This window comes from Triturus cristatus, chromosome 8, assembly GCF_964204655.1.
Source record: "Triturus cristatus chromosome 8, aTriCri1.1, whole genome shotgun sequence".
Taxonomy (NCBI): Eukaryota; Metazoa; Chordata; class Amphibia; order Caudata; family Salamandridae; genus Triturus; species Triturus cristatus.
In genome coordinates, this window is record NC_140591.1 from 1,392,780,221 (window position 1) to 1,392,924,399 (window position 144,179).

Consider the following 144,179-nt stretch of genomic DNA (forward strand, 5'->3'; position numbering starts at 1 on the left):
AACCCAAAGTCTCTCAATATGCTGGCCAGGGGTGCCACGTAGATGTTAAAAAGAGTCGGGCTTAGACAAGAGCCCTGTGGCACCCCCTTGGTGATATAAGTTTCAGTCGACCGAAATGAGCCCATGCTAACGGCTTGGGTACGGTCAGATAGAAAACTCTTTAGCCAGGTTAGCGCTGTGCTCTCAATCCCAATTGCGGTCAGGCGTTCGATTAGGATTTTATGAGATATCGTATCGAACGCCGCCGATAGATCCAGCAGTACCAAGATCGCCGAATACCCTTGATCCTGATACATGTGAAGGTCATCTGTCACAGATAGCAAGGCAGATTCAGTACTATGTTTAGGTCTAAAGCCAAACTGAGAGCTATCTAGCTTACCAGACTGTTCAATGTAATGTGATACCTGTTTGTTAACATGTTTCTCTATAACTTACCCCAAAAAAGGGAGTAACGAGATGGGCCTCAAATTGGATAAGTCGGTCCAGGGGATGGAGGAGTTTTTCCTGATGGGCCTTACTAGTGCTTTTTTCCATTCCCCGGGGACTTGCCCCTCCGTCAGAGAAAGATTAATGAGACTTTGAATCTGTGGGCTCAGACTTTTTCCTACTGCCGGGATAATTCTGGCTGGGATAATGTCTGAGGGGCTCCCGCTTTTAATCTGACCGAGATAACATTCGGTATCAATCAAGGAGATAGGGGAAAAGGATTGCAGGTGCGTAGTTCCTGACTCTTCCTTCTTTCCCAAAAATAATGAGGTATCTCCAATGGAAGATAGATTGGATTTGGAAATATCATCATGAATCTTGTTTATTTTGTTTGTGAAAAACTGAGCAACTTCATCGCAGAGTTGTTGTGAAGATCATTCAGAAGTTTCACAGGCTGCTGGTTTCACAAATGAGTTTAAGGTTTGATATAAGATCCTGGGAGTATTTCCTGCAGCTAAAAGAAGAGTCTGTATGTGGGATTTTCGGGCATTGCGAATTTCTTTATGATATTTAGTTAAGACTGCCCAAAAATGAGTCTTATCAATGTCATCATGAGTCGTTCTCCACACCTTTTCTAATTTCCTCGCCTGCTGTTTAAGAGATCTCAGGTGCTCCGTAAACCATACCTCCTGTTTACGAGCTAAACGAGGTTTGTAGGTTTTCATAGGGGCAATCCTGTTAACCACCCTAAGTATAGCCTGATTATAGTGGCCTAACGCCTTATCAACATTCTCTCCAGAGCAAATGGGGGATGCAGCAAAATGCTCCTGAAATATTTCCGGGGTAATTTTGTGCCATGGCCTACACCTGGTAGGAAGGGCTTGCACCTGAGGGGGGGCTTACCTGAATGGAAGGTGAAAAATTCCAGGACAAAGTGATCAGTCCAATTAACCTGAGTAGAAGAGGCACATAGCAGGGTGTTAGGTTTATTTGAAAAACATAAGATCCAAAGTATGTCCTGCTAAATGGGTAGGGCCAGTATTCATTAGGGTTAATCCAAACAAGGAGATATCAGTTATTAAGGATTGTGCCTCAGCATTATCTTTCAGGTCGCTGTGGACATTGAAATCACCTAGAAGTATAAAATCGTGCTCAGTATCAATGTGTCTGGCAAGTATCTCCAGCAGCAAGATGTTAAAGCAGGTGCAAGGACCGGGAGGGCGATAGACCAATGCCCCTTTATAGCTGATTTTCGAGGAAATACCAATTTTAAATACAAGGATTTCTATGTCAGGGGTGCTCATTTCCTCTAAGATGGTAACTGATAGATTATTCTTATATACAATGGCAATACCTCCCCCTGTCTTGACAGTCCGGTCAAGCCTGGCTATTTTATAGCCCTCTGGGATCCCCAATGTAATGGCTGGGACAGAGTGCGGTTTCAACCATGTTTCTGTCAGATAGCAGAGTTCAGGTTGGGTCGAGGCAATCATGTCCCATACTTCATTGTGGTGTTTAGACAGAGATCTGATATTGCAAAGAAGATTTCTGCTCTTATAGGAGTCCTGTGGGGATGTAGTTATTGATGGAATTTCATGCAGTAGGTTTAGCAAGTGGTCGGAAAGAGCTTGATATTGACATTTCCGACAAGAGAAAGGACCCTCAGGTGGACAACCTTCCCCTCCGGTACAGCCCTGGAGCACAGGCTTATGAATACGTAACAGATCTACTGAAGAGTATCTTACCCGGGGTTTAGTAAGGGTAGCATAGAGGGCAACACTCAAGGCCATATCCTCAAGCCCCTAGCCTCGTCCAGTCGCGGACGGGCGCAGACGGGCTTCTCTTTGGCTTGTCTTAGGCACACCTCTGCGCGCAACCGCTGCGCGCCTAGAGTGATGAGCACCCTTTGTAGTCCTGAGACTCACAAGCTAGAGCGCTAACCGCCCGTAATGCGGAAGTGACTGGGTCTGCCTGTCCGCCCTCCGCTCAACAGCGATAGTCACCGAGTCGGACCAAGGCGTGCAGGCTGTCAGCTGAACCCAGACTTCCCTAACAACCAATGCGGGTGAGTGGGGAACTAATAAGCAATACTACAATGTACTGTAGACTAATTTTTAAGAAAGGATTTGTGCTATTAAAATTAGATTAAATCTTTCTACAGTGAAAAACATGTAGCGCTAACTTTCTGCTAAGTACACATACGCTTCCTGCAATGCTTCCTCGTATCAGACAGCTTGGGGAGACGCTGCCACCGTCCACACCTAACCGCCAGAGCCGGTCGTTCCTCGCTCCCTTTGTAGTCCTGAGACTCACAAGCTAGAGCGCTAACCGCCCGTAATGCGGAAGTGACTGGGTCTGCCTGTCCACCCTCCGCTCAACGGCGATAGTCACCGAGTCGGACCAAGGCGTGCAGGCTGTCAGCTGAACCCAGACTTCCCTAACAACCAATGCGGGTGAGTGGGGAACTAATAAGCAATACTACAATGTACTGTAGACTAATTTTTAAGAAAGGATTTGTGCTATTAAAATTAGATTAAATCTTTCTACAGTGAAAAACATGTAGCGCTAACTTTCTGCTAAGTACACATACGCTTCCTGCAATGCTTCCTCGTATCAGACAGCTTGGGGAGACGCTGCCACCGTCCACACCTAACCGCCAGAGCCGGTCGTTCCTCGCTCCCTTTGTAGTCCTGAGACTCACAAGCTAGAGCGCTAACCGCCCGTAATGCGGAAGTGACTGGGTCTGCCTGTCCGCCCTCCGCTCAACGGCGATAGTCACCGAGTCGGACCAAGGCGTGCAGGCTGTCAGCTGAAGCCAGACTTCCCTAACAACCAATGCGGGTGAGTGGGGAACTAATAAGCAATACTACAATGTACTGTAGACTAATTTTTAAGAAAGAATTTGTGCTATTAAAATTAGATTAAATCTTTCTACAGTGAAAAACATGTAGCGCTAACTTTCTGCTAAGTACACATACGCTTCCTGCAATGCTTCCTCGTATCAGACAGCTAGGGGAGACGCTGCCACCGTCCACACCTAACCGCATTGTCTGGGCATTATCCTCCGATCGAGAGAAAGTACGGGAAGTGTGAGAATCCGCTGCCCTTGCCCCTGATAAAATTTCTATGTTTAAGTATTTCCCTGCACTGACTTTTCACTACTTGAAGTGCTGCGCTTTGAAAATCATACACGCACACTAGCAGGTAAAATTAATCTTATAGTCCCTGCTCTGTCAAGCACAGCATGATGGTGAGCCCTGGACATTATTCAGATGAGCCCTGCTGAAAAGCTCAGTTGGGGCTCAGATCGGAGCTACAGCAGCGGCGCCTTGGCTGCCAGACAGGCTGCCAGACACGTTCCACTCCTGCTCATTAGCACTCACAGCCAATGAGCCTACATTTTCATGAGTACCGGTACTCTCCTCGGCAGTAGAGAAGTGCCGGTGAGTACCGGCCCATTTAAAGCACTGGGCTCACGAATGAAGACCTGGTGCACACATCTGCCTCTGAAATTTCACCTTAGGCATTCGTTGACATTGGCTCCGCCCTCTTTGGAATCAGTTAGGGGTGCGCTCCTGTAGACAAGCCATTTTCACCTCCCTTCAACTCAACAGACGAGATTATAAAATACCTCCAACATGCATGCGACCCTCCGATTCAGAAAGGAGATTACCGATTTCAAGACTGGTCTCCTGCCTCCCAATTCCTGCATGCAAAAACCAGATTCCTCTGTGGGCTTCAGCTGACAAGGTCTGGTCTTGTATGACTGGGAGTATGCACTGCCAGTAGCCTGCTTCTGCAGGCCAGTGCACCACATTTTTGTCACGCTCTCTGTTTCCCATAGCGCTTTCTCCGTGCTCCTGACAGGTAAGAGAAAAACATATATTTACATTTGGTCCCATAAATGACAATAGACCAGATTCAGGCCTCAATGAAAATCAATGGAATATTTACATTCTCCCGATTATTTAAAAAAAAAAAAAAAATCCCCCACTGTATTCTTCTAAAATGTTGGCATGTATGCTCCAAGGAGTTGAGAGGGCCCTGAAGAAGGCAGCAAAAGCCACCTAACTACCACTCGGATATAAATCAAATCCCTTCTCTTGCAATACAATTCTATGTCAGGACAGGAGGCTCCGATTATGCTTTCTCATTTCTTTACTAGAAATGCTCAGCAGCCAATAAGAACACAGTATATGTAACGAAAAAACTACAATACCCATAAACACTAGGGTATGACGTATATAACCATAGAGTCCACAGTATAAAAGGTAATATGGCAAGTACAACATCCTCTTTCTTTGCTGCTCCGCAGCCAGTTAAGTGCTTATTTTCATTTTTCTAATGCATTCGCTGTGAATTTGTCTGCATGCTTGATACTGTAGCATATTGCTTCCAGGGTTTCATTGCGTTGTACCGTTCAACCTGTTTGTTTATATTGCCATGGTTACGAATTTTTAGCACGCATTGCTTTCTTCGTTTCGCTCGCCGCGCTTGTAATTTATTGTGCGGGGAGCGTGTGGTTCACCTCCCGTTTGTCGGGCGCTTTGCGCTCGCGTCTTTGTTGTGGAGAGGGAGACAGGGGCTTGGAGGCTCGCGCTAGCGCTGCGAGTGCTCCGTCTTTCAAATACCGGGCGGTCGTTACCGCGCATGCGCGGCGGCCATATTTGTTTACCGAATCAGGTGTTTCTCGCCTGTCAGAGCGGTCGCTTCGCGCCGAGAGCCCACAGCCTGAGTATTTGCCCCTATTACGCCCATTTGATATTGAAAACGTTTGGGCTGTATAAATACGCATAGGCATTGCCTAGAGTGCTAGTTTTTTTGCTGACAGCAAGCCCTCCCTCCACATTTGAATTTATTTAATTAAGTGTTCAGATTTAATCTACACTTTGGCTTGCTGTGGGGTTTTTTCACTTCCCCTGCGTTGTGCCTTTGGCCACTATTGATTTGATTTTTTCCTGTGGGCATTGACTATTGATACACTCTGTGTCAGGATGGAAGAATATTATGAGGAAGATTGCTATTATTATGAGGAGGATCCTTCTGGCTCTTTGGAGCATGATTTGGTGGAAGCGCTAGATCAAGGGGTGCAACACTCCATGAATAAGGCGCTTGTGCGCGCTATTAATCCTTTGAAGCGACATTTGTCTTTTACGCACAGCAACAGGGTTGGTTACCGCCGGCACGTGCGTCAAAGTCCCCTGTCAACCCTCATAGGTCTGATTTTCAGCGGTTGGCTAAAACACTGTCTTCGGACATGGCCTCTACTAAAGGGTCGGCTGGGACCTCTTTTTCATCCCTCCATGATCCTGATGCTGACGATGCGCATTCCTCCTCTTCTGAGTTTGAGCCACCTCCTCGGAAAAGGGCTCGCAAGGAGCATTTTGTGGACGCTTCTTCCAATCCTCCCATTCTCACATTTGAACCTTCGAAAATTATGCATCCCCACTCCTCTTCTTGGTTACCTTCACCAGCGGTGGCGGATTATGTGCAATCTCACATTCGCCAACCTTTTGCTCAGGATGTCCGAGCCCGCTTGAGATCTGAGTGTCCCCGTCCTGATCTGGCGGACCATTTAGCCGACACTCCGGAGGTCAACCCTACCATGGTCACCTACCTTAAGAAGTACGCAAGAGACCCCAAAAAAGGTTTGGACAGATCTTGGCGTTCCTGCCAGGATAAATTATTGGATTTATTGGGCCCACTCACAAAAATGTTGGATTTGGGTGTTCTAGCTAAGGAGTCATCAGCTCTTGTAAACCCGGATGAACTCATTGAATGGGCTCAGAGGGCCATCTGTCAATTGGGCAATGCCAATTGTGCGCTTTCATGCGAACGACGCCGCTCCATCCTTCTCCGCCTGGATCAAGGCTCTTATTTGGTCAACCATTCCTCAAAGAACTTTCAGTGGCCTTGACAAGGCCCAAGCCTCGCTGCGGCGGGCGTTTCGGCCGGTTTTTGCGAAGGCCGGGCGTCTTAGGGGACGTTCGTTCGGCCGAGGATCCCAGCAAAATTCTCAACGAGGATTTCAGTCCCACAGTGGAGGTGGACAGGATTCTGGCTTTACCACCCGTTCAAACTTCTATCCCTCCCGTAAGGGAAGGGGACAGTTCCGGAAGGGTCGTTTCGGAGGACAACAAGGAGGTCATCACGACTCCAATACTTCAGGTGAGGCTGATTCCTTTTTCCGATGTGGTTTTGGGGGGGGAAGGCTCCAGTTTTTTCTCCACAATTGGCAGTTAATCTCCAGCGATGCTTGGGTTCTCGAAACTGTTCAGGGCTACAAAATAGAATTTTATCAGCCCACGCCTCAATCTCTCCTTCCCACCCCGTTGATCTTTTCTCTTCAAGATCGGGAGATCATTTCATCGGAAATCGACTCCCTTCTTGAGAAAGGAGCTATTCTTCAGACTACCCGCCATCCAAGAGGGTTTGTGAGTTCGGTGTTTCTGGTTCCGAAACGAGGGGGTGGATCCCGACTGGTCCTCAATCTAAAAGAGTTCAACGGCGGAGTGGTTTACCGACATTTCAAGATGGAAGGGATCCATCTTTTGCAAGATCTTCTCCGAGCGGGAGATTGGATGGTTCGTCTAGATTTCAAGGACGCCTATTTGTCAATCCCAATCTTCAAGCCACATCGGCGGTTTCTCCAGTTTCAGTGGCAAGGGAACTGGTTCGAATACCAAGTCCTTCCGTTCGGCCTCTCGTCGGCACCCTGGTGCTTCACGAAACTTCTGAAGCCAGTGGTGGAACACTTACGCGCTCGGGGTCTCCGCATGATTGTCTATTTGGACGACATTCTGATCATGGCAGATTGTCCTCACAAATTGATCTTGCATCTCGATTGGACGATCTATCTTCTCCAATCCCTAGGGTTTCTTGTGAACCCGCAGAAATCTGTCCTCATTCCTTCTCAAGTGATGGAGTTTCTAGGTTTCCAGGTCAATTCTCTGACCTGTCAACTTCTGTTACCCACTCAGAAGATTCGTTACATCAAACGGGAGTTGGTATCGATTATCTCCAAACGGATTGTGTCATTGAGATCTATAGCTCGTGTAGTCGGTCTTTTGGCGTCTTCAATTCAGGCGATTTTCCCAGGGCCTCTGCATTACAGGGCATTACAACGGTTGAAGATCCGTCATCTCCAGCAGGGTCTTCGCTATTCAGATCAGATTCCTCTTTCAGAAGAGGCGAGGTGCGAGATGCAGTGGTGGCTGGACCACATGGAGGCCTGGAATGGGCGAGCCCTGTTCGGTTCTTCCCCGGAGATGGTGATCGAGTCCGATGCCAGCCGGTGGGGCTGGGGAGCCCGGTGCGGTCCCATTTCAACGGGGGGTCGTTGGTCTCCTCAGGAGTTGTCTCTTCACATCAATTGTCTGGAACTCCTGGCGGGGTCCTTTGCGATTCGTTGCTTCACGCTTCTTCGAGCCAATTGTTGCATTCTTCTCCGCATGGACAATGTGTCCGCGGTTCGTTATGTCAACAAGTTGGGCGGCACGAGGTCCAAGCTCTTAGCGGAGATCGCCAAAGATTTTTGGCATTTTTGTCTACAGAAGAAGATCACTGTTATTGCAGAGTATCTTCCAGGCCGCAACAATCTGGTTGCGGATTGGCATTCGCGTCACCTTCGGGATTTCAGCGATTGGAGGCTTCATCCTCGCATCTTTCGCTCCCTCCGTCGGTTTTGGGGGCAGAGTCACATCGACCTGTTTGCCTCTCGCCTCAACACGCAGCTTCCCCGATTCTTCAGCTGGAGACCGGATCCGGAGGCCCTGGCCACGGACGCATTTCTCCAGACCTGGCCTGCCCTTCTGTGCTATGCCTTTCCTCCGTTCATGATGATTCCGAGAGTCCTGGCTCGCACAAAGCATTATCAGTCAGAGCTGATTCTGATTGCTCCTCTGTGGAGGGCTCAGGCTTGGTTCCCAGTTCTTCTGGAAATGTGTTGTGCGGTGCCGATCCTTCTTCCCCAGAAGTGGAATCTTTTGCTGGACCCTCTCGGGAATCCGCATCCCCTGATCCAGTCAGGCTCTCTCCGTCTTCTGGCTTGGCGACTTTCGGGGACCGTTGGTCAGTCCCAGGCCTTTCACGCGACGCTTGCAAATTTATCAGTGACTCTTGGGCACCCAACACTCACAAACGCTACTCAGGCTCTTGGAAACGATGGTGTGATTGGTGTGTTCAACGGGAGGCTGATCCCGCTACAGCGGATGTCTCTCTAATTATTAATTTTTTAGCATCTCTTGCCTCTTCAGGCTTAGCTTATCGGACGGTTAACAACTTCCGTTCTGCCATTTCGGCAGGCCATAGTCCTCTTGAGGGTAAACCTGTTGGTGAACATCCTTTGATTACTAAATTGCTCAAGGGTATTCGCCTGGCGACTCCCCCTTGTCCTAAATACACGTCTTTATGGGATGTCTCCATTGTCTTGAAGTTTTTGGACGCCTGGCCTTCCAACTCCCGCAAACAGTTGTCAGCCAAACTAACCATGTTGTTATGCCTTGTCTCTTGCAGACGGGTGTCTGATGTTCGGGCATTAGACTTGGCTGGTCGTTGTTTTACCCCTGAGGGTGTCATTTTTCGTCTCTCTCGTCATACCAAAACGAATACTTCATTCATTTCCTATCCTTCTTTTCCTCTCCATCCCAACCTTTGTGTGGTCCAATGCGTCAAGGATTATGAGGTATGTACTGCTTCTTTATGTTCTGATTTGCAGGGTCAACTGTTGATTGCTTTGCAGAAGCCCTTTCGCCCTGTTACCCCGGCTACTTTAGCTCATTGGGTTCGCTGGCTTATGTCTGAGGCCGGCATTGATGTGTCCATTTTTGGTGCTCATTCGGCACGGGGAGCTATGGCTTCTAAAGCTTTTTCAATGGGTGTTACTTTGTCTGACATTATGAAGGCCGCAGACTGGTCTTCTGATTCTATGTTTAAATCTTTTTATTATAAACCTATTGATCATGTTGCCTCAGTAGTGGTGGATAAGCTTTGAACAAGCATAATCGGAGCCTCCTGTCCTGACATAGAATTAAAAATGTGCAAACATACGTGACAAGAATTTTCAATTCTATTAAGGACAAGGAGGCGAGGATTATCCCACCCATTATGTTTCTTCTGATGTATTTATTTCCATTTATACTGATGTTTGCATATGTACTATATATCTTCTGATGATTTATTGCTCTCTGATATTTTTTCCCCCCCTTGTTATATTTTTATTATATATTGGATGTATTTTACGGCAGTCTGTCTCTTTTCAGGTTCTGACCCGAAGTGACGATGTTACTGCTTCTTCTGGTTTCTTCTGCATCCAATGGCTTTCGGCTACCAGGGTCCTGTCGCCTTCCAGTGCTGTGTGTTTTTCCTTATGGACTCCTGCGGCTACTGATGGTGGTTCCTCCTGTTGGTCATTGTGACTCTTGATCTGTTCCTTATATTTGAACTGCTCTCCTCACCAAAGAAAGAGGATGTTGTACTTGCCATATTACCTTTTATACTGTGGACTCTATGGTTATATACGTCATACCCTAGTGTTTATGGGTACTGTAGTTTTTTCGTTACATATACTGTGTTCTTATTGGCTGCTGAGCATTTCTAGTAAAGAAATGAGAAAGCATAATCCTCGCCTCCTTGTCCTTAATAGAATTGAAAATTCTTGTCACGTATGTTTGCAAATTTTTAATTCTGTAGACACTGAACATTTTAGCTGTACTCCAATGTATTTAAACTACTTCTTACTTGTGTACCCCAGTGTTTTTAAACTACCTCCTTTTAACAATCTGCTTCCAGCTCATGTAAAAATACATTTTATTGTTCCTTCTGCAAGCTCGCTCTAAATTTGTTTACTGTTTTAGTCTTTTTAAATGACAGCTCTATTTTGCACTAGGACTTTTGCACACTGTAAAGACTGTAATTAATATAACAATAAAGAGTTGGCTTAACACTCTACACTTTGCAGAAACAAAACTGCGCAAAATCTACTTTGTGAGATTGATGGCTCAGATACCAGGACGGGCACCAGCCATCTCCAGCGTTTTATCACATGATGCAAAGTGCTTGTGTTGTTGAGTTATGTTACGTATAATAAAGCGAAACTGGGTTCTTTTGCCTACCATCGCAAATAATGTTGACCGTATTCTTGCTGCAGTGTTCTCTGGTTGTTTAACCTTAAAACCACTAGATAAGGTATTTTCTTAAAAGCCCCACTCCCAACTGTCCTTGAAGGTGATAGCAGCGAAAGGGAGTTGGGCAACCAACCCACGAAAATAAGTAGCCTCGGAATGAACATGGCCGATGATTGGCAGAGCATACAGGATGACAGTCACCAAAGCAAAAGAAGGACGCTGCAAGGAACTGCTACGGGGGCGTTTCCTTTTACGATAAACGTTCCTTTTAAAGAAACTGGCCGTCTTAATATCAAAAAAAAGTGCATGAATTTAATCAATCAGAAGTAAAATAGATCATTAAATTAAAGTAAATACAACTAAAATAGGTTTGAAATTAGGAAAGCAGTGCAAAAATCACTTAATATAAAGAAGAACCTATGTTTGTGCGCCAATGTACTTGTATTTGCTTCCGTATTACACATCCAAGTTACAATGCTCGGTAGTACTAGTTTTTCGTTTGGGCTTCCTTTGGTAGGATTCGTGCTTGTTGTGGGGTTCTTTTCAGAGGAAATTGTGCTTGTTTTTTTTATTTGGAACCTAGCAGCACTGTCTTGGACGTTGTTCCTGCGCCCTAGGATAGCTGTCTTTTTCGGTACATATTCGCGTTATACTGGTTTTGGTGACCCAGGTAAGAAGTAAGTGGGATCCTCAGGAGGGTTGGAGGCAAAAAGAAACCAGGACAGTTTTCACTGACCTTCCTTTAGGCGGGAATGCGAGTGCGGATTCAGGGAGAGGTGGTGCGTTACCATGACAACTGGACGCTCCACACGCGCAGCAGGCAGTGCAGTCTCGGACTAGCAGAGGCACAGGGCACTGGAGAAGGACGGTAGATACACCAGCAGAGTTCCAGAGACACGTCGGGTAAGCACCCATGGGCACAGCACTCTTAAACCTGAACGTCGTCGGACCCCCGACACTCACGAGGAAACATGAGTGCATGATGCACTGTTTAAATGCGAATGGGGCGCATGAGATGTACATTATTGGAGGGACGTTAGAGCACGGTACGCAGTTTTGTATAGAACTGACCAACGTCGAACACTCAAGTTTCAATATCTTAAACTTAAAAAGCACGGAGCACTTCCAATATTCGGAGGGCTAAATAACATACACAATGTGCAACGATATCACTTCCTCATAGAAAGAGATGTCATCCTTACTTTAGTGCCAGTGTGTCTATTTTCCTTCGAACATGTTAGCAGCACTTGAATATCCAGCTTTCTGCTACCTTTTGGATTAGGGTGTTGTAAATGGTCTGATACTGTTAAAACTGGAAGCATAATTATTACCCGACGAAGTAGATAACAGCCTCATCGTTATTACCACAATTTAACATCATACCTAACATTCCAGAATAAAGAAGTGGTTTAAATAACCACTTTCCACTGTATTTGCCTCAACCGTATTACGAGGTAGACATACGATACCCCGATCTTTAACCCACAAAGTTAGGAACTAACACAAGAGCTAACAGCAAAAACAATGGGAGAGGTAAAGCATAACAAAACGCCAACAACATTAAAAATAAATGTATCTCTATCCACAAATGTAATCCTCTAAATTATTTGGATGTTCAGCAGTACTTTTGGGGGCACCTTTGATCTGAACCCCCTCTTCAAATCATCACCAGTAGCTTTCACACAACCCTCTTCTTCCTAAATCAGAACATTTTCCTTCTGATACATTACCTACATGGCTGCTGAATGCTCCTCTAAACTACCCTGCGGGACTGGCAAACCCAAAGGTGCCAAACTGTGCCTCCTCTTCCCTGACATGCACTGTCATCCTCACCACCATCAGATAACACATCTGATGGGGCCACATTCAACTATTCTTATACCGCATTACTTATTCCAGCATCCAACAAAAAATAGCGAGCTTCCAGTAACGGCTGCTGAGGGTGCCTTGTATTAGACTAACTGCAGAATGATGTCCACATCTTCCAAAACTGATCCTCTCAGAATTCTTTGCTGGAGCGGGAATCAATTTAAACAAAATGGTTTAGCATCTCTATCTTACTCGGAACCGGGTTGATCCCCCTCAGGGTGGTGGGCCTTCTTCTCTTCGACAAACCTTTGCCGCCATTTATGAGAAGATTTGGAGCTAGGGATCACAAAAATCATAATCACAATTCTATTTCTCAGTTCAGTCAATAATGAAAGTTTGAGTTCGTTTTTAAGGCTTTTATTTTAATTAAGAGTTTAGTAGAATCTTTTCAGTTAGTTTAATATCTCAGTAAAAATACAGATTTGATAAAAGGGTATGGTTAGATCAAAATCATAACAGCAATGTGTCAAGCGAGTTCCATAAAGGAAAGAATCGCTATTTTAATAATGGGGTGGAAATGGTGCTTGTTGGAACCCATAAAGATTTCACGTTCAAGAGGATAGAGTGAGATAGAGCATTACGCTCAAACTTCAATCAATATTAGCATAACTTCCTATAAAGAGAGGTTCACGAAACTCAGTTGAGTCTCAAGCAAATAAGGCAAAAATTACAATGAAGTAGCAAATCACAATGAGCAGTAAATTAAAAAAGGATGGCAAATCAGCATTAAGCCTTCATCATCCGGCTTCAATGGCATAAAAGGGAAAGCGCCTTAAAAGGTATTGGGGGGGGGGGGGGGGGGTAAAAGCCTGTTAACCTACTATAGGAACATTTGTGTAATTACCAATGTATAATGCTATAAAACACAGAGAACGCAAGTAATTCAAATGTATCCTAACGCTCCATGTTTTTGTACATTACAAATGACAATAAAAACATATATAAAAAAAAAAAAACTACTATAGGAACATGCGCTAATATAAACAGTCGAAAAGAAATGTTGCAATTCATGTTTCATCTTCTCCTCTTGTCCAGTGGGCTTCCAGAATCCTTCCGAGCACAGACTATCCTATTCCTTCTCCAGTAAAGGTGCAATAGGCTACAAAACGTTCTTGTGAAGTGGGAAACAAAATTAAGATTGTGTCTACATATGAGGTCTTTCGATTTGTAGACCTCCTTTCCCATGAGCACGACTACATTTCTAACCTACTAAAGCAATTTGTATGTTAGTTTAACAATGAACTATATAAAATAGAAACATCAGCAGCAACGGATATTATTCAGCATCACATCATATAAAATGAGGAAAATATGTTTAAAAAGATCAACATTTCTTTTCATGCATTACCTTCTTGTGAGCTTTAGCAAATATTTCAAAACATTATTATTAATCAGAAACATTTTGCAAAGTCAAGTGAGGTTTTCATTAAAGGCACTGTCAGGTTAAGGTCAACTTTGTAAACATTTTATGCACTTCTTAGCACATTGGTTAAGCTACTGGTAAAGCAAAGCTGCTGTAGGCATTTTGAGGCCTTCTACTAATAAGTATAACTACGTACTGCATTTAGAACATTTCAAATGTGTTGGTTTTACATAAATTGCACATTAATATTGCACAAATGACTTTGACTATTCATTTGGTTGCATTTTAATAAAAGTCTCTCATCTTCATCACGTGGACCTCCATATAAGGCTCATAATACATGCTTTCTGCCTTCGGCACCTTACCAGGCTCACTGATACAAACCCAATGATGCACCCTGACAATGTGGAAACTGTTCCATGTTTCTTATCTTAATGCTTCTTATATTTGCCATGTGCGATATTTGACTTTCTCCTCGCATGCTCCAAAGACCGATTTACCACAGCGGAACCAACCAGCCACCCTGGGTTACACTTTGAACTAATCTTCCTAGACCTCAAGACCTCGAATGGGGTCATACCCGTGGCCTCAACAGTCGTGGTTTTAAAAGACTAAATTGTCTTCAGCATTTGCTCCTCCCAATCCCCACAATTCCTCACTGACAATTGACTGCCCCCCATCAACACTCTGTTAAAGCTTTCCACCATTCAGTTTCCATTGAGTTTATACAAAAAGGTGGTCCTGTTCAGTATACTTGTGCTCTCTCATGTACTTTCTGGACTTCTCAGAAGTAAAATTAACCCTGATGTCACTTAGCAAAAATACCAGAACCCATTCTGCCTGTTGGCCCTTTCGACTACTTTCACATACAACCAACTAGAAAACACATCCATCAGCACAAACATGTATTTAACCTGAAAACAACAGGACCCATAATGCTTTCAGCCACAGTTTCCCTAGGGGCTGACAGGCACTCATTCAAATAAGGGTTGTCTCAGGCTTTGTAGACTTTTCTGCACCCAAACTACTGGTACAACGCTCTCCACATCAACGTATACACCTGGTCACCAATATGCGTTTTCACAGCATTTTAGCCATAGCAATGCCATCAAGCCACATGAAAATAATGTTCCCTCTCAGCGACTTGGAAAGAACCTCCCTGTTGTCCCTCACTAGTGCCCAATCATTCCATGACAATTCATCTTGAACCTCCAGCAAAGATCTTGCATCCGACTCCTTTCTATGGCAATCTTCCATGTAAACGATGTTTTGACGCATTGCAATGTTTCATCCTTGTTGTATTCTTGCTGCCATTCTTCCTTACTGAATGCATTCACAACCCAGCACACACAAGACAATGCACTCTTCCTTACAGGTACCACCCTCGACCTTAAGGTTTGAGGGCATGCACAACAAGAAGTTCACAATCATATTCCTATTCTCTAGTAAAAATTCCACTTTGTATGTATGATCCTGCAAACAAATGGATAATCATGCTAACTGAGCTGAGGTGCTACCCAATCATACCCCAGTGCAAACACTTTTAGTCACGGCTTTATGGTAAGGACAAACTCCTTTCCCCAAATGGATGTTCTAACATGTTCCATTCCTCCTCCCCACACACACACACGAGCCTCCTGCTCAATTATTGCATTTCCACCAGCACGTCCACCACCACCAGCACGTCCACCACCACCACCACGTCCACCACCACCACCACGTCCACCACCACCACGTCCGCAACCACCACCACGTCCACCACCACCACCACGTCCAACACCGTGTCCACTGCCACCACGTCCACCGCCAGCACGTCCACTACCACCACGTCCACCAACATGTCCACCACCACCACCACCACCCGTGATGGGTAAAGTGTCACTGGAGGGCAGGGGTAATAGGAGTGTCAACCCCGGCTGTACATGGGACATTTAAGGATGCATTGGGTGTGAGAAGACGGGAATAGGGGCTAGAAGTATTACACCAGACCCAATATACATTTTGAAGAGGCCCAATGTCACAGGGGCTCCTGTAAAAGCACTCGCAGCATCTCTACCTCACAGTGGCATACCTGCACGAGCCACATACTCAAAACAAGCATTAGCATAGCCAATAGGTCTCGCCATTGGGACCTTATAAGTGCTTAGCCATGCAACACTTGATGTTGTTGCACCAAGGATATTGTGCTGGATAACTAAACACTTATAAGGTCCCAAAGATGAGACCTATTGGCTATGCCAGAGCTTGTTTGCTCTTCTTTTTTGCCTTCTTTTGCAAAGGCGAGGTGCAGCCAATGCCAGACTGATGGCTTTATTAGGTCTGTTAGCCAAGACCTTTTGATTTTACTAAAAGTATGTATAACATAGTGGCAAATGGGGTTTTTCAGCCAGACGTAATCCATTAGTCTCATTTGTGGAATATTTTTCCAATCCCAGGAGTTTGGAAGCCAGTCTGATTATGTTCTGACTCTGTATGTTCCATCCTCCATGTGATGCATACTCCGGGTATAACGTTCTACCTTCTGGTCCCATTATTGGCCAGAGTTATTCATTTCCGGCAGGGCCTCGATGATCTTTGTTATCCGTTCTTCTTTTGCTGGGCAGAATGCACCATGCTTAGAAGGGTCAGCCACTATTAAAATGCTTGTCATTTACTCTTTTCCCTTCTGACTTTAAGGGGTATCCAATGTAATGGATTGTTGTTCCCTTCCCTGAACTTAGCACAATAATGCAGACAGGCCAAGGATGGAAAACATGTTATTTGCCTTCACTAGTGCTTACATTTCACTGATCTTAGGCAAGCTGGGAGGAAATGGGGTATATGGTATGGTTGTGTGACCTCTTTGTGCAATACACTACCAACCCCTTAAGAACCAGTCGGGCTTCGTTGGATTAACCTTAGCCCAATCCTGTGTAGCTATGGCTCTGAACATTCTGCTTACACAAAGGAACAAGTGTAAAGCATTTCAACAGCACCAAAACAATTGTACAAGAAGGAAACAAGACACTCAAGAAATCCAACACTAATTGATTAAATAGATCAGATTTTAATGAATTTTTGACACCAAAACAATGAAGTTACACCAGAGGGTTCCGCAGCTATAAATTTTACAAATTAGAGTAAATAGCAACTTTTTGCTTGACTGCGATTAAACATTGGCAACTTCAACTAATTGACACATAGAACCTTGGCCAAGTTGTAGTGCTTTTACTTGGCGTTACTCAAGGCGACCAACTCCAGAAGAGAGCCAGTCAGGGGAAACAGCATGGTCCACGGAAACAGTTACCTTTATAATGAGAGCTGTCTCTAGTCCAGTTTCAGTGTCAGTGCAACCCTGCCATTGACATCTATTGGAGTGGTCCTTAATGCAAGGAATACAGGATGCTGGAGATGCTCAAGGATGACGAAGATGCTGTGAATTCGAAAGGGGTCTTTCTGTGGCTTCTCCTCGGCCCATGGGATTGGTGAGGCGATCATGGCCACAGGGGTTGACCGCCCTCTCGAGCTGGGCAGACGTCCTTTTGTCACTAGGCTGCCAGTCGACTGGTACAACGGTTTCCTTCTTTTGGCAGTGACTTGTCTTCAGGGTGACCTAGCTGCACTCCCAATGACTCTCCAAGATCCAGCATACTAGGGTGCAACTTTGGAGTATTAGGTCTTGGTCCCTTAGGCTGCACAGGGGCGAGGAGCAAAGATCTGGAGAACTCTGCTATCAACTCGGCAGCTAGGCTACCTCAGCTTTTGTGGCCATGTGCTGCGAACAGGAGGTCAGCCAACTGACCCTTGAAATCTCTTGCTTCTGGCTGGCCTCAGGAGTCGACTTCTCCATGAGCAGGACAAGGTAAGCACAGCCCTTTTCTTTGCTAGCCCAAGGTGCAACAGGTGCAGTCCAACTTTGGTGCACTCTCGCTCCGCCTGGTTCTTGGCACAGTAGGACAGTCCTCCCCAGTCCTCTTCTCCAGTCCATTGCGATCTGAGTTCAAGGGGTGCCCCTTATATGACCAGAAAGTGCCCTAGGGGAGGTTGCACCGGTCACTAGCCAATGGGGGCTACCAGGGTCCCTCCCACCTGCGGACAACTTCATGTGAAGTGTGGTGTCTAGCTATCTCAGAATGCTCTATTCTGCCCAACTCTCAAGATGACAGGAAACCTTTCTCGGTCGCAAGAGCTTTCAACCCCACCCTAGGGTCGGGTCTAAGACTGGGCTACACGCACACAGGAAAACCGGTTTGGTAATCCTTTTTCCCCTCTGTCTGGCCCCGCTGCCAGCCTGTCTACCTACACAATAGGGCAGCACCTCCCACGTCTCCTTGTTACTCGCCCTTCAAAGGCGGCTTCCTTTTTGAAACTCGCCTTTTGTGCCAACAGCCTGTGTGGCTTCCTGCCAAAAGGAGGTAGCACCTTCTACAGTGGCAGGCCTCTATATTTACTTTCATGTGGACATCAAGTTGGTCTTAATGTAATGAGTTGTTTGATACCTTGAAGTACCAACTTTGGTAGTCCCATTCAGCTGAGATATCAGTGTGTAACTCTGTACTTGCCACTGGGGCTACCAATCTCTCCCCCACAATAAAAACTATCATTATGCATTTTTACAACTAGTAGTACTATGCTAATATGCTGTACTCTGCCTTAGGACTCAATAAGCCTGCTGTAAGGGTGACTTGTATTAGAAAGGCTTTGCCAATCGCTCAAAATCAAGTTAGCAGTGTTAAAATACTCTTCCAGGCTGCAGAGTCAGACGGGGAGCCATGTTTTACCCGGAGGGGACACTTTAACTTATTGGCCCTGTGTGCCCCTGGTACCATATACTAGGGACTTACAAGTAAATTTGGCAATGCCAATTGGATATAAGCGAAACCACCATAAACTATTTGTAAGGGTCAGAGCACATGCTCCGAATCCTGGTTGGCAGGGCTGAGGATGTTTTCAGAACCATTACACCAGTGCCCAGTAGTCTAAATGGGAGCAAAAAGTGTGTGTGGTGTGGAGGTGAGACCTGCAAAAAGCCGGTATCCAAACACACAAGGGAAACCTATCAATGAAGATATTATTATTTTTGGAATCCTGTAGATCCACTTGTTGCAATCCGAATGTTCTATAGTCTCCATTATGTCAGCCTAAATTAATTCCTCTAGTAGACTTCACCTCTACGTGGAAATGTTTCTTCTCATTTCACCTCCCAATAGTTTCTTCCTTGTTCACTGTCAGAACCTGATTGTTGCTACTAGAATCCACCAGTATATGCAGGTCAATTTGATTTAACCAGCCAATTACTGATGGATTTATTCATTTATTTATTTTTATCTTTGAAGGCTTTGCTTGCAGTTGTCCTGTTTTTGGACCTGAAACTCTGTACCTACACATTCCCTATATCATTCAGGGATTTCGTTTGACTTACACAATTGTGGCCATAACTGTTTAAAAAAAAAAAATCATACATGTACTTCCAATAATTTTCTTCCACAATCTTATAGGGAACCTAAGTAACCTCACCCCTGTTACGCTCATGGTGCACAATATTTTTACCACACCCTTTGCCTACAATGTTTAAAAATACTTTCTCCGTGACATTTTAGACATAAGGATTGTTCATGCAGTCTTCCTCACTGCTTAATTTCTCCTATTATATGCACATTTTACCCCTTTGTTCCCTTTCTTTTTATGGCATAATCACTTGAAGTGACCAATCTTCCCATTTCCTCTACACTTCTGTTTTAGAGCATGGCAACCCTTACTCTTGGCTAGATGATTAAGGCTGTCCCATCTATGGTAGCTGACACTGCTACTATTCTTACTTATCGCTGAAGCGTCTACTCACCAGCACGGGTCCTCTTCGCTGTCACCAGTGCCTCCCGCTGGCCCCGGGCCCTGGCTCGCTCCGGCGGACGGGCAGCCGCCCCGAGGGCACAGGTTTCAACACAGAACTCTCTGTCACTCGGCAAAGAGTCAGCATCTCGCTGGAGCCCGCCCACTGGTGGAAAAAGTTGCCAGATCTGAACCCAAGAAACAAGCGCAACTCCCTGTGAAAAGGAGCCCAAATTAAGTGCAAGGGCTACCAAACAAGCCCAATATAATCAGCTGCTGGTCCCCTACTGGGAGGTTGTGCTGCCGCTGAAGCCCCTGGGCCATCCCGCTGCCCGTGAAATACATTGAGGGCGAGGATCGGGGAGGGACTCCAATTCCCAGCGTGCTGAGCCACTGACATCATCAGGAGGCGCATAAGTGCCGGCAAGGGCTCCCGCAGCGCAGCCAAGGGCAGGCCCGTCTGCGACAGGACGAGGCTGGGCTGGGCCAAGGCCCCTGGCCATCTATCACGGAGAGAGGAGCGCCTGGAAAAGAAACCCCTAGCTCAGTAACAAGTTTGAGGACTGCTAGACATAAAAGGTAAGGAGATGGGGAAACCTAAGACCGTTATGACCACGAAGGCCACTAACCTCATCAATTACGAACTTTTTAACGACGGCGATGGGGGCAATAACAAGTGAAATAGAGTCTGTGGAGGAGAGGTTGGGGAAAACGCAACGAGCTCTGCAAAATGGCATCCCAACGAGAACTGTGGGTGAGCACGATAAAACGTTAGAAGAAAGATTATCATCTATTAACTTGGAAGCTAGTGGAGATGAGGTTAATACTGGCATCACTCAGGAGGGGGGGATTTGTGGATACTCTCTGCCCACCGCCATCTAAAAAATCTAAGGCGTGTGGGAAAGCCAAGAAAGTTATAGAACCCATAGTGACACGAAAGAAAAACATGGCCCCAACACGTAAGCCAGTAATACGAGCAACGGGTGCTGCTAAGGACCCCACCAACACTGAGTATATGGGGGATAATGCATTATTCAAATGTTATACAAGCTCGATGGAGGCTATCTTAAAATCAATTTTAGACCTCCTGGTAGGGGTATTAAACAGCATTGATGTCTCGTTAAAAATATTAATTGGCTCTAGTATTTCGAAGGTTACCACAGGCTCAGAGACTCTAACAAACCCCATCTCGAATACAAATTTGGACATTCCTGAGGTAATTCCACTCTCTCAGATACCGGTCTTTGGCGTCGGAGTAGGTATTAACACTTAGACTACAATGCACTCATCTAAACAACTTGATAAAGTACGGCTGGGACCATCTACAGCAAATGTGGAACAAAGTGACATTAATCCCACTTGTAGAAATCATAACACTTTCTCAGCCGGTGCGAATAATAGTCTGAGACTACTTCACCTACCCCCGGAAGTTACCCCCTACGTCATTGTTCTTAAAAAAAGTCCCACCTCTGTCTCATAGTAGGACAGAAGATTGGAAACAGTTGAAAAATAAAACGGTGCATTGGTTGGCGAAGACTTTGGACTTGTCAGGCTGTGACGTTCTAAATGATAAAATCAATAATGTAGAACGTGTGTCATGGGTGGGGTCTCAGGCAAAAACTGAAATGGGAGATTGCATCGTTGTAAATTTTAGGGATACAAATTTTCTGCACTGGCTCACGGACAGACTCCCTTGGAGTAATAACATAGGGGGAACCATCGAAGCTGTACCACTTGGCTATTTTTATAGGCCGTTGCCAAATGTGGGTATTGGCCAGGCCCAATCCCATCCTAAAATATTCTCCCCATTCAGGATTCCAACTTTCAACCCCTTTTCTCCCCTAGATCAGGTGGACTGACTGAATGGTCAGTCGTTGAGGGACTCTGGTGATCCATATTTAAATCCAGCCTTTTTGCATGTTTTAGCTGAGACAGAAAGAGACAGCTATCCTGCCCCCTCAGGCATTTGCTCGACTTTTTCTAATATTTTTTTTAACTGCTCCGGGTCATCCTAATAAGGAATGCTTATTAAACCCGACATATTATTCAAGGCCCAATTCTCCTAATCCATTTAATGATGTCACATTAGATCTTCTGCCACTATGCCCTGCTGCTGAGCTAATTGGTGTTGTGAACCCTACAGTAATAACAAATATGATGACAGTAGAAAGTGGTATAACTGACACCGGTTGTGCAGAGAATAAAGACACATAAAGACACATTTACTCATGGTAGTCTCTTCTGGCATGTAGCAGGTCTGTTAAACAAATTAGGCATTAACGACTGGGTAGAGTTTGTCAGCAAATTCAGCATAATTTGTTTACAGGAAACTTGGATGCGTGAACCAGCTTATATACATGGTTGTTACTCTGTACACACATCAGCTAGACCATCTGTAGGTGGTCATGATAAAGGTGGCTTAATAACCATGATCTCCACAACATTAAATGGCAGAGTTAGGAAACTGCAGCTGGACTCCCCACATTTCCAGATTATAAATATTTCTCTTAAGAGTAACCTGACCCTCGTGGTTATTAATTTTTATCACAATAATTTTAATAGTGCAAATATTACTATTGCCCAAGAACTTGAAACTGCACTTATGAAACACATTGAGGAGATTAAATGGACTATGTAATACTCTGGGGGGTGATTTTAATTGTAAATTGTGCTCACTGTCTAAACGCGAGGCATGCCACCATTTAACAAGGGATGCGGTGGGTGGCTATCACTTTGAGCACAATCTTTGTGAGAACATTTTTAATTCTTTATTGTCAAAATTCTCACTTTTCTTAACTTTAGATTTCATTGAGCTTTTAAATTCTGATGTGGTAACATATGTTGGAAGAGGTCAAGGGACGCTAATTGATTTTATTATTTTGTCTTATTATTTTAACTCTGAAACCGTGGTTTTTAATATTCCTAAAATACATTTTAGCGACCATTACCCACTAACATTACAATTAGCAATCCTACCAGTTCCTCCAAATACACCCGTTAAGGTAGACACCTTATCTTATACTAAAAATAAGGGGTTAACTCGGAAGTGGTCCTCTGTCAACCCTGAGATTGTTCTGGAGGAGATTATAAGGAGCAATTTTGCGCAAGTACTGGACTGTTTGGATGAAAATGTAAGTGTTACATCCATGATCAAATCGTATAATGCAATAATTGAGACAACAAGGTGCTCTTAACTAAAAACCAGTTGAACAGCTCACAGAAAAATAAAAGGTGGTTTGACAGGGAATGCTCCCAATTACATAATAAATTAATTAATATCCTAAAAACTAAACCACGAGATAGGGTGGGAGTGAGACCGTCGCGCATAGATTATAAACGCGCACTGGAGAAACGCAAGAAGGAAATTAGGCAAGAGGCATGGGGCGAATTATGTTCGGCATCACAGAGTAAAGACTCCAAACTTTTTGGGGAAACCGTTAACTAAGAATACTTTGGTGACACAAAAAATTTCCATATTGATGCAACAATCATGCCCGAATCGTGGGTAAAATATTTTGCCGGTCTCTATAGTAATAGCACTGAGAAACAAAGTGCCGCGCGCTTCCAATATGTGGCATGTCCCATGGAACCCCCACATTTAGATGAGGTAAATAGGGCGCTCTCCCAGACTGTAAAGAACAAGGCCCCTGGGCCGGACGGCATACCCGCTGACCTATTTTTAGCAAATACCCCCTTGTGGCACCCGCTATTAACAAATATATTAAGATGTTATGCAGCTCAGGGACCTCCGGAGTCATGGAGATCAGTTACAATTGTTCCCATATTTAAAAAGGGTGATAGATCAGATCCCAAATTCTATCGACCTATTTCTTTAATCGATAGCACTTGCAAGATTATGGGGCGAGTAATACTGCAGAGACTGGAGACTTGGGTCACAGAAAAAGGGAAGTTCTCCGCTGTCCAGTATGGCTTCAGGAAGGGCCTGGGCACTGTAGAACAGTGCCTTAACCTGCACCTGGTCATTGGCAAATACATCATGGCTAAGTCAGGGTCCTTATACCTGGGGTTTATGGACCTGACATCTGCCTTTGATTGGGTGCAGAGGGGGAAATTGTGGGCGAAAATGCTCCTTATGGGCATTGATCCCTCCATCGTCCATTTTTTAGCTGCAATGCATCAGGGTGTCACAGGTAGAGTACGCTACGGAGCAACTGGAGAGTTTACCCGACCCATAAAGATGGATTGTGGAGTCCGACAAGGATGCATACCTGCTCCTTTCCTTTTCTGTTTATATGTAAATGACTTGGAAAGCCACATCAGAATTGGAAACGTAGATGCACCAACAATAGGCCATAGGACTTTACCAGCCCTGTTATATGCGGACGATTGCGTCCTAATGTCGAGAACCGGGGTGGGTTTAGAAAGGCTTTTAATTAGTTTTAATGAATTCATGAGCGATCTTGGGTTAAAAACAAATGTTGCCAAGTCACACGTCTTAGTAGCAGGTAAAGTTCCTTCTAAGATGAAAACTTTCTACATAAAAAGAATGAAATACTATGTCAGGTGCCAACTTTCTCTTATCTGGGCATTCTTTTTAACGAAAAAAACTCTTGGTCCCACCTAGTTAATGCCAGGATTGGGGGCTTTAATAAAAACATGGAGGCCATTTTTAGATTCACAAAAAAATTAGGTTCTCGCCCCATAAAAGTAATTATTGATATTTATAAAGCACGAACATGCACCGTGACATTATACGGCGCTGGAGTCTGGGGTTGCTCAAATACATTGGGCCTCCAAAGAGCCAAGAACTTGATGTTAAAACGTGTGCTGACATTACCTAAAAGCACCCCTGCCATTATGTGTCATAATGAATTAGGTGTTACGCCATTATCCTTTCGTATGCAATTAGCACCATTGATGCTTTGGCGTAGCATCTGGGTAAAAGAGGAACCAGTCCTGAATCGTGACATAATTTTAGATTGTTTAAAATTGGATTATGTAAAAAAAAATCCATGGCTCTCTTACTTGCAAGAACAATTGTAGAAGTTGAGATTGCAGGATTGTTTTAACAATCCTGGAAATATATCTGCAATTCCTATGGCCAAGCTTAAAAGTGATTTTCTTTTACTTCTGAAGCATGAAAGAGATAGCCAAGAGATGGTAAAAAAAAAAGGTTCGTTGAGCATTCACTGCTAATCAGCTCCCCACGAATTGAATCCTATCTTTCTTTTTATTTGAATCAAGCAACGATGTTTTATCTGATCAGGTTCAGGATGGGTATTGCTCATTTACTGGTATCGTACCCACGTGATGCATATTGTGATGCCAAATTAGAACGGTGTCCATGTAATTCAATTTCTGCACAAAGCACTTTGCAGTTTGTTTTTTTGTAAATTGTATCTTAACCCCAGACGCACTTTTTTAAAACCATTATTAAGATTTTTAAATATTAGAAAGTGTCAACCTGCATTATGTCTTCTACTTCTTTTAAATAATGAATTCACCTGTCTTATGGTCTATAAGTATATCTCCGCTGCAGTTCGACTTCGTAATGTTGTCGGAAAATGAATTCCTGGGTATTATTCAAATTGGTTAAAATCTTAATATTATTGTTAAAATAATGTTTTATTTGTTCTTTTATGGCTGTCATTAAGCCGAATAAAGATTTCTGACTGAATGACTATTCTTACTTATACCACTGTGGAGATTTCTGGACTGATTACTGGGATTTATATTCGCCACCTACCTACTTTCACAAGCATCCATGTCCTTTTGTACAACCCTAACGCAGTATGTGGGCATTTCGGCCAAACTAACTATGGCAATAATGTCCTTTAAATCCAAACCACCATTGATCCAGAGGCTTTCTTGAATGGCAGGATTCAGTGTGTGACTAACTAGCTGATCATGTATAAACTCATCCTCAAGGGCACCAAACTTGCAGTCTAGTGCAAGCTTCCTCAGGGCAGTTCTATACTCATCAACAATTTCCTTCCTCAATTGTTTCCTGTAAATACATTTGCATGTTGTAATTCCTATGCACACTTTTGGATTAATATGAGTTACAAGATCATACAACACGCTAATGAACTCATTACCATCCCCACCACATCTTACTAAGGAATTCACACATAAACCATCAAGCCTTCTGGCCCCAAGGAGTGAAGTAAATTAGTTTTCTGCCTTTAAAAAACATAGTTTGGCCTCATCCACCGCATCAATATGGGTTATAAAATACTGCTTCCATTCAATCCACATGAGTGAATGTTTGCCCAACAAATACAAAAAAAATCCCTTGTAGGATTAATTAGAACTTTTAGTGCAAGGACAAGTCATTCATCACTTGCAAGCCTTAGATTAGCAGAAGCAAAAAACATCCACTGAAGATACCTAAATTAGCAATCCTGCTGGTAAGTAGTAATGATAATCCCCTTTGCAGTGCAAGGTAGTATATGTACCCAGTGCTAGGTTTCATACAGTGTTGGTGCATCAAGGAAATAAGAAAATGTTGACAAAACACCAAAGAACATATACCCAATGTACTTTAAAGTTCTTCCATAAAAATACAAAGTAAATATCCTTAATGCCTGTTCAGTGGTACTTCCTGCACACTGGTCATGCACCAGGAAGAATCTGGAAGATAAGAATTCTTTGTAGTCAGTAATATTCCTGCATGCAGGTCACATGCTATGAAGAACCTGAAAGGCCAGTACAGAATCCCACACCGTACAACAGTAGCCTAGAATAACAAATATGGTCGCCACATAAGATCACTTAGTGTGACTTGACATACTTCTCATAGTTCCCAGGGAGGATGACTCCGCATTATTGTATCGTCATGAACCTTGTTCTGACATTAGCAATGACGTCAGTGGGAGACTGTGCCGCAAGCAGCAACTGCCTTGTCTCAAGCACACAGACTGTTTAACAGGTGCGCTCAAGCGGCTTCTGGCCAATAAAAGGCTTGTAAAAAAAGTTAAGAAATTGGGTTATTACTTTTGGGGGGGTAAGTACCCACCTCAAGTATTGATCACAATTCTTGTCAGGGTGAACCACTAAATTAACCGGAACTCAACCCCCGGTAACTATGGCACACAGCAGACAGGCTTAACTTAGCGGCCATGTGTAAAGTAATTATACAGTACAAAAACAGTAATAAAGTTGAAAAGCAAAGCAGTAAAAATCCCCACACAACTTAGACAAATAGATTAAAATCCAAAAAACAAAATGGCACTAAAAATGACGAAAATCCAATAAGGGCAGCCAGTGTTCTGAATTTTTAAAGTTTTAAGGAGAAACGGCACCAAGAAGCACAAACTGCTAATGACAGTCAGTGGTCGTGGTAGAACAGGACCTATGTGCAATTTGATGCTGACACTAAGTTTGTCCTGGTCAACGATTTTACCTTCTAATTTTAGCCTTTTACGTCCCAATCCACCTCAGGAGTACATTTCCAAAGCCACCCAGAACCTCGGGAGGGGCTCTAAGTGACTAACAGGCTAGCAAGAGTGTCCAGTCCAGGTTCAGACCACTGGTTAGCTGGGCAGTTACAGGAAAAGGCCTCATGTAGCTTCTTGTGTCCCTGGAGGTCAGCCTTATCACCTTTGCAGTCCACTTCTTTGTCCTGGGCTCAAGAGGGAATACAAGTCTAGTCTTCACCCATAATCCTGTAGTACTCCGATATCTAACAATGTCCCATTCCTTGCCGTTCTGGTAATTACATCAAAGCCGATTGTTCCAAAAGTGAATAACAATCAAAGTCACTAGACCCTGCTGGTTTCCATGGTGGTACGCCTCCACAGCTGGACTGGCTGTAATATTTGCAAAAAAAGAAGTGCCCTCAAAGAATACACACTCTCAAAAGGAGGGAAGTCCGAAACGCGTTAGGCCTCTCAAAGAAGAAATAAGAATTCTCTGTATGTTGCTGGCCTGCATTCCAGAATAAATCATTGGAATCTGTTTGGGAGTGCGCCTTCGTCTGAGGGCAACCTTTCTTGTGCATTTAAACGGCCGGTCCAGCTGTGAAGGCAGCACCGCTGTTACGTGTCCAGGGATGGTTAACGCGACACTTTTCATTTTAAACATTTGGCATAGACGTACCCGTCGACGCTACTTCATGGACCACAATTCTTTGGGGTAACACGCTGGTAGGACTAGCAGAGTGCGGCCAATCAGATTTTTGTTTACATTCAGGCTCCCTTGAGCCGGTGGGGCTGACGAGCCCATGGCTACGCACCTGCGCGTCTTGAGTGGTACTTTACCTGAGAATATTTTTTGGCAGCCTACGCAGCAACCCTACACACACACCTACTCCCTGCTGACGAGAGGCAACTACCTCGAAACACGTGTCCAGGGATGGTTAACGCGACACTTTTCATTTTAAACTTTTGGCATAGACGTAACCGCCGACGCTACTTCATGGACCACAATTCTTTGGGGTAACACGCTGGTAGGACTAGCAGAGTGCGGCCAATCAGATTTTTGTTTACCGCTGCATGAAGGAGCAGGTCTGTGTGACTTTATATTTTGTCACATTTGGAACAACAGGTTCAGGAGATTTCCAGCAAACCTGGTAATGTTAGTTTGAATTTGCCCACTGGAGGGTGATGAACTGTGTTTGAATTTCATTTTTGGCTTCAGCAAACCCAGTTGGGATAAAATGAAATGTGCAGGACTACTTATACCAACATGCACTTGCTGTGATGCTCACTTTAAGAGGCCCACTTCAGGGTAGGACTTGGTGAACAGGTGCCTGCAATCAATCTGCTGAACTGTCTTGCATTTGGCATGTGAGCAAGGACTGGGGAAGTCGGAAAGGCGTTAGCCCTCTGAAAGAAGAAATAAGAATTCTCTGTATGTTGCTGGCTTTGCTGCATTCCAGAATAAATAATTTTAATCTGTTTGGGAGTGCACCTTCATCTGAGGGATCTCTCACTCTCTCACTCTCTCACTCTCTCTCTCTCTCGGTCCAGAGTATGCCTGTTGCACAAGCGGAAGAACTTGGTAAGCATTACAAGTTGAAGGGTGTGACGTGATATGGAGGAATTTGTCACATGATGGAAATCTTAAAGTTGATTCTTCTAGTGAATATTTAGCACCTGCGTTCACTATTATGAAGCGTGTGGGAGATCAGATTAAATATTGTCCTTGGGAAGGTTTTGGATGAAATGGATATCTCTAGGTATCTTTTGTTGGTCTTGATTTGGTTAAATACTGGCAACTTTGCACAGGTGCGCTGCGGGGCACAGGGTGAACTCACAGATGCTATCCCTGTTTATAGATGTGTTAGACAGGGATGGGTTCTGGTTCCATCTCTATTTTTGCTCTTCATTAATGGTCTGGTGGCGTATTTGGCTGATTGCGAGAATGATGCTCCTAGTCTTGCTGGTGTTAGAATCCCAGCCATACTATTCGCAGATGACACCCGTCTGATTTCTAGATCTCCGATGGGGCTTCAAAAGCACTTGGCACAGTTTGGGTCCTTATGCAGGCAGAGGGGCTTGGAGGTCAACATCAGCAAGACAAAGCACATGGTCTTCAATCCTTGTCCAACTTCTTGGACCAACCCTGAACTTCATGGAGTATGGCTGGAGCGAGTTCCTCAATCTGTGATTACCTAGGGGTCACACTTACTAAATGTTTCGATTGGTCTCCACATATTGTAAAATGTAGGTTGAAGCTCGAACAGTACTGTGGTGGAATCATCAGGTTCCTTAGGGGTTCCCAATTCCACCCTTTTTCTCCGGCCCTGCAAATTTATAACCTGCATTATAACTGTGGTGCGCTGCTTCGTATGGTCCGGAGCTTTGGGGCCACAAGGATTGTAGCTCATTGGACAAAGTTGAAAACTGCTTTATTCATTCACCGACCAGCGTTCCTGTCAGCATCACGCTCATTCCCTTGCTTATAGGCGTGGGACTGAAATTCCAATATGGGACTCTTCCTCTATGTTCCTTTACTTCCAATTGTCAGCGAGCAAATAGGGATCTGGAAGGAACCTGCCCTCTTTGTGCCGAACCCAATGAGACCATCAAACATGCCTTGCTCTTTTGCCCAGCTTACCTAGGATATCGAAAAAAATGTATACTTTCATCATGTCAGTTTTTGGGCATATGAGACTACAGAATAGTAATAAGGATATTGAAAGGCGATAAAAGGCAATCTATAGTGTTTGCGCTCTGATTTTTTTGCTCTGTATGTGGAGACTAAGGTCCAATTTTTTGCAGACCAGTGAACCTGCTTTTATTATCGCCTGATTTGCACATATTTGTATGTAAATTAGTTGCTAAATTGTATTTCTGTGATTGTTTTATTAGTTTATTTATGTATTATAACAATTGATTTTATTAAATCATTTGTATTTATGTACTTTTATGGCTTTGTGCTGAATATAGAAACTTATGTTATGGTTACATATTGCACAACCTAACCACTATAAAAAAGAGGACTGTGAATGTAGTATTATTATTCATTGATCTGAGGCTGTATTGTTTTTTTAATTACGCTGTGGTTTTTGGTGTTATTTATTGGTACAAATAACCACAGTTAATTCAAGTCTTTTAATTCTCTCTTTGACTGTTAGACTCTTCATAATAATTCAACAACTACAAAGTCAGCATTAGCTGTTCACTTTTCAATCTACCTGTATTTTCTGTTTCCCGTTTAGACCCTTTGGTGCAATAATGGTTTTGTTGCACGTGAAATGCAGGGACGAAAGCCAGTTTCTGTTTGAGACAACAGTGGAGGTGTCCCTGGAAGAGCTGACTAAAGAAATTGTTTGCATCTATAATGGAAGGTTGAAAGTGGAGAGAATCTGTTTCGGTAAGGCGGTAAGGCGTTACTGTATCAAAATGTGGTAAGGCAAGAAAAAAGTACACCTAATCTGACTAAGAATAGCATATTCAATTATGTAAAATTAGGAACTGCAAACTAGGGTATTAGGAATTCATTTATGTAGGGGGCAACTGTTTAGTATCTTGTACAATACTAAAAGTCGCTTCCTTTTTTAATGCCATTGCCCATGTTAAGTCATTTGCCCGACAATTGACTCAGAAGATGTAGAAAGCGTTTAAAACGTGGTTATCAGCATGGGTTACAGTGCATAACAAGCAATATAAGGAAACAATATGTGCCAAGAAGGCTGACTGGTCCTTAAGCCAAATGGAAAAATGTTTCATCAAGTTGGTGAGAAATGTGGATGATTCTGGCATTTTTGACTTTTGATCTGTGGCAAGATAGAGCTCAAATCTTGAGCTGTGCAGAAAAGTTGCCTCTGCCCTCCTTGCATGTACACGCCCTGTGCTAAGACTCCTTGCAGAGTTTAGCATCAAAATGTTTTCTCTTCCTATCCAATCAGTTATGGAAGTATTCATGGACCATTGTATGCTGGACGTAATACCTTGTCATGGTCAACTACGTTTGGACAGAACGCTTTACCGGTGCCCTGCTTCTTCTTCATTACAAGACCTATAAAGAAAATGTAGATCAATTGGTTTGACGTCCATATATAAAACACTGCTAATTTGTGGCAATTCTGTAGATAGGTGGTGAGGGAAATGGATTCTTCACTTTAAAAATCTATTCTACAGTGTGGCATAAGCTATAAGAAGGCAAAAACATGCTTAGCAACACCTTGCCAGAAGAGCGACAGTCCGTATGGCTAGATCCAGGTCTTGGGACGTAACAGGTGTGCCCAGGTAGTAATAAGGTATCAGGAACTTTTCATGATCATGACACTGTAGACCACACACGGGTATACCAGTTTTAGATTGAGGGTGAACATGGACAAGTTATGGCCCACACTTCTCTCAAGTTACCTGGAGAGAATGCGAACTAGACGCATAGCAAAACATAGACTGTCAGGCATTTCGATTTATTGTTGTGAGTTGCTGGCTCCTTTTTGCTCCAAGTGTGCACACACAAGAAATCCATACTGTCATAATTAAGTCTTTATTTAAAGCCAATTTGAATGGAAAACAAATGTTATAGTATTCGTGCAGGACACTTGTAGTGAACATGAACGCACAGACTGTAAAAATTGTGAAAGCAGGCAACTTAGTACATTTTGAGGATTTCTAGGTCTCTAAGATTCGCTAATAAACATATTAGCATAAATGTCTGCCGTTCAATGAGGGTTCAGATGTTGTCATTGCATATCTGAACCTCATGTATTTCCCAGTCCTCACCCTCATTTCGAGACAAGGCTCATACAAACTTACTCTGTGGCCACATTGTTGTCAGACAGGGCAGCCTGGGTGCGGTTACACGAAGCACTGCCCTCCCTCTGAGGTCTGAAGTACCGTGATCTCTGGTCGAGATTTTGGTATTTATTTGATATCTTTCATACTATTTATTTTGGGGGAAATCGGTGTTTTGTTCATGATGTAAATAAAGTGGGACGTAAAGTTCATTTACATATTCACTTTAAAGCTAGAACACCTTTCTCCTAAGCATCAAACATTCAAGTGACTGTGAACCTGAAGTATATTATGAGACTAAGGTTAGCACACATTGTTGCATGATAATAAACATATGAGGGAGTCAGTGAATGCAAACGAACAATGACAATTGTATCTAAGGCCGCAATGTGCAGGAGAGCAAACGCAAATATAGAGGGCATATAAGCAAAACATAGGACACTGGTTTGCCTTAGGAGTGCCAACGGCATGCCCACTGTACATGTCAGCTGCTCCCTTGGGCAGCAACTGCCATTCTGTGGCCTGTCGCCCCGACTGCACTAGTGGAAGGAGAAACTAGCCACTAAATGAATGAACGCAACAGACTTGGAGGTGCAGACACCCCCCTTTCAGTGTTAAGTTCAGGGAAATAAAAGCAAGGAAGTGCACAGGCTGAAAACGCGATGGCACAGTTCAAAAGTAGGGAGTTCTTTCTCTCAGCTGGTTGTAGAATTGTTGTGCCCAGCCAGCCTCCGCAGTTACGCGGTTGTTCGCCTCTGACTGAGAGGAGAAACGAACAGTGCCCACCTTTAGGCAGGAAAGGCGAAAAGTATGCCTTTCTCCTGTGTTTGTTTATCCATCACACTGCATTCTATTACACGAAAACTGCACCTCCGTGGTTATCATGCACAACATGGAAACACTTCCCACATAGGATCAATATAAAGACAACACTCATCCAACCGCACACCCTACATAGTGTTATGTGCTTTCCATGTAAGCAAACGCTTCAGCGCCGTACATAAGAGAGTGCTGTATAAATGTTGCAATACAGTACAACACATCTAAGAAATAATGAAAATAACAGCCAAAATCAGTACAATGAAGGGTCAGGCAGCACCTCCGTTACAAGGAAAGAAAACAAATGAACAAAACGGATACTCCCTGAAGTCCAGGCAACTCTTCATTCAGTGGTATGGGTAAGTGCAAGGAAATACAAACTACAAGGAAGTTTCCACAAATGTATAGGTTTTTAGGGACAAAAATGGGCCTGGTCCTCTGTGCCGGGATGACCTTTTTGTGGAAGAGGTCTTCTTTATAGACCTTAATTTGGCAGGTTTACTGAACACATGCCCCAATGTACAGAGTAGGTTGCGCATTGAGAGCATCAAAGGGGAACAGCACCACGAGGGCATGCACCACATCGTTATGTTTTGGGGTTTCCCACAAGTGCATTTCTGGGCACTGAAGTTTCCCCTTCGGCAGAGGGACAGATCTTGGAGATGCATTACAGGATGCCTAGAATACAGATCTTCACCATGCATTCCAACCGATTCCACTAATCCTGCAGGTGGTTCGGATGGACTGAGCACAAGTCATTCACATTGTGCCAGATACAGCAGGGAGGACTTAGTACTCGTTTGTTCTGGACGAGTGTTTGTCCTTGTTTGCCTCTGTTAGACTGCGACGACCTACTGTCACAGTTCCTCCCCAATCCTCAAGGCCACTAGCGGCATGCTTTGAGATTGAACAGGGGAACCAGAGATCTGTCAAGGTCTCCGAGGAGATTTCAGGCTTCATTTTGGAAAATAAAATCCCATTTACAAAATCGTTATGTGCAAGTTATTGAGGTCAGGTTTCTGCTTGGCATGCCTCCCAAAATATATACTTTGTTTGGTCTAAGCTAGAAGATGCTTTGCATTTCTTGATGTCACTGGTCGCCAATTGGCATGTTTATAGACAATTTAGCCTTGATGTCTACTTTTCTCTGCCTTACTGACGAGCCATCTCTGTTAAAGTCACTCTTGGTAATTAGATTCCTGAAGGATTTGTCTCATGTTTTCTCTAGTTCTGTTTTCAGTTCTGGAGGAAAACTAGTTCTGCTCAATTTCAACCCCTAGTTTTGTCTTTTGGACTATCTGTATTTTGAACTTTTACTATGAGTAAGTCACACTCACTGTAAACTCCGTTAAAATGGAATGGGAATGCTAGGCGCGACTGTCTGCCTTTTTAAAACGAGGTCTGCTACTCCTGCGCAGCTGGGATAAGAGGCTCTGGGTGGGCTGCATATGAACATGTGGGCACACGTGTGTTGGCTGAGTGAAGGGGCTTCCGTCCAGCTCAGACTAGTACCTGGGCACCATTGGCCTGTCGAGGAAGGAACCATAGAGGATTAGAGCGACCTGGTCTTATATTGTGAGTGGGCATTCATAGTGTAAGTCTGTAGTGCTTAACTGGAAAGTGGGTTTGCGTACTGCATTGTACATTGTGGACGAAATCTGCTCCGAAATATAGTTTCAACATTGCTACACTAAGAGATTAGCTTGCCACACCATTACTTTGATAGAAATGGATCCTGAGGGCAGATTCAGTGTCACTTTTATCATATCTGCACTGCTTCTAATACTTCACCTTCTGGCATGTATGAGTTGCTTATTCTTTCGCATAGCGCCAGGATTCTCCTCTCGGAGTGGCAGCACGCTTTATAAAAATTCCATTCAATTCTTGAGCATTCGTTATATTTCTCTGACACCACTCCTAATTAGATCCCAGGCTTTTATTACTTCTGCTGGACAAAGTTAATTTCTCTGTTTCTCTGCTGGAAGATCAAATGCCTCCCCACATAATAAAGCCATATTCTAGTGATTAGACCTGTTCCTGGAAAAAGAAAGGGAGGGGACGGAATTTGCATATGATAATTACTTTTAACAATGCACCAGGCTTGGGAAGGCTCATCCCAAGGAGGACATAAGGGAGAAGGACAGACCTTTGGAGACAATCATAGGAGGGAAGGTCCTTTGAAGTTTTGGTGGAAAGGGTCTAGGCAGCTGTGCTAGTTAGGGGCAGGGCTTAGACTTTCAAAGAAGGTCCTTCAAGAGACAAAGTGAGGACACCATCTTGTAAATTCCCCAAATGTTAGGAGTTTTGAAAACCTTCTGGACCTGGGGGAAGCAACTCTTGAGGTATGCCCAGGAGGAACAGAGAAGACAGTGGACCCTTACTGCAAAGATGGATTATTGGACTTCTGACTTCAGTTGCCCTCCAGGGACTAGGATTTGTTTCTCTAGGGCTAGAGCCGCTGGTCCCCCTACTCCCCCTGAGGGGACCTGCTTGAGGGCGAGGGAGGATTGAACCTTGGATCATTCCCCTAGATCTTCTGTGGACTGGTCCTGTAGTTGTGTGACCTCAAGAAGAAGGGGGCCAGATACTTCAGTTGACCCACGTGCTCTGCAAGTGGCTAAAGGAGGCTGACGGACCTTGAGGGTGTAGGCAGGGAGGACATTGTACCTTGAGGGCTCTAGGTGCTGCTGAAGACCCTTGGCCCAGGAGAAGTGCGAGGCACCCCTTCAGTTCCAGTGCAAGGAGGGACCTTAGTAAAAATCAAGCTCCTTTAAGAAAAAAACAAAGACCTGGAGGCTCAGAATCAATAGTTCATGTGGCTAGGGCTGGCCTCAAAGAGCAAAATGACCACAAAATCAACCCGCCAGGGCCAAAGAAACCTGATTAGTAAGCAAAGCCTTGGGGTTAATGAGTGCACCAGAATCCTCTGGGGCACAAAATCACATGCACACTCTGTTTCTATGGTGCCCCAGATAGGGCAGGGGCCCCACCAGTGCCTTTCTTAAGTGTTGTGGGGACTGTGAGAGGAGCAACAGCCCCGAGAGGAGTGCTCCCAAAAGTCTTACAAGTGTTGCCCTACCAAGGGTTACTTTTTTCAGCATACCTATTAAAATGTTATGCAATGCAAAATGTTATACCGGATTAAAGTCAAAGTACATTGGGTGAAGACAGCCCATTGGTAGGGTAGACCCTCTGTCTAAGCTCGACATCATTGCTGTTGAAAAAGGAAAATCGCTTGTGAAGAACAGGTTTGTGGATGAGGGCAGGTAGATTGGATCTAAGTTGAAGTGACTCAAATTTCTGGGTAGGATAGTGACATTGCGTGAGTGTGCCAGATGTTATGGCATTTGGGAGGCGTTAATTGGGAAGATTGAATGGTATGTCAACCCTTTCGGAGAATCCAGAGGGTATGTATGTTGCGAGTACCGTCACGTGAAGAGAGTACTGTCGTGTGAGAGGTTAGTTAGTAAAAATGGAAATTGGGTAAGAGCACTGCAGAAACTGAGGTAAAAAGTTAACAGACAAGCTGGCAGGATCAGGGATGGCGCTTAATGGCAGAGGGTGGGGAGGGAGCTCTGTGTTGCGTGAAGAAGCAAGGGGTACGTGCAGGAGGAGGTATTTCTGGACTTGGGTGGAGTGTTGGTGGCCAAGGTTTGGAAGAAGTGAGGTCAGGAAGAGGTGACGGGAGCCGGTTTTTAAGCGGGAAGGGTATCGTCCTGACACCTTCACTCTAATGTGACCCATAAATGATCTCAAGATCCTGCTATTGGATAAGTGCAGAGACCTTAACACTCTTCTCTGTTTAGGGTTTTTTTTCACTTGGGCCCATCTCCTAAATGCAGCTGTCCAATACGTTGTGGTGGGAGCGAGTGGTAATTTCCAGTTGCTCGTGATCGCCCGTTTAGTCCCAGGGGTTATATTGATTTCCTCTGGAGAACTTTTCTACGGTTTTAAGCACTCCTGAAGGTTGGACTTTCACCCAAAGGCTCTGGAGTGTGAGGGCCTCTGTTGGTAGTTTCTAAGGTTGCTTTGCAGCACTTATAAAAATAGAAACAAGACATGCACTTAGTTTATTGAAAATTGAAATGCTTTATTGACAATGACAGACTCCACAGTTAATCATTACATGTATTAATGGAGGTCATTGAAATGCTTTATTGACAATCACAAAGATAAAATTGAGTCATTATTTTCCTCGAGTAATGTCATTGTAAGATGGTACCATCCTTAGTGATTTTAACGGTGTAGCATTGGTTTATGATGACACAGTTCTGCATTTATCAATGTAAGGACATCCTGACCAAGCCAGTAGGCCTGTCTTTTGATAACTACATGCCGTCCTATTGTGCCTAGAAAATTTGAGGGGCATTGTGGTTTTTGGGTTCTGGAATTGTTAGCGAATATCAACTGTTAGGAGGGTGTCACCAGAGGTATTTCCACTTTCCATTATGTATATATTTGTATTTTTATGTATATCACTGAGTCTTGTTTGGGTAAAAAAATACTTTTTTAAGAGAAAGCACTGACTGGACAATGATGTATTAGTTGGTGTTTTGCTATGTACATGGGAACTAGTCCACAAACCTCCATTGAGTAGGCTATGGTTTGCTGGGCCCCACTAGAGAGTCTAGTGCTACAATGGGGTACTTTCTCAGTAGATGGAAGATTGCAGACTTTGTTACTCGCGAGCTATCTTCATCCGTTGCAACTAATAACCCACTTTCTTACGGGTTTTGTAACATAAACCAGATTCTGAAATTGCTAATGACCACCATTTGAGCTGTAGTCTTGTTTAATGAGGTTGCTGACTGAAGACTGTGTTTCGGTTGCTGACTGAAGACTGTGTTTCGGTTGCTGACTGAAGACTGTGTTTCGGTTGCTGACTGAAGACTGTTTCTGCCTGCTGTCTTTTCGGGGCACAGACTCCGTGAATTACAGGTCCATTGAGTTTGGCTGTTACTGGCATTATTTTCCTGACTGCCACCTTTTGTCTCAACATGGTTGTGTCCTCTTTACTCTTAGGACAATCTGTATCGTTACTGTGTTTCTTTCTGCCTCCTCCTCCCTCTGAGGAGTACAGTCTGGAATCAAAGAGAGCCCAAGTAGAGCCGGTTATTCCTATTCGAATAGAACAAATAATTTTTGAGTGGATGATCAGGTATTCATCACATATGTGGGGCAAAAAAAGTGCCAAGATGGTACCAAGCCACCCTTTTACATGGATTTTCATCTGCATTAAACTTTGTTATGCACTTGGTAAGAGTTCCAGCCAAAGGTACCAGGGTGTGCCCACCAGGGCCAAGGCTATTTCTACAGCTGTTGCGAGAGGTGTTTTAAGTGTTGACATTTGTGCGGTAATCATTATTCCACACGTTTAACAGGCATTACTATCGGGATGTGCAGGCCAGGAGGATTTACCATTTTGTTAGGTTAGTTTTGCATGACTTGTTGATGGGCTACTGTACCTGCCCTTATCTCATCTCGTGGTTTGTACAATGTTGTGCCTCAAAAGCTGAGTCATCTGTGGGGAAAATATCCATCAGAAGAATATTACTTACTTTTGGAAACCCCCTTTTCTGCTGAATAAGCTGTGTTCCTGCTGTTTCTTCACCTCCCACCGTCTCTCTGTTCTGAGGGACAGAGCTGTTTTCAACAAGGGTCAATAGTTATCAAAGGGGACAGGGGGATCTTTCCGTTTTTGTTAGACTACACTGGTGGTTCCTTTTGGTTATCCACCCGTGGAGGGGGCAGAAAAATGAGAAGTACATGAAGGGAGCCATGGACAGAGCCTCACAGTGCTTTCTAGCAGTGCTGGGGAGCTATTGCTCTGTGTTTTTACAGATTCCGCTGGCAAAATGGAGGTTTGAAAATAGTGAGTAATCTGTGGGAGTATCATTTTTTCTAATGCATGTGGCAGAAGAATGCTTGAGCCTGTCCTCCAAGTTTATAGAATGGAAGCACTTTCCCACTGGCACATATAGCGCCGTGCTGTATGAGGTTAGAAAGGCACCCAGTCGGCAAACAAATGAGAGCTCATTGCTGCAGCGCTATTATGCCTTGTACCAAGTACACCAATAGAGGCACTAATGGCCGAGCTGGGTTAACACAGCTGGTATAGGGCAAGGTGCATACCGTGAGCAATACAAAAGAATTAAAGTGCACTACATTGTAGAAAGGAAATGTTTAGAACAATTAATGAACGCACCAAAAGGCACCTTAATATGGAAAAAGCTTTCTTCACAGTGGGGAACAATTCAGCACTCTGATCGATGCAGTAAGTTTGATTCGAAGGGCTGCGCCCGGCATTCCAGAATTACCAACATTAAGCAGAATATAATATGCTTTAGGTAAAAAACTTATGTTTGCATTTGTACAGGCACCTTCTGCCCACACATAAGGGATGTCTGCGTGTAACATTTGATTTTTTGTTTCTTTCAGAGATAAGTGAATGTTCTCTTGTTGGCCTGCTATTAGACATATTGTGGCTTGTGTTAGTCTCATGTCCCTTCTATGATCATAAAGTTGACATTTTCTTCCTTTCGCTTAAGAAATCCAAGAGTTGGCAGATCATGGTATTACCTTACCTCCTAACATGCAAGGTCTGACAGACGAACAAATTGAAGAACTGAAGTTGAAGGATGAATGGTCACAAAAATGTGAGCCAAGTGGAGGAAGTGTCTTCAAAAAAGATGATATTGGACGACGGAACGGTCATGGTAATCACAAACCTTTATTTTTGTTTTAATATGAATACATACTAGTCTACATAGGATAGTGTGCTACTGTGTTATACTAGCAATGCCCAGGGTGTCTTGCAAGCCTCATATTTTCCAGCAAATATTGCAATAACAGTATCTGCATATGTCGAAACATTTAATGTCTTTCAGTTAGCCCTCTTCTTCCATTGGTCTGTTCAAGTGTAATTCACAATGCCTCAGCCTACCACAGCATACGGCCTTGGACAATGAGCAGCGCACATAATCCACTGACTGGCTCGCAGTATGAGTGATGGCATTTTGTCCAATCACATGTGTACTGCCTCCTCAAAAGGAGTTCACTTCCGTGGCACGGCTCGTGTGCTTGAGCTGCTGTGCCACTTCTTTATTTTTAAAAAAAAATACTTTTATGTTTGCCAATTTTTTTTGCATATTGCATATGTTTTCAAAAATAATTCTAATAATTCTAAAAATTACATGTTTGCCAAGGCCAGACCTGTTGGCTTTTGCCAGTGCGTGTTTATAACCGGATGTTGCTTCAAACACTTTGATTAAAATGAAAGTGTTTAGCGTCTTTTAGTCAGTTCTTCTACTATGTATGTACTAGAAACCATACTGAACACATAATATTTAAATATTTGTTGGCTGCAAGATTAGCTGTTTAGTGCTCTATGTAATGCAGTTTGTTGGTCATGTAAAATGTGTTTTTTATGTCATAGACATGTTTCATTGCAAAGTACACCATGAGGTTCTTGAAATCCGTCCAATATATGTATAAAAAAAAAATACAACTCATCATTCTAGAAGTATTGGCTTTTTTCTGTTCCTCAAAATACAAAGGCAATAACACTTGATAGTCCACTTATCTTGTAATGAAATTTTACACTGAACTATACACCACATTTTATTCTACAAGGACCTAGTGGTCAAGTGTCTGATGGGGAGCTGATTGGCAGCCCATCCCCGCCATACTGAAAGAAGTTGTGTTGATTACCTCTCAGTAGGGCTGCCTTGATTTGGAAAAGGATCGCCTTTTAAAAGGCCCAATATCTGAGCATTTTGAAGAATACCAAATGTTGGTTATGGAAAAACCACTGCCCAGCCTCTGCCTAAAACTATTTTGTTCTAAATGTAGTTGGTTTAATGGCGATCAGATCACAAGATGAGTGGTCCAGAGGCAGATTTGAAATTCTAAGGTCATTTATATATATCGCACAGTATTTACTCTAAAACGATAAGAAGCAACATTGGACTAAAACAACCTTAATGGGATTGATTTCCTATACGTAGTTTTTTCCAGGCCTGTCTGTATGTCCCATGAGTGATTCTTTAAATGTTCTGTGTGATTGTTGTCCAGTGTGTGAAATAATACTTGTGTTGGTGAAAATTTCATCTGGGCAATATGGTTTGTACATTGGTTGATGCACAATCATTTGCTTTCTTTGCCTGCGATATTGAAGACTTTTGGTTGTTAGTGTGCATGCCCCTTTTGCAGGTAATCACTGCATCATCTTATTCTCACTAAACTTAGGCACTGGATTATGCTGAATTCTTGATCAAGTATATATGATGAATATTGTGTGTGCAGTTTGTCTGCGTCTTTCACACCCTTTCTCACTAAAGCCAGCTAGAAAAGACAATAATTGTTTTAAAGGGGTTGTGGGAGGGCAATTAAAGTAACCTTTTGAGGTATTTCTCCCCTGTGAAATATGTTTAGTTGCAGACTTGTAAAGATGGTTAAGGTATGATCAGTATAATCTCCTTTTTTCTTAGCTCCAAATGAAAAAATGAAGGATGTTTTGAAAAAGACCATCGAAGAGGCTAAAGCAATAATATCCAAGGTAAGGGTTTGAAGGTGTATTTATTGTTTGAATTGGATTAACGAACTCTTTCACACTTTCACTCTTGTACTAGACCTTTTTAGTTGGGACTCGATTGATGATTTGATGTTGCGACCCTTGTTTGAAGAGAACACATGAGGCTGAAAAGCATACTATATGTCACCCCTTAAAACCAACACAAGATAATGCCTTTACAGTATTGTGAATCCTCATAAAAGGGATAATGAGACATTTGCTCTGTGCCTTCAAAAAGATTAGCATTCTAAAAATATTTGCTATAGGTACTCCTTCCATCTTAATTTTTGAAAGTTTTTTTTAAAACGTGCAGGTAATCCTTTTCCTAGGGTGCATTCACCAAGGTGTGTGTGTCTTGACTGTAAGGTTTAGTTTTAGTTTGCTAAGGTTTCACCCTGCTCATGGTTTTGATTATCGTTCTGTTGAGAAGATTTCTTAGATTGCCATCCCTCCCTTATGTACGAGCTTACACACTCAAGCTGGTTGAGGAAAGGAAAGCTTTCCAATTATATTACTATGTGGAATGTGTGTTCTGCCAAAAATGTCTATCAATATTGATATCAAAAATCTCTTTCCAAATATATAACATACTGACAAATAATACAATGGCCAATCTTGTTGGGCAGCAGCAATTACTCAACACAATTGACAACTTATAATGTTGTCTACAGTGTTCCACTATCCCTGGTTAGTATGAGATTTCCTTCATCAGCAGTTTTTCGCATGAGAATTGATTGTTGTCCTCAAATCACAATGTTCGAAATTCTTATGAATAGAAGCAGTAATTTGTTCTGAAAAGTACTACAGAGACCACATGTTATTCTAAAGTACATATGTTGTCTATTTCCAAAATGAAAGCCTATCAGAACTGCTGATAACGATTTGCAAGGAAACAATCTGTTTTTAGCCGTCCTCTCATTATTACACAAAGTGACTTTCTTTAAAGATATTCACATTTCATACTCGTTTATGAATGAATGTTGCGGTTTATTCTTTCAACAACAAGGTTTATTCTTTCAACAAGTCACTTGAGAGCTTAAAAATTGCTCAGCTTAACGCTTCAACAGAATAATTAATTCATGCCACTTATCCATTTATAGCGTGTTGACATTTATGTCTTACAACAACAAGGTCGTTCTAATACATGTAATCTACAACCGAAAATATATTGTAATGCCTAGTTGTTGCTCTACATAATAATCATTTAATATGGCACCCATTTTTTTTTTGCCTTATGGGATGCATTACTAAGTTTGCACATCCTTTCTTACTTTAGAGATTACATTTCCTTTTTTATCCACCACCATGTTATATTCTTGGAAATAAGAACAGCATTCCCCACTTTTAGGGGTGGGGTAGAGAATGTATTTTTATTTCTCCCTTCGGACTTTATGAAAACAAGGTATTTCATGTTTTAAATGCTGTCAGAGATAAAATTCTTTTTATGGCAATTTAACCACTTTTAGACTTAGTTTCATCTTTATTTCTCATTTATTATACAGTAAGAAAATCACACACATTATAATTCTGTCTTAAGACTGATGACCATTTTCCTTCTTCAGCTGTATGTCCTCTTAATTGTTATCTTCCACTGTTAAAAGCATTTCCTTTCAATTAAATTATCTAACTGGTTTATGAAAAAATAAGTAACAGTTATGTGTTATATCCCATGCATTATTGATATGTTTCTAGGTTTTTCTGCTACTTCAATATAAATTATTCAGTAATTAAAGGTATTCTGTTATCTAATGCTGCTTTTTCAGGTCGTCTTATCCTCTAGAATTTATTCAGAAGTTTGTGACTGTTGCACCATTCGAAAGGTCACAGTGGGATGGTACCCACTGGAGAACTAATCTGTCTGACCCAGAAAAATATATTCAGTTTCAGGGACACCAACAACCTGATTACAGTTTCCCTACACCTGCAGTCTTTATCTGTTGTCTGGGATAACTTTGTTTTTTGTTTGTAATTGTTGCTCTCGCTGCGTCCAGCCACCATCATAATTCTGTGTGAGGTTTTGTAATTGCTTTCGCTGCGTCCAGCTGCCATCTTGCTTTGCTGTGAGGCCACAAGATCCTTCTGCTGTACCGAGCCGGTCCAGCTCCTGTTTCCAGCACGCCACGACTTTGGCTTTGCTTTCCACCCATCGCAGATTAAAATCATTTAGGCTCGGGTAAGATTACACAGCAAATGCAAAAATAAAAAAAAACGCTGTAAACTACAGTTCCCACTTCTAAAAGCAAACACAATATATTTTTTCCTAATCTTTGCACGGATATCCTCGCTGATTGTTCACTTAGAGGTGATTTTCAAAACGGAATCGGTCTCAGAGCACGTCCCTCCCTTGTTAAAACAAAAAATAGACTTTGTTCTATACACATGGGTGCCTTCATGTCTTTTTCATATATACGCAGATAAATAGCTGCATGTTTGCTAGATTGATTACTTTCTTTTAGACTGAGCTGCAGTCCATGGGGCATTCTTACTAGTTTTATCGGGCTGTCTCTTAGGTACAGTGTTTAACTCTGGTTAGGAACGCTTTGTTCCATTGCACCATTTGTTAGGATTGACAAACATTAAAATGAAATGAAACGTTTCATATATGTATTTGTCCTTCTGGATTGATTAGGATGCAGTCTTATCTTTGGGAGCCTCAATGACAGCTCATGAAAAGCCCTTGTATCAATAAATGAAATATGTGTTCCCAAGGTAACATAAGCATGTAATATGGACAACAAAGTTATTCCAACATGCATATTTGGTAGTTGATATGTAAAATATCTCTGTTGTCTTCTGTCAGCCGGTCTTGGACTGCACCGCGTACAGGAGTTTAAATCACAGATGTACTGTTTACTAAAAACCCAGCGCGGCACCTTCACCTGTCTCCGCAACCGGGAACCTCCTCCCTCAACACTGCTTCCCAACCCCCACCTCCTCTTCCAGGGCTTCGCTTACCCGTCCCAAATCCCCTCGTTGCTACTTCTGTTTTGTTTTTCTGTTTTACCCACTTTCTGTTCCCCACTGCCATGTTTCATATCCGTTCCAGTTCTTCTAGCGCTCAGTTCTTTGTCTTCAAGCTGTCCCTCCTCCCCTTGATCCTCCACCTGAAAGTGCCTTCCCATGTGTCTATCTCAGCTCTGGTTGGTACATGAGATGCTGTGTACTCTAAAAATGAATGCTTAATTTATTTAATGAGTCAATTAAGTAGCATTCCAACATATGCTCGGCATGCCAGAAGGTGTCCTCCATCCTAGGTACTGCTTTTGGTGTCACGAATCGCATCTAATTAATTCTGCTGGCATATTACATGATGTTTTGTACAGGTTTGTTTTAATAAGTTCTGGGAAGCTTGCCTCTGTTTTTGTGAAGCTTATGTGCAATGTTTTGGATGGCTTTGTTTCGGTAAGTTCTCTGAAGGTTGCCACTGTTTTTGTGAAGAGCTCAGTTCAGTCGCAGAGCTCTCTCCACGCAGCACCACACAATGAAGTGTCATGCAATTCCACACTAAGCACACCGCATAATTCCACTACACAACACATTTCAACATCTCATAATTCCACACCACACAATTCAACTCCACATCATTCCACTACATACCACATAATCACAACCCATCAAATTCAACTCCACAAATTTCCACTCCATGCTACATTATTCCACTCCACTCCACACAACACAATTCAACTAGACATAATTCCATTACACAGAATTACACTCCAACCTACATAATTACACTTCACACCACATAATTACACTCTACATATATCCACTCAGCTTCAAAACACATAACACTCAACAAAATTTAACTCCACAACGTGCCCCATATTTACACGCCATATAATTCCACATAATTCAACCCTGCACAATTCCATACCACACAGCATAAGTACACTCCACAGCATATAATCACACTCCACATAAATCTACTCCATGCCACATAGCAACACTCCACATTAATACACTCCACGCCATTCCACCTAATTCTGCTCCACATAATTTCACTCAGTGCCACACAATTCCACTCAACAAAATTCAACTGCACAGAGTTCCATTTGATGGCACAAAACGCCACTCCACAACACATAATTCCACTGCACACCACATACATCCAATCCACATCAAAGAATTCCACATCATGTCACATAATTCATCACCACGCCACATAATTCCACTCAGTACACGCCACGACACACAGTACCACTACACTTAATACCACATAATTAGTATCCATATAATTCCTTTGCACACGCACTGATCCAGCATTTCTCATTTTTATTCACTTCAGGTCTTTCAGCATAGCTTCTTTACCATATCTTTAAAAAAAAAATCAAAACCGCAAATACACACTATCCTCAACATCTTTCGGTGTTTTGTGCGTACATAAGTGCAGCCTTTTTATGCATCTATAACCTTCTCTCCCCTTCATTCTCTTTCTCACACACTCTTTCTACTACTCTATCTAGACCTCATTCACCACTTCATGCACAAACTACCTATCCCTTTCAATCTTCCTTTCTATCTATTTTATATAGCTCTCATCCCTAACCTTACCACATAATTTCACTACACAAATACACTGCACATCACACAAATCCACAACTAACTATTCCAATTCAAACCACATAATTCCATTACAAACAACATAGATTCACTCCAAACAAAAAGCAATTTCATTTACAATACCATTAGCTCAAACTCTCGCAAATGCTAGACCTAAGGCATTGCAAATGCTTGTTATCAATGTTAACGTTATGTTAAACCCGACTTAGTGTGGTATCTGATTTTCATAATTGAAGTTGTCTTACTGGAACAGTGTTAGCTTTGTGTGTATTCTCTTTCCGATTTGCTTGGGGAATATGTGAACCACTAGAATCATTTGAATCACAATTTGTAACACTAGCGTCGTTACTTGAAAAAGTTATTATTTTCTTGTGTCTCTTACCATGTGCAGTTCCAGGAAAATGTATCCAAATACACACCTACGAATTTGTACTGGTAAAGTGGTTATGATATGTTAGTTGACGTGATACTAGTTAAAGGGTACAGATTGTAAAATAAGTGTTTAGCGCTTTATCACATGTTGTCAGTGCACTTTCATATATGAACTTTTCAATTCTAGAAACAAGTTCAAGCTAATATGTGTGTTACAATGAACATGGTGAAAGATGCACTTGATCAACTCCGAGGAGCAGTTACGATTGTTTATCCAATGGGATTGCCTCCCCATGATCCAATCAGAATGGAGTTCGAAAATGAAGAAGATCTATCTGGAACTCAAGTATGTCGAGCTTGATTAAACTGCTTATACTAAAGTATGTGTGTCACTTCTTGACATGTAGTGGGTAGCCATTTAAACAAGTTACCTTGAAACCAAGACTCTTTGCAGAAGCTTTTTCCACTATGCTGATTTTGATCTTTCTAGTCCAGGGAACTCCAACCTTTTCTGTAATAAGAGCTACTTACGCTCAATGAAAATTGTCCCAAGCTACTAATATTATTAGTGCTGTAACAATGACCCCATCAGATAAGATTACATGACTGGCCACCATATTCAGCATTAGCAGCAGAGATCACATCAGCAACATAAAAAAGGCCTGTCAATGTCAAATGCCTCTTAGTGGGTAATACATAACAACCATAGCTCAATACCTTTAGTACCAAGGTAATATTAGTAATACGTTTCCCTAAAGCTGCATGATTGACTACTCAATATTAACTTTAATCATATTTTGGAAATCCAGCAATTTTTGTCCAAATATCAGCGTATGAATTCTGAAAATATACACATTTTTGCCTCATCGACACTCTTTTTAATTTTGGTATACTTATATTAATTCAACCAAGCAAAAGCTACTAATTTAGGTGGCTGGGCTGCACAAAGTAGAGCTACTTATAGATAGATGTAGAGCTACCAGAAGCTCACAAGCTGCTTGCCATAAGAACCTGTTCTAAATGTTTGTCCATTTTAGATTATATTGCATGGCCATAGATTCCCACAAATCACAAAGTATGTGTTGCCGTTGGTTAGGTCTTTAGCATCCACATCCAGGCTTTGTAGTTAAAACCTCATGCACAATTTTGGGGTTGTAGAAGCCACACACTTTCCGCAAGGTTTGAGAGCCCTCTGCTTTCAGTTAATGTGAGTGATGGTACAGTTCACCATCTGAACATCCGGATTTGATGCTGGCATTATTTATTTTTATTAATGTGTTGTCCTCATGTCACACTGCGGCCCGGAGTGACTGTAGAGGGATAGCCAGGTTTAACTTTTATGAGACACCAAGAAGGTGTAAAAGCTTATGTGTTCGTTATGCTGGGTTTCGGATCACAAAGACCAATAAAGGCGGTGATACAACACGCAGACGCATTTTCCTGTGCTCGATTAAGAGGTCAAAAAGTGACTTGCAGGCATAGCAGACTGTGTCAATGTGTGTCATTCTATGTTCCTGTACATAAAATAATAACTCACAATTGCACACTAGCAGCTCTGACTAAACCCCGTCCACCATTTTGCCAGCTTGGTTGTTACCAGTATGAATATGTGGCCCATTGAAACAGAAACATACAAACGAGTGACAGAAATTTGCTGAAACTCTTTGGAAAAGTTAGTAAAGCAAATGCGATATTGTGCTAAAGGTTTTACAGGCCAGTATTGCTCTATTCGCAAAATATTCTGGGTCAGTTGTTGCATGAATAATCTGAACTTTGTTCTTCTGAATGTTTGAATACAGGCAGCACAACAGGTCATAGAAGAGTCTGAGGCGCAGTTGTGGTGGGCTGGAAAAGAGTTACTAAGGAAACAAAAGCTTAAAGATTTTGTTGGGAAGAATGAAAAAACGAAAATCATTGTCAAGATACAAAAGGTAAATTTATTAAATAGCATTATTTTTGTCACCATAATACTCAAGGATGGTGTGGCTTAAACCCTTGCTAAAAAACAAATAATAGTCTTTGCTAAAGATTTGTTGATAATGGAACAAACTTTTTTTTTTAATCTACCCAGATTACTTACTCCTGAGAAGAGAGAACTTTTTGTGAGAGGGCGGGAAATCGTGTTTGTGTTTAACCTGGCAGAGTATAATTAGGTAAGGTCCTCATCCTTCACACGACTCGAGAATCCCTCAAACAAATTGCATAACAATAGAGGAATGTCTTCAAGAGGTCTCTTGAAGACATTCCTCTATTTTTAGCAATGTAAGTTTGTCAGACACTTTTATGTCTTTGAACCATTATTTTTGGTGCCTCAAGTTGATGGGTTATTTTTGAGAGCAGCTACCACCTCTCGTGGAACATATGAACATAGGGTTTTGTGATTTACTAACCCCTTAAGAAATGTTTTCTTACTATAATATCTTTAAATAATTAGAGTAGAACTTAACGCCCAAGTTGGTGGCCAAGAAGGAACTAATCCTCAGAGCTCTGCTTCTTGCCCCAGCTCAGTAATAATTCACTGCTGTAAGAAAGTTAGTTAAGGGGGTGATGACCCACCTTAAGTAATAAGCACAATCTTTGTCAGGGTGAACCCCCAAAGTCATTAACTTCACTTGAGCTCTAGCCCCTGGCAGTTATGGCACAGAGCAGAAAGGCCTAACCAAGAGGCAATGTGGAAAGTATTTATACAGTATCAAAACAGTAATAAAGTCAAAATACGAAACAATAAAAATCCCAAACAGAATTAGAAATATTGAGTAAAATTCAATAAACAAAATGACTAAAATCTAATAAGGGCAACCAGAAATTATTTTTTAAATGTTTTAAGTTGAAATGGTGCCAAAAAGCACAAAGAGCCAATGATTGCCAATGGTCGTGGTACACTGGTTTGAGAATGACTGCGGTGGATTGCAGGTCAGATAAAACAACCAGGTTTGCCCTAATCAAAGATTTTACCTTCTGACTTACACCTTTAAGTCCAAATCTACCACAAGGATACACTTCTAAAGCCCCCTACAACCTCAGGGAAGGCACTTTACAGATTTACAGGGAGTCCGGCAGAGGCAAAGGCCTAGTTGCCACTGGTCCACTGAGCAGTTGCAGGAAGGTTTTTTTATAGCTTGCTGTATCTCTGTGGTTTGGAGGTCAGCCCTATGAAGCTTGGAGTCCATTGCTTTAACCTGGGTACAAGAGAGAGCAGGTCCATTCCTTCAGGCTCCTCGCAGGTCCAGTCCTCTTGTGTTCTTCCTCAGTGTTCTGAAGTAGGTACCTGGAAGTGCCACAGTTATGCCTGGCAGCAGATAGTGGGTGGGAATGACTCCAAGACATGCCCTAATCAATGGGTAAACATTCCTAGGTCCAGCCCTAGAACGAAAGCTTTTTTTTTAGCAACTAGACAGTGTATACACAATCATTTTCTTGGCATCCTGTTTCTTTGCTTTCAAGTGCACCCCAAGTGTTATATGGAGACAGAAGTCTGGTAAGTCTAAAGCAGGGTTCTTCAACAACCAGACAGTGGATACACAAGAATTGTCTTGGCCTTCTGTTCTCTCTATTTCAAGTGTTACATGTGGCTCAGCAAACCTGTCAAGCAGGACTTGGCCCTGCAGTGTCAAAAGGATGCCCCAGCCCCACCTGCAGGTTCAGTGAGCTTTAGAGGCATCTTCTCCATTCAGGTCACCTGGTTTGCTTGTGGGAGGCATTTCACACCTATTCAAGGCTTTTTATTGGCTGGAAGAAGATGCAAATTAGCTTCCAAGAGCTTTAGGCAGGGAAAAAACTTTCTACAAGTTATTTTTTCTTAACAATTATTAAACATCCAACTTCACAGTTGAATTAGATTTTTAATAACTATTAAAATGGTTGTTTAGTTATTTTTCTAGTTGGTCCCATCCCGGGCTACAGTATTAGTATTTTAATCTGGTTTCATTCTAGTTTTCGTAATAGGAGACACCTAATCTTTCTACAATGAAAGTAGCTTTTGGGTGCTATTCAATGTAAGGACATGTTAATATTGAATTTCTACATGTCCATCTTTTAAATTTCATGCACCCTGCCTTGTGGGTTACATGACCTACATAGAGGTGACTTATTAATATTTAAAAGGATAGTTTTAATCAGTGAGAAGGGTATATTTTTACACGCCGAATTTCATTTTTACATTGCCGCAGTCAGGCTACAATGCTAGGACTTAAGCCATGTTTGCATTGCCACCTTAGTGGATTGCACAACAGGTGCTGCATTACACTAGTGGCATTTAACTTCCAGGCCCTGAGTACGCTTTGTACCATATACTAGATACTTCAAGGCACGATAAGTAGGCCAATTAGGAGTATGCCAATTCAACCATGCTAAAGGGAGGAAACATAGGCAATTTGCTCCTGAATAGTAGGGATAAAGTGCAGAGTTCCAAAGCCAGCAAAACTATACGGCCCGGCAAAAGACGAAAAATACAGGGTGACTGTGCAGAAAAGGCAGATTTTGTACAGAGTCCACCCCCAGCTAAGAGCTAGAGTAGACTAATCAATCCTTTGATGGACGTCCCTGCTCAGGCAATAGAACATGGATAATTTGTTGTTTCTGCCCTGGCACATGTCTGTTCTGTAATCCTCTGTCAACATTTATCAGGGCCACTAACCCTGTCCCTGGGACCTCTTCTCCCCACCTGCAAACCCCACCTGTCAGGCCACAAATCCAAGCATACTCACAGATTCATCCCTGTAGGCATTCAACTCAACGATGGCCAATAAGGTGATGTGGCCCATTCTGTCCCCTAGGTCAGAATTCTGTACCCAACCCAGGGCAAGCTCTACCCAAAAAGGCGGAGAACCAACCGAGGCCACCGGCAGCTGCCAGTGTCTGGAACCAGGTCCCTGGCCCTCCACTGAAAGGTGAAGGATCCAATCTGGGGCTTTGGGTAGGTCTCACTTCCAACCATGAGGGGGTAAAAACTCCCTCACTTCCTTCTGAGGTCCCTATGACCTCTTAGGTTTCTCAGAGTAGGGGCAACAACTTTAGGTTGCGGACACCTTCCTTTCACTCTTTCTTTCACCATCTCACGCGTTACACCTTCAGACTGGCTCCTCTGCTCAAGGTCTGCATGCCGAGACTGATCATGTGCCTGTTGGTCAAGGACGAACATGTAGTCCCCATCAAGGGTAACACAAACTCAGGTGTTGCCATGTAAAGGTTAGGCCTGGTGCAGGACTCTTGTCTGCTGTCTCTGAGACAGAGGTAGCTTTATCATGGTTTTTGTCTTCACGGGCCAGCTTGTGCAAGGACCTCTGTGGGGCTTAGATTGCTGTAGGCAGCATATCTACTGCAGTGCCAAGGGTGCAGCCTTCGTGAAAGATGAGAAGATGTTGTTTTGCTTTTCTGTCCTCTCACTTCCCTGACAGCTAAAACAGTGTGAATGGCATCCTGCAGCGGTTTCTGCCTCCCGTGCAAGAGCACTAGAGTCTTGCGACGACTCCTGCTTCACACGGTTGGACTTATCACCGCTTTGAAGTTTCATGGGGTCTTCTAGGTGGAGGGAGCTTGGGGTTTAAAGGCGGCTCGCTGAGTCCTCTGTATTTATTGAGCGAACCAGAGCCGTTTCTTTTGCTCTTCTGCAGCAAGTTTATTTTAAGTGTGCATCGCCATGAGGGGCAGAAATAAAGTTATTGTATTCTTCCTGCTAGACCATGGCAGCAGCAGCTTGTCTGCAGTGATGTCCTTTCAATTATGAGCAATCAATCAGTCAATCGGGGTTCTTATAGAGCTTGACTACTCACCCGTAAGGGTCTCAAGGCACTGGGGGGTGGGAGGGTTCTGCAGTACAGTCGAAGAGTAAGGTCTTGAGGTCCTTCCTGACTGGGGCAGTGACGGTGATTGCCTGAGGTGCAGAGGTAGAGAGTTCCAGGTCTTCACAGCGAGGTAGGAGAAGGATCTTCCTCCAGCCAATGTCTTGCGGATCTGTGGGATAGTGGCCAGATGGGCGTAGTGGAGTTGTCTGGTCAGTGTTTAGAAGGAGGGGCAGTGGTTGAGGTTTTCGGGTCCGGTGTTGTGCAGGGCTTTGTAGGCGTGCATGAGGATCTTAAAGGTAATTCTTTTGTTCACTAGGAGCCAGTGGAGGTCTTTCAGGTGACTGGAGATGTAGTTTAGGCGGGAGATGTCCAGGATAAGTCTGGTGAAGGAGTTTTTGGGTCATGCTGGCGTAGAGTGCGTTGCCGTAGTAGAGCTTGCTGCTGACGAGTGCCTAGGTGACAGTTCTCCTGGACTCGTGTGGATCCATTTGAAGATATTTCAGAATAGGCAGAGCATGTGGAAGCAGGAGGACGATACAGCATTGGCTTGGCGGTTTATAGAGAGCAAGGAGTCGAGGATGATGCTGAGGTTGTGTGCGTGGTTGGTGGGTGTGCAGGTGGTTCCGAGTGCTGCTGGCCACAAGGAGTCGTCCCAAGCGGAGGGAGTGGAACCCAGAATGAGTACTTCAATGTTGTCGGTGTTGAGTTTTAGGCAGCTCTCCTTCATTCAGGCGGCTACTGCCTTCATCCCGTTGTGGAAGTTGCTCTTATCCGCTGTAGGTTTGTCAGTGAGGGAGAGTATCAACTGTGTGTGGTCGGTGTAGGAGACTATGTTGAGTCTGTGTTTTCTGACAAAGGCTGCGAGTGGGGCCATGTAAATATTGAAGAGGATGAGGCTTAGGGAAGAGCTCTGGGGGAATCCGCAGCTGATCTCTTTAGGATTAGAGGAAAACGGTGACGGATGCTAGCGTTGTGGAGTCTAGTGCAGACGGTGTGGTGGGAGAGGATGTCAAAGGTGGCGGAGGATGAAGACTGTGGTTTTGCCTCTGTCGAGGAGAGTGCGGATGTCGTCAGTTGCGGCGAGGAGTGCAGTCTCTATGCTGTGGTTGCTCCTGAAGCCAGGAAGGGTCGAGGGTGTGGCATCTGCAGCCATTAAAAGAAGAAACTAACTTTGTCTTTGGTTGTCTGTCCAGAAACGGCACGTGGAGGGAAATAAAAGAAATATACCTGAGGGTGGTGGGTGAGGAGGGGGGATAACGAGTGACGCACATTACAGTAAGAGCTGTGGTGGGAAAGAAGCAACAGGGTTAGGGGTGGGTGGGAAGAAAAGGAGCAAGTAAAAACACGAGCACTCAAATTGAGTGTTCAAAGACAAAGAAAAAAATAGCTCTTAAAACAGAAGCAGTTGATGGACACAAGCACTTGGTCCATTCTCTGGGGGAGGACCAAACACAAGAAGCGGCATGACTTATGCATGCCATGGACTAACAGGAAGAAGGATATAAGAGCAACATTGCCGGGAACATATTGTAAGCCTATGGGTGGGCTGAGTCCCACAGATTTGTTAACAACATGTCTCGAAGAGACCGCGCATGCGCTGTTCATCAGAGAACTATAAATGGACACGGGCACTGGACCATCTGTGGGGGCCTTTCAGTATAGGTGCTTTAGAGCATCCATCTGCTTTTCTTGGTTTCAGAAGCTCACAGGTGTTTAAAGAAAGCTTCACCCTATATGGGGGTCAAGGTTTAACCTATTATCCCTGCAAACAAGGTGGATATGACAAGGACTATGCAACTAACAAGTGTCAAAGACAAGGCTATGGTAGAACCTTTGTAAGGAAAAAGGGTACTCCGCAATCACACAGCTAGGACAATCAGGAGAGAGCTTTACTCCCCACTGCCATTTCAAACTTAACTGGTCAGTGTAAGAATTTTCCTTCACGCCCCTGCTTGAAAGTCCAGAATATCAGACAGTTAGGTGTTTCAATTAGCACCTACGGCATGCACTCTTGAATTTATACAAAAACCACAAAATCATCCAATCAAGAGGGCACATAATTTACACTTGCGGGAGCTGCAACAGGAGGTTCTCCCCCTCCTCCTGAAAAGAGCAATAGAGGCTATCCCGAAATCCCAACGATGCCAAGGAATCTACTCCACGTTCTATTTACTACAGAAGAAAATGGGACACTGGAGATCAATCCTGCACATCAGAGAGTTAAACAGGTTCCTGAAAAAACAGTGCTTTACCCTGGAGGAAGTCCTTTTGATGCATTTGGAGTGAGAATACTTTACTTTTTTGGATCTTTAACATGCATATTTGTACGTCTGCCTACATCAAATCCACAGGAAAGACCTCTGTTTTTCAGTAGTGGAGAAGATTCAGGGCACTCCTTTTTGGATTCATAGCTGCACCCTAGGTTTTCACAAAGTGCTTACTTCTCTTACTGCCTTCCTGCAACTGAAGGGTTACGAGGTATACCCCTATGTGGACGATTGGCTCATCAAAGCGCCATCAAGGGGAGAGGAAAATGGCCCTATAACTGCCCACAGTGACAGACCCACAGATTGGGTCTGACGCTGAACAGTTAGAAATCTTCCATCGACCCATTGAAAAGAGCTCAGGTTTTAGGAGCCATCTTGGACACACAGTGAGGGTAGACATTTTCTTCAACAGAAAGGATGGTGACACTTCAAGTGGTAGCAAAAATATTTTTGTTCCAAACAAACCGTTCCTGTCAGACTGTCCAAATCCCTCCTGGGTCATGCTGCATAGGGCTAATACCCTTTTGCAGACTCAACATCAGACCATTACAGCGGGAAATGGACCAACAGTTGTGTCATATAAATGGCTCTGGGACGAACTGTCCAGGTGTCAAGAAGGATCAAACCGGCTTAGGTATGGTATAAATTGCCCACCAACCCTCAGTGTTGCCTACCGTTCCAACTTTCAACAGACAGGATGGTAATGACAGTGGATGCATCTATGGAGGGCTGGGGAGCCCACATGCAGTAGCTGATGGCCAGAGGACTCTGGACTCTGAGAAGATGTTCCTTATCAATATCCTGGAGCTGCGGACCATACAGCTGGGCCTGTAGTCATTCCTCCCAAGAGTTGCTGGTCGAGCTCTGCTGATTAGAATGGACAACACAATTTCCATGTATTACTCTACAAAGCAAGCAGGAATGAGGTCCCATTCTTTTTCTGATGAAGCACAGAAGCTGTGGGATTGGGCAATGTGCAACAAAATAGAATTGTAGTGGAACATTTCCCAGGATGCCAGAACGACCAGGCATATGTGCTCAGCTTAGTTCTCTCAGACTGCCACGAATGAGAGCTCCACTAAGACCATGGGGATTAGATGTTCCACAAAAGGGACTTTTCCACATTAGATCCGTTTGCCACTCTACAGAACAAAGAATTTGTAGTGCTGCCCCAGCAGGTACTGGCAGCCAGCTTCCAATGGATATGCCTTTTCATTGAGCTGGTCGAATGTCTTTGAAGATTCCTTTCTTCAGTTTCACCTGAGTCCCAGGGTACTGAGACAAGTGAATACAGATCACTGTTTCCACATCCTCATTTCCCTGGTTTAGCCGTTCCAGTACTGGCACAACGATCTCCTGAGGATGTACATATATCCGGCAGTACTGCCGCAGTCTCATCCCAGGCTGCTCTCCAGACACTAAAGACAGATTCCTTAAGCAAGACCTCGGACCTCCTGGTCAGGGACTCTGCTCTCCGCCCCAGCAGCCCCGCTGTTGTGCCGCTGCCCCCTACACCTCGCTGAGTTGTTAGGTGTTCGAGGCCCTCCTCCTCCACCTGCATCCTTATCCCTGGTGGCCCAGTGGGAGAGCCATGCTCTTCTGCTGGTCCGCTGTTGTCTGTCTTGTGTTTGTGCCCATTTTCTGTCTTTTGTCTATCTTTTTTGTTATTTGTGCCTTTGTAATTGTCATTTCTGATTCTGTTTCTTTTGCCTATTTTAATTTTTTTTTTATTGTACCTGTACCGTTGTCCGTGCCTGTTTCGCTGCCCGTTCCTGCTGTTGTTGCCCCCGTGGCCCCTCCACCCTGCTGGTTCCCGCCTCCCAGCTGCGCTTTCCTCCCCCCTTCCCTATTTTGTGGCAGCCGCCCAGCGGCCGCATGCAGCTGGCGCGCCAAAGGCAAGCCCGTCTGCCCATGGCCGCAACCCGACGAACGCCAGGGACCTTGGTTCTCCGACCTCCCACTGCTACGACTCAGCTGCCCTCCACACACTCAACCCCGGAAGGAACAACAACTGCCAGTGGTCTACGCCGAACACCACCCACGGCCAGTTCTCCTGCCAACAATCCTTCACCATCCTCCGCAGCTCAATGACAGCCGCACTCGCGCCGGAAGCCAGCACCCCCGATGCCCATAGGTGCATCCTTCTCAACGTGAGCTCCCTGCACAGACATGCTGTAGAGATCTGGGACCTCCAACACTGTCTCGCCAGATGTCACCTTTTTCACGGAAACCTGGACCAACCCCACCTCCGCTCCGACTTCGCCACCACCATCCATGACGGATACAAGATCCTGAGGCAGGACCTTCCCAACCGCCCAGGAGGAGTACTCGCCATCGCACACAAGAGCGCCCTCTGACTCGCCACCTCCAGCACGAGCAACTCTCCATCCACCACTGAACACCTCAATTTCCAGATCCAGACAAGCCCCAGAACAACCCTACACGGCACCCTCACTTACAGACCCCCGGACCTCGAACCGCGTTCATCACTACCCTCGCCGACCTCATCGCATCCCATACCAATTCATCCATGGACTACATACTCATCGGAGACCTCCATCGGGGACCTCCACGTCCACCTCGACAACCTCAGCAACCCCAACTCCGCCACCCTCCTGGACAACCTTGCCAAACTCGGACTGAAACAGCTTGTCACCACTCCAAGGACACATCCTTGACCCCATCTTTGCAGGAGGTGACAACATCCACTTCAGCCACACCACGCAACCACCCTGGACGGACCACCACTGCGTACACTTCTTTTGACAAAGCCACTGCCCGCAAACCTACACCACACCCTCCGCAAAGGAACTGGAGCAAGGTCACCAAGGAGCACCTCAACTCCACCCTCATCCACGAACCCCCACCCACCCCAACCGATGCCAACTCCACAGCCAAAGAACTTCACAGATGGATCACCAACTATGCAGACAAGCTCAGCCCCCTCCGCAACCCAGACAGACAGCTCCCCAGGAAGGCCACGTGGTTCATCGCAGACCTCCAAGAATCCAGACACACCTGCAGACGTCTCGAAAAGCTATGAAGAAACAGCAAAACCTCGGAAGACCATACCACCTACAAGAACTCCTTAACAGAATACTACCAACTCATCAGATCCTCCAAAATGACCTTCATCCGAAACAAAATCCACGCCAACGCGAGCAACTACAAGAAACTCTTCAGCCTCATTCAGGAATTCACCAAGCCCCCAGCGAAGCCACGGACGTCACACCCTCCCAGGACCTCAGCAACAAACTCGGCTCCTACTTCGACCTGAAGATAAGATTACTCTATGACAACTTCAACTAACAGACCCCAGGCACCAAACCCCTTCCTCCCCCCAGAAACGACAGCCAGCCCCTCATCTCCTCCTGGACCTCAGTCACCACCGAAGACAACGCTTCAACCATGAAAAGCATTCACTCAGGAGCCCCCACGGACCCCTGCCCTCCGCACATCTTCCACAGAGCCGCTGCCGCCATAGCACCTGAGGTACGATGCACCATTAACGCCACCTTCAAGGCAGGTACAATCCCCGATGACCGGAAACGCGCAGAAGTCAAGCCCCTCCTCAAGAAGCCCTCAGCAGATCCGACGGACCTCAAGAACTACCGACCCATCTTTCTCCTCCCTTTCACTGCCAAAGTCACAGAGAACATCGTCAACGCCCAACTAATAAACTTCATCGAAGAGAACTCCATCTTCGACCCCTCCCAATCCGGATTCCACAGCAACCATAGCACCGGCACCGCCCTACTCGCTGCCACAGACAACATCCGCACCCTCCTCGACCAAGGCCGCACTGCAGCCCTGATCCTGCTTGACCTCTCTGCAGCCTTCGACACCGTCTCCCACTGCACTCTCACCGCCAGACTCCACGGCACCAGCTTACAGGGTGCCGCCCTCGACTGGCTCCTCTCCTTCCTTTACAGGCAGAACCCAAAGAATCAGACTCACGCCCTTCCTCTCCGAACCAACAGAGATCAACTGCGGAGCGTCCCAGGGATCGACGCTCAACCCCACGCTCTTCAACATCTACGATGCCCCCCTCGCCGCCATCGTCCGACAGTATGGACTCCTATGCCGACAACACCCAGCTCATCCTCTCCCTCACCAAGGACCCCCACACCACCAGACTCTGCTTCCAGGAAGGAATGAAGGACGTCGCATACTAGATGAACAGCAGCTGCCTGAAGCTCAACTTGGAGAAGACAAAAGTTGTCGGGCCCTCCCCCTCTACATGGGACAACACCTGGTGGCCCACCGCCCTCTGCAGCCTCCCCACTCCCACGGACCACGTGCCAAACCTCATCATACTCGACTCGTGCCTCACTATGAACCGACAGATCTACGCCGTCGCCACCACCTGTTTCAACACCCTCCGTATTCTGCACAAGACCTTCAAATGGATCCCCCCGAAATCCAGAAAGACATTCACCCACGCACTCATCCAGCAGACTGGACTGTGGAAATGTCCTCTACGCCGGAATCAACAAATTCCTGCTCCGCAAGCTCCAGACCATGCAGAACACAGCAGCCAGACTCGTCCTCTGCATCCCTCAACATGAACACATCACCCAACACCTGCGGAACCTCCACTGACTCCCCTTCAAGAAGAGAGTAACCTTCAAGATACTAAAACACGCCTACAAATGCCTCCACAACCCTGGACCCCAATATCTCAACAAAAAATCTCCATCCACGTACCCAAGAGAAACCTTCGATTCGCCACCCTCGCCGAAACCCCGTGAATCCAGAACGGGGGGGGGGGAAGATCCTTCTCCTACATCGCGGCAACGACCTGGAGCAAGCTCCCTATCAACATCAGACGCTCCACCACTCTGCACACCTTCAGGAAGTGCCACAAGACCTGGCTCTTCGACTGACCCGGAGAGAGAATGTTATTAAATAATCTTCTGTGATAATCTGTCTCACAGCAATTACCAGGATCAGGAGAACAGAGTACGCTGCCTCATTCTTTTCCATAAAAGTTCCTAAAACAATTCAAGGGCTTTTAAAGCTTTTCCACCGGGTTGAGGCACTCCAGTGTCCTGAAAACTGAACACAGTTCTGAGCCAATTCATGTTGCCTCCATTCAAACCGATCTACAAGGCGCACCTAAAATGTATCTTGTGGAAGGCAGGAATATTACTTTTCCTTGCATCAGCAAGGAGAGTATGGTAGATGGACTTTTTTTTACCATCAAAGAGCTTTTTCTTTGATTTACCAAACACAGTCATCCTACAAACAAACCTATAGTTTATGCCTAAAGTTCCTACAACTTTTAATTTTGAATGAACTTAGTTCCTTTTTCCCTAATCCGCATTGTCTGCTTAAAAATATTTGTACTTGCTAGATGTCTGCAAATGCATTAGATTTTACAGGGACAAGGCAAAAGGCTTACATATGTTAGATCAGTTGTTTGTGTCTTTTGGCCATCCAGGAAGAAGACACCGGCTGTCTAAATATTGAGAGCATGTTGGCTATCACCTTCTGCCACAACAATGTGAAGCATCCACTCCTAGGTAAAGTGAGGGTACTTTCCACCAAAAGCATGTACAAAAATGGTGCACTTTTTACTGAAGTGCCTCTACAAGACATTTGTCAAGGATCCAGGTGGAAAACCAGGCATACATTTACCAAGCACTAATGTATGGATTTGAATGCAGCAGCTGATTCAGTAGTGGGGCAGGCAATCCTCTGCAACCTGTTTCAGGAAAAGTGAGCATGCGTCCTGCTTTTTTGAAATGTTATGTACTGCTTGCTCGTGTGATTCAAGCTTGTCAATCTATTATGGTGAAGAAATTACTTACCAGTAAGTGCATTTCTCCAGTATTGGTATCTTTCATATATTCACCTTCGAATGTCCCTCCACACCTGGTCAGAGGCTGACTTCTATCACATGTACTCCTCACGCTTGCGATGCTATGCTGTCTGACGATGGCGGCCTCGTAGATGTTGAAGAGCGTGGGGCTGAGTGACGATTCCTGAGGCACTCCGTAGTTGATCTCTGTGGCTTCGGAGAGGAAGGGCATGCGTCTGATTCTTTGGGTTCTGCCGGTGAGGAAGGAGCAGAGCCAGTCGAGGGTTGCTCCCTGTATGCCAGTGTCATGGAGTCTGGCGGATCAGGGCCGCGGTGTGGCCTTTTTCCATGAGGGTGCGAATGTCGGCTGCAAGTAGGGCGGTTTTGGTGCTGTGGTTGCTGCCGAATCCGGATTGGGAGGGGTCGAGGATGGAATTCTCTTCGATGAAGTTCGTTAGTCAATGCCTAACTATCTTCTGGGTGACTTTGGCCATGAAAGGGAGGAGATAGATGGGTCAGTAGTTATTTTGGTCCGTCGGATCTGCTGAGGGCTTTTTGAGGAGGGGCTTGACTTCTGCACGTTTCCAGTCGTCAGGGAATGTGTCTGCTTTGAAGGTGGTGTTCATGGTGCGTTGTAGCTCAGATGGTATGACTGTGGCGGCTCACACTGCTATGAAATAAGAGGTATGGTGGCATTAGGACGACTCACTAGTTGGCACTGCCTCTAGTCAGATTACTGGTACCCTCTTTAATCTGATCACCACTTTTCGCAGATGCTGTGTTACAATGCGATGTAAGGTGTATGAATGTGGATTTGGGAGCCCTACATCTGGAACAGGACGCAGACATGTCCAAGTAGATTTTCTTCACAGGAGACGGAAAATGCGGTGTAGGAAGTAAATGCGTAAGTTTCAACTTTGTTTTACAGGAGATTCCTTTAACCAGGAGGCATGATGGCTTCCAGCTACTTTTGCTAATCTGTTCTAGGATATCTCTTTCCCTCAATTGTCTGTTTTTCATTGGTGGCTTTTTTGTATTGGCCTTAAGGACTTCAATCAAGTGATGTCCCTGTCCCAGCTTCGAGGATATATGTGGAATCTGGCTCGGTAGGAAAGTCAGTCCAGATCTTCCTAGCCATTGTAGCTAATTTAGTACATGGAAATAACAGGCCTGAGTGGACACTGAAGGCTCCAGCGCCTCTGAGAAGAAGATTAAAGTTTCCCCAGGGTATAGGTCCCTCAGTGTGTTTCACCCACCTGCCACTAAAGGGCACTGACATAGCATGAGCTTTATGTTTGAATGGCTGTAGGACCCATGTGCCTAACTCTCATGAGAATATGGGTCTCCTCAGAATTCTTTTTACAGCAGATTCTCAAATCCTGCTGCTCTGTTGTATGACATAAGTACAATCAATTACGATTTTCCCTTCCCCTCATGAGTAATTCCAACAGCGTTCCCTCCCCAGGCATTATGCCCAACAACCTGTTCTGCCAATACTGCTATTTCTAAGGGATTCCTAGCATGACGATCAGGAATGATTCAAGAATGTGAATTTATACCAATGCTAGATGTAAGTAACCATTTTTTTCCCACACTTCTACCATCCTTCCCAGCCTTGTTATGTTCTAAATTAAATGCACATCTGAATGTTTGTGCTTTAAGAGTCAGATTTATGTCAAAGACCGTTTGATATTTAAATGATATAATTATTTTTTTATTTAACACTTTATATTCTGAAAAGGGTATCCATAAAAGGCTCTGTTACAAAACGGTTAGATACCGGAGGGTCAGAGGGAACATTTTTAAAGACCGCACAGGATTATATCCCCAAACAAAGTATTAAAGACACTGAAAACCCTGAGGTCTGAAATAGCAAAGAAAGAAAGATGAAAAGGTGGTGTGTGAAATGAGAAACAAAACCCTAATGCACATGGTGAAAGGGCAATCCCTTAGGAACGTAATCACTCACTCACCCCGGGTAACAAGCCCCATCACATGGGATTTTCATCCCAAAGAAAAATCTCAAACTCTCAGGGGGCCGCAAGCCCCTCTACGAGAGGTAAGAGCTCAACGATGTTTATGTTTTGCACTGAAAGGTGGACTAAATCCACATATGAAGAGCTGGGTGTGAGTAGGGGGTGCAGTGCTGATGAAATAATAGTGCAATAAGAGTGTGTTAAAACTAGTTACGGGACGGCAAGGAGGAATCTCTTAGACACCGCCGTACCGATGCTAGATTAATCTAGCATCGGTAGAGGGGCTTGCGGCCCCCTGAGAGTTTGAGATTTTTCTTTGGGATGAAAATCCCATGTGATGGGGCTTGTTACCCGGGGTGAGTGAGTGATTACGTTCCTAAGGGATTGCCCTTTCACCATGTGCATTAGGGTTTTGTTTCTCATTTCACACACCACCTTTTCATCTTTCGTTCTTTGCTATTTCAGACCTCAGGGTTTTCAGTGTCTTTTTATCCATAAAAGGCAACAGATTCTCGCATTCTGAAAGAAAACCAAAAATGTATCTTGTACAATCGTTTGTTTAAGCTTAAACATGACTGAGTTAGCCAAGGTGAAATATGCAAATGATTATGACATGAAGAATATTATAACAAGTTTATTATGAAAATCCTTAAAACCATGCACCAATAAACAAAAATGGGTACGGAGTGCAGATGTCTTATGAAAGAAAAAAATAGAAACTTAGATGTAGAAGAGTATGAAATAAATTAAAGAATAATATAAGAGAGAAAAACTATACAACTGTTAGAAGAAAGCGTTTGTGTCGTAAAAATGTAATAGAACGGAGTCGAAGCCAAGCCATACTGGTTATTATTTAGATGTAGGAATAAAAGACTGTTCAAACTCTATGTAGACAGATGCTAGTGCATTCTAGGTAAGCAGCTATGTGACTGAGTTGGGAGTCAGTAATGATAAAGAACACCAAGGGCTAATTGAGAAACACATCTGCATGATGAATTCATAAAATTCGGAGTTTTTTCCACGTCTTGACTGCAGTACATATTGATCACATATATGCTAACTTATTATACATGGTATATTTTCGTTACTAAATCTAGATCAAAACATCTGTGAAACAAAAATCGGTGCGCAGAATTGTTGTGGTCCTGCCAGCAAACATTTAGCTGCTGTGTTGGTGGGGAATTTTAGATACTTCAAGGGTTAATGAGTCGCTTCGACTGCTGCTTGATTAGCATAGATTTTTAATAGCAATTGAGCACTTTAAGCTGATGTTGCTTTTAATATTACATGTACTTTTGCCATCCTCTACCAGAAGGGACAAGGCGCCCCAGCACGTGAGCCTGTGATCAGCGGTGAGGAGCAAAAACAGATGATGATGTATTACTACAAAAAGCAAGAAGAACTCAAGGTATGAAAGGCTCCTATCACATATGTTTTACATAGCATTGTCGCTTGATTTAGGAAAGTAAAACAAGTGTTAATAACTGCATCTTAATATTTTCACAGAGAATTTGATGCAGCTTTTGCTGAATATTGTGTAGCTACTCTTGGACTACTACATAGTCAAAGTACTTTCAATGTTAAAGGCCATTATTCCGAATCATACCATTTTTATTCTCAAAGGGTCTCATTCCGAATTCCCTGTTATCTCTGCTTGGAGAACCAGGGCCAGATTTAGAAGATCATTCTAGCCCTCAGACACCAGAAACCTTGTAGGTGCCCACGGCGGTATACCCCACAGGATAGAGCTCAGTGCAACTTGTAATGCGGGTGAAATGGCAGGTGTAGGGAGTTGATACCTCAGCCTGTCGGATCTTATTTCACAACAAAATATTGTTAAACCCTTTTTGGCCTTCCTTTTTCAAACATATAGACCTCTCCTGGCTAAGAATAAAGTCTGATATCCACCCCAAACTTGCGGACTATCTGCCAGTAAACAAACAGGGTAAAATGAGGTGTGTGTCAAGGATGAGAATTCCAATGGACTTTGGATTTAAATGCTATTTCAAACATCTACTTTATAGTTGCCAAATGAATTTTTTTTAAACTGCTTTTTACATCGAGTCATGGCCCTGTTGTTTTTACTTTCTTTGTAAATGTTAGGGTTCGGTCCATTTCCTTACTAATGATATAAAAAAGGAAATAAGTGGGTGTGAACCAAGGGGTGGGTAATATGATTTATTTCTGTCACAAATAATTTTTACTGGTTCAAGTAAAATCCGAAAAACGGATTTGAAATAGACATTTTTTTAGAAAGTTTAGGCTGTCTTCCTCATTATGAGTAGGCTTTAAATACTTCACCTCTATACGTTTTCGCCTAAATCAGTATTGCACGACCCACTGGATTTAAATTAGTTTCTGGGACAAATCCTCCAGGTCAAACCTGAAAGAATTTGTCCCATGATAAAGGTACAGAATTACGGGTAAAGGTGCAGCAATCCGAATGTTGCACTGATTTTTGCATGTAATTCCCCATGGTAAAGATCACAGGGATTTAATCCTTGGTAAGGCTGTAACCTGGTTAGGCCAATACCTGATGCAATATTACCTCCTCTCAAATTCTGCCCAACTCCTGATGGAGCCCTATGTGGTTAAAGTCTCTGTAGGAGAATGCAAGCCTTTTTCTTTCAAGGGCTTAATGAAACTTCGACAGGTGGTATGAAACTGGTTTTTGCAGGGTCTTATTACATTTTTGCTTTTGTGGATTTCTAATTCGCTGCACCAATTTAGAACAAGAAAGTAAGGTCCTGATCTGTATATATGTCATTTATTAAAATAGTGAGGAAAGGTCCAAGCACCTCTTTTCACCAATGCATGGCAGTTTTTTTTGACAATGCAAATGTATCGTTTTTAGGTCCTGTCTACAGACAACTTAGCTGTTGATGGGATACCTCATGTTATCAATACAGTACTACATCCATACACATATAAGTAAGGACAGATTGTCTATTGGCATTTGTAAGAGTTGCCATTAGTTGTGTTTATAGTAATGAAGTAAATATTTTTATTCCATATAATTAAATATAATTATTGCAAACAAAAAGAGCCTGAACAATAATACAACGTGGTGAATAAGGTTTCTACCTTATTTTAAAATAATTACATAAATACTTGTACCTGGCCCTGACAATATTAAAACTATAAAGAATATTAGTCAAGATACAGCAATCTAAAATAAATGTATATCTACATTTTATGGTGACGGAAAAATAAAGCAACTAATATACGTGTTCAGATTTAGATTTCATTTTTTGACAATTTTTTAGAAGCTATATAAAAAAGCACAACTTAAATTCAGGTGTCTGTTAGCAAATCTGTATGCCTCATTTGCTAGCTAGACCAAGTTCCTTAATTACAAATGGACGATAATCATCAACACAGGGAATAGGTTTTGTGCATTGTTCACCTGTAATAAGTGCTTTAGCACAGTATTAAGAATGTCTTGCTTGGCATTCCTGATCTGATAACTGCATTTCAGAAATACATCAAGACAGGAAGAATCTTTGCTGGTAAGCTCAAATTCCATACATATCTGTGATATTCCAGCATGCCCTGCGTTGTAATATATGTAGAAAATTACAATTTAATCAGGAAGCACCTCCTGACTGTAAGACATAGCAGGAGTTAATTTGGCCTTTAAGATCTTGGGTATGGGTTCCCCAGAGGGACTATATAATTTTGTATGCAGCCTCTAAAAAGATGGTATATAGGTGAACCTGTATCTGTAAACTGGAGTATAATTTAATCTTGCTAAATCTAGATACCAGATATTCCTTTTTTTTTTTTGTCTACTGAATAACATGATCTGTGTTTTGGTATGCTTGACAAAGTTCTCCCAGAAGAATCCTGGCGTAAACGTTAGCCTTGATATCGAATTGATAGTTGCCAGGATCTTTCCTGTCACTCCTTTTTATAAAGGGGGTAAAGTATGGAGCCTATACTCGCCTGAGAGCTCTGAAAGAAGACCATAACTAAAGGATAAGGTAATTTTGTCCAGCGATCAACGTCTGTATTGAACAACATGCCTGGTAAGCCATTTGGGCCTATGGCAGTACTACATCTACACTACTTCAATGCCCCTTCAGTTCTGAAAGAATTGATGTTTTCTTAACTATATCTCGGCTTATCCTTTAAGGACTGAGTATGTCTTTTTGGCCGAAAGTTGAATACTGAGAAATTGCCTTTTCTGTGCATTGAGTAGAATAAGTTTTACTTGTACAGATTTCCTATTAAAAGAGACCTGCACAGTTCACTGTGTTTGGGCCATTAATCTCGACCAATGTGTTAATCAATTGACAAAACTTACTCTGGTCTCTGAGCCGTGACCGTTTGCAAACATGTTGCCATTGAGTAGCAGAAAGATTTCCTTTCGCTTCTTTGCCTGCATAAAATAGTGTTCGAGGCATGTGAGCTGTAGATCACATGCTTTGCATACTCCTGCCATCTAGTGTTGGGTCTGGATGTTTGCAAGTTGTTTTTCTTCAAAGAAGTCTTTCCAGTCACGAGGTAGATGACTCCTGCTTTTGGTGATAGTGCTCATGGGCACCGACTCCATTGTTAGATTGTTTTTTTCCGCCATTTGGTTCGGATGTGTATAGCTGCGCTCCGAAACCGTTTCTTCGATATCCCCTCAGTACGCAATCCTCTCTACCCGCGTCTGTATTGTTTTGAACGCGTATCCCGCTTCTCCGCGTATCGTATCTGTCGAGGAAAATCTCTATTTCGATCGAGGATCTTTGGAGAGGCTGTCTGGGCTAGCCGCGTCGGCCCACTTCTCAGTCGATGGAACAGACTCCATTCAAATTCTGTCCTTGGTGCCATGCCAAGTACCCGTGCACCGACTGACACAAAGTGTGCAACGAACAGGACTGCAACGCGTGCAGATCGTTTTGATCGAAGAAAACGCTCCGCGATGATCGGGCTTGTTGTCGCGAGATGCAGAGTCAAAATGTCGAATACATGCCGGACATCTTCGGTGAAGGATCCGAGCATGAATTTGACGCACAAGGGGCCGAGGAACTTGTCTCCATTCCGAAATTTGACTCCAACATGGAAAAAGACTTGCTACAAGGTCAACGTACCGTGAGTACCAAACGCCCCTTGACTCAAACTCAAATTCAGCCGAAACAAAAGGCTCCGGTCCCACCCCCAGGCCACGGTCAGCACTGAGAAGATGTTTCAGACGCCCACCCTCCAGGTCAGCCCCGAAACACAGCGCTAAGCCTTCTGGCTTGGGACCAAGTTGGCCAAAGTCTGGCACCGAGCTGAAACCTTCAGGCTCGAAGCCGAAAACCGATTTGGAGCCGAAACTTTGACATCCAAAACAAAGCCTCCTTCGGCACCGAAACCTTCCGTGCCGAAAAGTCCTTCTACCCCGGCACTGAAATCCTCGGTGCCGAAACCTAAAACTGTTCCTCCGAAGCCGCGGGATCCGATTTTGGACGCCGCACAACCCAAATTGGGCCCCAAAAAAAGGAACTTCATATAACTCCGAAAACAGGACATGTTCTGACTAAATCACCTCTGAAATGCAAACCTTCTCTTTACCATTTTCCTTTGAAGAGGAAAAATGTAGGTACTAACCCCTCCCCTCCACCATGTGCTCTTCCACCAACTTCTCCACCTTTGCAGCTTTTACTGATTACACCAACTAACTCTCCACCACCTGATGATGATGATGATAGAGATGGGTGGAGACAATTTCTTACCAATAGACCCCTGGAAGGATTATAACACACGGACTCACCTACAGATAACGACCCAGATCTTTACCCTACAAAGCCTTTTCCTCCTGACGACTATGCAGGATATCTAGAGTTACTTGCTAGAGCTGCAGACTATCATGGGGTACAGTTACACAAGGAATCTCTAGAGGAAGATTGCCTATTTGAGACGCTCAGTAGCACACAACGGGCTAGCCACACTCTACCTATGCTTAAAGGTATGATGAGACGTGCCAATGATATCTTTAAAGATCCAGTGCATGCTCTAAATCTCACCCCCAGAATTGATAAAAAAAATATAAACCTGCTCCCTCAGATCCAGTCTTTATTAGTGGGCAGTTGCCACTAGACTCTTTGGTTGTCTCTTATGCTCATAAACGGGCCAATTCACAGACTACAGGGGATGCGCCTCCTGCAGATAAGGAGTCAAAACTATTAGACGCCTCCGGTAAAAGAGTAGCTGCCCTAGCAGCAAATCATTGGCGCATTGCCAACACCCACACCCTGCTAGCCAAGTATGATAGGGCACACCGGGACGAAATGGAGCAATTGCTACAACACCTCCCAGATGAGCACAAAGCAAAAGCCCAGGATTTAGTCAAGGAAGGGAAGCTCATATCTAATTCCTCAATTAGATGCGCTTTAGATGCTGCAGACACAGCAGCAGGAGAGATCAACACTAGTGAGTTATTAAGAAGACCTGCATGGTTGAGGAGTTCTGGTTCCAAACCTGAAGTTCAACAGTTTATTTTCAATGCTCCTTTTGACAAAGAGCATCTCTTCAGGCCCAAAGTAGATAAGTCTTTAGAAAAAATGAAAATAGACGCAGAAGTAGCCAAGTCTATGGGAGCTCTGCAGTCTCCCTCTAATCAGGGCTCCTTTCGTTGCTCCTTCTACTGTGGAGGGTCTCAAATCATGCCCTCAGACAATACTGCCGCCTCTTACAAGGGCAACAAACAATCTTCCTCTACAAGGGGTTTCTTTTGAGGAGGATACAGAGTCAACAACAACAAGGGTCGAGGCAGGGGTTCCACACCACTTAATTCCCCCTCCCCCAACAAGCAGTGACTTGCCTACACTTCCCCCGATCATTTAACACCTGTTGGGGACGTCTTCTACAATTCCTCCCCATTTGGCAATCTATCATCACAGACTAATGGGTGTTAGGAATTATCCAACATGGTTATTGCCTGGAGCTTACCAACAATCCTCCAAACATTCCACCACTTTTTCACAAAATGTCACCAGAACATTTACATCTACTTCAGCAAGAGGTCCAATCGTTCCTGTCCAAAGGAGCCTTAGAACCCGTGCCGTTACAACATCAAGGGACAGGCGTGCGCTCCCTGTACTTTTTCATTCGCAAAAAAGACGGCTCCTTGAGATCTATTCCAGACCTCAGAGAACTAGGGGCCAGAAGTATCAAGCCTTTTACTGGTCACAAATGGGCCTATTCCCAGAATCGGCTCATTTGCGAATGGTGAAAAGCCTTTTGGGATGTATCATCCCGTGCGCACTGCAGCGAGCAGGAGCCCGTGTTTGGAACCTGGTGTTCTACGTGACGAGTGGTTGCAAACTTATCAGTTTTGTGTACCAATTGGAGCGCCTCTTTTAAATATTTCCGGTAGAAGCCAGTACTTTCTGGTTAATTTAAAAGAAGCCTGTCAGCTAACTCCGCTCTGGTTACTATACTGAAGCTGAAATTGGGTTGCTACAGCACTTTGAACCTTGTGCAGAGTCAACTTCTAGTCGTTGAGATTTACGGGCTAATAAGATTGCTTTGGTGGTTGTTGTTCTTTGAGATCGTACTGGACACCCCTGTATGAAATTTTACTTCTGACTACATCGTGAAAAGTCTACGCTAATCGCCTTGAAAAAGTCTAGGAATAAACTAAACACTTGTTGGCAAATGGCAGATTTCTTGCTGGGAGTACCAAAATAGAATAAAACCAACAAGCAGATTCTTTGGACTATTTGAGTTTCCTTTATACTTTGTGTCAAGTTATAATTGGTCGTCTTCATAATACTGTTTATAGAATTGAATTAGCATTTCGATCTTCATATTGAGTACATCATCCAGTACACTTTGGATTATTAGAACCACCAAGTGGAGTCCTGCAATAGCTTTGTTTTTGGATGTATGCATACACGTTAGTGGCACCTTTTGGTAGTAGGTGTTTAGAGCTGTAATAGCACCCTGGTTGAACTAAAAAGTATTCATTTACTTATTCACACAGTACTGGTTTGTTGTTAATACTTATTATGTATTGATTGTGCGGTACCTTCCCTCTCAGGGACCACTACTACCTACCTTTTTTTTGTTACTGTTTGGAGTCACCACTGCTCCCAGGGTATTTACCAAATGCCTGTCAGTAGTCGCAGCACATCTGAGAAGACAACACATCCATGTCTTCCCATAGCTGGATGACTGGCTCATCAAAGCCAGCACTTTACAATTGTGTCCCCAACACACTCAAACCACTATTCAATTACTTCCCCAACTAGGGTTTACAGTAAATGTGTTGAAATCTCATCTACAGCCTACCAACACACAAACTTACCTGGGAGCCACGATATACACTCAGAAAGCTCTAGCCTCTCCCAATACAGCCAGGATTCACAGTATTCAGTCCCTTCTCACTCAATTTCAGCCCAACCAATCATTACCAGCAAAAGTATTCATGCAACTACTAGGGATGATGGCGTCTTGCATTATAATTGTTTCCCACACAATATTTCACATGCGTCCCCTTTAAGAATGCTTAGCGAGTCAGTGGAATCAGTTGCAGGGTCAGTTGACCGATCTAGTGTTGGTAGATGGCCGCAACCATCGCTCGACCCAGTTCCACAGACAGGTCCACATACCGCAGACGCATGGCTCACTGGTTGGGGCGCTCACCTACACACTCGCACAATCCAAGGACTGTGAAGCCTTAAGTTCAAGAACCTCCATATAAATCACCTTGAGCTACTAGCAGTATTTCTAGCTCTCAAAGTCTTTCAAACTCACCTAATAGGCAAAGCTGTCCTAGTCCGCCCAGACAACACGACAACTATGTATTATAAAAAAACAGGTAGGGGTACACTCTCCAACTTTCACGCCTAGCACAAGCCATTTGAAACAACTTGCAAACATCCTGACCCAGCACTAGATGGCAGGAATATACAAAGCATGTGAATCTACAGCTCTACATGCTAAGAACAGATGCTTACTGGGTGAATAACATTATCCTTACATTTATGCCCTCAGTCCTTGTGGTTTTCTTATATGTTATTTTTAGGGCTCTAAGATCATATCTGTTCCTTTTAAAACCAGCCAGTCTGGAAGGGATTTCTAGTTTGATATCCCTTACTGGTCCTATTTGATCTTTCACAACATGCTAAATACTGATTTAACGATTGAATAATTTTGGGCCAGGGAATTAAAATGTTAGAGGGATCTGTATCATTAATCTTAATGTTCATATAATATAGTCAGTGACTGCACAGTTACTCCTAAAAGATGTTGCAATAGGAAAATGATCACTTTCCCTCCTAAGTATTACTTTAAAGGCAGAATACAGTGAGAGCAAGTAGAGTGAAAGGAAAGTAAAGCCAATACCACCCATGTCCTGTAAGATAATGTGTCTAACTGTATGACGGATTGTACTTTGTTCGGCCATTCAACGGTCTAAGCCATAAACCTCATAAAAGTTTTTACTATGGACGCACTCATTGTATCACGTCTCTGATATATATGACCCCACTTGGGCACAGTGAATCATTGGCATGACTATGCCAAATCAAGTTTAAATTAAAATCAACTGTGATAATTACATGGGTGTTAGAATGGGTGCACCTTCAATTCGCAACCTATTTACACATTCTTTCCATAATTAACTTTCGATCACTCGAATGAGTATTCATGTAAATATTATTTGGTTAAATAGTCATAACAGTACCACCTGAATAAGTTAGTGTTAGAGTAAATGTGTTAGCATTGAGGTCGAGGAAACTTATATTGATAGCTTCCTGTGTGTCTGCCATGATCACTGTTCCTTGTTGCCAGGATGAAACATTCCAGGTATCCACTCATGGCTAAGGGTAATGGGTGCCAGGTTTCTTGTAAACAGAAGATATTCCATTTCGAAAAGAAGGAAATAGTGCCACTATCCTTTAATAGCTTATCCAAACCTGCAAAATTCCAACACAATCATGTTCTGGTTAGATTGTGCAAGTTTGAAATGATTGGTTGCCTAGAGTAAAGTGTTTTCAACAGCATAGTCTAGCATTCTGATTTAGTGCCACAGATTTGATGTCACAGGTTCAGATCCCGGCATGGCCACCCTAGCGTTTATCATTTTTAGTTCAGTAAAACGGGCGACACTGAATTGGCTATTAGAAAAACATCTAGATGCGAAAATAGAGGCACTGGAGAGAATGGATTTAAGAAGTGTGAATCTGAGAGAACTTGTAGAACCATCTGTCTACACTCTAGATGTTATAACACTGCACATGTGTGATGTATTGACGGCAAGTGTCTATAGCGTTTGCTCAACCGTACTGAGTGAGGATGACTTTTAAAGCTGGCATGGCCAGAATGCTTGTACACAGCATACAGGTCTGTTATGCATGTTCTTATAGTAGTCTTCATTGTGTGCCCCTTTCACATTCTCCATACAAGGAAGTGGCCACCCAGGCTTCCTAGTGTTCATACCTATAGCTAACATTTGTGAAGCAGCTGCATAGTTTTAAGAAACCTTATTGTGTCAATATGAATGCAAATTAGAGGCCCTAGATGACCAAATAGTTTTGAAAACTTTGAATACCTACTCGCCTGTGCATCTCGCCTACCACCACCACCACCACCACCAGCTCAAGGTAGGTGATGGGAATGTTTTGCAGTGCATGCATGCATAACATATCGATCTGGAAAATGTTGCCTACTATCTAACTACCAATGCTCTGCACATTATGTTACAGATAGACATGTGACCTTCCTAGTTAGCTTCTAGCAAAGAGACACATGCACATAACACAGAGGAGACACATCATTAAACAGAAGAGCTGTGATGGTAAGCTTCAGGGGATGTGACCGGGATTTCTTCCACACTTGCATGAAGACATTAACAAAAACTTTAAAACAAATCTTTTGTATTGTGGACCCAGCACTAGACCGGAGACTGCATATCACGTGAATCTGCAAAAGAACCAGTCCGTTTTAATTTTGTTCACCCTAAGTCCTCCTTTCTCTTGGTACTCTCTTCGCACACCCCATAAAATCCTCAGCCATTCTGAATGTGACGAAAGTGTGTATTTTTAGGCTTGATTTTGTTTGTGTGTGTGAATCCATCTGGCAGGCTTGCACTGGTCGGTACATCCTACAGATACAGCTATCTAGTGCCATACATACATTTAAAACTGACACCCGCACTGCAAGGCAAGCCTTGGCGTAATCTTTCAGCATTGTGCTGTACATAGTGGCATTTTGACCAAATGTTTCTCATGCACTGGCCTTTGTTTCTTTTTAGAAGCTTGCAGAAAATGATGACGACTCGTGCTTGGACTCTGAGTGGGCAGACCCACACGCTCTGAAAAGGCAGTTTCAAGGAGTAAAAGATATCAAATGGGGGCCAAGATGAAGATTGACATCAAGCGTCCATTTCTAGCATTAACTGTTCAGACTTGTGTGGCAGGGATTCAGACTCCATGGAGATACAGAATCGGACGATTTGGGGGAAGCTGTATTTTCCTGCTTTTTTGGATCTTATTTACGTTTAGAGTAACTTATTTATCAGAAATGGTACATATTTAAAATATACATTTTTATAGTGCATGACAATGCCTTTAATTATCTAATTGTGCCATTTTTTAAATAAAGAGCATATAATGTTGATTGATTTTATGTTTTACTTTTGTACTGTTTCTGAGGCAACGCAGTTCAGTCTTTTGTGTGCACTCTCCTTTTGTAAAGGCTTGTACCAGAATAGCGGGGCTTGGCTAGGCACCAGCTAGCCACCTCGGTGAACATTTTCCAGATAGTAGATTTGTGAGTTTGATTGGAATGCTTCTAGATTAATCGCGATATAGTCCTACAACAGAAACCTGCCATGTGGCGGAACAAACCGTTGAGCTCCCTGCATGTGGACCACTGAAGAATGATGCATTGAACTGCAGTGGAAGAAAGGTGTGCATCTGTCTCACCTGCTCAGATATCTGTTGTCCCCACTTGCTTTGTTTTCTTTGTCTGCAATGCAGATCCTCGTCTCAGAGTCCGAACTATAGGACTGTTTTATTTGTCTACAAAGCAGATCCCTGCCCTGTCATTACAGAAGTCCTGGTAGGACAGGAGACAAGGCAATCGGTTCTATATCTTTCCAACAGAAAGCGATAGCAATTTAGAGCTTAGAGCTGGTGTATTCAACTTCTATTTATTCCACTAGACTTCTTATCCCCTTCTATAGACTCTGACTTCTACTTGCCAATCTAGTCGGGAAAATGGCAAATAGGCAGCTCGTGTTAAATTACAAGTATTTCTCTATCAGCAACTCTTTATCCCCAAATAGTCCTTGCTGTGATTAGAGTTTTCACTCAAGAGACTTTGCGGCCGAAAATCTATGTCGAAAATCAAAGGAGCTCCAACTTTTAATATAATCAAATTATGAATAAAGGATACGGCGCAAAATATGTTGCATTCACAGTTTATAAAGCTGCCATTCATACAATTTCACCTCAGTTTGTCAAATTTTGTTTGAAGTAAAGTTATAGAAACTGTAATAACACATTATAGGTGCAGTATGTCCAGTACGATTTTTGTTATGTTTAAAACGAGTCAACACTTGTGCCTCGGAACGTACCTAGGAATCGCTGAAAATATGCACCTTGCATTTGCCTTTATTTGTAATTTTTTCCCCTCTTGTCTTTCCTTTTCCTAGCCTGTGTGATAAGGTATGTTCACATTGTTTTATTTTTGGTGAATAGATAACGGCTGAAGATTTTGCTTGGTTTGTTTTGTGTTAGGCGCCTAGTGGAGTTTCTGAATAATTCTAGAATTAAAATCAGCTACAACTGATCTTAGAGCATATTCGATTTAGAAAACATAGGTAGCCATGTGCGGTAGTAACAGTGATCATGAAATAGTAGACTGCGGTTCTGACACTACACTGAAGTGCATAGAGGTATTTAAACGTTAGAAACTATTGGCTGTACTAGACAAGGCCCACAAAGTCTGCATTCTTCCAAAGATCTCCAGTTTCTTGTTGTCTGGCCTGCATTGTGAATGAATCCAACTTTAAACCGACTTCTATTTATTTTTCTATAGTAAATTAACAAAACGCAAAAGGCATTTGGAGATCTGTCACTTGACTCAACTGATAATTTTAGCCTAGTAAATATAGGTGCGAGAAATGATGAAACAAGTTCTGCATGCCTATTAGGAACTTAAGATTTGCTTACAAATGTGCATTGAATTGTAAGACATGACTGGAGTTGTAATGTGCAGTGCTACTGTTAAAGTTTTATTAAGTTTATCCATTTTCAGGATTGGCCATTTCAGTCATTTGATAGTCTGTTTGGTATGCCCAAATTGTCTGGTATAATTACAAAACATAGACTTTTCCGTGAAAAAGTTAAAGAAGTTCTTCTACACAACAGAGGCGCTTTTATTTGGTATGCTATCCATTGACTGAAAGATGGAGCAATTCTCTCAATTGAAAGTATTTAGAATGCTTGGTTTCACCATTGAAGTGACCTCTTCGCGGTTGGATGAACAGAGCCTATTTAGGCATGACATTAAAGTAGTTGCACTGGATGGATCTAGGTTTTCAAGGCACGTGGGTTAACCAGAGGTTCGTCAGTCAGTCTAGTATAGATGGCGCATGCTTTCCAATGTTAAGTGCCCCCAGATCTCTCGCCCCCTGCGATTGCCTTCTTGAATTTGGGGATCACAATCATCCCATAGAAAACTGAGCAAACAGATCTATGAGCCCGGGAGAGCATATATCCCATCTGAAGAACCAGTGAGCTTTCCTTGTGAATTGTTCGTGCACCAAGCGTTGGAGCCAACAGATTCATGTGTTGGCTGTGGCAAATGCAGCTGCAATAGATTTTGTGCTGGTCCCCTGCTATTTCATGGCAACCTTAATAGAAGTGATCTTTTTTTCATTAATGCTTCTGACACAAGGCTTCCAAATTTATTCAAACGTAGTCCCAGTTTTCTATATATAATAGGTAGCAGCATAAGGGCAGCGGTTTATATGGGGTGGATCACTATGTGTAGGAATTATTATGAAATTAGCCAGTCTTATACATTAAATTCTTGCCCTCCCTATGTCTCTTTTCATTATCCATTCCCTCAGTACGAACTTCTATGGGGTTCAAAGTGCCATGTGCTTTAGAGGGTTGCCAAATTTACTGGAGTGTCTTATTCACCATGCAGGTTCACTTGGTTCTCCTATAGTAGAATAGTCCCAAATGGCCTGAACATCTCTCTAAACAAAGAAGTTTTGCCTACTTTTTGAGGACCCCACATCGAATCCCCTAACAGGTGTATTCAGGGAGTACAAAGTGCTATGTGCGTTAAGGTTCGTTGGTGTAACCTGTGCTGTAGCCTGACATTGTGTGAAGATGTTACAATGACTTTGTTGTTCTGAGTTCCTCAAAGTGCTACTTCTGGCCCATCTCAGCCCTCCCAATGCAGAGGGTTTTGCAGACAAATACCTTCTTTCCTGCCTATCCATCATATGTTTTACTGTTTCATTTGAATGGCTAATTGGTGCTGGATTCTTCTACCAGCTTGAGTAATCAGAGACTCTTTTGTAATGCCTGTGCCCTGACCTAAGAGTAAAAACAACGTTATTTCATCTTTTCATTGAGTCTTTAATAGATTGCAGTAAGATCTGACTTTGTTATAATATGGGCATTAGAGGATGATGTGTACCAGAGAGTCCTTGACCTTCATGCTATAAGTGTTTCTGCGTTCTTAATTGTGCTCCATTATTTGAATCCTCCGCTGCCCTTGATGGGTTATTTCATGCCTCCATAAATATGCGCCGATCCTCCTGTAGTCTCAGGGTTTGCATGTAAGATTTATGTTACAAGGATTTCCTTTGCGGTTTGTCAATCTTTCCTGTGTGCGTGGACATCATGGACATATTCTATATGATATATGTAGTAATGATCGTTGGTGATGAGGGTACGGTGGTGAAGTGAAAAATGGCAGATTCTTTATACATTTATTTATTGCATATGACATGTCATCCTTTCAGCAATGGTTAGTTAGAATTTTAGAAGGTCATGCTGCACTTAGGATGGATTCTAGAGTTGCCATGTCCTTACAACAAATGTAAGTGAAGGCGTCCAGTAAAATCGATTATGACAGATTCCGGAGAACTTGAAAATTTCCTTAGCCACTTGCCTCAGGTTGTCTAAAGAAATCCTTACGGATAAGGGAGCTTGTTTTGTGTCAAAATAATTGCCAATAATTGGGCATAAACAACTTAGGAACATCAGCCTATCCTCACCATACTGTTAGCTTAGTTGAACAATATAATACTACCATGTTTGAGGAAGAGGGAAAGGATTGGGGCCAAATGATACCATTAGCCTTATCCACATTTCATTGTCGAGTACAGTCATCCACTGACATTTCAGCATTTTAACTGCTATTTTGGCTAAAGCCTACAACTTTACTAGACACACCCCAGGAGCAATGGGAGAAACAACCTTACATGGAGAAATCCCTTTTAGAGTACGTCAATCATTAAAAATGGGGAATAAATACCATTATTGATGTATGAAGGAAAACATGGGAAAAGCGAAGAACACCAACAGCATTATTATAATTGTAATGCGAAACTTGGGGAGTTTGTCCCAGGGGATTTGGTCCTACAGTTATTACTGTCCCATCATAATAATATGTTAACAACATGGCAACATCCTTACAAGAAACTAAAACAAGTGGAAAATGTTACTTATAAATTAAAACTATAGGAGATACTAAAATAGAGACACATTTTTCATGTTTAATTGTCAAAAACGAGGGTGGGACCTGATGCTGCTTCCACTGTGCAAAGAGCAATAACCTCCTGAAGAAGAATTGAAAGGTGAGATAATGACTCTAATACATTGCTTTCCAGGTTTATTCTCCAAGGAACCAGGTAGAACCAACCACTACATCATCATATTATTACAGAATCTGGAAAACATTATAAGACCAAAAACCATACCATATATCAGAGTCTTGAACAAGGGCTTTTGAAGATGAGATTACTAAAATGTCAAAGATGCGTATCATCAAATCCTCCAGCAGCAAGTGGTATTTCCCAGTGGTAGCACCAAAACCAGATGAGAGAATACAAATTTGCATTATCCTATATCCCGGTTTGACAGTTCCCCAATACCTAGGATTGGTGAGAGGATTGAGCAATAATGTGAAGATAAATATATTTCTATGGCCAATCATACTCAATTCTTCAGATAAAGAAAAGGCCACCTTTTCAACCCACATATGTATCAGTTCTATCTGGTCTATATCAATTCATGGTTTTAACATTTAGAGGTGCTCTGTCTACTTTTCAGAGATTCATGAATGTCTTCTTATCTAAGCACAAACCACATGCATTAGCCCATATGCATGATATTGTTATTTGCAGCCTTTCGTGGAAAGATCATTTCAATCCTTTTAGGGCAGTACTGGAGACAGTTAATAAAGCAGGTTTACATGTTAACCCCAAAAAAGTATACTGGCTGTACAACAAGTAAAATACCTGGACTTGCTCTCAGGGTAAGGAATGGTTAGACCACAGAAGAAATGAGTTGCAGCAGTAAAACAGGTACCCTTTCCCAAAACGTAGACCAATCTTCAAGAATGTTTTAGTCGAATAGAGTATTACAGATCTGCTTTTCCTAATTTCTTCCAAATGGCTAGCCTCTTAACTGATCCCTTCAAAAACATATACAATCTGATAAACATCTTTAACATCCAACTTCAGAGACGATTGAAGCATTTAGTCAATTTAAACATCTCATATGTTCTCAGTCAGTACTACAATGTCTCGGGTGCTGGATATGGGGCAGTTATGTCACAGAGAGATGAAACGGAGGATAAACTAGAATTATACCTTAGCTGTAAGCTACTTCATTGAGAAACCTCAGTATGCAACTATAGAAAAGGAATGTTTAACCATTAAATGGGCTATAGGATCCTTATGGTGCTATAGAAAGAACGTCTTTTTTTTCGTATGTATCAATCTTGCACCACTAACATGAATGTCCCAGTAAAGAAAACACAAATCCAAGCATTTTTAGGTGTTTTTCTTATTTTTCAACCCAAATAGGTTTACGGCTATTCATAGAGCAGGGCAACTACATAAAAATTGCAACTTTCTATCACAATTCCCCATTGAAGATCTTCCCAAACGGAAGAAGCTAATGAGGGAGGAATGTGATGGGAGAAGAGATAATTTACATGTAGGAAGACTGAAGCGGACATAGGAGCAGCCGGGGGAGATCATGTTGAGCCGGGAAATTAAGTTAAATAGTATGTACAGAACAAAATAAGTACTAGGAGAAAGAACAGTGGCAAGGTAAGAAAGACTCAAATCAGAAGGAGAACAACTCCAGAAAGACGATGTTGATTGGATAATACACGGAAGAAATACTTTTTGAATCGGGGAGAGAGAGAGGAAGTCAAGACGCACTGTGGGAAATATGCTGACAAGAAAGATAACTAGGAAAGCAAACTTTAAGGCAGGCAAAGAAAACTTGGAGGAGCACGAATGACCAGGCCACCTACTGGGCCATGATAGTGCAGAGGCATTTTCAGAGGAGAGAAGATGGGATGTTGACAGAGGAAAGATCAACTCCTCCACCAACCAAATGGAGAGGGAACAAGAGCCAGAAGAAGACTAAATGGAAGAGTGATGCTTTCCCCAGGTCTGCCAGGAGAAATCTACCAACCCTCTTCCTCCACTCTTGGGAAAGGTCATGGAACTGCATGTAACATAAATTTACTGGGGAGGGAGGAGGAAGCAAAGGACATTTTGTTATTTTTTGTTATACTTTTTTTATAGAGAGCAAAATGCAGCCATTGAAACCTGAAATCCAAGGATGGGATAAACAAAAGAGGAAAGTCTATTAGGGTATGTAAAAGGCATATATACATATGAGGTCCCCAGAAGGGAGACTGAATTGGATTTTGGTTACATGGGCATCCGCTTAAATCTCAGAAAGGGAAATAGAAAAAGTGGCAAGTGTCATGATAAAACCCCCTTGGTGGGCAGTGGAGAAGAGAATAGAAATAAAGTTAAACGAAAGAGAACTGAAGGAAGCTGAGGATATTCTGATTCGACTGACGGAGTAAGGCAAAGCGCTTAAGAACATTAGCAGAGCACATTTAAAAAACATAGTTTCATTGATATTCAAGAACGATAAATGAGAAAAGACAAAACAGGGCAGACTCTGGGAAAGAATAGATTTAGAGATGGATATTTTTTTTTATCTGTTTTTGTTTCTTTATTATATTTTGTTTGACTCAACTATATTTCCTATGTTCTTTTTGAGGGTGGAGACCCTGGTGGAGTGAGTGAAGCCCAGGATCTGGGATTGTTGTAAAGGACACTAGAAGAGAATATAACCGGGTGCCACCAGAGTGTCATCAACCAAAATGCCCACCTAAATGAATGATTTTGCGACCCCTGGTCCACAATCTGCCAAATCTAATCCTTTATGCTCCTCACTGAAAAGTAATACCTGATGATTATGATCCCTCATTGTCTGATGATTGCATAATTATTTTTATATAGGCTCATAGATATGTGGGAAACTGCAAATGGAAATTGTGCCTGCACGAAAAGCCTAGGCCTGGGTGAGCAGCACTGAGATTGGAGATCATCAGTTTTGCCCCCTGAGTGTGCCCCGGCTGTTGTGATGGGCTTGCGGTAGCCCATTAGCGCTGCACATGTGGATTGGCTGGTGTGTACTAGTGGGACCTAGCAGTGCCGTATCTAGAAGGAGCGATAGACTTCATCGATGGAAGTGATCCTAAAGGCAAGGTGCTACCAGGGGAAGTGGACCTTGGCGGTGATTTCTGCAGAGGTTCAGTGAGTAGGTTTATCTTTGATAAGCCGGGAAAGCTGGTACGAACTTATTGATGTGCTGACAACATAAGCCAAGTCTAATGAGCTAAGTAGCCTTAAAACATTTGAAGGTGGAGTGACAGAATTGATTACTGGGGCACAGTTTGCAACTTGAGATGAGAGAAAGTGACCATTAAGGTGTAAGGTCTACTTCTTCAGCCGTGTTCCGTACTCACAACGACAGAAGGAAAGTTATCTTTGCAACATACTCAACAAGGATATTGACGGCCTGAACACTAGAGCCCTAGAACATGCAATTAGATGTGAGAGTACGTAATTCACCACTACCCGCCCAACTACTATATCCTGAGCTGGATGGGCAAGACCAAATAAAGACAGGAAAAAACTCTCTTTGAAATAAGTAAAATGCTCCTCAAGATCCTTCCTGAGGAAGGGGCGATAGAAAAGTGGTAACAGACTTTCATACATGGGCAAGCAATAGTGAGGACAATGAAGTTAAGGATCTCCTAATGGAGATGAAACACAGCCTCTAAATTATAGATGGGAAAATGGATACTCTTAACTGTCTGCATGTTATGTTATTATGTGTATTTGTAGTACGAGTATTTCACTGGGGAGGATATTCTGGTTCATGGAGAAGGTGATGCTGCCCTCGTTGGGGTCTATTGAAAGAGCCATGTTTTCAGGTGTTTTCGGAATACTATGACTGAGCTGGCAGCTCTAATGTGCAAGGGAGGGTTGTTTGAGGCTTTAAGTGCCATGTTTGAGAAAGTGCAGCTGCTGGCTCTAGCTCCTTGGATGCGGAGGCATGTGCAGAGCAAAGGTGTCTGCTAGTAAAGTGGAATCTGATGCGACTGTTCTGGTATGCTGGTCCTTGGTTATGCAGTTCTGTTTGTGGGTTTATGAGTAGTTTGAAAAGGTTGTGTTTGTTACTGGGAAGCCAATCGAGGTGTTTGAGATGCGAGGATACCAATGTAATGTTTTTACTATAGTCCAATTTGTGTGTTGACCGGGAGCCATCTGAAAATTTCTCTGAGGAGTTTGAGGAGGTTGAAGCAGAAGGAGATGGCTTGGCTGGACGTCGACATTTGGTTGTCGATCACGAGTCTTAAGTTTCTGGCTTGCCTCAATGGACTGGGTGTGGGTCCTAATTCTGAAGGCCACCAGGCAGAGGACCATCTTTCCTAAGGACTACCACTTATGTAATTTCTGAGTTGAGCTTCAGGCAGTTGGCCTTCATTCATTGGTAACTTCTGACATGCAGTCGATGAGTTTAGTTTGGGTGCTGGAGGTGTCCTTATAGAGAGAGAGAGGATGTTCTGAGTGTTTCGCCGGCCAATGAAAGGATTTTAAGTCCACGGGCTTTGGATGATGCTGGCAGCAATAAGGGCGGTCTGAATCTGCATTAGGAAGGGTCCAGGAGGTGAATGTCGCTGAGGTAGTCAGCTAGTCGTTTGTTGATTAATTTTTCCAGGACTTTACTGGGTAGGGTAGCAGGGAGATAGGTTCGTAGTATGCCGGAGTCTCCAGATCTGCTAAAGGCTTTTCCAGTAGTGGTAGGGTGGAGGCGTAAGGACTGTACGGATGGCCTCGAGTTGTTTGGTGAAGGCAAAGTGTGTGCTCGAGTGTGCTCCTGAGTGGATAGAGGACATGGTGGATGCCTTTTCCAGGGGGTGATGGAGGGCCAGAACATCAGGATAGTTCCGAGTGTGTTCTTCTTGTAGTGTTGTAGGGCTGTGAGAGTGGAAGGGTTAGGTTGGGGTGCAGAGTTGATGTATATTGTGTTGATTTGTTGCTGAATAGTGAGTAAGCTGGGAGCATAGTTCCTGAGAGGGGGTCATGGTGGTTGAGGTGGTGGCAGGGAATGTGAATTTCTGCACTATGGACATTTCTTTTGAGTTGTTGGTGCTACTGTCAATCCATTCTGCAGGACTGAGTGCTTGTTAGATCTGAGTTACTGATGGTAGTGCCAGAGGGCAGACTTGTAGGTGTGTTTGTCTGTCGTTGTTGTGTATGTGTCTCTAACAGCGCTCCAGCTGATTACAATGACGTTTGATGAAGCGCAGTTTGTCAGTGTACCAACTTCATTGACGTCTGGTCCTTGAAGTGGTGATGAGATTGAGCGGCCGAGGCGGATCCAGTTGTTGAAGTTTGCGATGGATGGGAAGAAGTCATCTTGGCGCCTTGGACTGTTGGTATGGAATTCTGTAAAACAGGTTTCCTTGGAGATTGTGTTCAGATGTGTAGGGTGGTCTTGATGGGTGCGGCTCCTTGTTAGTGGGTAAGGTGCTGGTCGAAACAGACGAGGGAGTAGTTGGTCTAGGTGAGGGTGCAGGGGGGTGCTTATCCACCGTGATATCTGTGAATTTGCTGAAGACCAGGTCGAGGAGCTGTATGGCTGCGTTGGTGAGGTCCTTCACTCATAAAGTAAGCTCCAGTGTGTTAAGGTCTTCAAGTAGATTGTTGGTGTTAGGGTCAGTCTGGTCCTCTAAGTGGAAGTTGAGGTCACTGAGGAGAAAGAAGGAGCTGGAGTTGAAGACAAGAGAGGCGATGGTGTGTAGACGGTGCTTCCGTAGTCGGCTCTTGTCGTGGGAGGCAGATAGAGTAGGGCTCCTCCTAAGGCAGTGGTGCCCAAGATGCTGAATTTGAAAGCCGGGTGTTCCAAGTTGTTTGCTGGAGTTTGTTGAGGTGATGATGCACTGGATGTTTACCTTATAAATGACTGTGATTCCTCTTCCATTATGTTTGGTTTTGTCCTTTCTTGTGATCTGGTAGCCGGGTGGGATAGCTGTTTCAATGTCCAGCATAAGTAGTATTGAGCCTGGTCTCCGTGAGGAAGAGTCGGTACAGGGAGTGATCGTGCAGGAGGTCCCAGATTTCAATGCTGTGTTTGGCAAACGAGCCGGTGTTGAGAAGAGTGCATGTCAGTGTTGTGCGTGGCAGTGTCCTCTGAGGCACATTTGTGCCTGTGGTGAGGGGTAGTGATGACAGAAGAGTGCTGGGAGAGTTGGTAGAGAAGTGACAGGAAGGGCAGGCAAACACACTTTCTGCGCCATAAATGGACATTCTGGGTTTCATGTATGGTGTGCTGATACAGAGTACAATCGTGGGCTTCTGCAATGGGTGGAGGGAGTACCAGGACGTTCTTTAATCTTCATTGAAATAGTATTGGATTCACGCTCCTTTTAAAAATGGTGTCATCAAGCTTTACTAATTAGTTAAGTTCTATCTACTCTTGATCAATTTATAGATCTTAATTCGAAGCCCATTCATTTCAGTCTAACATCCTGGAGAAATACTGACTGGTCAGCTTCAGACTTTTTTGAGATGTTTTATTTATTGCACGACCTCCAGTCTGGGTTCAGGCAAAGGAACAAACGAGCCTTTCTGGCACTCTGTAATGATGTTATGACTATCACCATCTCTGGAAATGTCTATATGGGAGGGCTTTTGATATGCTCTGATGCCTTTAATACTGTGGATCATAGTGACTTAAGTGGTTGTCAGAAAAAGCTGGGTTAGATCCAATAGCTAGAATGGCTCATTTCTGTCTGGCTAGTTAATTCTTCAGTCTGGATATAGAATTGCATGTCTCTCATTCCTGTGTGCTGACGTCTTTTATGCTCACAATAAGTCAAAATGTCTCTGCACTAATCAGAGCATTTTTTAGATTTAACCAGTTCTCTAGCCGTCCAATTCATTGGAACAAGTTCCTAGTAATCCCAGTAGTGAATAAAACACCTGAGCACAATTATGATTTCCCCCTTGTGTGGTGCGAAGAGCTGGCGCGGTACCTGTGAATAAAAATTCATAGAGACGCATAGAAAGTACTTGGAGAAAACTATGGTCCTGTAATACTTTTTAAAAATATTTTTTAATTGTTTTTTGAACAAACACAATCATAAAATGCACAATTTCTCACAATAGGTACATTTCAATTATACACTGAGTCCACTAACCCCTCTGTCTCCATGTCACAGTTAGTTTTGTATAGGTATGATCCGATCAGCATGGACCAAAGACTTATGGAAATCGTGCTGTCCATTGGCCCCATATTTTAGCATATGTTTTGGGGCAACCTTGGCCTTGTAGATGAATTTGTCTGCTTTGGCGCGATAGTCAATCCCCCAGGTCTGCTTGGTTAGTGGGGGTGCTTCAGCTGCTCTCCAGTAATTTGAAATGTCTCTTTCGGCTATGAGCAAATTGCCATCACTGTGCAAGTTTCCCGTGCCCCCCCCCCCCCCCCCCCCCCCATTTATCCATTGGTCCTAGTCGTGCCATTTTAGATCAGGCTCAATGGTCCTATTCTCCATCTTTGCTAATAGTTTACATACCAATCACAACAACAGGGGACCAAGAGCCCGTTACAGTTCAGCATACGTGGTCTAGGGTAAATCTGATCAATAAAAGGTATGCAGGTCCTGTACCTCATTCCAGTATTGCTGAATCATGGGGCACAGCCATATTGTGTGAAAGAAAGTGCCTATCTCTGACCCACACCTAAGGTTATTGTGGAAGGGGCTTCTCTTTATTTCTCTTTCCCATAACCTGTATATAGACTCTATGAAATGTCTTCAGTTGCAACAGATGGAATCGCATCCACATCACTAGACTGTGGGGAGCCATTTTTGCTTCTGTTCAGTCCACCTTCTCCACCGTTCCCAGATCCCATTCCTGCCCTCCACAGACAAGCCTCAGAGGATCTGGGGAGCTTCTGATGGTGCCCAGTCTGGAGATACCTATGTTGTTCCAGGCTCTAAAACTGAACAACCCCACAACCTTTCTGAGTAAGGACCCGTGCCACAGTGTGGTTTCATCGGTGGGGTTCATACTTTGATCATGGCTATCCAATAATATCCCTTTTTTATATGTCTTTATTTGGTTTTCAATAATCTGGCATAGAAATATACAAGAATGACTACAGTTATGAGATGTATGGAATAGCCATAAGCGGTATACAAGAATATTATAAAACAGTAATCGAGCTGATCACATTTCTATTAATGGGGGCTACTTGCGTTACCCAGTAATACAATTTGATGTTGGTTATTCCTAATTCAGACTTGGAGGGTGACATAATGTACTTAGCATTCACGCTGGGCCTCCCGCCCACAGGAAGGACTTCACTGAGGACTGTATTTTGTTGATGGCCTGCGCCGAGATCTTGGTTGGGCAGCTTTGTAATATGTATAGCAGCTGTACAAGATAAATTAGATTTAAAGGTGTGCCTCACACCTGTGATGCAAAATGAAAATTTAGTCCAGGTCATCAGATCCTTCTTCACCTGCATAAAGAGATTGTCAACACTCAATGTCCAGCGCCTCTGCTGATGCCTTGCAATGTGGATGCCGATATATTTGAAATTTATGTGGTTGAGTGGGCCTGCACACCTATTCTATGTGCTGGTGTATTATAATGAAAAATCTGAAAAAATTCTTTTAATGTGTTTTAAGCGTGCTTTCACGCTGAGGGATGTGAGTCTACGTCCCTATTTATGACAATAATTGAAAGAGGTTCTGGAAGGACCAGAGCCTGCGTGAATCACAGCTAGGACCCTAAGGTCTCAATAAAAGTAAACCGGAAATATTCAAAATGTGCAACTATTATACAGTGAAAAAAGATTCAAATGGTGTAAAAGCAATAAACAAATAACTGGTTTTACCACTGTTTGTTTATATTTTAACTTGTTCAGTTTGTACTGTTAGCGTCACAATACATCAATTGTAGTATATTTGTATTACAATCCAAATCAAATTACATTGTTCAGCAATTGTAACAAACAAGGTCCCAATGCATTTCGGGTTAATTTCTAACCCTTCGTCAGGGGATATACACGTTCACAAGCAACAATGTATAATGAATGAAGTTGCCCTCTTTTAAGTTCTTTCAGCCTCCAACCGGAGCTACAACAAAAGCCACATGAATACAATTAGTAAAATGACATATATGTTGAATTTATAGGATTTGCACTCGTGAGAAGATCGTAGGAAGGGAACCCTCATCAAGTGGTTAGCGTGTGAAGAAAGTGAAATCTCACCAAAGTCTGTGTCGAAGAAGCAGTTTAAAAGAGAGAGCATAATGCTTAAAGTCAGAAGATGTATGCTTACCGCAATGTTATTTAGTCGTGCATAACTCAAAATATCTGTAAAAGAGCGTGATTGATGAGCTCTAAGTAAGAAGCGTGTCTGAACTACAAGTTAAAGAACAAACACTAAAGGAAAATAAATTACGCCCCGACTCACCCTGCTGTGCCGCCTGGAGTCATGAAAGAGTCTAAGTATCTGCCGATCGATAAGATGAATATGTCTGTGAAAAACGAAACCGCGGGTCAGCTTTGAAATATCACAACCGAGTGGTTGTAATGAGATATATAAGCTTAATGTACAATAAACGCTACCGCGTCTCACCTTTTTAGTGAAGAGTTAGTGCTTCTCAGCTTAACTTCCGGGAATCGCAAGCCATCTGCTAGCGCATGCGTGTAAATGGCGAGTATGTCGGTTTTAACGAGCAAAGTGGTGCACAAGTGACACAAACGAAGGACTAACGTAATGTTGATGTGACGGAAATAGAAAGAGTAAAAAACGGTGACTATTCGTAATTAGCCAATTTCTTAACAGTTTTTGTGCTGAAAAGCACTGCGTGTAAAACCTGACCTGCCGCATGTATATAAAAAAAGATTGTGTGCAAAAGCAAAAGTGAAGTTTGAAGTGGGTATAAAAAATGGGAAAAGGTTGGGAAATTAAAAACTGAATGAAATAGATTCCGAGTGCAAATCCTTTACAAAGAAATGGAATACATGATGTCACAAAACTTTCAAATGAAACATAACATTTCGTAGTGGTCATTCAGACCACCCGGGATCACCGTTCCCAGGAATTTTATCCAATATGTCTCTCTACATGAAAGAACTGTGTTCATATCTCTGTCTGACAGTATGGGAAGACGTTCCAAAATGGTGAATCGTAATTGGGGGATGGTGTGAAATTCAGCTTCTTGTGCAATGATGTCCCATCGTTTGTGAATGATCGATTTGATGTTTTTGGATTGCACAGAGTGTCTTAATACAAAAACTTCCCGTTTAGGAGAGGCCTTGAGTTGTTTAAGGATCCCCCCATGTTTGCACATACCAGACCAAAGAATTTGAGGGATCTTCTTAAAAACAAAGTCAAACCTCAAACTGCGAAAAATATAGGGATGAAAAAATGCCACAACTGTGGGCAATGTGGCAATGTCATAGCAGGCAAAGTTTTCACACATCCGCACACAGGCAAAACAATCACATTACAACATACATCAGATTGCAATACTGAGTGGGTCATTTATGCTATTAAATGCCCTTGTGGCTTGGTATATGTAGGGAGAACGAGTCGTAAGATCAAGACTAGAATTATCGAACACAAGAGCAGAATTCGTAATAGGAACATGACCTCCTCTTTGGTTACACACTGGATCAACACACCTCACACCATCCCCCAATTACGATTCACCATTTTGGAACGTCTTCCCATACTGTCAGACAGAGATATGAACACAGTTCTTTCATGTAGAGAGACATATTGGATAAAATTCCTGGGAACAGTGATCCCGGGTGGTCTGAATGACCACTACGAAATGTTATGTTTCATTTGAAAGTTTTGTGACATCATGTATTCCATTTCTTTGTAAAGGATTTGCACTCGGAATCTATTTCATTCAGTTTTTAATTTCCCAACCTTTTCCCATTTTTTATACCCACTTCAAACTTCACTTTTGCTTTTGCACACAATCTTTTTTTATATACATGCGGCAGGTCAGGTTTTACACGCAGTGCTTTTCAGCACAAAAACTGTTAAGAAATTGGCTAATTACGAATAGTCACCGTTTTTTACTCTTTCTATTTCCGTCACATCAACATTACGTTAGTCCTTCGTTTGTGTCACTTGTGCACCACTTTGCTCGTTAAAACCGACATACTCGCCATTTACACGCATGCGCTAGCAGATGGCTTGCGATTCCCGGAAGTTAAGCTGAGAAGCACTAACTCTTCACTAAAAAGGTGAGACGCGGTAGCGTTTATTGTACATTAAGCTTATATATCTCATTACAACCACTCGGTTGTGATATTTCAAAGCTGACCCGCGGTTTCGTTTTTCACAGACATATTCATCTTATCGACCGGCAGATACTTAGACTCTTTCATGACTCCAGGCGGCACAGCAGGGTGAGTCGGGGCGTAATTTATTTTCCTTTAGTGTTTGTTCTTTAACTTGTAGTTCAGACACGCTTCTTACTTAGAGCTCATCAATCACGCTCTTTTACAGATATTTTGAGTTATGCACGACTAAATAACATTGCGGTAAGCATACATCTTCTGACTTTAAGCATTATGCTCTCTCTTTTAAACTGCTTCTTCGACACAGACTTTGGTGAGATTTCACTTTCTTCACACGCTAACCACTTGATGAGGGTTCCCTTCCTACGATCTTCTCACGAGTGCAAATCCTATAAATTCAACATATATGTCATTTTACTAGATATATTTGAAATGGCATGATGCCCATTTGAGCTCAGCCATGATTAGTGAGGGAGTGTGCATGCTGCAGATGGGAACATAAGCGTATTCCCCCAGTTTACCTCAAGGCCTGAGGCCTCAGGATAAAACTGTAGCATCTCCATTAGCCTGCGGACAGAGTGGTCTGGGTCCTGCATGTACAGAAGCATGTTGTTAGCATAAATGGCCATCCTATCCTCACCGACTCCCCCAATCGAATGCTTTTGACTGCATCTTGTGGCTAATTCACTCTGCGAGGGACGATCATGAGGGCAAAAAGGAGGGGTGACAACGCACATATTTGCCTTGGCCCCCTGCTCAAAAGGGTGGGACTCCATTGACCTGAACTCGGGCCAATTAGGAGCAATATAGGATTCTGATATATTTCCAAAATAGTGGGCCAAAGATCATGAGTTCCAAGCCCTGGAACATAGACGACCAGTGGATCGGAAACAAATGCCTTCTTGAAGTCTGAGGACCCAGGCACTGGGTCCCACCAGACGATTGGCACAGTCAAGCAAGATATGTAGGCATCAGAGAGAGTGGCGACTCCCTCGATTTGGCATGAAACCACGTTGATCTTAATGGACAAGAGATGGGATGACAGCCAGTAAGGGAGGGCCAGGATGTTAGCTAAGATTTTAGTTTCATTGTTAATGAGGGATATGGGCCTAAAGGAGGCACAATCCTTTGAGTGCTTATTTGGCTTTAAAATCATGGAGATAGTGGTGCCACGCAGATCCTTTAGCAGTGTGCCGGATCGGAGCACTTTTTCAAAACGTCACATCATATGGGGGTGCCAGGAAGGAAGCAAGTTCTTAAACATTTTCTAATGGCAGTCTGTTGGGGCTTGGCGTTTTGCCAAAAGGCCTTTCTTTAATCGCATCCAGGATTTTGTCTTCCCTTAATGGGCTTTCTAGCTCTTCTCTATCCTCACAGGAGAACCTAGGTATTATCAGATCCCCAGCGGCGGCTCGTCCGCTATGGCGGAGGAGCGTCGCCCCCTACCAACAGCGAAAAAGAAGAAAAATAAAACGGTAATAAACCGTGGTTCATTATCGTTTTATTATGTGTCTTGGGGCCGGGGCCAGTGGGAATAACAGGCACCCACGGGGAATGGTATGCACTGTTATCAGTGTGCATGACTGTTTGGCCAGCCGTCTCAGGCCGTCCAAACAGTCATACGCACTTTGCATGTTCTACATTACAGCCTCGGTGGAGAACATGCTCAGGCCCCCAGTCCCTGGCTGAGTGCCAACCCATGGCGCTCAAACCAATCACAACGCTGTACTGCAGCATAGTGATTAACTATGGGTAGCCTGGGTGCTTCATGCTTCCTGACAGAGCAGAGGGGCGACGAGAGACTCAGCGATAAAGTAATCTTTTTTTTATTTTTTATTTTACTACCCTGTGCCCGAAGCAACCCCCCCCACCTCACACTTCCCCACCCCAGATCCGGTCCAGCTGCCACTGCAGATCCCTCACAGTAAGATTCTCTACTTCTGATTTGGGAAGGTCCTATGCTTTCAAGAACTGCTTATAGTAGCGGGCGAATATTGAGTCGATATCGAGGAGGTCTCTGGTAAGTATCTTTGTTATTACAAGCTCTAAGTGGAGATATATATATGCTTTTCCCCCCAGCACACGTTAAATGTATACTTATCTCACCAGTCTGTGTTAACTGAGTCAACCACAAAGGAGAACGTTCTGTGTAGCAGGATTGCTACCCCCTTGAGGTGTTACTGAAGCCAGTGTCATAGACCCATGTGAACCCATGTCGGCAAAATAAATGTGGCAGTTCGTGCCCAACATGTGTGCGTCCTGCAGGAGTAGCACTTTAGGCGCCTGTCTTTTAACATATTTTCGTAAAGCACCTTTTTTGATTTTGTCATTGAGGTTGTTAGTGTTTCACCTGAGCGCGTACACATGTCATTAATTAAAAGCATCATGGGAATAAAACAGGTAAGGTGGTCAGTGGCGTATGTGGCTAAGTGTTAATGCATATGAACAAACAAATCGGCTTAAAACTTGCTCCCTGAAACACCTATCCTCCCTAAACTTTTGTAACTGAAGTATCTCTTGACCAAACTATACTGCACAACATTAACGGGTTGCGAGTGACCAAATCCAGATCCCTGGGCCCTAATTATTTCCATGATAAAATATGCCAACCCAACGTAGTTTGTGGAGTGCCTGTGTAGGCGGCCAGTTTCTACAAATAGTAAGGCCACCTCATTACTGGGAGAGCCTATACTCACAATGCGACAGTTCCAGTCTCCATCCCTGCTTATTCGGTGAAGAGATTGCAGGGGAGCATATTTGTTTCCTTTGTCCTCCTCTCTGCAAGCAGGGAGCGTGGTGTCCATGTCTCGGGCCCCAATTCGGGGATTGTCAAGGATGTGTCAAGGATGCTGACCCTCCCCCAGTGAAGCAGCCAGAGACTGAGTCACAGACCTCCCTTGGGGCCCACGATAAGCCTCATCTCCACCAAGTCCCATGCCGCTTCGGGATTATCAAAGATCTTAACATAGAAACTCCTCTGTTGCTGGACCAGTGACAAGAGTGATCATAGCTTTTGAGAAGACTATGGTGAGGTCGGATCTGCTCCTGGCAGCCCAGAGCACTGCATCACAGTCATGGAAGTTAAAGATGGGGCCGATCATGGCATGTGGAGGCTCATCCTGAGGGGCCTGAGGTGTCAGGGCGCCATGCACTATTTCCACTTTCAAGTAGGTCGAGAGGTTGCCCGGGAGCATCCAGGAGGTGATGAGCCAGTCCATCGGAAAGTTCTGGTTGTGCACCCTCTAGAGCCTCATGTATCCCCACCAGTCGGAGATTATTCTGCCTCAAACTGACCTCCCCATCTTCCGCTCTTTTCTCCTGTTGTGGTGTCTTCAGTGGCAGGTGGGATACCTCTGCTTTTTAATCTTGGAGTGTGTATCCTGCTGTAGAAATGTGGATCTCTGTCTCAGTTACACGTCCTGCCACCTTCTTCAAGACTTTGCATAGAACAGAGATTTTGATTTTCCACTCTGCCGATTCTGTCCTCTAAAGCAGTGTGATAACTGCAGATCACATGGAAGAGCTTTTCTGGGGTGATAAGGGATGCATCTGGGTCTGTGGCAATACTCTTGGCACCGGCTTTTAGTTCCCCTTTTGCTTGGTGAATTTATCAATTTTATTTTGTTATGTTGAGGTCTGTGCCTGCAACCTCCTCATCTTGTCAAATGTCAGGCAGCAAATTTGGGGGTCCTCCTCCAGCAAGCAGACCCAGACCTGCTGCGGCTCTTCTGCACTACCCGGGATGATAGTTACTGTGAAGGTAGGAGGGAAGAAGGAGCCTGCCTCTGGGTGGAGGGGGACCCAGCAATCCGGGTGTGCCCAGAGCCCCCACTAATGCTCACCACAGCCTCCCAGCATGCCTGCCATCCACTGTCCCTCCAGCTCCAGGGCGCTTCTCTGAAAGCATGCCCACTCGCCAAAGTGCAGAAGTCCACTTGACCTTTGGTCCCAACTCTTCAAACATGCCAGAGCCCCACGCCTCGCCATGGGAGAGGGCCAGGAAGACCTTGGACCCTGAAGGTCTGCTCAGTTCTCAAATGTAGCTCCAGCCTGTCTTGTCCTTGCACCGGCTTTTCTTTATTGCCTCTGCGGGCTTTCCTTGGCCCCCACACCAGGCCCCATGTAGCCCTTGGGTTGCAGCAGATTCATCCAGGCTGGACAGGATTTTTTGAAGGCCCAGCGCAGCATCAAAGCGTGCGTACTTTGCAGCTGCCATCTTGACGGTCAAGCCCCGCTTCCGGTCTCCTAATACTTAGGATGCAAAATGTAGCCAGATGGCAATCTCTTCCTCTTTTAATGGCCTGGAGAGTAGCTGTCATAAAAATTGTGTTCTTACTCCAATTACAATAGCAGCAAATCAGTTCCACCTAAAGTTAACAGTTTGGGGGGGGGGGTTGAATAGACGGCACCATCTGTATGAAAACCCAAGTGGGAGTTATGCTATAAACATAAAAGTGTATATTTTTAACTTTGTATATCACAGAGTGCTCTTCCTTTTGTTCCCAAAGAAGAGTGGTGTCTAGTAGTTGAAATCATTGCCAACTCCATACCTGATAATTATAACAGAATACGGCTGTTAGATTGGTCAGATGCTTTAGGAAACTGCTCGTATATCTTTGCAGTGGCCGCCATTTTTTAAAGGAGGACTTTAATTTGAAGTGCCCTCCTGAGACGTCACTCATCCAGTCCTCCACCCCTGCATGCCTATACATTTTGCATTTTAATCAAAGAGTCAAAACACAACGTACCAAAGAAGTGCATTTGAACTAAAAGAGCTACTTTAAAAAGCAGGTGCTCAGCAACCAGTAGTTCACCAGTTTCACTGGCCCACTGCACCCCAATTATGGGTGTTTTTACCAGCCAGCTATTGGTCCAGGGGTCCATTGTACAAGCTTGCATTAGGATCCATGACAGCCTTGCTACAGCACTTGCTACAGCACTGTTACCGAGTAGACAGACTTTACTAGATAAACACTTGCAATATTTTATAATGAAATTACCAGATATGCACTTGCAATATTTAATTTTATACTGAAATCGAATAAAAGTTGTATTATGGTACAGCAAATGAAAGTTTTCATTAGAACCCGCATTCCCTGGCCTTCTCCACATGCTAAATAACAACGTGTGGGACTTATAATCGTATTTTAAGGTTCAATAAAGGACATCCTAAACATTCCCCTACATAATTTATTGGTATAGTATAATGCAGCTCGGGAAGAAAATAACACCAAGCTACACAGCATTGTTTCCTGTTATTTAGACTGTAAGCGTTTACCCATCGGTATGCCGCCTCCTACTTGTCAGAAGCTGAGCTCCCATCGGTACACATGTGTACTTGGGCTGTGTGCACACTGTGCGGTGCTGATGAGTCAGAGGAAGGAGAGGCCGCCCACACACCAACGTGTTGAGACGCCGCATTGTGCCCTGCACTGATCACTGCTAAGGAGGCCTTAGAAGGAATCCAAGTGCAGCATTCCTCGCGGCTGATGCAAGCAAGGGCCCGCTCGAGAGAGGCGCTGTGCAGGAGTAAATGCCGCAGAAGCCTTCGAGCACTGCCTGCCCCTGCCAAGTCACATCCTGAGCACCAGCAAGAATGAGTTCTGGAAGGTAAAACCCACTTAGAAGTGAATAAAACAAAGGCTTCTGGGGGACGAGCTCGCTAGAGTGGAGAGACTGTACTGTCTGCAGTCATCATGCCACAGATGGGAATATAAGGGTTATGTGTGACTGTGCGTCTATTTATAGATGAGCTCTCAGTTGACCCGCGCATTTAAAGAGGGAAGTCCAGATTTCAAACTACATGGAAATAGTCTGTGAATGCTACACAGTGTTGGTGCACCTGATGCAAGAGGAGCATTTCTATTGGTGTTGCTCGTGTGGATGATGATTGGGGGACCAGGAGGCCACGTGGCCCTGAGACCCCACCTAAACTGAAGAGCGATGGTTGGTCCATTCTCCCGATCGTACTGCTGGCCGCCTACAAACATACACGCTTCAATCTGTTGTATCGATGTTCTGAAGCGAGCTGGGGCGCCGCCAGGGCAGCTGATATAGATGCTGATTGGAATGACCGGAGATGATATGACCTTGGAACCCTCATAGACAATGAGTTCTGCTTCATCCACTTCGGTTCCACCTATGAAATGCGTAGTCCAGAGCCCTTTTCTTCAGTGTTTTTGATCCTCCTCAGTTAGGGATTTTCTTTAGGGCTTCAAGGATAGATGCAAATTGCAACAGGAGGGTGTCATGTTGCCTTAGAACCTCCTCATGGACTGATCTGTTGATTGGTCCACTCTCCCTCCCATATTGAGTGGTGGTTACAAAGAGGCAAGCACAGGAGCACAGGTAAGCAGTCTAGATGCAGCTTTATTTCAATTGAGTTGAATCATACGTAAGGAGGAGAATCAAACGTCCTCCGAGCACCTCCGGTGTGTGGAACCCTAGAGCAAATGCATTCAACATTCAAAACACAGAATGAAGGCAGAAGCTTACATACAATATGGTAGAGGTACAACACACCTCCCTTTTTCAGGAAACAAAAAAACCAAGCAAATAAAGACATTATAAATTAATACATAACCCAGAAAAAATATACTCAACATAAAAAATCAAATAAGAAATGACTATAGAAACACTTCTTTCTTTAATAAATAGAACTAAAACCACTACTCCAAAACAAAATCCTCAAATTTCTTCGAAATCTTACATATACGTGTAGCATGTGAATTATGTGCATTTGCCATGAAATTGTCATCTTTCTCAACACTTGCCAATGATTATATCTTGCTCAACTCCCTTATGCGCAGGGAAACCAATGACTTCATCACCTTCACACACACACACTGCACTTTCACCACTCATGGACCATCCAACCATTGACCATTAGACAGTTTCACAGCACAATTATCCTCACTCACTTCTTCAACCTGGTGAGGAAAACAACATTTCACATTGTCTTTTATTACTTTGGAAACAGCTAATTTGACACAAGCCCAATCTCCCTTAACAATAAGTAGAGGCTTGGATTCTTTAACTACGCCAAGCCTCCTTTTACTTCTTTTTTGACTCACATGAATATTAGACTGAATTTTCTTCAAATCACTTTGTCACTGATTTTGGGCAGCTTAAATAAGGAGGCTTAAGAAAATCAGGCACTGTTCTTCCCCTTCAAGCTACAAATGGAGAAACAGCTGTCACATTATGTGGGGTATTGCAAATCGACCAAGAAATAGCTTGAAAAGCATCTCCAACATCCACACCCTCAACCACAGCACCCCTGTTGCACTCAGATACCAATCTGTTTCCTCTTTCTGCCTGACCATTGCTCTGTGGGTGTTACAAACTGCACCATTTATGCTTAATGCCTGCACCCTAAACAAATTCCATCATCACCCCGGACAAACACTGCCCACCGTTATCCCAAACAATTTCAGAAAGAAAACCCTCTCTCTCAAAAAACATAAGTGAGAAAAGTGATAGGTGCCATAGTACTAGTTTCATGCACAAATAAATGTGTTCAACCACAATAGGTGATATCCACAACGAAGAATATACAGGTTCTATGAACTCATCAACACAAAGTTGAGAAAGAAGCTTCTTCAATCCCTCTCTGATACATAAGGGAACACACAGTAATTTTTGTGTTTGACAGGCACACAATTTTCCTTAAGTTTGACAACCTGCTCAAACCCTTTCAGTTAATCTCCAAAACATGTGTCTTCAACACCCTTTCCAAATCACCCACACCATTCACTTTATTTCTTTCAAGTCACGAAAGTTGTTGATCACATCCCGGCTTAAGGACGACTCCTTTCCATACCTGGTGATGCCAACCAAGAATATCAAGGCCCTTCTGTGAGACATACACTTTACCCTGTACTTGCATTCTTTTGAAGCAAATAATATCATCAAAAACCCTTTATATCCGTCGGGAGGTATGTCAAGAGGAAACAGCTTTTAACAGCAAATTTGTTACTAAGTGTTCTTTGAAATAATGGTGATCTTGGACCCTGAATCAGTTAATAAAGCAACGCATGTATCTCCTATTGAAAAATACTCAATAAGATCTTTATATTTGAAAACATCATCTTAATAAACCCTGACACACACAGGTAAATTATCCATACTTTCTGTTAACCTATGATCTTGTTCAACTTTTGATCTTGTTCATCAGATAGTACATGCACTGTGTTTTTCTTAGTAATCATATAAACACTTTCTAGAGAAGTGAGCAGTAACAGCACATTTGTTACAGTCCTTCCCAAGAGCAGGACATTGCTTGGACGAAGCCACATGAATTTTAGATCCACAACGATAACTCATATAACTTCCTCTATAATATTTCTTTCATTCTACAGCCATTGGCTTAAGGTGGTCTTGTTCCCTTTAACTACCAAAACATTTTCATCTGGAGTCCAGCAGCATAATAAAACCTGAGCCCCCCCCCCCCCTGCAAGGTACACGGAGGGCCTCCCCTCCCCACTACCTCCCACTTTTGCTGAGGGGTTCACTGGAGCTTGGGGGGTCCTCCCGCACCACGCAAGGCTGTTGCGGCTTACGTTATGCCACTGCTGGGGTCTTGTTCAATTCTTTAACAGAAAGTTTGAAATCCTGAATACTATTGGCAATATCCAACAACTCTTCCAGAGAAGGAGTCTTTCCTGAATGTTCTTACTAAAATATCCTGTGACGAACTGATCTATTATAAGCTGGTCAGTAAACACTCCAAATTCACATTTGGCTACTAATACTTGTAAAGAAGCAACATACATATCTACTGCCTCTGTAGGAAACTGCTCCCTTGAAAATAATGTGTGTCTTCTGACTAACAGGTTCAGTGGTTTCTTAACTGCTTCAACATACTCATCAAGTTTTTCTTCCACAACTTCGAATACAAATGGCTAAAGTGCAAAAATGTCCTGACCCTCCAGACCCAATGAGTGCTTCAGCAACCATTTCAAGCTGTCAATGGCTCCTGGAAAAGAATTAAATGCCCTGAACCACTCTTTCCAAACAATTGATGTTTCACCAGATGACTCCAGGAAAGGAGGAGGAGAACTAATAGTGTGTGGTGTCAGTTTCGTTGCCAAAATGCAGGCTAAGAAATATGAGGGATATTATGTTGGCCAAAGTAAAATAGTCACAGTGTTCAAATGCCCACCAGAAACTAGACAAAAAACAGAAATAACCAGATACTTTTTGCAAAAAATAAATTTGCCAGACATTCACGATGAGACTAGACAAGGCAACAAAGATGACCGCCAATGCTTGTTATGGCGTGTTACAATGTACTCACGTCATCATAAGTCTCCCTGGGTGCAGATAATGGCGCAAACAACTGTTTCTACAACCCATGGGACAAGCGAGCAACTGTAGTAGGAAGAGACGAAATCTGGCAATGCCTGATCTTCATGATGAGAGAAGGTCAGGCAACAGGGAAAGCTGAGTCAAGAATGGATAAGGGGGGCGTAATGGGCTTTGCGAGAAAGGTCCAGCTGAGTATGCCCTTAAAGTGTACAAGAAAAGTAACACAGCTGTTCCTAAAAGGGGGTGAGATAGACCATGTAGTATTCACGGATAGGTTAAATTTGGATATTGAAGCCCTCACACAACCTGCAGGGTGTCGTGATTCACGTACCCCTTAGGATGTATTGTGTCATCATCGGGCTGCTCCTACGTCGAGTCGGCTGGTGCAATACCCGACGGGCTCTTGTTTAGGGAGCACTCTTGTGGAGATCTTTTTATCCAATGCAGCCGGTGGGTGAATGGGTGTGTGGTGCTCTTTTGTAATGTAGATGAAAGACGATAGTTGCTAAAAATAGGGGTCGGAGTGCTTTCTCAACCAATTTATTAGGAAGCCTCCTCCCCTAATTAAAACTGTGAGGTTGAGTGTTAGTAGCTTAGAGTGATGGACTAAGTTATATACACTGCCTCATTAGGGTCGACATGTTTCTCGCTCTGGTAGAGAAATACTCTGGCGATTCTTCAGGACCAAAAGTTATTTTCTATCTACATATGAAGCCTATCTATGTATCCTAGATAACAGTGAGCATTCTCAATCACAGTTGTTGTTTTACCTGCAGCTCGGTCTACCTGTAGAGGAAGAGGAAGGCCACGGTGGTTATAGAATGCGTAAAACAGTCACTGTATATTTACAAGGTGTATCTCGTGAACAACAGAGTGCAGCTATAGTGATGGTGCACTCTATATGTGGGACTAAATAGAATGAAAATATACAAAGTGAACCTGAGCCATGTGAAGTGATCACTCCTACAGGTGATAAAATTGAAAATTAAATTTATTAGTGGACTTACCCTAAGAAATCCCTAGGATAGTACACTGCAGTTCCTGGTAGATAACGCAAGGAGTTCCTCGCGTTCTGTAATTATATAGGAAGAGAACTAGAGAATCGGAAATGATTAAGACCACAATACTCCAGGGTTATGTCAACCCCTTCTCTTATTTACAAAGTCAAACAATTGTGCAATCATGTTGTGTTATGGAGAGAACATGGAACGGTAAGGATTGAATAAAGAATTACCAAGTTCAAAAATGGTATAGTCCCTAATCTCTTACTTCCTAAACCAAATTGCATGTTAAACAGACACAATATCTAAATCCAAATTATTAGTGTCAACCATCATGTGGGTGCTGTAGTTTGTTTATCACATTCCTGATTAAGCAACACCCCTATGTCACATTGAGATATGATCATATTTGTTCACGGTAAATTAGGGTTTTGGCTTGTTTAGAAAAGATTCTTTGCTCTTCTAATATTATTAGAGGGGACACCCCACAGATGAAGGTTATGTATGAAACATAGGAAAAGTGCAAACTCGACCGCTTAAACAAGCATAACTATCTGCATCTCGATTATATCAATCACATGGTGAAACAAATAGCTGAAAAAGCTCCACAGTCTGTGTTATTAAGGTTCCCTTCTTCTCATGAGAGTTACTATACTAACAAACTTCATCTGGGTAACCCCCCAACACCGGGCGTGCTCACAGTTAAAAAACAAACACGCTAATAGAGAATGTTGTTCAAGTACTTACTGACACGCCGAGTCCGTGTCTCCCGTACACCTACCCCACTCTACCAGGACTGGGTGGCGATGTGCCGAGTCTCGCATGGAAATATAAAGGGAGCGTTTGTAAAACTCGAATCCGGAAGTTGGGGTGGTGAAATTGCTCGTACGTAATGAGTTATACTGGCGGTATTGTCTGGTCGCCATCTTGGGTGAGGAGCCGTCTAAAGGGATGGAGTGTTGCGAGTGTATATATTTATAGGTCGTTAGCCGATGAATCGTCTATATGTTTTGAATGCTTAATGAAAAGCACACCAAAGAGTATGCATTTTCACTCTGGAGGGTCTTATTGTTTGATCGGATCGTGCACCCTTAAACCCCGTCTAAGCGTCAGTGAGCCTAATGTAAGTAATGATGTATTTAATGCTCAAAAGTGGTGAGCGATGTAGTCAATAAAGAGGGGGGTTTATCTATGTTTTATATGCTTAGGAGTGTAAGCATAACAATCCGGGCGAAGATCACTCGAGAATTGTCTAGCCGATGGGCCAGTGTATTTTATTCTTTCTCAAGGTTATTTAACAAAGAACCGGAGATCAGGTCTTGTAACAAAAATAAACCTACCATAGTTCAAATGAGGCTTATTTTACGACGTTGGAGAGTGGATTTAATCGAATGGTGGCATATCACGATGATGGTCTTACTCATGGAGGTTTGATAGAGGACCAAGGAATGGCATCATTTAATCCAGTTACATGAGTGCCCAATCTGTACACCCACCTTTGTTCTTTAGCAAGCAAGGCTTCTTTGGTAATGTTGGAAAATGATTCCAAAATTAACCAGCTGAACGATTCTGCGGGGTGTCCCTTTTCTAGAAAGTGTGTACACATTCTTGTGTTGATTTTTTTGCAGCGGAAATTACTACGGTGTTCAGTCATGCGTGTTTTGACTGAACGTGTTGTCATGCCAATGTATTGTAATTTGCAAGGGCATGTAATCAAATACACGCAATTGGCTGTATTGCAGTTAGTGTGACGGCGTAGTTCCCATTTAAAGTTGTTACTAAATAGGACAGACTTATGGACTGCAGTGAGGGGGCATACTGTGCAGGAGCCACAAGGGTAATGCCCGGTCACGGGTGGAAGATTCCATAGTTGTCTTTGGATTGGTTGCCCCTGTAGGCGAGGACGGGTGTGAATCAAAGTGTCCTTCAAGTTTTTTGTCCGTTTGAATGAGAATCTCGGGACTTCAAGATTCATCGTGCCTGTGTTCAAGATATTCCAATGTTTCTTTATTATTTTGGTAATCTGATTCGACACTGGGGTAAATGAAGTAACACAAGTAAGGGTATCTGTTGGAGCTAGTATTTTCGGTTCCAACAATGCTTCGCGATGGTTATTGCGAGCTCTCTTATTGGCTAAAGCTATATGTTGGGCTGGGTAATCGCGTGCCCTAAGGTTGCTAGCCAATTTTTTCGCTTCTGCCCTGTAATCTGATAGGTTGCTGCAGTTGCGTCTCACCCTGAGAAATTGTCCTATAGGTAAGTTGTCCCTCCGACTACGGGGATGATGGCTAGTGTAGAGTAACAGACTGTCGCGGTCTGTTGGTTTTTTGTACAACATGGTTGACAGTGTACCTCTGTGCAAGTGGATGTTGAGATCTAGAAAAGGGATATTATTTTCAGACACCGAATGGGAAAACTTAAGGTGTGGGTCAAGGGTGTTGATCCAATTACAAAACTCAATGCAAGTTGACATTTCTCCTTTCCATAGAATTAGGATGTCATCAATAAACCTCTTCCAGAGGTATATGCCTGTATTAAATGGATTTGAGTCATGGAAAATATGACGAGTCTCAAAATCAGACATGTACAGACACGCTAGACTTGGCGCAACTGTACTGCCCATACAAGTTCCTTGTGTTTGTTGATAGATCTGGTCTTTAAATTCAAAGAAGTTTTCTGTAAGGACTAAAGTTACACACTCCATGACAAAGCTAATGGGGGTGTTATGTTCCCAGAGTTCTTGATTAAGGACATTTTCTACCACATCGAGAGTTGCCCTCTGGGGCATGTTGGTGTATAGGGCCTGTACATCTAGGGTCACTAAGAGTGTAATCTCGTCTGTAGGGGGTAGCTCAATCAGGAGTCTTAACAGATCTGAGGTGTCTTGTATGTATGATGCAGTCTTTTTAACAAGTGGTTGGAGGAAATAGTCACAAAATTGAGACAAGGGTTCCAGAACAGAGTCAATGCCTGATACAATTGGCCTACCAGGAACAGGTGAAATACCCTTGTGGATTTTTGGTAGGGTATAAAAATAGGGGGTACATGGATTCTTTTTAACCAAAAAAGAGGCTTCTTTTATGCTTATCCAGCCTTGACTCTCAGCCGAGAAGACTAAGGCTGTGATGGTAGTAAGCAATCGTTGGGTCGGGTTAGTAGAGACAGGAGTGTAGTAGGCTCTGTCGCACAGTTGTCGTCTACATTCCAAGTCATAGTCTGCTGTGTCCATTATTACTGTAGCCCCACCTTTATCGGCTTGTTTTATCGTGATTGATGTATCATTGGACAAGTTCTTAATCGCCTCGGTTTCAACTTTAGACATATTGTTATATATCTTAGACTTAGTCATGTTGGCTAGATCTTTAAGCACAGCTTGTTCAAAAGTGATGACTTCTGGTGGAATCATAGATATATTGGGGGTAAAGGTGGACTTAATGTGCAAACCACTGTCTGTCCGCTGTATAGTTTCGTTTCTTGAAAAAAAGATTTTAATCTGACTTTGCGAAAAAATTGTTGGATTTCGCATTGTTGTTTAAATTGGTCAATCTTGGGTGTTGGTACAAAGCCCAACCCTCTCTGAAGTACTTTGTGTTCCACATCAGTAAGGTTTTTCTGGGAGAGATTAAGTACTAGGTCTTCTTCCTGTTGTTGGTATGACTCCGAGTTTCCATTGTTCTCGGAGTGTCCTCCCACTGGACTCTGGTTCCTTGTGGGGTTGGTTGATTGTTTCTTCTTCTTTGCCCGCGCCCTCTGCCCCAGCCTCTGCCTAAAAAAGGCTGGTTGTATACCGGGGGGTAGAGTTGGGGCGGGCCTTGTGGTGGCATTGGGTATTGTGGTTGCCCATGCGGATGCATAGGATATTGCCAAAAGGCAGGATATTGGAAAGTGGTCGGCTGGAAGTGAGGGTAGGTCTGGCGATTCCCTTTGCGGGAGGTACCATAATTGACTGAGTCGGAGCTAGAATTGCTGTTACTGGAGGATCCTCTTCTAATAGAGTTGGAGTTTGAGTCGGAATCTCCTGAGTTGTTGGAGGTAGGAGGTACAAAGTCTTCTTTTAAATAAGGATATACCTTCTCTTTATCGAAATTGCTCACATCTTATGTAATTTCTTAACTTTTTGACTCATTAGGTATTCACGATGTTCGGCAATTTCATTATTAATTTCCGACAATTTAGTCTTAAAAAGAGTCGTTGATGTTGCGCTTTTTAAGGTACTTTCTGCCAATTGGATCCTAGCCAAGAGGGTCTCTGCTAATCTCTTGGCAGTCTTAATGATCAAGATAAGGAGATCTCTGGTACATTTCCAGGATACCTGTGACCAGTCAGTTTTAAATGTACCGTCCTCTAAAAAAAATACGAGGGAAGATTTTGACTATCAAGCCATTAGGGGCGATATTGGCCCTCAGATACTCGGTCATAAGGGCGCCGTGTAATGTGATCTTGACCCAGTCTCTCTTCATTGAGGATAGGGACTGCCAGTCTTCCGACTGGCTCCCTGTGGCTGGCCCACTATCGGCTCCCAGAATAGAGGGGGCATTAAGTATCTCATCGACAAAGTCATCACCAAAACTCAACCCTTGACCATCCATTGTTATAGTCAAGCCTGTTGATTGTCTATTAAGGAGAGTTATCTGTTTATTATCTAGATGTTATCAATTGGAGTGGTCACGTCTGTGGCCCAGGTGGTCTTGCAAAATAATTTTTTTGCGGTTATGAAAAAGGATTAAGAAGGAACGTTAAAATTGGGGGATATACACAGGTTAACCCACCGAGAGATGCCCCACGGATGTGTGTCCGTGCAAAATATGAGTCAAGAATGGATAAGGGGGGCGTAATGGGCTTTGCGAGAAAGGTCCAGCTGAGTATGCCCTTAAAGTGTACAAGAAAAGTAACACAGCTGTTCCTAAAAGGGGGTGAGATAGACCATGTAGTATTCACGGATAGGTTAAATTTGGATATTGAAGCCCTCACACAACCTGCAGGGTGTCGTGATTCACGTACCCCTTAGGATGTATCGTGTCATCATCGGGCTGCTCCTACGTCGAGTCGGCTGGTGCAATACCCGACGGGCGCTTGTTTAGGGAGCACTCTTGTGGAGATCTTTTTATCCAATGCAGCCGGTGGGTGAATGGGTGTGTGGGGCTCTTTTGTAATGTAGATGAAAGACGATAGTTGCTAAAAATAGGGGTCGGAGTGCTTTCTCAACCAATTTATTAGGAAGCCTCCTCCCCTAATTAAAACTGTGAGGTTGAGTGTTAGTAGCTTAGAGTGATGGACTAAGTTATATACACTGCCTCATTAGGGTCGACATGTTTCTCGCTCTGGTAGAGAAATACTCTGGCGATTCTTCAGGACCAAAAGTTATTTTCTATCTACATATGAAGCCTATCTATGTATCCTAGATAACAGTGAGCATTCTCAATCACAGTTGTTGTTTTACCTGCAGCTCGGTCTACCTGTAGAGGAAGAGGAAGGCCACGGTGGTTATAGAATGCGTAAAACAGTCACTGTATATTTACAAGGTGTATCTCGTGAACAACAGAGTGCAGCTATAGTGATGGTGCACTCTATATGTGGGACTAAATAGAATGAAAATATACAAAGTGAACCTGAGCCATGTGAAGTGATCACTCCTACAGGTGATAAAATTGAAAATTAAATTTATTAGTGGATTTACCCTAAGAAATCCCTAGGATAGTACACTGCAGTTCCTGGTAGATAACGCAAGAGAACTAGAGAATCGGAAATGATTAAGACCACAATACTCCAGGGTTATGTCAACCCCTTCTCTTATTTACAAAGTCAAACAATTGTGCAATCATGTTGTGTTATGGAGAGAACATGGAACGGTAAGGATTGAATAAAGAATTACCAAGTTCAAAAATGGTATAGTCCCTAATCTCTTACTTCCAAAACCAAATTGCATGTTAAACAGACACAATATCTAAATCCAAATTATTAGTGTCAACCATCATGTGGGTGCTGTAGTTTGTTTATCACATTCCCGATTAAGCAACACCCCTATGTCACATTGAGATATGATCATATTTGTTCGCGGTAAATTAGGGTTTTGGCTTGTTTAGAAAAGATTATTTGCTCTTCTAATATTATTAGAGGGGACACCCCACAGATGAAGGTTATGTATGAAACATAGGAAAAGTGCAGACTCGACCGCTTAAACAAGCATAACTATCTGCATCTCGATTATATCAATCACATGGTGAAACAAATAGCTGAAAAAGCTCCACAGTCTGTGTTATTAAGGTTCCCTTCTTCTCATGAGAGTTACTATACTAACAAACTTCATCTGGGTAACCCCCCAACACCGGGCGTGCTCACAGTTAAAAAACAAACACGCTAATAGAGAATGTTGTTCAAGTACTTACTGACACGCCGAGTCCGTGTCTCCCGTACACCTACCCCGCTCTACCAGGACTGGGTGGCGATGTGCCGAGTCTCGCATGGAAATATAAAGGGAGCGTTTGTAAAACTCGAATCCGGAAGTTGGGGTGGTGAAATTGCTCGTACGTAATGAGTTATACTGGCGGTATTGTCTGGTCGCCATCTTGGGTGAGGAGCCGTCTAAAGGGATGGAGTGTTGCGAGTGTATATATTTATAGGTCGTTAGCCGATGAATCGTCTATATGTTTTGAATGCTTAATGAAAAGCACACCAAAGAGTATGCATTTTCACTCTGGAGGGTCTTATTGTTTGATCGGATCGTGCACCCTTAAACCCCGTCTAAGCGTCATTGTGTCAGTGAGCCTAATGTAAGTAATGATGTATTTAATGCTCAAAAGTGGTGAGCGATGTAGTCAACAAAGAGGGGGGTTTATCTATGTTTTATATGCTTAGGAGTGTAAGCATAACAATCCGGGCGAAGATCACTCGAGAATTGTCTAGCCGATGGGCCAGTGTATTTTATTCTTTCTCAAGGTTATTTAACAAAGAACCGGAGATCAGGTCTTGTAACAAAAATAAACCTACCATAGTTCAAATGAGGCTTATTTTACGACGTTGGAGAGTGGATTTAATCGAATGGTGGCATATCACGATGATGGTCTTACTCATGGAGGTTTAATAGAGGACCAAGGAATGGCATCATTTAATCCAGTTACATGAGTGCCCAATCTGTACACCCACCTTTGTTCTTTAGCAAGCAAGGCTTCTTTGGTAATGTTGGAAAATGATTCCAAAATTAACCAGCTGAACGATTCTGCGGGGTGTCCCTTTTCTAGAAAGTGTGTACACATTCTTGTGTTGATTTTTTTGCAGCGGAAATTACTACGGTGTTCAGTCATGCGTGTTTTGACTGAACGTGTTGTCATGCCAATGTATTGTAATTTGCAAGGGCATGTAATCAAATACACGCAATTGGCTGTATTGCAGTTAGTGTGACGGCGTAGTTCCCATTTAAAGTTGTTACTAAATAGGACAGACTTATGGACTGCAGTGAGGGGGCATACTGTGCAGGAGCCACAAGGGTAATGCCCGGTCACGGGTGGAAGATTCCATAGTTGTCTTTGGATTGGTTGCCCCTGTAGGCGAGGACGGGTGTGAATCAAAGTGTCCTTCAAGTTTTTTGTCCGTTTGAATGAGAATCTCGGGACTTCAAGATTCATCGTGCCTGTGTTCAAGATATTCCAATGTTTCTTTATTATTTTGGTAATCTGATTCGAAACTGGGGTAAATGAAGTAACACAAGTAAGGGTATCTGTTGGAGCTAGTATTTTCGGTTCCAACAATGCTTCGCGATGGTTATTGCGAGCTCTCTTATTGGCTAAAGCTATATGTTGGGCTGGGTAATCGCGTGCCCTAAGGTTGCTAGCCAATTTTTTCGCTTCTGCCCTGTAATCTGATAGGTTGCTGCAGTTGCGTCTCACCCTGAGAAATTGTCCTATAGGTAAGTTGTCCCTCAGACTACGGGGATGATGGCTAGTGTAGAGTAACAGACTGTTGCGGTCTGTTGGTTTTTTGTACAACGTGGTTGACAGTGTACCTCTGTGCAAGTGGATGTTGAGATCTAGAAAAGGGATATTATTTTCAGACACAGAATGGGAAAACTTAAGGTGTGGGTCAAGGGTGTTGATCCAATTACAAAACTCAATGCAAGTTGACATTTCTCCTTTCCAAAGAATTAGGATGTCATCAATAAACCTCTTCCAGAGGTATATGCCTGTATTAAATGGATTTGAGTCATGGAAAATATGACGAGTCTCAAAATCAGACATGTACAGACATGCTAGACTTGGCGCAACTGTACTGCCCATACAAGTTCCTTGTGTTTGTTGATAGATCTGGCCTTTAAATTCAAAGAAGTTTTCTGTAAGGACTAAAGTTGCACACTCCATGACAAAGCTAATGGGGGTGTTATGTTCCCAGAGTTCTTGATTAAGGACATTTTCTACCACATCGAGAGTTGCCCTCTGGGGTATGTTGGTGTATAGGGCCTGTACATCTAGGGTCACTAAGAGTGTAATCTCGTCTGTAGGGGGTAGCTCAATCAGGAGTCTTAACAGATCTGAGGTGTCTTGTATGTATGATGCAGTCTTTTTAACAAGTGGTTGGAGGAAATAGTCACAACATTGAGACAAGGGTTCCAGAACAGAGTCAATGCCTGATACAATTGGCCTACCAGGAACAGGTGAAATACCCTTGTGGATTTTGGTAGGGTATAAAAATAGGGGGTACATGGATTCTTTTTAACCAAAAAAGAGGCTTCTTTTTTGCTTATCCAGCCTTGACTCTCAGCTGAGAAGACTAAGGCTGTGATGGTAGTAAGCAATCGTTGGGTCGGGTTAGTAGAGACAGGAGTGTAGTAGGCTCTGTCGCACAGTTGTCGTCTACATTCCAAGTCATAGTCTGCTGTGTCCATTATTACTGTAGCCCCACCTTTATCGGCTTGTTTTATCGTGATTGATGTATCATTGGACAAGTTCTTAATCGCCTCGGTTTCAACTTTACACATATTGTTATATATCTTAGGCTTAGTCATGTTGGCTAGATCTTTAAGCAAAGCTTGTTCAAAAGTGATGACTTCTGGTGGAATCATAGATATATTGGGGGTAAAGGTGGACTTAATGTGCAAACCACTGTCTGTCCGCTGTATAGTTTCCGTTTCTTGAAAAAAAGATTTTAATCTGACTTTGCGAAAAAATTGTTGGATTTCGCATTGTTGTTTAAATTGGTCAATCTTGGGTGTTGGTACAAAGCCCAACCCTCTCTGAAGTACTTTGTGTTCCACATCAGTAAGGTTTTTCTGGGAGAGATTAAGTACTAGGTCTTCTTCCTGTTGTTGGTATGACTCCGAGTTTCCATTGTTCTCGGAGTGTCCTCCCACTGGATTCTGGTTCCTTGTGGGGTTGGTTGATTGTTTCTTCTTCTTTGCCCGCGCCCTCTGCCCCAGCCTCTGCCTAAAAAAGGCTGGTTGTATACCGGGGGGTAGAGTTGGGGCGGGCCTTGTGGTGGCATTGGGTATTGTGGTTGCCCATGCGGATGCATAGGATATTGCCAAAAGGCAGGATATTGGAAAGCGGTCGGCTGGAAGTGAGGGTAGGTCTGGCGATTCCCTTTGCGGGAGGTACCATAATTGACTGAGTCGGAGCTAGAATTGCTGTTACTGGAGGATCCTCTTCTAATAGAGTTGGAGTTTGAGTCGGAATCTCCTGAGTTGTTGGAGCTAGGAGGTACAAAGTCTTCTTTTAAATAAGGATATACCTTCTCTTTATCGAAATTGCTCACATCTTTTTGTAATTTCTTAACTTTTTGTCTCATTAGGTATTCACGATGTTCGGCAATTTCATTATTAATTTCCGGAAAGCTGCCAGTGCACATACTTGTGTGCAATAATGGGTTGACGTCACCACGAGCCGCCCTGGTTTAATGTTATGGTGTAGGTAAATGGTTTACACCAATGAACAGTCAGCTACTGCAGAAATAAGGCGAGCTGGCAACCCCTCACAGGGATGGCAATCCAAACAAGAAACAATGCAGAAAAGTCAACCAGACTCATACACGGCTCACAACCCGCTCCTCAGAACTGCCCTGCAATGCCGTGCCTCACTCGGCGCCAATGTTGCAAAGGCAGGCACAACAGCACAGGTAGGGAGTCTAGATGTAGGTTTGTTTCAAATGATTAAATTCCTCTGTAAGGGAGGAAGGCAGAAAACGTCCTCCAAGCACTGCAACCGTTCCTCCTTTGTGTGGGACCCTGGAGGAAACGCACTCCACATTTCAACACAGAATGAGCCTGCATACAATATGGTAGAGATACAACAATGGTCCACTCTCCATACCAGCCTACTGCTCACAAAGAAGTCTTTGAGCATTGATGGGTTAGTTCAGTGACCTGGGGATGGTGATTGTAGTGACTTAAGGACACTGAGCCAAAAATGTGTTTATTGTTTACAAAAAACGTGTGTTTAGTTATTGGTCTGTGATGTGTTGTGTTTTGCCGTGTGTGCTCTGGGAGTAGTCTTCGCTTTGTAGGAGTGAAAATATATGACAGGTGCCCAGTACCAGATGCTGTGTGCATTGGTGCTGAATTATATGTTTTGTGTGTGTGTATCAGCCTGCAGGTACTAGGGTCAGACAGTGCGGCATAAAGGCGATGTACTTCAATAGGTGTGGTTTGGCATTTTACCGGGCACAGGTGCAGGGAATAACATGTAGATGCTTCCTTATTTTGGCACCTTATGAGGTTGGTCAGAATTGCCAATGCTGACTGATGTTGTCAGAGGGAGTGCTGCACTGCACCAGTGTCTGGGTGTGTTGTTTATTCAAATGTATAATGTGTGTTGTTTTTTCGAATGTATAAATTCAGCCAATGCATCATTGTGTATAGATGACATGCCCTCTGAAGTACCAGTCGCCACGGGACCTGGATGCTGGGTGTAGCATTCAAGTGCCTTCTTTTGCCTGGCACTTGATCAGGAGATTTGGCCAATTCTTGCGACTTGGTATTGTACACTGGGGATTTCTGTGTTACTATGAACGTCTGTTTAACATGGGTTGTTATAATCACTTGATGCATCTGTGTATGCATGGGCTGTGAGAACATGCTGTGGTATGTCTAGTGTGGGAGAATGTGTGTGTGTGTGTGTGTGTGTGTGTGTCCGTCCGTCTGTCTGTCTGTCTGCCCCCCCCCCCCCTTCAGTCAGGTAATTCCTGTCCGATAATGGAGTCCTGACAGGAATTTTGTAATGTTGCAGAGATTCTGTGTCACTGAACGTCTGTATGTAGGGACTGAGTCCCCATACCACATCAGTACCTATGAACCTCAATCCTGACTAGCTCATAGTGCCTTATCTGCCTTCCTAACCGTCCCAAAGTGACAGGTAAATTAGCACCCCAGAACACAACACTCTTGTCCCCTCAGGGAACCGTGAAAACAGATTGTCACCTTTCATTTTCTTACTCATTCATGTCCATAATAAACAAAACTAAGTCATGAGAACGGTTTACAATGATAATGGAAACTTTTGTGCTCTATCATAAAACAACAGCGCTACAACTAGAAAACATATGCATGCCAGCAAAGCGAGTGGCATCACAATTAAACTATTTACAATGAGAAGCCCTACCATGTCTAAAGATTCTGCCTCAGCCTATCCTCACTATGTGGGCACAGTGATATATCATAGATCCCAGGTATTAGAACCAAGCCCCATACCTGTATTATTGTTAGGTAATCTGCATCTCAGGTCGCGCAAGACTGGCCCGTTTGTCTCAGGACCTCTCCTCTGCAAGAACCCCTCTCTGTTTTCAAATGGCATGTCTCAGTGTATATGATACGAGGTGTGTTTTTGAAAACAGCAAATGTGAATTTATTTTGTGTCTAAATGCCAAGCTACTTTTCTAACCAAGCACGGAAGACAGGGCACCTTGTTGTTTGACCTTGTTCGAGATGTTCAGAGAGAGTCCCAGAGACAAGAATCAAAAACAAGCATTGGCATAACCAGTAGGTCTCGCCTTTGGTGCCTTATAAGTATTTAGTTATGCAGCACAATATCCTTCGTGCAACAACATCAACTGTTGCATGGCTAAACACTTATAAGGTCCCAAAGGCGAGACCTATTGGCTATGCCATTGCTTGTTTACACCTTACGTTCACGAAATGGCGAATAAACTTTAGAATGAGAAACACTCTGTGCCTGGAAACAAACTGTGGGTGTATTATTGACCTTCTGCATAATCTCGGATGACCTCAGGATGAAAATTGTAGGATCAGATGACAAACTATCCGACGACGTGGAAACCACTGGACCGCGATGCTTTACGAGTTCACAAGAGCGACCGAAGAGGGGAGTCAGGGACGGAGTGATTTCTACGTGATACTGAATCGATGCTTATGTACATTTACTAACTGTTCATGAATTATATTGTCTCTATCAATCTGTCACTACTGAAAATGTTGATCATAAAAGTTGAAAAAAATCTTTTTTATTATGCATTCCGTACAAAGGATCTCCTGGAATCTATCTTGTCGAAACTCCTGGTTTTGTGAGAGGTTTCTCAAATAGTTTACTTTTTACAAAATGTTCTGCTTTGCAAATCTCGCCCACCTCTTGCCCGTTGAAGTATCCTTCTCCAACAAGTGTATCCTCCCTCCCTCTCGCTGCTGAAGTCCTCTCGTTCTGTCCTGTATAGTATACCCGCCCGACGTTATTGTTTCAAACATGGCCAGGCTTTAGAAAGCTTCCAATGAAAGCTGTTCTGAAAGGAAACGCGTCAAATATGTTTTTACAAGACGTGTTACAGAAGTCATGGCGGACATTCCAGGTGACCAGCTACAAATAGTTTCTTCTGGAGCCAGGTGAGTTTTTTGGCAAATAATGTACTGACCTGAAGGATATTCTAGCTGCATCTTGGAACCGTTCATTGTTCTCGGATTTACTGATTTTCCCAGGTTTTGTTTAACCAGCCTACATTACACGTATCTTTCTTCCCGCAGGACACATTGGGTGCAATATTTAAATACCAGTGGGGGCACCAGAAACCATTTGCAACTGGTCTACTGGAATTTTTCCAGGGACTGTACCAGGCTTAAACATATTACTTATATCCAGACGTAATGCACCTATTTCAACCGGTCACGCCTGCAGATGAAGAGCTGCTATGATGTGTGGGGGTGAAATGTCTCAGGTGGAGGGGGGAGCAGGGGTCTGTTCGCTATGCGGACTCTCAGGCCAAGTCTAATTGTCCCAGATGCGGACTTTAACAACACTGCCAGGGTGCGCGGGGTCACGAGCCACAAAATTATTTTAAAGCAGGAGGAGCGCAGTCAGTGGTGGGGAGAGGGGCCGAGATGTTCCGGAAGAGGCGAAGAGCCACCTAAAATAAACCACTATCCTTCAAATATATTTATTCTCAGACGTTCCAAGATTGGAAAAATTATGTCTGTAAAATCACGGAGCAGAGAGAGGAAAGTTTACAGATCATGCATTCGATATTGCACAGTTACAGCCAAGGTGCGTGTAACACCCTAGATGGCAAAAATAGACACTACAAACGTAAATAACGTTACGTTCTATGTTGATCTACGCCAGGAAGTTGGAGGGTCACTTTAATGTTGTTTGCAGTTTTATATATCGCAAGTTCGACCAGAAGTTACTGGAGGGCTTTACAGGAACACCAGTTACATTACACCAAGACACATCCATTTATTGTATATTCACAGTGGGAATAAGTGGTTTGCCAAGAATCCCAGGATGTTGAGCCAACGCAAGACTGCTCCACCAGCTCCAAAGTTACGCCACATCCTCTCCCCTCTCATTTTAAACCCTGACAAGTAGTGATTTCGGTAAGTATAGGGAGACGATTTAGTAAAAGTAGTACATACATGCATATTTAGAATCAGCGATACATTTTTGAGCAGTTTTATGTGCCTGAATGTAAATCATGTTGACGGGTGATCCTGGAGAAGGCGCGGGCTGAACAGGGCGCGCCGCCATTATGGCGGTCGCACCAGTCCCCGGCCTCCCCGAGGGGTGGGGGGGGGAGGCCACGTCAGAGAGTGGCGTGGCTCTCCACCCCCCCCCCCCGCCCCCGCATCAGCCAATAGCAGGTCAGGTTTGTTTGTGCGCCGGAAGCACTCCAGTGCTTTCGGCGCAGAAACATCCTGCTAGCGTCCAGGTTGACCGGTCTCAGCCGGTCGGCCTGGGCCCCCCCCCCTTTAAAAGAAGTGGTGGGGAGCAGAACAGTCTCTTGTTCTTGCTCTCCACAGATAGGATCCCCGGCCCGACTGCGGGCCCGTAACTTACTTTCTTTTTGTTTTCCTGCTACAGGTTTATGCATGGAGTCGAGGGAGCAGCTGGTCTCGTCAGCGCGGGAAGAGCGGACAACGGCAGAATAGAGGAAGTTTCCAGTCGGAGGCTCCACTGCGTGGTGGGCAGCCTTATCATCGTTGGAGCAGCGTTCGTAGCAGCGCCTTCTGTGGCCCACCGCCTTTTTTTCCCTGCTGAACGCTGTTTTTCCCTCGCACGACGGGACCCAATAGCGAGGATTGGAGTTAAGTATTTTCCGCCGCAGGATTTTGGCCGGGGGGTCTCTATTTGTTCATCAGTTACTGGCGTAGACTAGCAGTGGGCGCAGGGGCGGTGGACAATTGGTTAATTCACCGTGCATGTTGGCACGTTGTTTTCAAGTAATTGTGGTGGGAGACGGCGAACAGACGCGTGAATATCCCCGCTCCCGCCGCGTATTATCGAGCGCGTTTGTGAAGGCAAGAGGAGCTTAGCGCGACTACTGGTGCAGGCGCGCCGACTCAGCCACTGAATTTTAAAGGTTTCCTTGCAATATAATTAGCGCGGGGGGCAGCGCGTGGATCCCTGCATTGGGAAAGAGAGTTGTGAGTGGGAGGGAGCCGGGGGGTCTGACTCGTACCCTGGGTAGGGGCTTAATTCCAAGGTTTTGCATTCGTACTACGGGCTCAGTTGTAAAGTGTGGGCAATAGTTTTTACCCATGTGGTAGGGGATATCTACGAGGGAATTTATTTAATATTCCCTTTATAAACTGTTTGAGCATCATATGTGCAGCGGGTCTTTTCCTTCACAGTCCCACCCTTAATTGTCAAGGCACTGTTACTCAGTGTGTCCGGGGGAGCATTAGGATTTCGTGCTGCTGGGGTCATGGTGCGCGAACACTAGTGGGAGGTTTATAAGCTAGCGGGACGTCGCGCAGCGCCACTGGTCTTTATTTGTGTTTCCACAGCTTCACCAGTACGGGAAGTACACGACGTGGCAAAGTTCCAAAGAATTAACAGGTAGTGAGATGCACACCGTCGTTCTTATACTTCGAATTTTTCAGACTTTGTATTCTCTTGCTTGTCCATTGCTGCTTTGTGAGGCGTGCAAGCACTGTTCGCGCCCTGTCCCCGTTGCGCTTATTCAACATAGACTAAACACGAAGGAACCAATTTTAGGAACCTTTACCGGATGCACAGCCAATCTTGGATTATCATGAATCCAATAAATCAAATTATCCTTTCCACCTCTTTTAATATCTTCTTATTTTTTTGCGTACTCTTATATTCTTTATTTTCTTCGTCTTCGATTTATTCTACTCATTCATCCGTGAATAATGTGATTTAAACAAGACAGGAGGAATACATGTTTCTGCTTATCACGGCTTTATTTGCGTCACCCAATGCATTTCGGGATTAGTTTCCCTTCGTCAGGGGTATCTGCAATACAAGTATTCAATGACATCACCATCAGTATTCATGTTATATTAGTTAATTACAGTACAAAGACATTAACTAGATACGTTCTCTTTGTTAACACAGCTAACGCTGAAGCATTATTAAGAAGCATTATTAAGAAGCAAGATTGTACTGCTGCTTTCCATACCGGAAAGATGTAATGTGAACTCCGGGTTTTAAATTAACATGGCATATCACGGTAAGCCTATTCTGGGGTTGAGAGGATGAGATAGTGTGAATAGAGGGGTAAAGGTTGTGAAGGAAAGTAGAGAAGGGTGGCGTTTGAACTAGAACTTGAGTGAACTGGGGGTTTGAAAAAGGAAAGCAGCAGTACAATCTTGCTTCTTAATAATGCTTCAGCGTTAGCTGTGTTAACAAAGAGAACGTATCTAGTTAATGTCTTTGTACTGTAATTAACTAATATAACATGAATACTGATGGTGATGTCATTGAATACTTGTATTGCAGATACCCCTGACGAAGGGAAACTAATCCCGAAATGCATTGGGTGACGCAAATAAAGCCGTGATAAGCAGAAACATGTATTCCTCCTGTCTTGTTTAAATCACATTATTCACGGATGAATGAGTAGAATAAATCGAAGACGAAGAAAATAAAGAATATAAGAGTACGCAAAAAAATAAGAAGAGATTAAAAGAGGTGGAAAGGATAATTTGATTTATTGGATTCATGATAATCCAAGATTGGCTGTGCATCCGGTAAAGGTTCCTAAAATTGGTTCCTTCGTGTTTGGTCTATGTTGAATAAGCGCAACGGGGACAGGACGCGAACAGTGCTTGCACGCCTCACAAAGCAGCAATGGACAAGCAAGAGAATACAAAGTCTGAAAAATTCGAAGTATAAGAACGACGGTGTGCATCTCACTACCTGTTAATGCATTTGAATGAACTTCTGTCCTCACTGTGAGATAGCACCCACATTTAAATTTTGATAATTGGCAGAGCACCGTGGTTAGTGAACATGACGATAAATACAGGAGGATTGTCTCTTGCCAGGAACGGCTATTGAGAAACATTGGGTGATAAACGGACATTTCACCGAATGGATAACAGAACTTTTGTACATTGGTGGACGAAAGAATGCCAAATACTGCGTTCATGTTTAGAGTTGTTAGTACGTTTCTTAATGGTAATTGATTTTTAGACACCAGTTTACGAGTTGTGGATATTAGCAATGAGAAGGACACACAACAAGGGGATTCTGGGAAATGTAGTATGAGTCATCCACAGCAACTATATTACCGTGTTAATCCGTTAAACATTTAATCCGTTTCGCAGTTTGGAGACAGCCTGTACACACGTTGTTGACTGTTAACTAATTAAGGGAGGTACAAGGGGGAGCGAATTTTCAGCAGCGATTGTAGCTTTCAGGTCTGACGGCAGGAAAGAGCTTTCAGCTCAGTAGGAAAACAACGCGATGTTGGGGAATCCATACCGGAAAGATGTAATGTGAACTCCGGGTTTTAAATTAACATGGCATATCACGGTAAGCCTATTCTGGGGTTGAGAGGATGAGATAGTGTGAATAGAGGGGTAAAGGTTGTGAAGGAAAGTAGAGAAGGGTGGCGTTTGAACTAGAACTTGAGTGAACTGGGGGTTTGAAAAAGGAAAGCAGCAGTACAATCTTGCTTCTTAATAATGCTTCAGCGTTAGCTGTGTTAACAAAGAGAACGTATCTAGTTAATGTCTTTGCACTGTAATTAACTAATATAACATGAATACTGATGGTGATGTCATTGAATACTTGTATTGCAGATACCCCTGACGAAGGGAAACTAATCCCGAAATGCATTGGGTGACGCAAATAAAGCTGTGATAAGCAGAAACATGTATTCCTCCTGTCTTGTTTAAATCACATTATTCACGGATGAATGAGTAGAATAAATCGAAGACGAAGAAAATAAAGAATATAAGAGTACGCAAAAAAATAAGAAGAGATTAAAAGAGGTGGAAAGGATAATTTGATTTATTGGATTCATGATAATCCAAGATTGGCTGTGCATCCGGTAAAGGTTCCTAAAATTGGTTCCTTCGTGTTTGGTCTAAAGTTCCAAAGAACCCACTGGTGGTAATTGAAGGGACACGTCGGGGCGGCACCGGCTAGCCATTGCTTCTGGGAGCCATAGAGGGTTTCAGCGGGCGGCTCACCTGAGCCTACTGGGTTAGCCAGTAGGTCATGGCTCTGGTTGCGTGGGTGCACATGTTGGCTGGGGGCTGCTGCTTCTACAGGTAAGGGGTGACACAGTTACCTATCTTGGGGGTTTACCGTTACGCGAACAGGCAGGTCCCATTTAAGTGTTTTACATGGCCCCCCCGGTCCAGCGGCACGAGAAGTGATCTCGCACGGACGTCCTCCTGGAGGCTTTAATGCAGCAAGTCCAGGTCATGGGGCAGACTCTCAACAGGTTGCAGGATAAGGTGGAGGGTCCCGAGGTCCCGGAGGGGAGGGGTAGGCGACCAATTGTACCACCGAGACCCTACTCCCCGCCCTTGCCAAAGAGGTACAGGCGCAAGCCAGGTGGAAAAGGGGCAGCCGTCCCGCCAAGACGTGAGCCCACACCCGCGACTAGCCCCCGGGGTGAAGGGGGCGCAGGCGACCCAGTCTCACCCGTAGATACGCCGGGCCCCATGGTCAATGGGGACACTGTGCCAGTGGCCCCCATGGGGGAACCCAGTATCCCCACAGTGGAGGGGGCGGGCGGCGCACACCCAGCTGAACCAGACATAGCAGCCAATTTAGCGGTAGTCCTTCCTTGGCTGGAAATGGTAGGGAACTGGTCACACGCCGCAGGGGCGACAACGGGCAGGGGGATGCCATTGAAAGGGCTAAGAAATTGATGGCTGAACTAGGAAAGGGAAAGCCAGGCGAGGTGCCGGCAGTACCGGCAGGGGGCGTAGTACCCGTTTCCCCAGCACCAGCTCCCGGTGGCGAGGTGCCTGCAGTACCGGCAGGGGGGGCAGCACCCGCGCCCATACCGTCAGCCCCCAGTGGCGAAGGTGGCCGGGAGATTAACAGCAACGAGAAGAATACAGACGCGGGCAAGACGGCTGATGCAGCAGCACCAGCAGGTACAAGGGCAACATTACCTCCGCTGGGTCTGGGGGAGCTGCCCTCCGGGAGGGAACAGTTGGGGCGGCATCTGTCAAAAAAAACTAAAAAAAAAAGGATCTGGAGAGGGGAGTACGTTAGCATGTTTTCCCTCTTGATTGATGAGGCAGACAGGGAAGAGGCGAAAAGGAATAAGGAAGTTACACACTACAAAGAATGGTCCAATATAGTCCTGAAGTACAGAGTTGAGGAGAACTTGGCCAATTGGATACAGGGTTTCACTATATTCATGGCCGTCATGTTAGAGCGTTTCCCAGATGTTGGATCTGAAATGGCGTGTTATCAGAATAGGATCACAGTTGCCCATGCTACACAAGGTGGGGACGGGTGGAAAGAGTATGACAAAGAATTTAGAAGGGCAAAAGCGCAGGATCCAACCCTAAGATGGAGCCAGACAGACATGTTTATTCATCTGAGACATTTGGTGCAGAGCGGTAGACATGCTTCGGTCTTTGGGTCAAGGGGCCTTGCTGGCTAAAGCTGACATTGAGTCGGCATTTAGATTGCTACCTGTGCACCCCGCAGATTTTCACTTACTGGGTTTCCAATTCCAAGAGAAGTATTATGTCGACAAATGCATGCCAATGGGGTGCTCAGTGTCCTGCGCCTACTTTGAGAAATTTAGCTCTTTCATGGAATGGGCATTTAGGCAGGTGTCAGGGCATCGCTGGGTGCTATACTACCTGGACGATTTCCTGTTTCTAGGGGCGCCACAATCTGGGGAGTGCAGGTCAGCATTGTCAAAATTCTGTGCATTAATGCAGGAGTTCGGGGTGCCTTTGGCACACGGCAAAACGGTGGGCCCAAGCACAACAATCAAATTCTTGGGGATCTAATTAGATGCTGTCCAAGGGGTCTCACGGTTACCCGCTGACAAATTTAAGGTTTTCAGGGCAGCGTTGGAACACTGCCTCAGAAAAGAGAAGGTTACATTGCACTAACTACAGCAGGTGGTGGGGCAATTGAATTTTGCTCTACGCATAATCCCAATGGCGCGCCCTTTCTCTTGCTCTATCGCGCACGCAATGTCAGGTCTCTGGGAGAAGCATCACCACACCAGGCTGTACGGCGAGGTCAGACAAGACATGTGGATTTGGAAGACGTTTTTGCGCAATTTTAATGGGAAAGTGGTGTGGCCCAGCCCACCGAAGTCCAGCCCAGAGCTGGGCCTCATGACTGACGCCGCAGGTAGCGAGGGTTTCGGGGCCATCCTGGGGCGCGAATGGGTAGCTCAGCGTTGGCCAGACTGGTGGAAGGAATCTGGAATCACCAACAACATAAGTTTGTTAGAGCTTTTTCCAATTCTAGTGGCGCTGATTGTGTGGGCAGAGGTTTTAAAAAACCAGTCTGTGATATTCTGGACGGACAACATGGCAGTAGTAGACTGCGTGAATAGCCAAACAGCCAAGTTTAGCATGATACTGCGTTTGTTGAAGGAGATTGTGTTACAGTGCATGAAATTGAATGTCCTTTTTAAAGCTAAACACGTGCCAGGTATTCTGAATCACGCGGCTGACGCATTGTCTCGTTTTGAAATGCAGGCTTTCAGGTCACATATTCCAGAGGCAGCAGCGCACCCATCACCTTTCCCAGAACATCTGTGGCAGCTTGGTGCCCCAGAGTATCGAACCTCGTGGCAGCAAGCCTAGCGCCCAGAACCAGGAGTGCCTACGAAGGGGCGTTTGGGTCTTTTTGCTTGTTCTTGGGTGACCAGTGGGAACACAAATGACATAACCATGAATCTGTAGTTGACTACCTGGTGTACATGAGAGGTCAGGGGCGCACGGTTGCTGGGGCAAGGAGGCACATTTCAGCCATATCGTTTTTTGCAAAAATGAAAGGAAAGGGAGATCCCACACAGAATTTCATAGTACGCCAGGCGTTGAAACGGTGGCAGCGCTTGCAGGGAGGGCAGCTACATGTCAGACGACCCATAGGTTTCGAAACACTAGGGAAACTATTGGGGGCTCTGCAGCGGGTTTGCACTTCCTCAGACAAAGTCATTTTGTTTCAAGCTGCATTCTGCATTGCATTTTACGGTGCTTTTAGGGTAGGCGAGTTAGTCACCAGGAATAAGGGAGATTGGCTAGGGGGCCTGCAAATGGGGCACGTTAGCATCAAGAAAGATTCTGTGCTGATTTCCATCTGGTAATCAAAAACCAATCAAGAAGGTAAGGGTGAGAGCGTAGTGCTACACAGAGCAGGGCACACACAATGCTGCCCGGTTTACAGGCTTTAGGTATTCATGGCCCAACGGGCACGCACTCAGGGAGGGCTTCTCTTGATACATGGGGACGGGACACCACTCACGGTATTTCAGTTAAAAAAAGTCATGCTCCTAGCTTTGAAAAATGCCGGGCTGGACCCTGCCGATTTTGGGACTCATTCTTTTAGGATAGGAGCAGCCACCGAGGCAGCGGCAAGAGGGCTAGGGGACGAGCGTCTCAAAAGGATCGGTAGGTGGTCCTCTAATTCTTTCAAGAGATATGTGCGGGTGCACATGCTCTAATACGGTGCGACTGTCCAACTATTAGGTGCACAAAGGGGGGTTTTCCCCTTTCTTTCTCCCTGTTACTCAGGGAAAGGGGGGTATGTTGGTGTCGCTAGCTGACAGGCGCTTGACGCCGTTCATGGAACTTTGTGTGTTTTTTTATGCCAGCATGGCAAAACGCTTACCCCCCCCTTTTGTTTGTTTCGTCATCAGTTGCAGTTACTTCATCCTGTGACTCAGGAGAGGAGTTTGGAATCTTTCGCATTCACAGAACGCAAGAGCAAGCAGTAGTGCGGCGGGCGCCGAGTGACAGACAAACAGCAAACATGGTGGCACAAGTTCACTCTTCGCACCAGGAGGATCAACATATGTGGATGATAGGGCACTCATATGTTCGACGTTTGAAGAATTTCTTTGCAGGAGCTGCCAAGAGTAGGGCCACTCAGCTAGGGATAAACTTATCATTTTTCGGTCAGGGTGGTTTGTGCGTTGGTCAATTCAGGGAGTTGGTGAACCGAGCTTTGAAAGCAAGTACGTGACCACCGGCAATCTGGATCTTGCACTTGGGGGGTAACGACTTGGCCCGATTAGGCAGGAGAGTGCTGGTCGAGGAGCTCCTCACGGAAGTGGGATGGCTAGCAAGGCGGTGCTCCCAGTTGATAATAGCATGATCACACATGATTCCCAGGTCACACTGGAGGGGGGGTGAGTCAGTGAGGGCGTTGAATTACGCGGTAATGCGGATCAACAACAAATTTGATAAGCTATTTCGGCCCCCTAGACTAGGGTCCATAGGTCACAGATACATCAAGGGGGAGCAATTTTTTCTTCAGGACGGGGTGCACCTCTCACGTAAGGGGAATCAGGCTTTCCTAGAGGACATCCTAGCTTGGGTGGAGAGCGTAAGGCGCAGTGCATGACCTTCCTAGAGGATGAGGGGGAGTCCAGGTAGTCGGGCAACTACGCTGGCCTGTGGCGGTAAGGTCATGATGGGTAAGCATAGTCTTCGGTCCTCAATGGTCAGCACCATATAACTCCAGGGGGTAGTGACAGCCGGTTAGTAGGCTGTCAGGGTGCGGGGGCCGGGGGAGTCATCCTTCCGAGTGGGCCTAGGGCCACCCCGCACGCGCATGCGCATTAAGGCGTCACTATGCAGAAGTCTGCAGCCCCCACGTAATGGAATGTAAGGCACAGGGCGTAGGGGGGGCCCGGGGGAAAGTATCCACCCGATAAGCTGTAACCCCCTGCACAACCTTATTAGTACATGGGGACCGGGGGAGCTGCCAGTCATTGACTTTGCCGTAGGCTCTAGAGGGGACACGCAGAAAGTAAATAACATGTATTGATAGATTTACGGCAGGAGTGTCTTGTGTATTAGACTGTGTTAAGGTTAGCCGTGGAATATCTGACTGTCAAAATGTATCTATAAATGTATCTGTACTTTCTGCGTAAAGTTTCTGTATAATGTTTTTTAATTTGTTTTGTTAAATGTTAATAAATACGGCCGGGGGGGTTACACCCCCTAATCCAAAAAAGTAAAACTATCTGTGTGGTCTCACAAGTGTTACAATGAGGATGAGTGAAATGTTATCCATAATCACAGGGTTGGTGTTTTAGAATAGGGGACACGGGTAAGTACCAGACCATATGGAGAAGGCGCGGGCTGAATAGGGCGCGCCGCCATTATGGCGGTCACACCAGTCCCCGGGGAGGCCACGTCAGCGAGTGGCGCGGATCTCCCACCCCCGCATCAGCCAATAGCAGGTCAGGTTTGTTTGTGCGCCGGAAGCACTCCAGTGCTTCCGGCGCAGAAACGTTGTGCTAGCGTCCAGGCTGAACGGTCTCAGTCGGTCAGCCTGGGCGCCCCCCCCCCCCCTTTAAAAGAAGTGGTGGGGAGCAGAACAGTCTCCTGTTCTTGCTCCCCACAGATAGGATCCCCGGCCCGGCTGCGGACCCGTAACTTTCTTTCTTTTTGCCCACTCACCATCCCCTAAGACAGGTATAGTTTGAAGGTTGGTTTTCCGGTTGGGGTATTGTGTCTGATTATTTGCCCCCTTTTTTCCAAAGTATTGGCAGGAAACAAAAGCAAGGGTATCAGTGTTTCTGTAGTTAAAGTATAAATAGAGCACAACTTCGAATTTCTCTTTTAATTAGATATTGTCGTATTTAGAGTGTCTCTTGTCAGGCGGTAAGGTCATGATGGGTAAGCATAGTCGTCGGTCCTCAACTGTCAGCACCATATAACTCCAGGGGATAGTGACAGCCGGTAGGTAGGCTGTCAGGGTGCGGGGCCGGGGGAGTCATCCTTCCCAGTGGGCCTGGGGCCACCCCCGCACGCGCATGCGCATTAAGGCGCCACTATGCAGAAGTCTGCAGCCCCCACGTAATGGAATGTAAGGCACAGGGCGTAGGGGGGGTCCGGGGGAAAGTATCCATCCGATAAGCTGTAACCCCCTGCGCAACCTTATTAGTACATGGGGACCGGGGGAGCGGCCAGTCATTGACTTTGCCGTAGGCTCTAGAGGGGACACGCAGAAAGTAAAAACCATGTATTGATAGATTTACGGCAGGAGTGTCTTGTGTATTAGACTGTGTTAAGGTTAGCCGTGGAATATCTGACTGTCAAAATGTATCTGTAAATGTATCTGTACTTCCTGCGTAAAGTTTCTGTATATAATGTTTTTTAATTTGTTTTGTTAAATGTTAATAAATACGGCCGGGGGGGGGGGGGGGTTACTCCCCACTAATCCAAATAAGTAAAACTATCTGTGTGGTCTCACAAGTGTTACAATGAGGGTGAGGGAAATGTTATCCATAATCACAGGGCCGGTCGTTTTAGTGTAGGGGACATGGGTAAGTATCAGACCATATTTATATACACACACTCCAGAGAGGATTAATAGGCGTTTAAGGACCTGGAATGTAATTTAAGATTTCGATTTTTTTTCATCTGTTAAAGGGGTAATCTGTCCTGAGGCTGACACTAAATTAAAAGAGCATTCTACATAGTTAAACCAATAGCAAAGGGAAACGTAGTAGGCACAATATACAGAAGGGGATGGTGGGCACAGGAAAACCGCTTAAGAAACAAGTTCGAAACAATCCCAACCCCCAACAAGCGCGCGTACCTCGTGCTGCAGCGGGAGAGCGAGGCAGTGCGCTGGAGAGAGCAGTCTGCTCTTTTTACAAAGCACATACTCGTGCTTGTGGCGCGCCGCTTTGCACTCCCGCAAGGCGCATGCGCCACAAGCACGAATATGTGCTTTGTAAATAGAGCTGCACAACAGCTAAAGATCTCCTATATAGTGCATGCGCACTGCGTAGGCGAGACCTAACAAAAACATGTGCAGTGTTTTGGTAAAATAATATTGTGGCACAAAATAAACGTGCAAGAGCCTACAACTTGCAGTTAGGCTAAAATAAAGGACAACTAAGTGGGCTCTAAAGGGAACTCATGACAGAAAGTGCGTATATAACTAGAGCCTAACATGAAATGAAAGACTTACTGCCTCCTAAGTGGCTCCTGGTTCATCCTGTAGTGCTGGAACAATTTTCAGAGTGAGGGTACTGACATCAGTGTTACATCACTGAAGTCAAAGGGATTGTGAAAAATTCACTCGTCAGAAAGAACAAGTGTAGCATATGAAGGAATAGGGTGTCAGCGAACATTTATTATTTGTGCAGAGTTATACAACAATGGGGTAACCCGAAAGGCCACTGGACCCGGGTAGTTTGCGGTACAGAAAGATAACGTCATAGTGGGAAGCAATTATATACAGAGCACGAGAAAATCATTATTATTTCAATCAACACTAAACGCCACCATTAAGTCATTCCATAAATTGTTATGGGTTTATTACATCACAATGTTTGGTTGTCTCATCTTATAAACAAAAATGTATTCCTCAATTAAACGTTTTGAAGAACAGGTGCTCAAGGGTAGGTGAGTGCATGAAGGGGATAGTGAAAGTGATGTGAGTAAGGATAGTAGTGTGCATATATACATCAACATTCAATATTTACTATCTATCCAGCCAGATGCCTGGCAAATACACGAATGATAAATCATAACATAATATATTAGATGCAGATAATGAATCTCTGTTATCTAATGTCTGAACATAAAAGGAAAAGTCGACGTTTCGACCCCTAAGCAGAACAGCAAACTATATGCCTTGTGAGTGGGGTCTTCATCAGGACTGGGGTGGAGGAAGTGAAGGCACCAGGAACGACAGCAGGAGAACTTCAGGCTGATGATTTGATAAGCTGGGCCTCGTTGGCTCTCAGAGTATTCACAGTTGTTTGTGGATAACGAAAGTAAGCCAAGGTTGATCAGTAACCTCTGGCTGCTGAAGAATTCAGTCATGACAGCTAACCTTAGCTAACCTTAGCTGTCATGACGGAATTCTTCAGCAGCCAGCAGCTGATTTTTGTTTATTTATTTGTTTGGTAGCTTCTACCTCTTTGCAGGTTTTATTAAATACTTATTTGTATATTTAAATTTCATTCTGCAAACACTTTGGATTATTAGCACTGACCTTCACCTTTATTGGTATGGTCTAGTGTGTTTTAGTTTAATTATTTATAGAGCATTGTCAGCTTCCATTCCAATTCACATCTTTCACTCACTAAATTTCATAATAGGTGTTTACTAAAATCATAATATTATGGTCAGACATTTTGTATATAAAGTGTGAGTTTGGGTTATTTTTTATTTTGCATACATGTTAATTTGGCACATTAATTAAATGTTTAAATTTAACGCCATCTTCCACATCACAACGAATGGCTCAGTTTTAACAGCTTACTTTATTGTAACTCAAATACTGTACAGTGTGGAGTAGTTGTGTGGCCTCCTCTATAATCACCACTACATATAAATGTGTTAACAGTCGTTCAAACTAATGACCTGGTTCCCAGAGAGCCACATGTTTTCTTCCTCTCAAAATGTTCTTTTCCAGTTAATTCTTTAAAAGCTTATTTCAGAGAGGAAATCCGTAGGACTCAATTAATTCCGCACCACACCTTCCGCATTGTATGGTACGTCACGGCGCCTTTCAGTCAGAGGTTCACAAGCCAGCTCGTCACAATGGGTCTGGAAAACCACTGGGGTGCAGCCGCCTCCTTCGGGCTCCAGTTTCGGACACATGTTGTACACATAACAGCTGAATGCGTTTGTATAAAGGCTCCGTCTTCAAAGGAGCCATGTCAGGCTTACCACGGGTCTTTTTGGACAATGCAAATCTGGCAGTGTGGGGTCTTTTTTGCAGCTATGGTTGAAAGGGAATTTGTGTTAAACAAAGTTTCACTTTCAAGTAAAAATGTTAATTGTTTGCATAACTTTAAATTAGACCAGAAGTTAGCAAAGTCATAGCCACGATTTGGGCATTGTGCGCAAGGATGCAGGTCATAGGTGGGCCATTGTCTTTGGAGAGTTTTATATAGCGCGAACTCGACTTGAAGGTAGCAGAGCGCTTTCCAAGAGCACCAGTTCCGTTACATTCATTTTGTGAGGCACGGGGAGATTAAGTGATTTGCCCAGAATCACAGGATGTTGAACGTCCCCGCCGAGACTCCAGCTTCAAGGTCGACCGCTCTAGATAGTTAGGCCACATCCTCTCCCCAGCCTAAGGCCCTCTCTTTGCCAATTATGTGTAAAAACCATTGCTGCATATTTTGCCTGAAGATCTGCAATAAAATCATTGAACTCGATTACAAATTAGCAGGCTATTATACCTCATTCTACTGCATGCACAGCTGGTGCATGCAGTAACGTTGCCTGTGGTAAAACCCAACGATTATCACCTGCGTAGTTTACAGATAAACAGATGAAATTACCACAGAAAATCTCTCCCTCCTAAAGGTAGGTGGTAAATGACTGTAAGCATAGAGAAAAAGAAACAAAGTTGTCCAAGATGGGAAATCCACTAAAACTACATGGCAACTAACAAAAAAACATAGTAACGCACCAACACTAGTCACTAAAAAACACTGGCCCAGTTATGCTTACCTTCCATGCAACTAGATACTACTAAAATATGGCGCAATTCTGCTATTTCATAGGCCTTGCGCACTTCAGGCAGCCCAGCGCCAGTGCAGGCACCCTTGCTCCACAGTGCAACGCTGCCTGCATTAGAGGCAGGACAGTTTTTGTTCTGCAAACCCATGCTCCACCATTGTGCGAGGCTGACATGTTTGCGGACTTGAGAGGCTTGGAGTGCTAGCGGCAGTGGCATATGATTGGGATTTCTATGTCAGGGGATATTGCGGCCCAAAAGTGCTAGTAACATTGGAGGAACTCTGTGTACAATATGAACTGGCACCCTCTCAACATTTCAGGTATAGGCAGCTTCGCCACATGATGGAGAGGTACAAGGAGATTCTAAGAGAGGTGGCAGAGGATACCTTGCTCAACTTTCAGTTACTGGCAACCCCCCTACACAGACATGCAATCTCACTGACTTACAAAGCACTCCTAAATAATTGTCAGCCGACCCTAGTCAAACTGCAGGGAACATGAGAATTTGACTTGGGAGTTCCGGGAGACCAGGAATGGAGAGAGGCATGTCAACAGTTGTATGTGATGTCATAGATAAATTATTTCAAGGAATACCATTAATGAGAAACCATTTCACCTAAACTGTTTAATGGAAATTTTCAGAATGAATGGCATTTACCATTTCATAGAAACCAATTCATAGAATGTCTTTTTGATCGAAATCGGCTTTTGCATCCTTATTTTTCAAGGTGTAGATACAATGGTTGCACATTTTACCTTCAGTAACAGTTTTGTCGGAGGTGTTTATTTCAGTCCTTTACTTTAGGGGACATTATTTCAGATTCATATATTTTACATTGTCAAAAATTTACTTTGGATGCTTTTAACTTGCTGACCCCTCACAACCCCTGTCCCCTCACAACCCCTAACCACACCCAAACTACATCCATCCCTGAACCCTAAAAGCCCTTTCTACACCTAAACTCCACCCATTACAGAAACCTAAAAACCTTTTGCTGCACTTAAACCACCCCAATCTCTGACCCAAAACTACACTCAACCCTGAATCCTCAAAATCTCTTTCTATCCCTACACTCCACATATTCCTGAATCATAAAACCCCTAGCTACTCATAAACTGCGCCCATTCCTGAACCCTAAAAATACCTTTTGCGCCTAAGCCCCACCCATCCCTCACCCCTTAAAACTCTTCACCACACCCAAACTCCACCTATCACTGAACCCCAACAAAACCCTCACCACCCTTAAATACCACCCATCCATTACACCTAAAAACCACTCACCACATCTACAATCCACTCAATACTGAACCATAAAAATTCTTCACTCCTAACCTCTACCCATCACTGAACCTTAAATACCCCCACACCTCTCAACTCTGCCCATCCATGAACATATAATCTGCTCAGCACCCCTACACTCCACACATTCCCTGAACCCTAAAAAACAGCTCACATCCCTAAATTCCACTTATCTGTGAACCTTAAAAACGCCTCAAATCCACCCATTCCTGATACCTAAAAAAAAAAACACTCCTAAATGCCACCCATTACTGAACCCTAAAAACCCTTTTCTATGCCTGAATTTCACCCATTCCTAGCCTCTAGAAACCCATAATCACCCCTAAACAGTACTCATCCCTCACCCCCAAAAAATCCTCACTAGTCCTAAACTCCACCTCAGTTTAATTACATTTTAGGTTTGTTCCTTAAAAGTAGATTTCCTTTAAAATGTTTCCTTTGGGGCATGGCCAAGATGGCGGTGCAGTAAGAAGTGGCTCCCGACTCTCCACTGCCCGAGCCTGCCGAATCAGTGCCCCGCAGGACCCCAGGCCGGCATCACCCAGCAATCCAGTGAGCCGATGTTGCTGTTGGGAAATATAAAGACCCGAGGGATGAATTTGCTTTCTAGCCCCGGAGATGACCCCTGAATCACCAGAGCAAGTGTAACTCGGGAACACCAAGATGGCAGCCGCATAGGCCTCGGAGGCGGATCCTGCTCCTCTGGCCTTGCTTGATCGATTGAATGGGGACTGAATTGCTGCCCCCTGACCACTGGATGGTCCTCCTGGGTGGGCCGTTAAAGATCTACCCACGGCGGGGCTCGGGTAGCAGAGACTGGACCCAGTCTGATGACCGAGACACCGCACCACGCTTGAGCTGCCAGCCCTCTGGATCCCTATCCACAGCAGCCACATAGACACCACCCTCGGCAGTCTCAGAAGAGAGACCACCCTGGCCTTGCACTCACGGCGCCCCTACCAAAGTCGATAAGAGTGCCTAGAGACATACCATGGGAGCGGCTGGGGAGTGGCACCTGGGGCCCTAAGTTTCTGGAGCCCCCCTCTCCTGCTGACTTCAGTCCTGCAAGCTTCCGCAGGTGGCAGAAGGCTACAGGCCCTACCCCAACGGGCCCCGGCTCCTCGAAGCCCAGACGAAGAACGACCAGATGTGCTGTGCTTGTCAGACTGGCCCTCATGACCCTGGGAAAGCCGATACTGCAACTCCAGAAAGCCGGGTAAGATCTCACCGCTCCGCCCCAGAATTACTCCCTGCTCACCCAAACCTAACCCATTGCTGAGACTGTAACCCGCAGCGCCCACACCTACAAGAAGTGGCCTAGATCCTCCTGGGCTTTCGGTATTCACATTCACTACCAGCCCCCGCAGCTAAGGATTCCAGATGTGTAAGCCTGAGGTGTCTCCTCCAGCACAGAGCTGTCCATATTTTCCCCCCAGAAGCAACCTGCAGCGACCTGCCATAATAAGGCTCGGGTGGCGAAACACTCTAATGCTCACAGTGCCCCTATTCTCCAGCATCTTCTACTGGGCCCGCTGAGGCCCCCCGGCGGGGCAGGTCACTAACCCTGGTGATCAACTAGAACTAAGTCAATGCTCAACCTGCTTACAGCTCTTGTTGCACACGATCAACACAATGGCATCTTCGAAAGGCAAACGGTACCGATCGGTCAGTGAAATGCTCACTTGCTCCACCCCAGTCCAGGGCAAAGACACCGCGCCAAGTTCTCAGCCTCTTACTAACTCTGAATCAGAAGGGCCACTGGGTGCGGATCAATCCCCTGTGACCCGGGGTTTCTTAGCTTCTCTCTTTTGACTCTGTGAAGTCGAACATCCCAGCCCTCAAAAATGACCTCCCACAAGACATGCGAGAAATGCGCCAAGACCTGTTCTCACTCGAAGATCGCGTCTCTACACTGGTAAGCAACTAAACCTCCAAGGGAGAAGAGGGGGAGATACTACGGCAAGAAATGATATGCCTGTATGAACAACACAACGAGTTAAGGGCCCAAACAGAGGACCTTGAAATCAGGTTCCACCATAATAAAATTCGTCTCAGAGGCATTCCATCGGGCGGAGGACTCCGACATAAGAGAATAAACCCAGGCGCTCTTTCACTACATTCTAGAGTGGGACACCAATACTGAACTGCGCTTCGACGGGGTTCATTGGGTTGTCTGGCCTGGGTGCACACTATCAAAGTAACTGGCCATACTAGCTTGTGTTCACATCTTTCAGATAAAAGAGGACACTATAAGAGCCACCAGAACGAAACAACCTATCAGCTTTAGAGGACACACCATAGGCTTCTTCCAGGACATCTTCCACCTTACCCTCCAACGTCAGATGGAATTCAAGCCAGTGATTGATTTGCTGCACTCCTAAGAGGTGTCATATAGGTGGGTGCACCCCTTCAGATAAATCTGCTGCTGGGAGGGGCAGCTTAATCAGCTGCGTTTGCTGAAAGAGGCCCGCCAGGTCCTGGGCCTACCGGCTGACAGCGTATCCCCCACCACTTTGGGCTCTCCCCATCGCTCCCCTACACGATCAATCGATGCATGGTTTTTACATCTGGACATAAAAGGTAAGCAAGGCGTGTCAAATGCACAAGTCCACTGTGCCTACTCCTGGGAATTTTATATTTTACTGAAAATGCACGGGAGTAAGTATTGACTCCTCTAAGTTGTGGACGTCTATGCAAATCATACGAAGTCCCTCACAATGCAGAGATACCTGCATTAAGTCTAATTTTTTGTCACTTTTTTGTGAATCGGGTCCATAGTATGTTGTTTTACCTAATACTGCCAACAAATGAGAACATTGTTTCCTGTGTAAGGTGTTAATGGAAACTCGCGTTTCCTATCATACTACTTTGGTTCAAACGGTATTTGCATCATGATCCTTACTGTGTTTGGAGGGGGAAGGAGTCAGAGTGCAATGACTTGAAATACCGACCTGCACCAATATTGCCTCTGTATTGACTACTATCATCAAGGTAAGCAGACGTGTAAGAATAGTACATTTATATTTTGCTGTATAAAAGTATCTTCATAATATGCTTGTAGTCAATATTGTGGACTTGATATTTGTGCAGATCGATGTTATTTACCTCGATAATTGTATTGTATTGTACTCGATATTGTGACACACAACTGTGCCCAACTGCAGGGCGTTTCTCAAACGTTTTTAGAAACTACGTCAGTGTCCAAGAATGTGTCTGGAAGATTGGTTTTGGATTACAGAAATCGAGAATCAAATGCAACTGCCCCTGTAATCAGACCGACACAGGCATTCCATCAATGCTAGAACGAAAACATCATTTTACATCCTAATTGTTGCTGTAGAATGGCTCTCTGGGCTTCGGTGACCTTCTTATTCCTCGACTCATTGAGATTCAGAGGTCCTTATCTTCTCTTTGTCACACATCTGAATGCTTTTTATTCGGGCTTTTCTAAGAAGGGGACGCAGCCAATCAACAAGCTGCGTTCCTCGTTTACACATGCGGTCAGTGTGTTTTTCCCATGCGAACGGCACATGCAAGGGTAGGCCGCAAATCCTCTGTCGCGCGACCGCCGACGCACAATTCAGCTTCTACGCCAAGCCTCGTTCTGGGGCGGCTTAGCCCATTCTCTTTCTGCGCCTGACAGTGCAGGTCAAATAAACATGGCCGTTAATGCTGCTTAAACGCGCATTGCTCGCTCCTTTTCTCACACCGATTGGCTGGTAGCGCCATTGTTCACAGAACTTCGCGAGGCAGTAAATCTGAAGGGATGCGGAAGCCAGTCTGTAACCCAGGCCACAATTACCAGTCGACTCAGACCTTCACGTCTTAAAAGATGAGGTCAGGCAGCCATAATTCAATTCAGCCCAACACTTCCTTCACCGCCACAACATAAACAACGTTATCGAGTGTTGTTGCCACGGTGGCCCGAATAAACGTCTGTTTTTTTTATGGGCAGCTTTCGTTTCCTTTCTCTGACACGGACTTTAATTTCATGGGAAGAACAACATATGGTCTCTATCGCCATTGTTCTTTTGCTCGGATTGTAGTGACAAATAAAATCCATATCCGAAGTGTGTGGACCTGCTGTCTAGGGGAAGCCAGCAAAGGGCCCTTGAATATTCTCAAAGCATCACATTTTATCCGAATTCTATTGGGGGTGGGGGCCACAGAATTTCACTTTGCCTATGGCACCAGCCGGCGATGAACTCCTGGGTGTATGAATGAAATTCTTCTGCTGAACGTCTAGGCAAATACATGCAAATGGTGGCAGGAGTACTCCTGCCAACCCAGATACCTGCTGTAACATTTGCTCCTGCGCAGGGTAGAATGAATGAGAAAGGAGAGGAAACAACCTTTGCAAAACCATTAGGTTTCGCCTTTGAAACATGTTGGTTTGACCAATGTTTTTTGGCGATGCTCTACAGAATCAGCGAGAAGCTGTCCTGCATGGGAAAAGTAAAAAAACATACAATAAGGTGAGCGCATACATGTTTTATTACTTGTTCGCCCTACAAAATGACCTATTCAATTTTTTTATTTACCGACTCAGGATGGAAAGGTAAATATTAAAAAAAATAACTATTAGCACGAAAGACGTTTTTTTAAGGCAAAGGGTCCTCAAAATTTTGATGCTCACCCAACGACCCCCTCCCCATCCCCCGCCGTCCCCCCTTCCAAAGACAGTGGTCATGGGGGCAACAGAGGAGCAGGTGGCAAGGAAGCAACAGGGTTTGAGTGGGGAGTAGCAGCATACGGGAGAGAGCAACATAGAGGTCAGGGAAAAAACACATGAGCGAGAAAGCAATATGGGATTAACAAATATAGTTTTAAAAATATCAAGTTGCAAGAATATAGTGTCAAAAATCTTGTCAAGTTGCAAATCTTGAACAGAATATATAGAATTAAGAATATTTTTTAAGGGGCGTGGCCAAGACCCATAGCTAGATGGCTGCCTAAACTACTAGCTCCGTAATAACTGTTCTCCCCTCGTCGATCCGCCACGTGAATCCGGTTCCCTAAGGTGGGGAAACGCGCAGGAACGCGAGCATAACTATTGGCGTTGCCGCCTACAGCTGAGGTCGGCTGGCACCGGCACCTGCAAGCCTTGTGGAGTCATGGCCTGCGGCAGCTGTGAAGCCAGGGAGCCAAGTTCGACACCCTGACGCTGTTGGAGCCATGGTGACGGCATCGTCCGACTACGTGGTCGGGGACATACCTGCACTCTGTCGTCGCCTGGATCACGGCCCGGCCCAGCGGAGAGCTCCGGTCTCCCTTTCGGGTCCTGCGGTCCTTCGTGGGTGAGGCGGGGGGCCAGGAGTTGTCCGTACGTGCGGCTGGGACTGGCGCTTGGACTCTGGGGCGCGACTGGTTGCGGCCTCCCGTTGCCCCGCACGGAATACTGGAGGCGAGGTGAGGAGGAAGGGGGTCCCCAAGTTTATGCGCGGGGCTGCGGACTTCTCCCCCTCTCCCGCCATGTTGTGCAACACGTTTGATGCGCTATTGCCTGCTTTGAAAGGGATCGCCTGGAAGTCTCTGGGGGCTGCCTGTACGCCTCAGCCAACTCGGCAATTGGCCTGAGTAGCGCGACCAACAACGGCCTCGCCAGCTACATCGGGGGTGAGGCGTGGTGACCAGGGGCGAGGCATGGTGACCAGGGGCTAGCACGGTGATAACGCAGTTGCGGGTCCCTCCACCCCTCCCAGGGCCCACCACGTCACCCAATTTGCCTCCAGTGTTGAATGGCTGGTGCGGGGCTCGTCCCTCCTTCAACTTCTGAGAGGCAAGGGAGCATTGCGACGAGCGGCGGAGGCCGCGTACGGAGCCTCAACATTGCAGATTCTTCAGGTGGAGCTGGAGCTCCTTATATAGCTGGCCCAAGGCTCTCATAGCCTACTGAATAGTGGCACACCAGAGGATGGAGAGCAGAAGTCCACAGGGTGATAATTGATTGGCGCTCAACAACGGGTCCACATGTCATGGGTAAGGTAGCACGCTACCAGCCAGCGTTGTAGTGACCCTGTCTCGCCTCGCTTTCCCGATTTGATCCCCCTGCTATCTGACAGCCGGGTGCTGAGGGTTGACACTGTGCTGGAGTGAACTGTAGCAGGGACCAGAACTGGTGAAAGGTGAATACGTGGGACCCGAAGGCGATTTGTGGCAACAATGGAGAAGGGCAGGTCAGCAGGAGCGAAGGGGCCCAAGATGGTGCAATCTAACAGGCTGGATCACTATACACTCCCTAAAGACATGCTTTAGAGCCACCAGTCCAGGGGTAGTTCTGCAAGTGAGCAAGGCTGAGAAGATCAGGTGCTGACCCTCAAGGACGTCATGGAAGCGATAGCCAACGTCAAGCCCTCCCTGGAACATAAAATAGACACAATGGCTATTGACGTCACCTTGATATGGGCAGACCTCACCAAGCTAAACGAAAAAGTAAAACACGTGGAGCTTACCACCTCTAGCCTTGTGGGAGATGTTGCCCAGCTTCAAGGGGAAATGCAGGACATGCGCTCTTTTTGTAACTTTGCCGAACTTAAGCTAGATGATTATGAAGGGCGCCTGCGTCGTAATAACCTACGCATCTTGGGGGTACCGGAAAAAGCAGAGGGGCAGTCCCCAGATCTCTTCGTGGAGGACCTTATCCTTCAACACCTACAGCCTAAAGGTCTCAGCAAGTTCTTCGTCATCGAGAGGGCGCATTGGGTCCCCGGGGGTCGCCCTAAGCCAGAGGACCCTCCGCGTCCGATACTGGCCAGAGTGCTAGACTTCCGGGATAGGGATGTTATCCTAACAGAATGCCAGGATGGGGCTCCCCTCCGCTACGAGAATGCGGACATCTCCTTTTTTCCAGACATCACACAATGAGTGCAGAAGCAGAGACGGTCATTCATGGCTGTAAAACAGACTCAGAGACAAGGGACTTAAGTACTCCATGTTATTCCCGGCACGTCTTTGTGTGGAAGCAGAGGGAAGAACCTGGTTCTGAGACCGGCCTGAGGATGCGGCTGACTGGCTTGAACTCCACACAGACCGTGCCACAAGTGATCGCTCTGCTGGAAAGGACAACGCCTCCCAGTCACAGGGGTCCGAATAGACGAAAGAGGTCCACTGAAGGGGCGCACTCCGGTGGTGTACCGGGTCAGGTAACGGGCGGCATGGTGGCCGACTATTTTGGAGGTTGCCCCCTTTTGAGGACCGCCTCCCAGATCTACTGTGCGGGACTTTCTTGGGGAAATGTATGGTATTTTGAGGGTGGGGGGGACAGGGACACAGTAGGTCATGTCCTTACATTTTCTACTTTTAGTTCAGCTATAGGGCGGCAGGCACTCTGCATAGTTTTTTATGGGCAGTTCCTCGCCCGGAGTGCAGGGCAGCAGGGTGGGGGGTTGTTGGGTTTGGGAGTTGATGTTTTTGTGTTGTTCAATTTTTTACATCGGCAATTGATCTTGACTTTCTAGCAGAGGATGCTGCAGTATTTGCTTTGACAAATGGGTACACAGAGGGACAAAAATGTTAAGATACTGAGTTGGAATGTTAACGGCCTGGGGGACAAGATTAAACGTAGCGTGGTGCTCCAATATATTAATCTGCAAGCCCCAGATATTGTCCTATTACAAGAGACACATCTGATAGGCAATTCATGTAGGGCGATGCACAGTTGTGGGTACACAATGGTGGCACATGCAGGATTTACCTCCGGCTCGCGGGAAGTGGATATCATGATGAAGAACTCCTTCCCTCTTGCGGTGAGCTCCACGTGGATAGATGATCGGGGCAGGTACATTGGGGTGTCGGGTACGTGGGAGGGACGGCAGCCCTATTATACTTATGTCTATATACGTTCCACCGGGACTGCAGGGTACTACCTTTGCGGACCTGGGCTCTATCCTACTCACCCTTCCAGACAGCCTACTGATCCTTGGCGGCGACTTTAATGCAGTGGTTTCGGGCGCATTAGATCGATACCCCGCGCGGGAGGTGGGTCCCTCTTCTCGCTGGCCACATGACTTTCTTGATACAGTGGGTTTAGTGGATGGGTGGAGAACATATCACCCAGATCAGATGCAATATACCTTTCATTCTGGAGCTTACCACAGTCTTTCCCGTTTAGATTATTGCTGTGTTCCCGCAGCATAAGTCACACACATACGCGAAATCATACATTTGGCTAGGGGCATATCTGATCACTCACTGGTGTGGATACATGTTGTCCTTAATCACATTGCAGTGGGTCGAATAGCCCCCATTAATCCATGGTACCTCCGGGATCCGAAGATCCGTAAAGATCTCAAGGCCATAGATAATTACTTCCTGGATAATGAGGGGTCCGTGTGCTCGTCCCAGTCATTATGGGAAGCCTTTAAGACGGTAATTCGGGACCAGGCCCTGTCTTTGATTTCTGGAGTTAAGAAGGACAAGCACAAAGAAGTCCTAAATATAGAGGCTGAGATTCTCAGGTTAGAGGGCGACCTTGAAGCGGGAGTTACGCAGGAGAAGCTTCATTTGCTGTAGCTGAAGCAGCATGACTATAAGGCCTTAGTGACGGACAGTGCCAAAGTGCTAGGTAGGGAGCGATTGGGCAGGATATACGACCTGGGGGACAAAGCAGGGAAACTTATAGCGTGGCTCGACAAAAAGGAATGGGCAAGCAGGCTAGTCCCGGAACTTAAAGTTGATGGAGATATCTCCCTCACAGAGCCGCAGGAAATTGTGGATAGGTTCGCTACCCATTTGGTAAGGTATATACAACAGTAACATCGCACTCCGAAGAGGACTCTCAGAAGTTATTACGAGACATCAAGCTCCCCCAGCTCACCTTAACTGACTGTACATATATGGACAGTGAATTGATGACAGATGAGATAGCACAAGCAATCCGCTCCCTAAATTCGGGGAAGGCCCTTGGTCCTAATGGACTTCCCATTGAACTGTACAAACTTCGGCCTGACAAATTGGCACCCTACACTTTTTGTGTGTTAACCCACCCTATCTGAAAGCCATGTTTGAGGAATCTAGGGAGGGTGGGACACTGCCCAGGGAGCAGAGGATCGCCATCATAATCATAATACATAAAGAAGGTAAACCCAAGACAGACTGTGCCTCATATAGACCCATTTCCCTCCTAAACGCGGAACCCAAAATCTTGAGCAAACTCTTGGCTACTCGCCTGGTCAAAATAGTCAACTCATTGGTCCATCCAGACCAATCCGGTTTTATGCCTCGCAGAAACACAGCCCTAAATTTGTGCAGAGTTCACGGCGTTGTGGGTTGAGCACCTACCATTCAAGAGCCAGCTGTAATCGTGTCCTTGGACGCGACCATGGCGTTCGATACTATCGAGTGGCCCTACCTTTGGGCTGTGTTGGCTAAGATGGGCTTTGACCCAAAATACATCCAGTGGGTTCGTCTCTTGTACAGTGAGCCATTGGCTCAAGTGGTGGTTAACAATAAACTGTCAGCCACGTTCCAGCTCAGTCGGGGAACTCGACAGGGGTGCCCACTCTCGCCGTTACTTTTTGCTTTTGCCCTTGAACCTCTAGCAGCCTAGATCCGTAGAGACCCACTGATACGGGGGCTGAAATGGTCCCCCGAGTGGGAAGACCGCATCTCACTCTATGCGGACGATATATTACTGTACCTGGCCTCCCCCAGGAAATCCCTGATTGTAGTTTTAGATATCCTGGCTATATTTGGTAGATTTTCTGGCTTTACCGTCAACTGGGGTAAGTCCCTTTTGTTTGTCCTCAGTGGGGACCCTCCGATCCCCCCCAAAGAACTGTCCTATACAGATCAACAGTGTGGGATTCAAGTATTTAGGGATCTTTATCTCCCTCGACTCCTCACTCCGGTACGCCCAAAATCTTCTTCTGCCCTTGCATAGGCTGAGAAGGGACATTGCCAGCTGGAAAACACTCCCCCCTCTTGCTACTGGGTAGGGCTGCCCTGTTTAAAATGATGTCCCTGCCCAGGTTTCTATACGCTCTTCAGAACACTCTAGACCATACGCCGGCGCAATACTTTAGGGAAGTCGAGAGCCTCCAGAGAGACCTGCTGTGGGAAGGAAGACCACGCATTGCCCTAAATAAATTGACGCTAAACTGGTATGATGGAGGCGTTAGTCTCACTGATATCAAAAAATACTACTGGGCATCTCATCTAGCAGCCATCAATCATGGCACTTTGGCCGCCCTGATGACCCTGGCTATGCCATGGATAAATTGCTCCTCCCTGGAGGAAATTATGACAGGGCGTTATACACACGGCCTCGCCGATACACATTGACAGGCCCCATCAGACACGCTGTCCGAATTTGGCATGACGCTACTAAGTCGCTTGGGTGGGGTCAAAAATTGATTGACCTTAGCGACTCCTCTTTGGGGCTCCGAGAAGCTGGACAGTCTATGGAGATCAAAAAGGTTTGATAGATGGAACCTCATCGGATTTCCCGTATCAAAGATATCTGGGGAAAGGATTGGGTTAAGTCTTTTCCTGAGCTCCAGAGGGAGTATGAGCTGGCATACTCAGAGTATTTCCGGTATCCACAGGTGCGACACTCCCTGCACTCTCATATACTGCGGGGCACTACTCCTCCTGACTCCTCATCGCTGGAAGATAGAATATTGGATAGTCACCTTCCAGAAAAAAACATTTCCCTATTATATAAGAAACTTGTTAACAACACGGAAGACCCCCTCCAGAAACTGCGGGTGAAATGGGTGAGGGACGGGGAGGAGCTGGACGATGAGGACTGGCGGGAGGCAGTGTCCCCTCCTAGAGTAGTCGCTATACCGGCACGACTTAGATAAGTAAAACTCAAAATTCTCCACAGGGTATATATTACGGGACCCCGTCTGGTGTATATGGGGAGAGCTGATGGAGGGGACTGCAGGAGGAGATGTGGACACATGGATACATTTATGCACATAATCTGGGAGTGTGCTGCGATAAGCTCATTCTGGCGCAAGGTCCACGACATTATCAATGTAGTACTCTCAGTCAATCTCCAACCAGAAGCGCGAAGGTGTCTCTTAAACATCTGGGAGCCCACTGATCTCAACACTCACCAGACACAATGGACCACATTAGGGCTCATGATCGCGAAAAGGAACATTGCACAGCTAAGGGGGGCATCCCACCCACCAACAATAGACGCATGGGAGAAAGACCTTGATTGGTGTATGTTTAGGGAGAAGACGGTTTACTTGGCATGGGGCTGCCCCAAAAAATGAACACGAATATAGGGCCTTGGAAAACCTATCGTGGAGAAATATGTTCACCGCCTCGTTGTATTGAACATGATGACTCCCTTTCCCCGTAGCATTCCTTTACCATGTAATGATGTACCAATTCCTATCCTATGTCATGGCAGTGCACAGTTGTGTTGATTCCTCTGTAGTGTCTAAATTGAACCGATGTATGTTTAAATAAAAAGATTTATAAAAAAAAAAAGAATATTTTTTAATGTAGATAAGATTTTTTAAAAATATTATTGCATATAATATCGTTTACTTTAAAATAATTGTATTAACAATTGGTTTTTAATAATTTAATATATTAGTTATATTAAATTGCGGTATTAGTATTTATATATTAATTATTTCAGATTTTTTTTGGCTATACAAGTTTTATTGTTTTCTAGCTTCAAACAAATATAATCAGTTAGAAAGCGTCACAGGCAACACCACAGCTCATACACACAGCCCATTTTACCCTCCAGATCCAGTCCATGATATTCCCACCATTTACCCCAGATCTTCTCAAGCTTTTGCGGGCAGCCTCTACCCATATCAATGGGTTATCCTTGCTAGGCACACCAGTCCACCCCTGCCTGCCACTCGTCAACCGAGCGTGAGCCCATGGATTTCCATTTCCGGGCAATGTCTCGCTTGGTGATCAGTGTGGCCACCACAATGAGTAAGCAGTCTGCTCTTGGGCCACCAAAGTCCTCCATCAAGCCCAGCAGGCTGATTCTAGGGAAAAGGACTAGTAGCCGGTCTAGCACTGACAACAGATCTTGCGCTATCCTCCGGCAGTATTGGACCATCGCAGGACAGGACCCAACCATATGAAAAACGTCTGCGTTGGGTGCAGGACTGCAGAAACAGGTTGTCTGGGGAACTCTGCCAGCCCATCGGAGTCACAGAGGGGTCATATAAGTTAAGTGAAAATAGTTAAGCTGGATCAGCCTAAAGTGTGTGGAAATAACAAGTTCACGGGAAGGCAATCCACGCCTCCCTCCAATCAGCATTCTCAAGTTCACCAACCCACACCTCCCGCCCTTAGGGAGCTTTCGCATCAGTAATTTGGCTTAAAGAGGATTAGATTCGGGATGTCATTGTCATGGGGAATATTAGCTGTAAGTGTGTGGTGCAGTTGTAGGTATTTGTGAAAATGAGTGTGTGAAAGTTCATATTGTTCTTATATCTCCTGAGACATGAGTATACATTTGCCTGACCATACGTCTCCAAGTTGTGTGATACCTTTCTTGTCTCATTTCCTGCACCCCTCTAATCTCGCGGTGTGGTGTAGCCATGAGATGGAGCGCCACTCTCCTTTTTAGGAAAACCACCCGGGGTGATCTCCGGAAGGGAGTGGGGAATTGGGGCTCCTTATAGTAGTCCCATTATCTTATCTAGTCCCAGCAGGGCCCTTTCTATTCAGTAGGCCGGGGCGTCCAACCCCCCTGATTAAGCCAGTTATTAATAACGATCATCTGTGAGGCCCGATAATAGCATTGTAGTTCCGCCATTCCCAGTCCTCTGTCATATGGAGACTGTCGACAATTAACAAAGGCGATACGTGAGTCACTGCCGGCCCAGAGAAAGTAGCGGATGATAGACCAGTAGTTATATAGTGGGAGAGGAAAGGTTTGGAACAGGTAAAGGAAGCATGGTAAAATCATCTTCAAGAGGGCCACGTGGCTCAGAACATGGAGTGGGAGGCGCAACCATTTCTGCAGATCTTTTTTCATTTTGGTCATGAGGAGTGCCAAATTGAGGCACCACATCAGTTCTGAGAGTAGAGAGATGCGTATACCCAAATATTGGAAGGTTAAGCAGCGTATTGGGACTTCAGACTTGCCAGGAGGAGACACTTGAGTTACCTTTTATCGGGACCAGCTGGGATTTTGCTTTCCTTACTTGGAGCCACGTGGCCTCCTCGTAAAAGATCAAGTAGTTCCAGGCATCGAGGGCCTTAGGACTGTGGGTTGGTCAGGAAGCGCAGAACATCATCAGCATATAATACAATTCTCTCCTCGGGCCTCCATCCCATAACCATCCCTGTATTTGAGCATCTCAGCATATGTGCCATGCCAGGGGCTCAACTGCCAGAGCAAAGAGGAGAGGGGAGAGAGGGCAGAACTTGCCGGATGCCTCTGCATATGGGATAGGAGATAAAGAGCGAGCCATTTATTAGAACTTGTGCGTATGGTTGTGAGTACAAAAGCTTGGTAAGTATATGGAAGTGAGCCACTAGTCCAGCCCAATCTAGGACACTGTTCAGGAAGGAATAATCAACTGTGTTGAAAGGCTTCTCGAAACCTATTAGGAATAGAGCAGAAGGACAATGGAGGCGGTGCGCTTGGGAAAGACTCAGTTGGACTCTGCCTACTTGGACTCTGCGCATACTGTGACGACTGCTGCGAGCTAGCTTGAAGCCACATTGGTCGGGGTGGATCAGAAAGGCTAAGGTCTGTCATAGCTGGTTAGCTAGGACTTTGGCGAATACTTTGATCTCGTAATTAATTAAGAAGATAGGCCTATAGGAGGCACATTTGTCTGATGGGTGACTTGTTTTAAGTATAACCACAATCGTGGCTCTGTCAAGCTCCAGGGGGAAATCTCCTTTGGTAGCTGCTTCTTTGTACAAGGTGAGCAGATGGGGAACCAGTGTAGTGCAGAATTTCTGAAAATATTCAATAGGGAAGCCGCCTGGACCTGGTGTTTTACCCAGGGCAATACCTGATCGTGCCGCCTCAAATTAATCAGCTGTGATAGGTTGGTCAAGGTCATGTGTTAGTGAATGAGGGATTGAGAGCAATGAGATCTCAGCTAGCAGCAGGTACCCCACCTCCCATGGGGGGCTCGACCTGTAGTCATATAGGGCCATATGTATCAAAAAAGAGTTTTGCGATTCTCAAATTGCGATTTTTAGCGGATTGCTATTAGAGAATTGCAAAATGCAATGTATGTAGGATTTGCTAAATATATTGCGAATCCTACATATTCCTTATTTGCGAATCGAAAATTGAGATTCGCAAATAAGGAATACCTTCCCATTTATTCCTATGGGCTAGAAGGCCCATAGGAATGAATGGGAAGACATTCTCAATTTGCGATGACCAATTAGAGAATCGCAAATTGAGAATGCAATTTCAAGGTGGCAAGGGTGCCAAAAGGACACCCTGTTGCACCCCTGAAATATGCATGTGTGCACATTTTGCGCACATACATGCCCTAAGGGCATGTATGTGCGACATATGGCACTTTAAAAAAATCAAAAAAGTGCTTTTTTAAAGAAAATCGCAAATTACCACCAACTTGAAGTTGGTGGTAATTTGCAATTCCTTAAGGCTAAATAGCAAATTTCTGGTGCTTCCAGAATTGCATTTAAGGAATCGCAATTTGCAATTCCTTAATTGCATTTGCAAAATAGAGAATCGCTAATTTTGCAGTTCTCTATTTTGCGAAGTCCTTTTGGGATGATACATTCTAAAAGGCTTTTTCCAATTCGCAAACAGGCTGATTCTGAAAATCTGCCCGTTTGCAAACGGGGAAAAAGGCTTGATACATATGGCCCGTTCTCAATGATTGCAAACACTTGCACTATTTCGGAAGTGCAAACCTTCAGTTGACCGTCAGTGTCTGTGATTGGGGTGCAAATTTTGAAAGCAGCTTCCTGGTGGCCAACCAGTAGAGGAGCTTCCCAGATTCATCTCTGTTCTAGTACACCCGTCGGGTGGAGGCCTTCCAACACTGCTGAGCCTCTTCCAGTGGCATTTGCCTCACCAATGCTCTTGCCCCTGCCAAACAACGATTCAATTTGTTTCATGTCTGTTATAGGGCCTCACATTCTAAGGAGAAGATCTGGGCCTCTAAGGTTGTGGTTTGCACAAGTTTCTCCTTCCCTTTGGATATACCCTTTAGATAGGCCTCTGATTGTAGGCTTACTATCTGTCCAAACGGTGCCCGCTGCCTCCACTGTGTCCTGGTTGGTTTTGAAGTAAGATTAAAGCTCTGACTCAATGTAATGGGAGAATTGTTGATCAGTGAGATACCATGTGTTGAATCGCCACATGGGTCTCCGAGCAGGTACAGGGAACCCCAGATACGTTGTAAGTGGTGCATAGTCAGATATCCCCTGAGGGAGGATGTTGACGCTGGACATCTGCGGGACGTCTGTGGCTGAGAGTAGTAAGAGACTGATGTGCGATTGTGGGCCACTGAGGTATGGGTATAGGCAAGGTCAAGGTAACAATAAATGTAATACCTTTTCTCTTCAACTCCCTCCCACCCCATACTTGAATGAATGAATGAAATAGCATTTATAGAGCGCGATGGCTACCATAAGGCATCCCAGCGCTGGGGGTTGGACGCGGACAAAGAGAGCCCAAGTTTAGGTGAGATTTTGGAAGAACCACGTTTTGAGGAGTTTCCAGAACTGCGAAAGCTGGACACATCACGTATGTAAGGGGGGAGAGCGTTCCATAGTTTGGCGGAGTTGTAGGAAAAAGAGCGTCCACCACATCTAGCTCTCTTTATTTTTGGGAGGGTGGCGAGAGAAAGGGACGCTGAACGAAGGATTCTGCTTGGGTGGTATGGGGTGATCATGGATCGGCTGATTGTTGGCCCATTCCCCCAGAAGGCCTTGTGTGTGATAGACATGGCCTTGAACTGGATTCTCCCCCTGACAGGTAGCCAGTGAAGGCTCTTTAGTGCAGGTTTTGCAGATTGCCGATAAGGGATTTGGAGAAGCAAATGAGCTGCACAGTTTTGGAAAGTCTGGAGCTTGGAGATTGTGAATTGGGGGGCTCCTAAGTAGAGGGCATTCCCATAATCCAGGCGAGATAGTATAAGAGCCTGGATCATGACTCTTCTTGCCTGGAATGGGAGGAGAGGGAGTATCTTTCGATGCATCCTCAGTAGGCCGTAACAGGTGGCTGATAGTTTTGTCGCCTGGTGCTCAAAACTAAGAGAGCGGTCCAACCAGATGATCAGACTTTTAATCTGGTTTTTAGGTTCCGGGGCGGGGCCAAGGCAGTTGGGCCAGAGGAGGTCAGGGTTGAATACTGGCGAGTTGCCAAGAAGCATGAGCTCGATCTTGTCCCCATTGAGTTTTAAGCAAGAGAGCTCCATCCATTTGGCTACCTCCTCTAGGCACTTTCCTAGGCCTCCTGCTGACTTTTCCGGGTGGTTTAAAGCCACCACGAGCTGCGTGT

At 44.3% G+C, this 144,179-nt stretch overlaps 1 protein-coding gene and 1 long non-coding RNA gene across 3 annotated transcripts; both read left to right on the forward strand.

Annotated features, from left to right (window-relative positions):
• Positions 1-11,083: 11,083 nt before the first annotated feature.
• CFAP298 (cilia and flagella associated protein 298) lies at positions 11,084-73,498 on the forward strand. Of its 2 annotated transcripts, none has more exons than XM_085620550.1 (8): positions 11,084-11,220; positions 30,218-30,372; positions 39,116-39,283; positions 41,057-41,124; positions 46,259-46,417; positions 47,871-48,002; positions 63,213-63,308; positions 73,134-73,498. In XM_085620550.1, exons 2-8 carry the CDS (start codon positions 30,234-30,236, stop codon positions 73,242-73,244), a joined length of 873 nt encoding a protein of 290 aa, XP_085476676.1. In that variant the 5' UTR covers positions 11,084-11,220; positions 30,218-30,233; the 3' UTR covers positions 73,245-73,498. The 2 variants fall into 2 exon arrangements, with proteins under 2 accessions (XP_085476676.1, XP_085476677.1); XM_085620551.1 differs by lacking the exon at positions 11,084-11,220 and adding an exon at positions 11,319-11,453.
• Positions 73,499-88,672: 15,174 nt separating this feature from the next.
• LOC146805809 (uncharacterized) lies at positions 88,673-113,924 on the forward strand. Its single transcript, XR_014967514.1, has 3 exons — positions 88,673-88,734; positions 88,836-88,899; positions 113,387-113,924. It is a non-coding gene; the product is annotated as an uncharacterized LOC146805809 (long non-coding RNA).
• The last annotated feature ends 30,255 nt before the right edge of the window (positions 113,925-144,179 follow it).

Excerpts from the sequence above, each read along its gene's own strand:
- CFAP298 (XM_085620550.1), top strand. The coding sequence starts at position 30,234 with ATGGTTTTGTTGCACGTGAAATGCAGGGACGAAAGCCAGTTTCTGTTT. Across the intron at positions 46,418-47,870 it reads AAGATCTATCTGGAACTCAA|GCAGCACAACAGGTCATAGA; the intron begins GTATGTCGAGCT and ends GTTTGAATACAG. Across the intron at positions 48,003-63,212 it reads TCATTGTCAAGATACAAAAG|AAGGGACAAGGCGCCCCAGC; the intron begins GTAAATTTATTA and ends ATCCTCTACCAG.